This window comes from Phytophthora infestans, genomic scaffold (assembly GCF_000142945.1).
Source record: "Phytophthora infestans T30-4 supercont1.4 genomic scaffold, whole genome shotgun sequence".
In the NCBI taxonomy this organism is placed as follows: Eukaryota; Oomycota; class Peronosporomycetes; order Peronosporales; family Peronosporaceae; genus Phytophthora; species Phytophthora infestans.
The window spans coordinates 3,392,181-3,531,349 of NW_003303755.1; the positions used below are offsets into that span (position 1 = coordinate 3,392,181).

Genomic DNA, 139,169 nt, shown 5'->3' on the forward strand with positions numbered 1-139,169 from the left:
GCAAGGCTTGCGTTTCTTCGACACGACGAAAAACCTCGGAAGTCACATCCGCAATAGTCATAGCAAATTTAATTGCTGTTGCGGTGTAGTGATTTTAAAAGCGAATGTGGCTAGGCATCAAGCTACCTGCTCCAAGGCTGCCGGTGGAATGTAAACGTGAAGCGACATCGCGAACGAGTTCATCCAGAATCGGTAGGCCGATTAAAGTGCAATTTGTGCAAGGCCTTGCGTTTCTTCGACACGACGAAAAACCTCGGAAGTCACATCCGCAATAGTCATAGCAAATTTACCTGCTGTTGCGGTGTAGTGATTTTAAAAGCGAATGTGGCTAGGCATCGAACTACATGCTCCAAGGCTGCCGGTGGAATGTAAACGTGAAGCGACATCGCGAACGAGTTCATCAGAATCGGTAGGCCGATTAAAGTGCAATTTGTGCAAGGCCTTGCGTTTCTTCGACCCGACGAGAAACCTCGGAAGTCACATCCGCAATAGTCATAGCAAATTTACCTGCTGTTGCGGTGTAGTGATTTTAAAAGCGAATGTGGCTAAGCATCGAGCTACATGCTTCAAGGCTGTTGGTGGAATGTAAACGTGAAGCGACATCGCGAACGAGTTCATCCAGAATCGGTAGTCCGATTAAAGTGCAATTTGTGCAAGGCCTTGCGTTTCTTCGACACGACGAGAAACCCTCGGAAGTCACATCCGCAATAGTCATAGCAAATTTACCTGCTGTTGCGGTGTAGTGATTTTAAAAGCGAATGTGGCTAAGCATCGAGCTACATGCTTCAAGGCTGTTGGTGGAATGTAAACTGGTCGGTGGCGCCTCGGGGAGCGGAGCCAACTACTTCACACTCAAGTACTTCGACCAGGACGCTACCTTGGCTCAGAGTCCGCAGACGTACAAGCATATGGCGTGTGATGTTGCTAGTCTCGAGCGCGTGTTCGAGATCGGCCCGGGCTTCCGTGCTGAGACCTCGAACACGCACCGTCACATGTGCGAGCTCGTGGGTCTGGATCTGGAGATGACTATTAAGGCGCACTACCACAAGGTGCTGTAGGTGCTCTCAGACCTGTACATCTACATTTTCGATGGCTTGAAGAAACGTTACGCCAACGAATTGGCTTCTATCAACGAGTAGTACCCGTTCGAGCCGCTCAAGTACAACAAGCCGTCGCTTATCATCAACTCCTAGGAAGGTGTCAGGATGCTGAAGGAGACTGGCGCTGACCTGAAGACGATCTGAGCACAGAGAAAGAGAAGTGGCTGGGTCGTCTCATCAAGGAGAAATACGACACAAACTTCTACATCCTCGACAAGTTCCGCTGGCTGTGCGTCCGTTCTACACGATGCCAGACCCGACGGACAAGCGTTGGAGCAACTCGTACGACCTGAAGAAATTTGAATCCAGGGGGAGAGAAAGGGTTCTTGTGTGGTCCCCCAGGTGTTCCGAAACCCTCAATTGCTTGAGGGAAGCCAGGGGAACAAATCGGGGGTGGCCTCCAGGAATCCAAGTGCCATTAATTCAATTCTCTCCGTTCTGGAATTCTCTGCCCCCAGGTGGGCGGTGGTTATTGTCTGGCACGTGTGGTCTGTTGTACTGGGTCTGGGCAACATCAGTAAGTTCTCTCATGTTCTCGCGTGACTCTCAAGAGTTGCTTCTCTTAAAGTCTCTCGTCGCTAGAATGGCGTCGTATTGTTTGTAGCGGGCTCTCATTGAATAAGGATAATGCAAAAACTCAAGTACTGTCAACGATGATATCCTGAGGTCTTTGTCGTTCGATTAGCAGGGTTAACGTTACACGTAGCACGTTGCGCACACATTACTCTGTTGTCGACTACACATACTCTACGTAACTAGAAATGCTTCAGTATTTACTCATACTGTCGAACTATAGGGCGGGTACAGGTTCTGGATCGTCATTGCGGCTCACGACACAACCTCATCGTGCTCCTACACCTACGGCCATGCTCGCATGCTTCTTTCACCACCAGGCTTGCTTCAATCCCCGCCTCGAGCCATCCGGTTGCTACTCGCTTTGACGTCGCATTTCTTCGTGTTATGATGAGCCCTCTGGCTGTCTTGGAGAATTGGTAGTGCAGTCAGCGAAGTCGGCAGTTAGGCTTGGTGAGCTCTGCCAGAGCAGCAGCTACCACTTAAATCGGCAGCGGATCGCCGGGACACGATACAACACACCACGGCAACACAACGTGACGCGGCTGTAGCGTGTGGCAGGTGCGCAACGCAGCAACAACTGGGGCGTTGTGGGGCCGGTAGGAGCGGTGCAAAACGAGGTCCTACCGGGATTTGAACCCGGATCGCTGGATTCAGAGTCCAGAGTGCTAACCATTACACCATAAGACCAGCACTAGCTCGCCAATCCGCAAACAAAATTTCAAACGCTTTCCTAAAACCCCACGCGACAGCTGGCGCCATCGCTACATACTATGCTTGCAACGCCGCACAAAACCAAGCTCCTACCGGGATTTAAACCCGGATCGCTGGATTCAAAGTCCAGAGTGCTAGCCATTACACCATAAGAGCACCTAGCCCAGACACACCACGCCCAATCCATAGTGCATGTACACGTTATTCTGTGCTGCAAAAAATTGTGTGAAACTTAGCAAACTTGCTGAGTGGGCACGGACCATCTTTGTATTTGACGTCATACAAGCATTACCTAGCCTTTTTCAAATGATCCAACTTCCTAAAGCTCTGTAGTGACGACTACAATCATAGAAATACCTCCAGTTATGATTGCTTCAAAGTGCTATGGAGCCGTCAATGCACGCTGTGTATAAACCTCTACATATAATGTCGGATCCATGTTGGTGGTATCTTCATTTGAGTTGGTGTAGAAGTCCTCTTTGCAGGTGCTCCGCGCATATGATCAGGGTTTGACTACCAAACAGTTGGTGCGTGTCGGCTCCTAAATTAGTAGTGTGTTGCTCTTCCTGTCAGTGGCCAACACCACCATAAGAGTGTGGGTTTAATCAACTGTAGTGATTCTATCTTATCCTCTCGCTACAGAGCTTTGAGTTCACCGACAGGCATAACACACTCAAACAAGCTTGACCTGACGCTTACCTTGAAGCCGGACGTCGCTCTGTGTGCTTGAGTGGAAATTCTGTTCTGTATTTAAGCTTACTCTTCCGGGTCTATTCCTAATAAGAAGTCCTAATCAAGTATACAAATATCAAGTGAACAATGATCCGTTATGGATCTTCTTGCACGTCAAGCGTCGTTTGCACCGTCGCATGAGTATCTTTAACGGTCCGCTCCCTGTCCCAGACGGTGAACGTGCCTTCCAAGAGTCGCTGAAACTTCCGCGAACTCTTCCCAACCGCCACTGAGAGTTCGTACAATAGATGCTCCGCTGAATGCGAATCCGGCCAGTCCATTATTAATAATAAGAACAGCCTGGATTCAGTGACATATGGCCGTATCCAATACTCGTTGAAAGTTCGGAAGTGACGCCGTCGAGTCCCTTGCACCTTGGCGTCTCCGTACATCACATGACCGAGGGTTCGTTGCTTGAACATCTTGGGCGGTGTCACGTCTTTGTCGACGGGTGATAATCCGTAACTACGGAGAAATCACTACACCACAATGAGCGCTGTCGCGACGAGAGCCAGTCGGACTTCACGCTTGTTCCTGCCGTGAGAGACTTGACGATAGGCGCGACAGCCTCATCGTCCCGATACGCCATGTGTATCCGATCATATAGATCCGTTGTCACCCGTGTGATGTGGGCCAACTCGTAGTCAGGACGCCGAGAGAGGGCGTCCGCAAGCATGTTGAGCTTGCCCGGCTTGTACTCGACGCGGAAGTTGTATTCCGCGAAGAAGTACTGCCACCTTGCCATCCTTTGGGAGAGGTGAGGCGAGTTAGTCGCCGTCCTCAAGGACGCGTGGTCTGTGTAGATCACGAAGGGCCGGGAGCCCAGAAGGTGAACACGAAACTTCACAAGGGCATATTTCTTTGCCACGGAGCACCTTGTCGTGGACAGGGTAGTTGCGCTCGGCGGCTTTGAGCTGCCTGGACTGGAACGAGATAACTCGTTCATGTCCAATCCGTGTCGGCCTGCAGCAGTGCACACCCGATGACGTAGTCGGAGGCATCGCAGACAACGCTAAACGGCTTCGTCTCGTCCGGCAGGGCCAGGACAGGGGCCTCTTGGAGACTGGCCTTGATGCTGTCAAAGATATCCTGGTGCTCTTGCTCCCAGCACCAGTCGGCGTCCTTCTGAAGGAGGCCCGACAAGAGCTTAGCGAAGACGCACTTGTCGATGTTGACGTAGAGCTTGTTCGTTCGCATCACGTCCAACACTCGACGGAGGTGCCCCAAATGCACCTCCATGGCCGTCTTGCCTCCCTCGGCACGGCGATGGACGGAGATGTCGTCGAAGTACGTCTGTACGAAGGTACGCAAAGGGCGGAACAACTGCGTCACCAGGTGATTGAACGTCGCCGGGGCGTTAGACAAGCCCTGCGGCATGACGGGCCACTCCCAAAGGAGTGCTTACCGCGGTGAGCGGGATGTCGCTCTCTCGCATCAGGATCTGGTAGTATCCGTCTACCAAATCCAGCGCACTGTACAGTACGCTTCCGGCCATGTTGTTTAGCAACACATCCTTTCGTGGGATTGGTGTTTATGCCGGCACCGTCGCGTTGTTCAGCTTGTTACTGTATAAGCATGAACTAGACGCCACTTTCCGTTCGGCTTCCGAACGCAGAAAGTTGGCGTCGAGTACGGGGATTTCGACTTCCGCACCATGCCTGCCTTCGCTTTCGCGGCGAAGAAGGCATCAATGACCTTGCACTGTTCGCGCGGGAGAGGCCATTGCCTCGTGACACATCACTTTGTGCCTGGCACGAGATCAATCTCATGCCGTACACCTCGATCCGGTGGAAGCTGGGTCGGTGGGTGTTTGCTCACCACGTCCGCATACTCCGTCACCAAAGGATACACCATATCCTTGGGGTTCTTAAGGATCTCAGAACCCAAGCGCGTCTGACGCTGCTTGTTTAGGTCTTCTAGAACGCTCTCGTCCGGACCAGAGGAGTTCAGCTCCTCCCGAGTGGTCTCAGGTCTCACGAGCACCATCTCGGCAACCTTTTCAGCCTTGAGGTTGGCCAGGAAAGACTTGACCGTCATTTCCTCGAGGTTCAGTATCTTTGCAGCCTCTGGCAACGGTTCCAAGTGGACACCAGATGCCTTGACGGGTAAACCGGTCTCGCCATCGAAGATGTGATAACACTCTTCCACCGGCCTTGTCGGAGGATCTCGGGCCCTGGACTCCGAGTCGCTTGAAGCGACGTCGTCGTCGACGGTGACCGTGACGTGGAGCTTTGCTACCCACGTCTGGGGATGTCGGCGCTCCGACATCCGAGGCACTCGTGGCCTCGTGTGGTACCGTGGTACCCACACAGGAAGCGTGTTCAACGCATTCCTCTTCAGTTAAGGTCTGGGCGACCGCGTGTGGCACTATGTTACCCACACAGGAAGCGTGTTTGACGCCTTCCGCTTCAGTTAAGGTCTGGGCGACCGTGTGTGGCACTGTGTTACCCACACAGGAAGCATATCCGACGTCTTCCTCTTCAGTTAAGGTCTGGGCGACTGTGAGTGGAACTCTGTTACCCACCTTGAACACACTTTTTTCAGTGTTCGTGACAGCTCCAGCTGTCTGCGGAACTAAGTTACCCACTTGGCCAGCGCCTCCTCCGGGCGCTGCCACCATAAAAATATCCTTGGAGTCGTCATATCCGTCGACGACTCCCAAACATCTGCCGGATGCTTTGGTACCCTGGCAGCCCTTGCGGGCGCCCCGGATCCTGACATAGGTGGGAACATGACTCACCAATGCTCTGTCAGACTGCGCAGGGTGGGTGGCACCGATTGCCTTGCCATAGGGCTCGTGCTTCTCAAGCCAGGGCATGCCCAGGATCATATCATATGGATCCATATCGAGAACAGTGAGCTGTTCGAGGCTGTCAAAGTCTTCAAACCTGACGGCCAGATCCACTTGGACGTTGGGGACAGTGACGACCTTCCCGTCAGCCAGTCGCACTGACACCGTCCCGTTGCCCTTGCTTTCTCTCAAAGCATTGGACAACTTGTTGCTATTACGAGCAACCGTCTGACGGCGTGCGAAATTCTTCGACGCCCCAGAATCGATCAATATTCTAAAGGGATGATCGTATCCCCGTACACATCCGTGTACTACGAGCAATCCGCCGCTGCTCTTCGCCGATTCGAGAGTGCGAAGACTCTCAGGGGCTATGTCCCCATGGTACGCGCCACCCGCGCACCCATCACGAAGACTTAGTTCTTCCCCAGTAGGGCGCCCCGCCTCTACTGGTTCCCGGCGTTCCCCTGTCCCCGGGACCCTGGCTTCTGCCAGCGACCCTTGAGGACGGGCTTGGGGAAGGACCGTCTGCGGAGTCTTTCCGCGGAACAGTCGCGCTTGAAGTGGCCCACCTTCCCGAAGCCGAAGCAGCGGATGTCACGCTGTTCGGCGGACCCGAGTTCCATGGGAACCGGTCCGTTGGGGCTTGTTCGACTGGGAGCCGACAAAGAACTCCCAGGCCATGCTGAGGCCGGCGTACGCGCCTGGCGATGGCTGTACCCTTGTTGAAGAGCCACTTGAATCGCCTCTTCAAGGGTGCTTGACTGCACCCGGAACAGCTGAGTGCGTGCGGGGCCCACTCGAAGGCTGTCCATGAACACAGTCGTCTTGATGTGTTCGTTGAGTGGGTTTCCCACTTGGGAATCCGTGAGCTCCCGTATCCCCTGCACATCCTCGTGCAGTTCACGCCTCCCTTGTTTGCACGAGAGGAAGCGTGAACGCTGGCGGCACTCGTAGTTTGCCGGGAGGAACGTGGCTCGGAGCTGCTCACACAGCTGAGCCCAGGATGTGAAACATCCAGTGGAAGTTGCCTCCCGTGTGTACACCCAACTCTTATCACGGTTGCTAAGGTTGGAGAGTGCAATAGCAGCACGAAGTTGCTCGGTCGAGATCAGAGCCGCGTCCATCGCGAGCTCTACTTCTCGGACCCAGAAGTGAAGGTTCTCGCCTTCCTTCCCTTCATACAACTTAACCTTCAGTCGTATTGGCTTCGGGTGAGGCCAATTGGCTTCCGCCGCCGGAGGCTGCAGGTTCTCCCGTACATGCGCGATGAGCCCCTGCTCGTACGCGTCAAACCCATTGACGCGCTCGAGCTGCTCGGCCGGTGTTGACACCACCTGGCTCTGCAGGGCCTCCATCCCGAAGATGCCTGCCATCTTCCGAACCGACTCGAACTGAGAGTCGTTCATATGGGAGAAGTCGTTCCTATCCATGGCAACGAACTTCGGAGAGGTTCAGGTAGTCTACCCGCGGTGGCGTGGATTGACTACGAGTGCTACCAAGTGTGACGGGGTCACACAGCACCTTGCGCTAGAGGAAGTTATCTTCCGAGAGTATAGAAACTCTCAGTGAACGGCAGTTCACAGGTCCCCTCTTTATTCAAAAGAGAGCGGAGTGACCTAAATAAGGTAGATTGTAAACTGAGTATATTTATAGGTACATAAAGCTTGGGTTTAATACAAACTATAAGTCACCTATAGAAATGCAATGTCACCAGCCAATGGTTGGCTTTGGACGACCTTGGTACCTTGTACCAAATATCCGGGAATATGACGTGTCACACTTCATGAAACAAAGGGTACACTTAGGGCTACGTACCCCGTTACACGCGCGATGCATTTCGACCTGTCCTTCCTATTTCTACCGGAAAGTTCCTTGATGCGACTTTGCCATTCCCTTCCTTCTACCCCTGGGGTGACGCTGATGCAATAGCGGGTCCAGATTTTGCCAATAGTGGACGGACTGCACTTAAAGTCTCTTGAGACGTCCGCCTTTGCTCTATGACGTAGATCTCCGTCAATACTGAGTCTTAGAAGCTCGTCGATGATGCAGCGGCGACGGCAATCGGTCAGGTTGACCAAAGAAAGTCGGGGAGTACTGATAGAGCGTAGTGGTAGCTGAGCGGGTACTAGAAAAATGAGGAAGAGGGTGGCCGGCTATTCAAATAGTTGTAGCTCGACCCCAGCTCGCTTTCAGCGCCAATTAAACGACCTGCCAATAGCTGGCGAATACGCGCTCCTGCAGGACTAATCAGATTTTGATAAGAATTGCTGAATTGGGTTTTAATTACATTTAAATAAAACTATCCATTATTTCGGACCAGAGGTAGTATATTATAAAGTTTACGACCAAGATCTCTGGAATATCGTGAGCCGTTGTAGCAGCGCCGGTAGTCCTATAAGGCTCCAGGACTGCTTTAAACCCCTCTCTGATTGGGTTTACTCTCGCGGAGGCCGGGCAAGCTGCTCGATACAGAGTAGGAACCGCGCCCCTCGCAGTTTTGTATGCAGCTGGCGCCTTTTGCGCGTGGCGAGCGCCGTTGAATGACGCATCACAGACAAGCGAAGTTTGGCCACCGCTTCTTCCACAGTCAACTCGGCTCCATTGTGGACTGTGTCGTTAATCTGCAGCCATAGCTGTGTTAAACAACATTTACACATAACCGACCAAATCCCGCTTCACGTTTGTTCCATTTCAGTGATCACATCCTCTTCGCTGAGCAGCACGTATTGCTTTATCGTCTCCGACGTAGTAAGTAAGATCTGTTGCGCCACGCAATATCGCTGGTACTGGTCCAGTGTGATTCTCTCCCCAGTCCACATCGATTGAATTATTGATCAACTCGCCTGTGCTAGTATGCAGTCCCACAAAAAGTGATCCAGCGTCTCCTTGGTAGTTTGGCATTGCGGGAGCATGCAGCATGCACTGGATACGCACGTTCCTGGATGGTACAAATAGAGCTGCGCTGTTGCTGCCCGATAGGCCACCCACTCTTGATATTCCGTGATAGTGTTTCTGTGCTTCCAAAGCGCTGCCGGGGATTGGTGCTGAAAAGCCTGAATCGACTGTGATCGTTCTGCCAGTGTCATGAGCCGTTTAATCACGGGATTTACATTTGATCCAGCTGTACTCGACACAAGTTAAAAATTGTCTCTTTGGTCTTCACACGTTGTTAGCGCTTGATCTGGTGTCCGTGATAGCCCATGGGAATCGGTGGATGCTCGGATGAGCATAAAACACCACTTTATCCGCCCGACTAAATTATATCAACAGTGCATTATCAGTCACGAAGATCCCGTGTGGCTGACACTCATGCAAGTTCCAGTGATCCCATTATCGGCCTGCCGCACGATGATCCTTTCTGATGACTCCACAGCTACCGGCACCCCTACTCCCACTGCATATCCTTCGTTTGTCGGGTGCGACTTCGACGAGATCTGGCGCGTTGCGCAGCCCAAGAGTCTTGGGAAGCGCAGTTTCGTCTGCGCCTGTTAGTGCTGGTATTCCCAATAAAATTGCGAGTGCCCATGGCCGCAGCTTCGGCAACGTGTGGTAAGTTTCCTCTCTATCCGGTCTCTTAAGTTTCCAACCTGTACCGCATCACACTGATGCGTTCAAGTGATAACTTCGCCAACGTGATCGATTTAATCCTGCTGTAGCACCTAGCTGTGCGGACCCTGCCTTGCTGGTCGATGGTCCAAGGGTTGTAGCTCCAATTAAACGTTGGCCATAAAGCCCGATCTACCGAAGTCGGCAGCCTGATCGGAGCCGGTATTTGCTCGGAAAAATCGACATACAATTCGGCACCGTCTCGCCAGCACCACATTTTGCTCTGCGGCCGTCCCGAGTATTGACGCACAAAGCTGACTGCCGTTGGCAGGATCTCTGTGCAGTGGTGACAGTGGGTGTTTATACGTCTGATCATAAAAACGCGTGTAAAACCCTCAAAAGACTGTCTAAAGCTCAACTGGTATTTAAACGGTGCATTAGACACGGTACAGTGTACCCTTAGCGCTCTTTACACTGTAATTTATCAAATATAAGACCCATTGGGAGGATAAGCATTTTTGCTAAGGGAAATGGTCAATTTAGTAGCTTTTGCCAGTTTAGCAGCCGACCTTTTTCAGCCAATATCGTCAATGTACCTACACTATTGCTGATTTGATTTGCCAAAACTACAATTGCTCTGTCTAAGTAAAAACCTGAAGCACTTTATATCTGGATATCTCCCGCCCATTTCCAAGCCCGAAAGTGCTCGGTTAAGTACGAGTGAGCAGAGCCACGAGTTGTAACCGGTGTTTCTGAACCGGGGGACGATCAGCAAATCCGGACATTTGTCGATCAGCACCCAAGGAGCTCAAGCACAGAGCTCAGAGCTCAAAGAACGACACGGCGCTCGATGCGTCCGGGAAGAAGCAGCTCGAGCTGCTAGCGTGAATTTTTTTCTCTTCTTCCATTGACAGAACTTGATTAGTATTTTAAGTAAGGAGTCCTTCTAGGATGAGTTTTTTTTATCTTTATAAGGTTCGTCCCATGGGTAGGATTCTTAAGTAGGGAAGCCCAAACGAGTCGAGCTCAATGGGCCACTCCAAGGAGTCAACCTCCATGAGTGCAACCCCACCGAGCTAATCAAGTCTGTTTCCCCTTTTTGCTGTGATGGTTGCAAAGAAGGAAAGGCTTCGCGCACCTTATTACGACGCAGAACTTGACGCTGCCGTTCAAGAGGTGCTTTCGGGGCATACTACGAAGGCAACGAGCGACAAAACTAAGATTCCCAATAGCGCGCTTTAGAAGTACGTCGCTCTAGCTCGGAAAGGGATTCCTCGCAAGCCCGTCCGAATTCCATGCTACCAGAAGATGCAGAAGAAAGCCTCCGAGACTATGTGCTAGGGAGGCAGAAGGTCAGGCACCCCGTAAGCCGCCACGTCCTTCTCGAGATGGCGCAGCAGCTTGTCAATGGAGGAAGGCTGGCTGCGCCGCTTCCTGTGGTAGAGGCATGAGTTTAGTTTATAAACTGCTTATAATACGGAAGTGGTGAAAATATGACTTGACACAGATATATCTTTCCCTAACCCTTAGCCTTCTTGGATCGATCAGACAAATCGAGCAGTTTAACGAAATTAAGCTACTAAACTGACAAGTCCGTCAAACGTAGCGCCCAACTTGCAAGCCCCACAAACGCAACAAAACTTCAGCATTTACTCAGTAAAAAATCACCAAAATAGCTGTGTGGCCGCTCTTTTCGATGTCGCAAGTAACGTTTGAATTAGACTATTCCTCCCGAAGATATCGACCAAAGTGTGCAAGCTGCTCTAAATGGGCTACTTAAATGACCATTTCCCTTACTTCAATTAAATCAAGTTAGCTATATGAAGGGTAATTACGCATCGCACCACGTTAATACGGGTTTACACCGGTAAAACCTGTATTAGCTGCTTAAACGTCACAAGTGTCTTTAATCAGACTGTCTTTACCAGCACTGCTCCGTGGGTGGTACTTTTGTTAAATTTTTGGGAACGACGTCACCACAACACACCGGCGACAGGACGCCAGCTCTTCCCGCAACACATCTTCCCCTTATGACACTAGGAACAACTTAAAAAATGTGTCAAAGCAACACAGCTCAGTAAACTAATATCCAGGGTCTAATAGATTACCGTTATTGTCAAAGTTACCACTACGCTGATTCACACAATTCACATTTAGGAGTGCTCATTTATCATTTGAAAAAAAAAGACTCGTGGTGACCAAGTCCACTTTGGCTCCATGAGCGATCTAGCCAGCACCGACCGGACGCATTCAACTGGCGACGAGGTCACCCGACGCAACCCGCGCCAGGATGTGCAAGGAGCTGCTACGGTCTCGACTGCAGCAAATCGAGTTTCTGGGGGAGAAGCTCGAGAGACTTTCCGAGTTTTCGCTAAAGCTAATGGATCTCCATGAGGCGATTGGTGCTATACTCGCACGCGAAAAGCAAGATACAATGCGTCTAGCTGCTGCAACCGGGGCTTCTGCTCACGACGTCAGATACGTTGTATCGTATGCTGTGGCGCTTGAGGAGTGCTGCAGTATTTTGCATGATCAGGCTTTGTAAACATATTACATATGCAATAAAGGAGGCAGAAGGACGTTTACGTAGCAAAGTTAAGACGACAAACGAGTTCATATAATATTTTAAACGCTGAAAACAGTTCCTGACCGGTCGCTTCTACCGCTTTCGCTCGCTTATTTGACTTCGTAGTCACCTCTGGCTGCATCGATATTATCCACAAGATACGCAGTCGCATGATGGCGACATCGTCTTATGTAACGGCTGCGTTAGCAAAAATGGTGTTATCCTTGAGTGCTGCATATGTTTGGATGATACACAACACTCCGCATGAAGATCCATCTGGCTGTGTTGGCGCATCGAGCCACACGCCATTTTTGACGACAGGAAAATCAGTAGTTTGCATGGTCTTATGATGCCAGTTCCGTAAAAATTTAGCCATTGTGTCATGGAAAATGGCTTCCATTGTTGCTAGAAATTCCGTCCCACACAAGGGTTCTTATTAGTACGGTGTGATTCTGGGCGTTTCCTACTTATAGGCCAATCTAGCAAAGATGACCCCCAGTGATTTCCGTTTAGGTGAACGGGCAACTCCACATAATGGAATGACGATATTCGTGTCTTCGGAGGGTTTGGACATCCCAGCGTCGGAACGAATGAACTCATCATGTAGCAGTCGCCTAGCGCACCGCATAGGCAGCGAAAAGCAAACTCAATCACGAGGTCGTTTAGCATTCGAGTCCGGGCCAGGCTTCCCACCATACTGTCCACCCTGATAGAGCACGCAGCACTCGTAAGCCTAAATTCCGAGTTAAGCCAAGATCCGCGCAGAATATTTGCAGCTTCGCTCGCCAAATCGGTGTGTTTCTCGCCCGCTTCGAAAGGGAATAATACCTTTGAGTCAGTCTCTTCGTCAAACAACAGTAGCGTTTCGAGATTCATTTCCCACTTAGTTGATAGAAGCCATTCCCCATCTGCGTACCAGGCAGTGCATTTTGCACACATATTGTAGAACCCTTTCATTCGGTACCTAGCCCGCTAGACATACAAGCCACAGGGTGTAACATCAAAAACAACACAAAAACGTGAGGAACACAAGAAACAACACAAAACTGCTAGTAACACAAGAAACAACACAACCGGTTAGCAACACTAGAAACAACACAACCCGATGACCAACATCGCGAGGTACAAACCTGGTGAACTTCGGAGTTCCGCCGGAGAAGAAAGCTACGATCTTCTTAGTCGTTTCTTCCGAGTGCTCCGAGTCGGAATCATTGGCCAAATATTTGGGCTTGGATCGCTTGTTCTTCACTTCTTGCATAACTGCACTTAGCTTTGCCACCAGGCGCTTGAACATAACGAAGCTATAGTCAAACGGTTCTGTTCGTACGTAGGCTCGTTGACTGCGCGCAGCCCGTGTGCCGATGAAGTCGCCCGTCATGGAAGTAGAGTTAGTTGCCAGAATTGATCGGACGTACCCGAAGTCATTTATACTGTTTGCCCACTTCAGTACTCGTGAACGTACTGGTGCACTTTTGTCTGGAAGTGTAATAACTGCCAGTCGTTGCGATTTCACCACCGCTTTTACCCGCGCCTGTTTCACCTTCTTTCGTTGATTGTACCGGGCCTTAGCTTTGGGTAGCGGAAGTACTTCTGTCTTGTCTTTTTTTCGCGCAGGTGTTTTTGATGCAGCCTTTGTCTTTGTTTGTACAATTTCCTTTGTCAGTAGCACTTTTGCTTAGGCGGCGTAGACCCCGACTCAGACGAATCCAGTTTTGTGTCCCATGTTTGCGTCAAAGCTAGGAGCTTGGTGCTGCAGCTTGTGCTGGTTAATTTACGGCTTGTGGTGCTTGTTTTGGAATCCGACTTCACGAAATGTTGTCGCTCGTGGTCATGGTGGAGCTGTACATTGCCTCCCGCAACTAGTAGACCGTGTTCAGCTTGCTACATGTCACGAAACATTGCAATTGTGTCGATGAGATCAGCTGGATCAATGTCAGATCCCGTATCACTCTCTTTAGCATCACTGAGAGCTGCAGTATCGTCCGTGCTACCGTCGGGCATCGTTGTCGCAGCTGACGTGTATGTTGGTAGCTTTTGCATGCCATTGCGAACTATCTCTTTCCCCGATTGCAGCGCTGGGTAGATGGCTGGACTGGTTAATCCGGCAAGGTACTCAATTTCTGGCTCGAACGCAGGTTTTGGCATAGCAGTACTTCTCTTCTGATGATAACACCACCACATTTGTCTGTTCACGTCGCCTCAGCTTAGCATATACAACCCGCGGCATTTTGGTCCGGGATCGCACTCCACTCCGCTCAACCCCACGCGGCGGTGGTACTTCCGGGTTCACACCCTGTGTTGCGGTAAATGAATCTTGTGTCGTCTTGTGTTGCTTTCGATACTTCTTGTGTTGTTTTGGTTTCTTGCTCTGTTTTGTAAGCCTCACTGACGTCGAATGGTTGCGTAAAGTCGCCGTGGGAGATGCATTGGCCCGCACAATTCATCGCTGCCTGCACTGAATGGAGCATGCATACGCCATCTGCAAATTCTTGATCCATATTCGCCATCGCCAGCATATCCCAGCGCCTAGGTAAAGTTGATACTGGCAGACACTCAAATTGATGAACATTGGCAGCGATATACATGAAATGTTGACATGGTAGATTGTCGCTGTAGTAGAACAGACACGAACATGACCACTGAAAGTCGTTGCATTTATGTGGACGCTCCCCCGCTCGCACTTCCCACTCACCTACACCAGAACAACGCTTAAAACATGCTGTCACAGCACTGAATACCATTAAGTAGTCCAATTACGTGCGTACGCTTGCCATCATTGTGTCGCTCAGGTGCTTTTACAGTACAGGGAGAAATCCGGGAGCGCCATCGGGCTGTCGCGACCTTGACGTATGCTTGTGCATGGCGGTAATGAGATGTCTTGTTATGGTAGCCTGGTGAGAGAGTTGTCCACTCACTGTTGCGTCAAGTCGGGGGCGCTTTCCCAGCAGAAGTTTGAGCTGGTTCGAGTTTGACTCATTCCTCTTCGTCGTCGTGCTACCGGCCGTGAATAATTTGCCCCTGACGTGGTCAGCCCACATTCCAACACAAGATTCCCAATTCATCTCGAAATATTTCTGCAGCGCTGGACATTCTAGCAAATTTGTCTGAGCGTAGATACTTCTGAGTCGAACGTCGTTTGGGTTTTGCTGTTTTCAGCAACACAACCGGCAACATACCGTTAGCAACACAACAAACAACACAACAAACAACACAGCACAACCACGCAACAGTATATGAGTTTCGTGAATGCCGATTCCAACGTTTTCCTATCTGTCACCTTCAAATTGTACGCTTTCCGCTTACAAACCTTGCGCCAGTACGCTAGCGCATGAAACTGACAAAGTAGAACATCAGCGCCAGAAAATGCCTTCTTCAGCACTCGCCACTTAACGAAGTCCTTGTCGATGACGACGGTCTGGGTTGATTGCCAGTACGTATTCTTTCGTTTAAAAAACTTATTAATGAGTTCCATTGTGACAGCGTTTTGGTCGAGGGCTAGAAAATCAATTACATGCATTCCGCTGCATGTAGCAGTTGTAACAACAAGACTCCCTGTAGCACAGGCACAAGTTTGATATCAGACCCCATTTCAATAAAAATATAATTATCGACGTTACCCAGATGATATTCCAAATTATTGGTCCCATGTGTCCAGTCCATGACTAGCGTGTCGCCCCACTGGGCAAAATACTTTTTCTGAATGTACGTTTGCATCGCCATCACACAAGTGATATCCATTTGGTCATAGGACGTCCTTACCGGCATTCCCGTCAGCAAAATAATCGAGAATAGTTTTGGTGCGGTCGAGGGTTGGCGTGCCCAATACTTGACGGAGAAGTTTTCTCGTTTGTTGTGGTGTTAAAACCATATCTGGATATCATCAACGAAAAAAAAAGGAGAGTGATTATAAAATGAGTTAGCAAAACTGAATTAAAAAAAAGATACTGCTACAGCCAAATTCACCAGCGGCACTCACCAAGCTGATTCGAAAGATATCGGTTGATATCAGAAGTGCTCGTTTTCATTTCGGTCAGAAGCCCAAGCTTCCTGCGCACCTGGGGTGGGACCGACAACGACTTGGCCCCGCGATAGGAATCGTAGATATTCTTGCTTGTCTTGTGATTGTGGGTGGAGATCTAAGCAAACAAAAGTAGTTAAGAAACCATAAGGACATGTAACATAATATTCATACCCCCGAGTCCGGATCCACAGTCACCTTCCATTTAGCAGCTCCTTTTGTCGACTACGTTGACGGTTCGCACCAAGAAACTTGCCATGCATCCCCTGTATCGCAAGCCACAATCACGCCGTCCATCAACACGAGCCGACTGTGTTGCGCCATGATTCCACCCCATTCGGTTAAAACTGTGGGAAAACCGCTCGGGAATGATCTTTGCCCTAGGGCGACTTGATTAAGCAACATAACAAGCAACACACACAAATTACACAGCAGACAACATAACAAAAATCAACAATGTCAGCAACAGCGCACGCTGTTCATGTGCCAACAGAATACGGACCTGTTGTACTTGGCACGGGTTTCAGAGCTTCGAACGCGATAGTGCAGATAATTTTCAACCTCGTAAGAGCGAAGGGCCTCTTGAAAAGTCTCTCAACTGTCAAACGTCCTCACTGGAAGTGGTGGCTTTCGATTTCCGACTGCCTGATGTGACTTCATCATCTTTTCACGACTGTCGTACGTTTTTGTCCGGCGTCGCACAATTTGCTCTTCGCCGACGCCGTGAAATGAGCCCCAGTTGTTCCCAGGCTCTTTGTGCCGGGTTTTGGTCGCTTTGGTGAGGGATCTTCGCTTTCGTTCGTCTCAAAGGCACTGTTGCTGGATTTGCGGCTGTTCGGCACGAACGGCTGCTTCCGTTTGCGACTTTCTTCGATGGCATTGGTCCGGGCGGCATCAACAAATGCGCGTGCATAGTCTTTAGTTTTGTAACCATTGAAAGCAGCATTCAAAGCAGCATTCAAAGCAACATAGTAAGCAACAAAAGTAATGTATCAGCAACAAAAGAAAATCGACCGGGATATATACCTGTATCGGCCAACGCGTTGTTATCACCCGGCTCCGCGGCGGTGGCTTTGGTGTCTGCAGCCACGGTCTTGTCGCGCGCAGCGTCATCCTTCTCGCCCGCTGCAACACTGGCAGCGTCGTCGTTCTCACCGGCCGCCACATCTTTCTCACCCGTAGCCACGTCCTTTTCGCCCGCCGCAACGCACTTCTCCCCGGAACCGGAAAGCGCTATCCTTCTCGCCCGCCGCAACGCCCGTATCCTTCCCACCCGGTAACGTATCGAACTTGCGCGCATCATCGCAGGTTTCGTTCTCCAGGCCCTCCATCTCTGCATCCTCATTTGCGATATCCTCACCCGTGACCAGAGGGGCATCGACGTAGTCTTCGTCGCTACTGGAATCGTGTATAAATCCGCGTCCAGCAAGTAGGTAGTCGACATGCAGTCTTGCCCGTAGACAGCGCCCTATACATGATAGAACACAACGTTGTAGATTAGGACAACGTGCTGCAGACTGCCTGTCACGATGCCCCCCCCCGTATCTTACCTGTGTTCTGCGCTTCTCGGCGCGCTTGCTGCTCCGGCATCTTGCTTTTCCCCCCTTCTTGGAAATGAGTCTGTACAACTCGTACTTATTGAATCTCGTACTTAATAGACACTGTAAAATTTACATTTACGCTTTTGAGATTTTCAGCGTAATAAAACTTGCAATAACTTACACAAAACGCCATTGTGTTGTTCTAAAAGAGAAATCGTCATGTTGTAGTAATGTTGCGGTACCGACTCCACCTTCGGGATGTAGGAGCGCTCCGGTCGACTGACCACAGCCGGTCCACAATGTGTGAAGAACCCTTGCGTCTCGTGTCCAGCAAGGATTCACGAGTCTTCTAAATCAAGAATAACTAATAGCTGCTCCAGCTGCATACCTTCCGGCCGGCTCGAGTCCCTGGACACCCACCGGTCGAGTATAGGCTTCTGCACACAATTAAAATCCCCACCTATCAGGATATCTGTGGATGGCCATCATCACCATGTGGGTTGCTCAACGAAAACTTCTCGATCACGTCTAGTGTTTGGCGCATAAATGTTTACGATGAACATCTTATCGAACATGACGCTAATGATCCTGCTTGTCCAGTGCTCCATGCTCATTCCTGCAACTAAAAACATACCAAATGTAGAAGTAGTTCTTTATTCAAATTGCGCGATCGACTGACAGCACCGTTGACGTACCTACCATCACAGCCTCTCATCTTAATAGCACCTTCCACGGCTTCAGCTACACATGACAATTATACCATGTAATTTATAAAAATTAAGCGAATTTAGTCATCGCATTTCCGATATCCCTGTGGCTCGGCGCTTTAGATTTCGCTATAAGACAGGCATCATCTAACAACTTCCCTACCCATGTCTCGCGCTAAGATATATTGGGCTCTCCTCGCCCGAGACCTACGAAAGCGACATACTCCTTGAATCGCTCACAGACTTCGTTGTGAAGAAGAGCGAGCTATTGTCGTGCTCGTTTTTGTACCGAGTCCACCCCACACAACATCTGGACAAGACTTCTTCGCTGCAAGTGCGAGTCCGTGGCTCAGCTGCCCCTAGATCGGGAGAGCCCAAACGTGCATCCTATCCAATGTGGTCGGCATCTCGGAGATGTGTCACTATTTCACCCACCTCGCCGACCTCGCTTTACGGAGGAAATGAAGTCCTTTGTGCGTGACATGTGTACCTACAGCCATAAGTTCATATATGTCTACAGCGGAACAGTCAGGTGCTTCCAAGTTCGTGATGGCGCAATGCCACTGCTTGCAGCTGTGTATCGTTTCGTGCAGCACTACCATCGTGCCCATCTCGGTGGTCGGCACCGCAAAGGTCTGCGAGCATGATTTAGGTCAGGAGGAATAGTCTAAGCCCTTTACCTTCACTTGGCGTTTTAATGTAAGCGCGGAGGGGGGGGGGGTCCTGCTGCTGGAAGGATGTTAGACTCCGACGTGAGCGTAGCATCTAAAGAGCTAATGCCACGGCTCGATCGCGATCCAGCTACTATTGTCTTGCACATTAACACCGCATATAAACTCAGCCAGGTTGAAACCCCACTTACGGTAGTGGGGATTTCCGACTGTATGAGCACCTCCCATTAGCTGCGTTTATTACAGTATCATAACAAACGGAGCGTTATTTCACGGAGGTGAAGAAGGATCTACACTGCGGTGACAAACAAGCGTTTTCCGGTCCGGTACATCATGGCCGACGCCGACAAAGCACGGCGGGATGCGGTGGATGCGGTACGAGGTGTTGCAAACGAGTTGGTCAATCCAATGTGCTCCTTTCACGTAGCTGCAAAGGTCTATAAGCACACGCGAAAAGCCCTCTTTCTCTTGCTGTTTGTGTCTCTCACGGATGCTAATATGCACTACGCTAGGTCTGCTTCTAAGGGAGCAGACCTAAACCAGCTGCCTCAAATACTGGAAGAAGATGCCGAATATTTTCTAGCTATTTCACCTCCGTTTGGGTTATTTCTCCGTTCAGCCGCTGGCAAGCCTATCACACACCACTCAGGTACGCAGGAACCACCTACCCTGCTAAGTAGTTTAACCGCTCGATAAAACGCCACTACTCCCTACGTTCTCGCCTCAGGATGAACACGCTAATCTACCAATTGCTGCTTAGCGTCAGCACTGAGGCAATCCGCTGCCGTCCATTCGCTACCGTCATTCCGGCGCGTCCAGACGTGCTCAGTCATGTTCGTGAGATGCGGAAGTGTTCTTGGGTGGTGCAACTTCTCGGATGGCTGATTCCATCCGAGAAGTTTCACCACCCAAGAACACTACTGACTTTTTGACCGGACAACATCACTTCCAACTGCATCAGATGTCGTCCAAGTCGGACCAATTGGAGCGTGTCTACGACTCGCAGGATCGACGCATCAAAGCGGTTTTCCCTGTTACGGATTGTCTCTTTGCACAAAAAGCGAGGACGGAGACAGCTGATATGTCTGGCAGCGGTTGGCAAGATAACCTCGAGGCGTAGCCGTGTGGCAGCCGTATTTTCTACGAAATGGTTTACTGCGTAAATTTGATGTATGCGCTCTGTGTGCGGGATAACCCGGACATCTTCGGTCGCGCTGGGTTCGTCTACCGTGGCCGAAACAAAGCGCGATGCAAGCGCAGGGATCGCCAAGGAGCAAGACACCCTGTGCGCAACGGAGAAGCGCTTCAATTAGACTAGACCCTCTCAGACTTATCCTCAGTAATACACAAAGTGTATTTTTAACAGTAGTTCCCGGCGCGGTCCCCGCCCTCCCACCTTTCGATAGCCACCAACACCTGCCGTTTGTGCTCAGCCCAAGCTGCATATCATCCCCAGCTTACAACCCACCAACGTAGCGTACGGCTCGCCCGCGCGATGCTCAACTCACTACCAAAACGGTATCTACAATTAACTACGTGCGTCGATCGTCTCTCTTCCTTTTCAGCTGGTTAGAGTGGCGCTTGAAAAACATCCTACTGCTGTCGTTCTGTGAGAACGAAGCGGCTAGACGGTAAGCTAAGCTTTGTCCAAACGTATCTTTTCCCTTGTCTTTAATTACTGTTCTGCAATGTTTAGGTACTCTAACCTGGATCCCATTTGCGTCGAGACACTATTGTTCGGGATGAATAGCTTGACGCGCGGAGTCGAGCGCATCATCGGGGCAGAGCTACCGGAACGCTTCGGGCTAATCCTGGATGGATGGTCGCATGCATCAGATCATTACATTGCTGTGTATGTTCGCTTCGTAGTCGGCGGCATCATTATGACCCCCTCATGTGTATGGCCCCACTCCTCAACGACGAGGAAGAGAATCTTTCAGCTCGCGGCCACATGGGGTTTCTCGACACCATGCTACCCCGCGACTATGAAAAGCAGATGGGGCAGTGCTGCTTTCTGGTAGCAGACAACGGTGCAGTGAGCCGCGGGTTGGCGACGCTGATGGGCGTGCCATTGGTCGGCTGCGCCAGCCACCGTCTTAACCGCGCGGTACAAGTTGATATGGTGGGCTTTGGGACTGACCTTAATGCAGTACAAAAGCTGATGATTGGGCTGCGCATTCTGACACAGTCAGCCAAGCCCAGGAAATAACTGTTTGGGCTCGTGATGTTTTGTTCACCATGTCTTGATTAAAATAATTTTAACTTGTTTTTTATTTTGCTAACAGGGCTCAAACGAAGCCTCGACCAGTTATCCGCGAAGACACGCGATAGGGATCGATATTCGCGATTGTCAACCGGTACTTTACTCTTCTTAAGTTTATCGACGCTAAAGGCGGCGGCATAGCCAGTCTGGTGCCGACGCCCGCGTGCAACTGTCGTCTCCGTGCTTTGCCGAAGGGCCTGAAGGAAGTAGAGAGTGTATCGAAAGCGCTGCAAGGAGAAGACGTGTTGCGGTTAGACGCTCGTGCTTGGCTTAATGGATTAATTTCTGATCAAGCCCCACTACGCTCGCTTCATCGGTAAGCCTGTTGCTGCTGATGTTCTTACTATTCTGCTAATTGTTGTTAGCTATTCATTTTGATTAATGTGCTATATTAATCAGTTCCGCGCGCCGAAATTGTCCATAGCCCTGCTTTGGAGGCGGGGTGCGTCCAGTCCTGGGCGGAATACGATCCGTCTCATCCGCGCAGAGAAAGTCGCCCTTTCGCCGTTTACAAGGGCTAGTTTGCATGCAGTGAGCGGAGAGGATGACGAAGAAGAAGTTTCTTTCGTCGAGCAGCCCCAGAAACGGCGTCGTCTTGATGAGAAGGATGTAAAGTACGACTTGCGATTTGGCTAGTTCCAACGTAGTCGGGCGTATTTATTTAGCGTAGCCCGCACCACGTTTGGCCAAGAGCGACATGGCTTTCTTCCTATCACACTGAAAATGATTTTCTTTTTAAGAGAAAATGGTACGTACTGGAACGCATAAACAGTAGATGAGGCAACACGTTTGTAGATGGATTTACTGCTCAATAACAGCTAACCCGTTTATTGTATAATAACGCCGTATTTTTTTGTTTAACATGCACTAGAACGTTATGTATGGTAAGCGCATGATTCAGCATTGCAATGATTTGTCCCTGATCAAAGGGTCCGACAAATAGCAATATCATTTTCGGAGGCCCTGGTGGTAGGCTTGGCTCAAGCTGTGAGTTGCGGCCTCTTCGCCAAAACCATATTTTTTACGAGAGAAGGGTGAAAAACGGTAGCCAGACTCTATTCACAGCGTACTATCAGCGTAGTTGCTTTCTAATTAGTTTAACGCTGCCAGGAAAGCCTCAGAAAAGAGGTTAGAGGTGCGTTTTCGAGCTAACTTCTATATGAAGCGTGCGGGGCGCTCACGCTTCATCTAGTGCGCTGAATTACGATTAGCTGCGTCCGTTAGTGCACCTAGCTTTGGGCAAGACTACGGCATGGGAACAGCTCGAAGCAAACACCTTATAGCCAGTAAAAAAACGCAAAAGTCGGTTTTGTTCTTATTGCTAGTGCCACCCCGCCAGGGCGTTATTTTTCGCCGACGTGTCAATTTTGGTCTGATTTTACCAAAACGATCGGAAATCGACGCGGATTCGCCAATTTTGATCGCATTTGAGAAGTTGTAGTAGCCAAAATCGGAAAAAGGTCAAGTTCTTATAGTTAGTGCCAGCACAGCTATACGGGTTCCTTGTGTAGCGTACTTTAATGAGGTTCAATGATGTGAAGTCTAACCAACATGTGTCAGAAGAGGACTTTGTAAGTTATATAAATCTAAGTATGGATAGTATAACGCCCATGGCAATCCCGAAATTTAGAGATGTGCAGCATAATCAGCGGCCATCTAAATCAATTGAAGTCTCTCGAGTTTTGTTAGCTTTCGGTTGTTTTTGCTAAGATACCGAAATGTTTTTATGAAATCATGAACATGCTGAAGTCTTTGAGACGTCCAACATATCCTTGAATGGCTCCGCAATGTCATCGCTGTTGAATTGCAACGTGTCCGTCCAGTTCACCGTAGACTGCACCATCTCGAACTTATTATTTGCCATGACTACGTCTTCCATAAGCTTTACTTGCTCATACGTAGCACACCCATTGTCACTCCACTTAGCCATTGAATCGAGGTTGCTCATTTCCTCGATCGCTTGAATAGACTGTCGTATTCTATCTGATTGCGGGATCGCTTGGATCGTGGGTAAATATAGGCCATCGGTAAAGGGACGCACGGCGAGGACCCCTTTGATAAAAAAAATTGGTAAGTTAAGTTGTTCCACCTGAGACATAGCAGTCCGTCTGCTGTATGACCCACGTAGGATCTCCATGTCTGATAACTTGACAGAACTTTGCCACCTTGACAGCACTTTGCCTTCTCCGCGACGTCCATTGTAATAGATTTTCCTTCTTTCATTTTCCCTCTAGACTCTCCGTTTTTTAGCGTGTCTACTCAGACCGTTTCGCTTTGGTGACGACCCAAAACGATTGCTTTGGCTGCAGACCCGTCTTTGGTTTCGGAAAGGCATCCTTCGTCTAAATGGATGCGCGTTTTCGCTTTGGTCGAAATAGAGACATATTGTGTAGCCTTCTCGGTAAGCGCATCGTTTCGCTTTCGTCATCAAACCCCTACTCCCGCTCGGCTCAGCAAATGATGACTGCGAAAGCGTGACGTCACTTTCCAATGATATTCCGAACAATTTCGAAAAGGCGGTGGTTTTTTTCACTGCTGCCTTACCCGTAAACCCCTCCAATGTCTCTGTGTGAAGGGCTCGCTGGAAGTATTTCAACCATTTCATTCCCAATCAGAAAGTAGTAGTTGGCTGGATTAAAAGCACATCTAGAATCCGCTCAGTTAGCTGCTTCCCCCTAGCTGTACTTGGCGTCTTTATTGATCAGAGGAGACGATCGAATCGGAGGGCAGATGGCGCTAATGAGACCTCCGGGAGTAACCTCGCCGACGTCAATGTTGCTCGCGGGGCTATGACTGATGCACCTCGATGCCAACGTCCTCAACGGCGGGATAACCGTCTCGTAATGAGCTCTGCGTCGGACGAACATAGTGTTCCATCAAGGCAACACGCAAGTCTGAGCAAAAATGAAGTCACATTTAGAGAGCTACAGAAAAAAGGTTAGATGTAAACTGCCTCAGGTCCAAAACCAAATACCGAATGTACACCGAAACTTACTGCTGGGTTTACATGGTTGTGCCGCCTGTTCCCGGGTTTGTTACTGTGGTTCGCGCCCCATCCGCTTCTATATCGTTAGATAAATCCTGCCCTACAGCCAACTTGTGCTGCCCCGCCACCATTTTCCTTGGACTAGCTCAGACGCTTCGTGGTAAAACCTCTTGTGGCCGTCGACTGCCTGTGAAGTAGCCGTATCTGCCAAAGCGCATGTGACGTCCAGGAGTGATTCTAGGGCTTCTTTCCGGAGAGTGGGCTTGCTGGCGCTGTCGTATTCTTCGTTAATCCGGCCCCGACGCGATTGAGTGGGAATCGACTGTCCGGAGTGAAACGCTGATGTCGAGGAGTCTTACCGCGAGCGAGCTGACGTGTAGGCTTCTACATAATCACTACAGGGTCCGTCAAAGCGTCTGCTGCTTTCCCGATGTAGTTTAAGATTTTTTTGGCGATGGAGTCTAGCACTTCGAGACCAAAGGAACATACATTGACCGCCCAGAAGCGTTCATCGGCAGGAGACTCGCTGGGTGGTGTACTGTCGGAGTCGGCCGACTCAACGTTCCAGACGGCCTTGAGCTTTCGAAGCTCCTTGCCGAGAGATGCCCACGACGGTGTCGTGAGCGAAGGGAAAGCATCGGAGGAGATGTCTGGGGGCCGCAAAAAAATGCCGAATGAGGAGCGCGTAGTCACTTAAACGCATCGCAACCGAAGTCGACTCTGGGTCCTCGGGTATTGGAGCACCCCCCCCCCCCCACGTGGTGAAACTCTGCTAAGTAGCACTCTTCTGCATAGTTCTGCAACGTGATGAGCATGGCGACGAGCTCGTCGATCGTAAAACTTCCATTGACGACCTCCTTCACCCGCCCCTACTTCGACCGCAAGTAGGAGAGAATCCCACTGGGTTTGGCGCCTGCATTTTTCATAGCAGCTACATATTGGCGAAGCTGAGAATCTTCAATGCGGTGATTCTCACTGTAGTTGCTCCGCTGGTGATCACGTAGTGTGTGTGTGGACGTGCGACCCTGAAGATTTGACGACAAGGTGGAAGCCTGCACAACCTGGTCGCAGGCAAACCGGGACATTTATACGCGCTGTACATTCCGTGGAGCGCACTTGCGTATACTGCCGCAACCCTCGTCGTCTCATACGGCATGGCGTGTGTGTACAGAAATTTTAAGAATATAGGTACCTCACGTGGCTTGCGGTTGCGAGCCATCGGTCAGCTGTCTGGTCAACGCCTCAGATCCGTTTTTCTTCACCGTCATACTCTTCTTGCTTGTTGCTTTCGCCTTATATTGCTCCGTCTCAATTCTCTTGTTCCGTGCGCGTATTGGCGTGCTCGTTCGACACGAAAATAATTGACAACCCATCGGCTGAAAATCTAGCAGCGACACCTTCATTTCCACGTGTTTTACAAACAGATTAATCTCTTTCGTATCAACAACCGTTTTCTCCGAGTCATCATCTGCATCTTCCGCGCTACTCTTCAAATTGTCGCTGACGATGTCAGCTTCGTAGTCCAGATCGTGTGTGTCGCCGTGGGAGACTTCTTTATCCTCTTCGTCCAACTGCTACAACACCTCCGCCAGCGCCGCATAGTCGCAGACGTGCTTCGAAGCCACAGCACGAGACGCAAAGACCACGGCAACACGGCGGTTGACAGTCTCCAACTGACTTAAGACCTCCGCAATCTCCTTACATGTCGCTGCGTCCGAGCGCGTTTTGTTACTTCATCTCAGCGCACGCAACATCATCGCTTCCCATCGTTTACGTGAACGAATTGCAGTAACGGACGACTGCGCCGCGTCACCAATGTTAGACATCTCCGGACGCTCTCCGTACTTCTTTCTTGGTGCGGAGTGGGCTTCTTTCCACCGTGCTGCACACAAAGCCCGGCCGAAGGCTAGCATCTCACAGAAGGTCCCACATCTTCTTGCGCGACGAGACTCACAGATCGTATTATTACACCTTTCGCTTCAGCTTGTTGCTGACGTGGGGGCGTCGGTGTCTCGCGAGATCGACCTTTGCGAGGATTGCCATGACCGGGATACACAGGAACGTCATCGTCCAGAGCCTGCGCACAGGTACGTAGTTTAGTGATGACTTAGCTGATGTATGAGCTCTGGATACGTACCATATTCTCACGCTTGACTTAAAATGATGGAGTTTGAGAATAGGCTGCAATCTGACGCCCACACAGTCACAACTTTGATTTTACAAAAAAGATATCCTCCCGAAATATAACCCGAGATTATATTTTACAGCTCCAGCTGCGATGATACCATCCGTTGATCTGTTGAACTGTACCTTAGTTGATTCACAGAATATGCACAGAATGATACCGAAAATCGTTTTAATTTTTTTGTAAATGTTTGGTTGGTAAAGCGTGCTCCGATTTTGTGATTTGTCAATTGTTCCTCCAATTTCTGGGATTCGATAGAAATGGGTATATGAAGTACAATCTACGCTTATTCTGTAGCTAAAACACGTAAAATGATAATCATTTTCAGATATACATGTAAGTTAAATAACGATAGAGTTTAAAATGGATTACTGCTATTTTGTGTTTTCGAGGGAGGTGGACCATTGTGCCAGACTAAAATTAGTCCGGACAGGTTACAACATTTGGTACATGCCTATTTTAGGTTGCCGACGCCGAGAACACATACAAATCATATGTGTTCCTGATGAAGTCGAAGAATGATACGAACAATTTCAAAGCTTGGCTGCTAGTTACCGACATTTAATTAATTACAAGTTTTTTCACGGCCACATCGTAGTCGTAGGCTACACACATATACTTGCTGTCCTCAAAATTACATATTTGTAGGTTTATCATTTGAGCTATATCCAAAGTAATCCCTGGGACGGACTTGGAGGACCTGATTTTATCAGGCGACAGGATATCAGGTTTCTCAAGGTTCATTTTGGACAGATTTACTGATTATTCCACAGCGATTGCGATTCGAAATTTGACGTGATTGGTTAATCTGTCTCCAGTTGAGATCAGCAGGGTCTTTGACGAAAAATAAAGAATCCTGAGAATTTAAAAAGGGGAGTGTTAACTATACTGATTGTTTTCTTATGTGCATCAAAAGCGGGCGTTCTTTTTGATATCCCTGGAGTATAGCGATTAACCATGTTTGTACTCGCAAAGGAAATCTCTAAAAGCAACCCACATCCGCTTTTCGGTCTCTCCTTGTAGAATTGAAAAAAACATTAGCAGGTGTGAGGGTACACAAAGGTTTTGTCAAAATGTGTGTGATGCACCAAGTCCGTGGTGGTGACACAGCATTTGATACCCACACACATACTATCCAGCCTTTGGGCTAAAGAGAGGTCCATCGACCGTACAGGTATGTCCAAAACCCGTCATTGAGGCCGGAGCTGCTGAACGGAGTCTCGCATCGTCGCGATTTAGCACCCAATGAGGAACGCTTTACAACATGGCACCGACGTATAGTCAGAGCACTAAGGTTGGATTCAGGAACAGCCACGCAACGCGTCAAGCGTTTTATTTTTTACTTCAAGCTGTCGTAAACCTCCACCTTATTGGCTTGGTTGGTCTGCGGCCAGGGAGTATGGTCTCGTTCAGTGGCATGAACGGTTGGCATAAACCCTTAAAGTGTAAGTTTCTTTGTTGACTTCGCTTCCACCTGTGTAGAAGGTAGGACATATAAGGCTGAGAACTAATGAACGAAAAGCCTAGCACCGTCTCGCGCTCACATGTATGACACCATTTCCTTCTTACTTGAAGGGGGAGTCCTTCCGCATGACATCCGTCCTCGTAAGATAGCAGGGAGCCCTGGGAAGAGGACTTGATCGCGCGAGGCACCGCATCTCCGACTTATAGAAGCCAACACAGGGGATTTAGTACCACGTCGAACATGCCTCAGTGTTCCAAGACCACTTTAAAGGACGACTTATTTGGTGCCATCCGTGTAGTGTAAGTGTGTCAGTGGGTGCCGTGGGTACCAGCCGGCCGGGACCGCACGATCAGGAGCTTCAGCGGAACCTCGGGACGTCCCGGTCAGCGTCACGACCCCTGGAACGACCCTATAGTTCCCGGGTACGGGACATCCTCCCCGATTTGGCGTTTGCTGTTCTCGGCGAACGGGGTTACTCCGTTGCCTCGGTGGGTTAATCACCGCAGATCAAGCATTCGTAACCTCAAAAGGTAGGTTGGACGGGAACGATTCGGGGTAGTCCTCAGTACAGTCGCCTAGTACATCGGGCTCAGCTGCCTAAAAGTCAGGTAGCACTTCGATGCCATCGTCGATTCGTAGGCATTCAAAGCTCGGCGCTTCAGCCCCACTGTGTTTAGAAGCGTTCCGGTTAGCGCTAGTAATAGCTCGGTCGACCAATACTTTAGGAGAGATGGTCTGTAGCGGACCATATTGAAGGTAGGCGTGCTAATTCACCCCAGTAGTCACCACGATAAGTGTGTCGACGAAACTCCAGCCTGTCCATTCGAGACAGTAGTTGGTAGTCAGTAGAAGTAGCAGCGCAATACCGACACCCACAGGCCCCAACATTACGAACTCCACCAAATCAAACATATTACTCGGTACGTACAGCAGCAGTGAGAGACACAGCAGTACTAGCCAGCAAATACCTTCAATAACAGCGTAGCAACGCCTCCAGGTAGATTGAAAGCGTCCTAGAAAGCGTACTAGTAGCGTACGATCGAGCCCTTAGTGCGAAGGAGCACATCAGGGATGTAATCGGAGAAATTCACCTTAGAGGCGATCCACCAACTCCTCAGTATTCGCCCATATCGACCGTACTTGTCATCACCTTAGAGTAGAACAATAGAAGGCATGGCGGAGAGCGCACCCCACACTCCATAAGTGTACGTAGCACCACGTAGTTGGCGTAGTTCACCTGCCTGCAGCACATCTCGGTATAGCGAAGCACAATCACCGCAAATATTGCCATTCATCTTCACAACGCGTCACACTTGGACCAATAACCCCCCCCCCCCGACAACGTTTTGTAGAGGCGTCGTTAAGACCCATACAGCTATAACTCCTACAAACACCGGCCACAGCACTCACCGAGTGTACTCGAAGAGGATGCTTACTTGGGCTCCCATTGTCGAACCGAAATACTTGACGAAAAAGAAGAAAACACATTTTCAGGTCGTTCTTTCTTCAGTGTCAGTCGGTTTCCAACGGTTCTAGTCGTTAAACAACCGTCAATGACTGGGAAAGAAGGCCATCGGGCCTTCGCCACTTGCGAGAGTCCACCTTGCACCCATCGTGACGTTTTCACAGAAAGCCCAGAGAGACGGAACGGTAAGTCCAGGTCCCGACGGCAAGCCTTTTAGTAGAACTATCTATCTTATTGGATCAAGTGACAACGTTTATCAGCACAGCGTAGTTCTTACGGCCAACTTCTGTTGTACATGTACAACGATTTGGCAGTTCAGTCAGTTACCTCACACTCAGATATTTTTTTAATTTTCTACAACAAAACAGTTGTAGTTATGCCTTTAGTCATTGTAAATTGCAGAAACTATTGAGTTCAGAGCATTACGTGTATTAATATTGTGTCCTCGAAGACACGCATTCCTACGTGTACGTTAAGCGTCTTGCAGCATTGGAAGCGTCTTTAGGGGTTATTTCATTGAAAATAAGTAAGATTAAACAAAAAGAACTCTTATGTGCTACTGCTGCGAGCCATTGTTTTGTAAGAGTTGTTTAGGTAGCAACATCCGATACTGCTTAATGGGTGGACGTGTCCCCGACAAGGGTGTAGAAAACTATTTTAAAGGGAACGGTAAGACAGCACCAAAACACGAGAGGTGTTAATTCTAGCTGGTTATGTAGACCCCATAAAGAAACGAATATAAACTTGGAGCCTAATAGACGTTTAACAATATTTGAATCATCAAATTAAAAATACTACCGTCAACAACAACAGCAAGGCGTCTTGCGACACATTATTCAAATGTTTCAATCGTAACTGGCACAGAATCGAGTGTCTCATGATTAATTCTGAATCAGCTCAAAATGAACACTACCTCCATTAAAATGTATATGTTTAGCTTTCATTGATAGTATACGAAGTGATCAATCTTTAGTAATTTTACAAGCTCAAATAGGCGGTACAAGCGGGTACGTAGTGCAATCTGGACAGACCACTACTATATTTTGCGTTGATGCGAGCTAAGTTTCATAGCGGCTCAGAAATGGCCCGTGATATCGAGCACGACGCTAAACTAAACATATTGTTTAGCATTTATTAAATGCTTTTTGAAGTGCAGGTGGTTTTGGGTGGAAGATGAACATACAGTGATAGCCAACAATAATAAAGAGATTGTATCAATCTAGATCATTTAAATAATTATTTTTATCAAACGGACCCAAATTAATGAAATTGAAAAAACGATTTAGGCCCATTCTCAACCGGCCGCACCGCACCGCATCGCACAATTTTGCTTCGTGCGGTCGCGTCGGTAGAACGGTATGCAGCGCATAAAATACATCTTAAGCAGCTGGTATATAACAGATCTTGTCATTTGTGGAAAATATCTCTTGAAGAGGCGACCTCAAAGCTCGTGGACTGGAGGCATCTTGGGGTACGTCAGGACAAAGAAGAGGGTTGTACGGTCTAACAGACCAAATAACACCGGATGCAAAACAATAACATGCAGACACCAGGAGGTGATGCAACGCGAGGTGCACTAACGCCCCATATCCCACCGGGCAAATTTCATGAATTTGGGTCCTGTACCAACAATGCCTGCCCTAGCACCGAACTATCCCCAAATACAAGGTGTCTACACAGTGCATCAGCAACAATAAAGCTCTATCCGGTCAGAAAACGTAGTAGATAGATTGCTAGAAGGGGTGAATAGCTCAGATGACAGCGAAATAGTGGATTTGCGATCTGCTCTGGTGGATTATGAGAGCTGGTCAGCGGATGCGATTAGGAAGGAGTGTACCAAGAGGGGCCTCTAGCTAAGGGCTGGTTTGCGGAAGGGTGAGCGTATTTCAATACTTTTGCGTCATGACGCTGCGAAGCGGCATACAACGGCCTTCTATTAGGGGATGGTAGGCAGCCAACAGGCAAGAATGCAGTGTCAGCCCGTACAAAGCATTGTATGTACAGGCTGATTAATATTCTTTTTTCGGATGAGTTCGCCACGCGATTCAGTCAATCAGGATTGCTATACTAAATAAAATGCGATGTTTGTCTGACGAGCAATATCTAATGGAGCTATGGCTGCACTTTATGTTTTGTTTTTCGTTCTAGGTAGCATTGCACCGAGAGCGGACGTAGATAACAGGACGCTGCGTGAAAAGAGCGGCTTCTGGAAGGATGTGCAAGCCGCATTCGTACAGAGGTACCCTCTGGATCATGAGCTAGAGCAACTGATGTTCGACCATGAATTATTTAGAGGAGTAGATCCATCGGTGGTCAAGCCACACTCGTCTAAGAAGTTGTTCGACATGTCGAAAGAGGTTATTCGACTCTACTTCTCCGCGGAGGAACGGTTTACAGCTTCGGGCAAGAATGAAAACGACTTTGCAAACTTTGTAAACAAGAACGGAGCTGTCTTCTACCTACCCAAATGGCTGAATGTACGTCAAAAATTTCATTTCATTAAGCAAACGTTTTTACGTTCTTATATACATGCATGCTGTTTGATTCTTCTTTTCAGATTAAACGCGACCTGATAAATTCTGCTCGGGGGGGACTATTTGTTGAAGATGATTTTGACACGTTGAAGGCGTCTTCGCAGTTCCACAACTCTGAAACGAAAAAAGTAATTTCTAACAGCGGAAAGCAAACGATTCCTCGGAGCTGGATTTTCGAGCGTATGTCGATGATCGACGTATTGAAGGGGGGTATGCTCGGTCTTCGACTAGTGTTAAGGTGCAACAGAGCACAAATACTTTCCCTGCTTGGTGATATTCGCAGACAGTTGGGAGATATTGACAAAGAACTCGTGAATAGTGGCGATGAATGCTAGCGTCTACAGGAAGTTCGCGAACTACTCCTATTAGAGCGGCAAAAATGGATTGAGACGCTCCGAAGTGTGGAGTTGTAGCAAGAGCGTTCATGTCACGATTCGCATTCAAAACATAACGATTTTTTTATAGTGCTGCATTCAATGTTAAAAGAGGGTGATGTAGTTCTTTGGTTGAATTATGTTTTTCTTTTTAGTGCGGCGTTCAATATTGAGCCGCGGGCGATGTAGTTCTTTAGTTGCTATGTACTGGACAGCGATGTCGCGCGTCACATCATTAATTGCACAATCTCGCCATCTTCCGTCTCGTACTCAGTATGAGTGTAAGATAAGTCGCGGCATTGGTTCCAAGTGCACCCTTCTCGTCAGATTGATTTTAATGATCTGGTCGAATGACACGGGTTCTCCAATTCATTCTGCTCGATACAAAAATTATGCAAACGCTTACATCCATGTATGGCGTGAGGTGCACTCCTTAGCGACATACATAATGGTCTCTTAAGAAGCCTCCACCTATTGACGAGTAGGCCAAATGCCATCTCTATTCGAATGCGACACTGGCTCAAAAAAAGTTGTAGATGTCGCGATCGGGACTACCTTGAAGCTGAACTACGTTAAAGGGTGTCAGCACCGTTCGGCTCTAAGGGTACGCGTTGTCAGAAACGACAACGTAGGGTCCCTTCATATTTGATAATAATTTGCTAAGTGATCACTGCAAGAAAGCCACAGAGTCATTCCGACCACCGGGAGCGCGGCAAGCCATCGCGGTAAACCGACATGTGTGGTCGACACACGACTGCACATTTGAACCATATCTTTGGTAGTGTCCAAAGAAGAAGGCAATCACGCGTCCACATTCAGAGCTGCGAGGCATCGTATGGGGCATAGCCACCCATCTATAGCTCCAATACAACCCGGCATTGCACCACCCGTGCTAGTAGATCTGAAACCTGCTGCACTTGACTCCAATTCATCGTTACTACATGAATTTTCATTGCTAGCTGGTTTTAATTATTGGTATTTCGTAGAGCGGCATGCACTACACGATAAAACCCGGCCCGACTTGTACCCGTAATTACACGTATTTAGTGATAGCTACCACCAGACAGCCAACTGATACACGCTTGCAGCATTCCAGAAGGAGAAATAGGAGGCTCACCTAGAGCACGCCGCGAAAATTGAAGAGAATCTATGAAAAGTCCTGAGCCGACCAAAGAAAGAAGTCTTTCGAAACCCGCGTAGCTCATGCGGTAATACCGCTTGAACTCTTAGCAAACGTTCAGCATGAGCAAACCAGTTGATGAGATGTCGAACTACATTCATTTCGATGCCACCAGAACGCTCCTCGTCGGCGACAGTGGCAGCAAGCGCAGGCAGAGCAACAGCACAGAACTCTCCCCTCTCGTTGGACGGAAACATGGCTAAAGTTGGGATTTAGAAAGTGCAGGCATGTTGAAGCGGAGTGATTTGATTGGCTCCGTCCTCATACAGTGCCTAACCGCTTGATGCAGCGATATCACCGCATGCGATGAAAAGCTCGCACAACAGCCTATTTTTCCAACGCTGCATGCGATTACCTAGCCCTTCATTGGTTCTTACCCAATGCTAATTCTCTATTTAGTCGCATGCGACCGCATGAGTCGGTTGAGAATGAACCTTAGCCACATGCGTTTTTTTTAGTAATTATCCCGCCGAAGCGTAGCGGAGGCGATAAAGGCCAAAACTAAAGCTAAACTACCGCCGCTGCGGCGCTCGGCTAGTACGATTACCAAGCTTAGCTTAGGGAACGTTAGAGGAAGTTGAGGCATACTCGTTGCTTCTGATATGTTAGATAATGGTCTTTGTTATTTTTAACAAAGAGTATCCCATAACTGAGGTTTTACGGTAGCACGATCCCACAAAATCGCTTAATGATTTCCCTATGCGACTTTAGGGTAATTTTTGCATAGGGATGTCATAGTTAGATTTTTTAACAGATGACTCCTATTTCGACTTCATGTCCGGAATAAAAATGCAATGGAGTGAGGTGGAATTCCGAACTCCATTGCATTTTTATTCCGGACATGAAGTCGAAATTATTACTAGAGGGTGGGGCTGGTAGTGCTTAACAAGGTGGTCAAAAAATCGAAAGTGGGAAAAACTGAACATATAGTAATTATGCATCGAAATACTTGTGACACGGCAGAGGAAAAGGGGGGGGGTCGCTGCGCAGCCTGGAAAGCTAAACTCTTCGCACCAACTCCCTTTTCATCAGCTGGGGGCTCTTAAGGAAAACTTACAAATTCGTAGTCATTTTCAATCAGCCAATACGGATTCGTTGTCCTGAGTGTTTTTTTTTTCTTTTCTTAATTTTGTTTACTAACTGCTCTTACTGCTTTACATGTAGCACGTTTTAACACCTTACTTTTAAAACAAGACACGATTGCTTATTAATATGCAGTTTTTAATTAAATAATTCCCTTGTAAATCTATTCAGAGAGGTATTAATATTTTAGACGTGATCACATTCAATCCGACGAGAAGTTTCTCTCAAAATTTCTCACAGATGCAGATTCTCAATTGGCTCACGTGCTACGGCGGCCCCGCCCAACGTTGGGCCATACTCCGTCGCCGCAGTGGTGAGCGAACTGTTGCGGTTGTTACTTATCTACTTTTTAACTTTTCTTCAATCTACCCATCTAATCGATTACTGATCCGTGTGCGTGGTCACAGCGCTCTTGCTGATACCGAAGGTCTGTCGTTGTGCAAATGTGCCCGTCTTGGAGTCGATGCGTCACCGATTCAGTATTTACAAACATATCCGGGATGTAAGTTTTGATAATGTTAATTTGAGCAATGAAATACAATCTAACAGCGATTGCATGATATGCTATAATACTGTCGAGTGCAGCGCTGGACTTGCCCAAGTTAATCTTCTAGACAACATATCTAAGCCATGGATTTTCGATCCCCATCGTGTACGCAACTTTTCTGTACAGCTGACTTGTGGCTTGCTATCGCTCAACGCTACGTGGTTGCCCCCAATATCGCTGGACTCTACTACATGTTCGCGGCTCCTATTATCGAACTGACGCCAATATCAAAACTCACTAGCATTGGTGTTTGTATTGCACGTGCTTCTGCAAATATGACTTGTTTTTCGCCGTGCAGTTCTCGTTTGGCGACTCGCTTAACGTCACGTCTGGCTATGCATCAACTAGCACTTCAACCACATTGTAACGGGGTACGTAGCCCTAAGTGTACCCTTTGTTTCATGAAGTGTGACACGTCATATTCCCGGATATTTGGTACAAGGTACCAAGGTCGTCCAAAGCCAACCATTGGTTAAATGACATTGCATTTCTATAGGTAACTTATAGTTTGTATTAAACCCAAACTTAACCTACCTATAAATATATTCAGTTTACATTCTACCTTATTTAGGTCACTTCGCTCTCTTTAATTAAAGAGGGGACCTGTGAACTGCCGTTCACTGAGAGTTTCTATACTCTCGGAAGATAACTTCCTCTAGCGCAAGGTGCTGTGTGACCCCGTCACGCTTGGTAGCACTCGTAGTCAATCCACGCCACCGCGGGTAGACTACCTGAACCTCTCCGAAGTTCGTTGCCATGGATAGGAACGACTTCTCCCATTTGAACGACTCTCAGTTCGAGTCGGTTCGGAAGATGGCAGGCATGAGGCCCTGCAGAGCCTGGTGGTGTCAACACCGGCTGAGCAGCTCGAGCGCGTCAATGCATTTGACGCGTACGAGCAGGGCCTCATCGCGCATGTGCGGGAGAACCTGCAGGCTCCGGCGGCGGAAGCAAATCCGCCTCACCCGAAGCCAATACGACTGAAGGTTAAGCCGTATGAAGGGAAGGAAGGCGAGAACCTTCACTTCTGGGTCCGAGAAGTAGAGCTCGCGATGGACGCGGCTCTGATCTCGACCGAGCAACTTCGTGTTGCTTTTGCACTCTCCAACCTTAGCGGCCGTGCTAAGAGTTGGGTGTACACACGGGAGGCAACTTCCACTGGATGTTTCACATCCTGGGCTCAGCTGTGTGAACAGCTCCGAGCCACGTTTCTCCTGGCGAGCTACGAGTGCCGCCAGCGTTCACGCTTCCTCTCGTGCAAACAAGGGAGGCGTGAACTGCACGAGTACGTGCAGGGGATCCGGGAGCTCACGGCGTCCCTAGTAGGAAACCCACTCAACGAACACATCAAGATGACTGTGTTCATGGACGGCCTTCGAGTGGGCCCCGCACGCACTCAGCTGTTCCGGATGCAGTCAAGCACCCTTGAATAGGCGATTCAAGTGGCTCTTCAAGAAGCGTACAGCCATCGCCAGGTGCGTACGCCGGCCTCAGCGTGGCCTGGGTGCTCCTTGTCGACTCCCGGTCGAACGAGCCCCAACGGACCAGTTCCCACGGAACTCGGGTCCGCCGAACAGCGTGACATCCGCTGCTTCGGCTGCGAGAAGATGGGCCACTTCAAGCGTAACTGTCCCGCGGAAAGACTCCGCAGACGGTCTTTCCCCAAGCCCGTCCTCAAGGGTCACTGGCAGAAGCCAGGATCCCGCGGACAGGGGAACGCCGGGAACCAGTAGAGGCGGGGCGCCCTACTGGGGCAGAACTAAGTCTTCGTGATGGGTGCGCGGGAGGCGCGTACCATGGGGATATAGCCCCTGAGAGTCTTCGCACTCTCGAATCGGCGAAGAGCAGCAGCGGGTTGCTCGTAGTACACGGATGTGTACGGGGATACGATCATCCCTTTAGAATCTTGATCGATTCTGGGGCGTCGAAGAATTTCGCACGCAGCCAGACAGCTGCTCGTAATAGCAACAAGTTGTCCGATGCTTTGAGAGAAAGCAAGGGCAACGGGAAGGTGTCAGTGCGACTGGCCGACGGGGAGGTCGTCACTGTCCCTAACGTCCAAGTGAATCTGGCCGTCAAGTGTGAAGACTTTGACAGCCTCGAACAGCTCACTGTTCTCGATATGGATCCAAATGATATGATCCTGGGCATGCCCTGGCTTGAGAAGCACGAGCCCTGGATCGACTGGCGAGGCAAGGCAATCGGTGCCAGCCGCCCTACGCAGTCCGACAGAGCATTGGTGAGTCATGTTCCCACCTATGTCAGGACCCGGGGCGCCCGCAAGGGCTGCCAGGGTACCAAAGCATCCGGCAGATGCTTGGGAGTCGTCGACGTATATAACGACTCCAAGAAAGTTTTTATGGTGGCAGCGCCCAGAGGAGGCGCTGGCCAAGTGGGTAACTTAGGTCCACAAGCGGGTAACTTAGTTCCGCAGACAGCTGCAGCTGTCACGAACACCGAAAATAGTGTGTCCAAGGTGGGTATGTGGTGTAGGGATTTCCAGATTCGACCATACGCCAACCTACTTTAGATCAAGAATCGGCTCGGTCTAATGACCCAGAGCTTAGGAACAAACGATCACGGTAAGTACTCGGCGATCTGTCCGGATGATGCTATCCGGATAGCCGCTGAGCTCAACGGTCGCCTGAATCCAGCTGAAGGGTCGGTAGAGATCCGAAACGACTACATTTCACTAGATATTTGTATAAGAAGCATAGGATAAAATAGGGGGAGCCGAAAAGGCTCCCAGAAGATAACAGAGCAGAATTTCCCTAGTCCAAGACACGTGTACACATTTCCGGTAAGTCCCTGCATAGGGCTGGATTATGCCTGCCGTCGATACTCGAGAGGCATAGCTTGTAGGGTATTGACTGGTAGTGCCAAGAGATTAGGTCGGTCCGGGTAGGACAAAGTCTCGCTACACACGAAAGAAAGCCCCGCATACTCAGCGGGCCGCCCGGGTGCCGTAACCCTTCTAGCTGAGCAGCCTCTGCGCTCGGTGATCTGTAAAAGCGCTCGCGAGCCGTCGGCCATCCTTTGGTGGAGGGCACAGGGCTGTGAACGAGCTCAGCCGAACCAAGCTCGGCGGAGCCTCGAAAGTGATATGACTTGGTTAGTCGGAGCCGAGCGGAAGCGAGCCACTCGTCTGTCCCGGAAGGGCCGGACCGCGAGGGGGCCACCCTCTGCGCAGGCCATACACCCGCCATCCTAACTCGGCGATTCGTTGTGGTTTGTGTAAGGAATCCACATCTGACGGTATTTGTGTGTTCTACTACACCACAAGTGGTGCCGGAACCTGGGAACAGGAGTGTGTGCTTATTTTTTATAGGTGCCAGCTAACCAAGTTAAGAGGAAGAAAAGAGAAAGAGAAGAGTGAAGATGGTCAAGGGATCAGCAACTCCGAGCGGCGGAAGCCCAGCGACGGCTGGAGGATCGCCTCTCGTGGGTCGGACCCGGCGGATCAACGACTCATCGCCATGACGATGAAGGTGGGACGAGCCGTCCAGTTCGACGAGGATGGCTAAGACCAGAAGAGCGAGAACGGAGATGCAAGTGAAGGAGATTATGAAGAGAAGGCCGAGACGGCTGAGCTCGGAGAAACGAAGACTACCGCCGAGCTACTTGGCGAGGTGGAAGAATTGACGCTACAGGTGGGACGCATGGGAGTCCCACGTCCTGTCGAGCGCAACTTATCCGCCGAGCTCGACGATGGTGCAGACGATGAAGAAGATGAAGAAGAACATGGCGTTGCTCAAGGGGACCGTCCGCCCCTTATTCCGAAAGCGACGAGGAACGCCGATACGCCGAGCGCCAATAAAGTGTTGGCTCGACTCGGCGAGGAGATGAGAACGAGATCGGAATGGTTGATAATGTTCGCGCCTGTGGCGATGGCGCAGGCGAAGTGGCCGATGTTGGGTCCCGAGTTAACTCAACCGGTGCGTGCACCCAACATCAATCAGTTGGTGGAAGAAGCTGTGTTGCTGTTGAAGGCGATGGGCTATCGGTGCAGCAGCCGACCAAACAACCTCATCCTGTCCGACTGGAGTCTGACCCGTGGTGGAGCTGAGCTCTGGCAATGGAAGAAGAAGTTGAGAGTGGCGTTTGGATTGGAGAAGGCCCCTGGTGGAACGAAGACGGTGTACAGCCGAGTAAGCCGAGTTCAGAACACTCGGCGAAGACCCAAGCAAAATTCCTTTCCCGAAGACCCCGGAGACGAAGAGACGTGAAGTGTTCCGCGCTACGCAAGGGACTCCGTACTTCGAAGACTCCCACATGCTGACTCCGATGAAGCTAAACCCGACTCAGCGAGCGCCGGGTCGTGGACAACGGAATGTAGATCGTTACCGTGAATTGTATGACGCTGCTGACGAAGCTGAGGCTTTCGAGGAGGACGAGAAGGATGATGACGCCTTCGATGTGAGAGGAAACCGTGAAGAAACTGTGAAGGACAACATCCGAAACTTGAGCTTCGCCGCGGCTGAAGAAGACTCGACTCAGTACCTGGAAGTCCGAGCCCACGCCTCACTCGACAAAATCGCCGAGTTCGAAGGGAAGCGCTACCGTTCTGCTGCATCGCTCCAGTGGCTCAAGCGTTTCATCTACGAGATGAAGAGCACCAGGACGCCCCAAAGTGCCTGGTGCGAACCCTTCTCGCTATGCTTGGGACGCGCGGCGAAGAGTTGGTATAGGCAGCTGCCGAAGAAGACTCAGCGACGTTGGAAACTACTCCGCGAGGCGTTCCTGGACTATTACTGCTCACAGTTTGACCAACCCGCCCGCACGCGTTACTACTTGGCGAGACGAAAAGTCAACGAGCCGATCTGCGACTTCCAGATCCGACTCAATGGGTATGCTCGGACAGCCAAGATTCAGTACGAGAAAGGTGGCGCCGACGCAGCTGACCATGTCGAGCACTTCTTGCTGCATTGTGGTGATGACGATGTGATGGATTTGATGTATCCCTTGCAGTTGGAAGACATCAGTAAGGTGGAGCAGATAATCAATCGTCGGGTCCTCGGTGAAAAGCGCAAGAAGCAACGCGACCGACTCGTGATCGCACAAGGCCGAGACGACAAGCGGAAGGATCAAAGCCGCCGAGATGAACGCCGAGATGGACGTTGAGATGAGAAGCGCAGTCGCAAGGAATAAAACCTCGACCGCCGAGTCACTTTCGTTGACGCTGACTCTGACGGGGAGGAACTCCTCGATCAGAACCCGCCGAGTCCGTACAACTCCGAAGCCGAATGGGATGATGAGGACCAGTCCGGAGGTTACGACTCAGCGGAAGACGACTACGTAGACGCCGGCGTTACCAATGATAAGGGAAATACACTGGACCGCCGAGAGAACTCGGCGGTAGCCCAGAATGGCTCGAATCGAAGTTGGGGGAGCTCAGCGAACCGACCTCCGCGACCGTACAACCAACGATAACAGTCGAACCGTGGAGATGGATCACGCGACAATTCACAGCGTGAACCTTGTGCAGCGTGTGGAAGAACGGGGCACTCGGCTCACTACTGTTGGCGGCGCTGCAAATTCTGCAGACAAGTCATGAAGTCGGCCAGTGCGAGCGGTTTCGTCAATACGAGAAGCTGGCTGAGTTCGTGATAGCTCTGTCGACAAGTCGCAAGTGCCAGAAGCCCTGCAAAACCTTTACACACCGAGTGATTTAAACTCGGCGGCCCGCCAACACTGACTGGGTTGGAATATGCCGGGATGCCACAGTCAGCTGAACCTGCAGTTGAGGCGAACTTCTTGTTTGCCTTCGTAGGTGAAGCAGGACGGTCCGAGGGAAGAAGCGGGGATGGCAATTGGATGTGTGAAATCGACGGAATTGAACGTGAGCTCGGTGAGTTAGATGATAACCACCGAGCGATTGCAAGTATAACTCGGCAGTCAGACCAGGCTGTGCATCGAACCAGAATCATGAAGCTGCTTCCGGGAGAACGGCTGGGATGGTGGTCAGCACAGACGTTTGATTGCCGACTTAAAATGAGAGCTCTCGTATTGGGGGCAGTGAACGACCGAAGGCCCAAGATACTATTCGACAATGGAGCAAATGTCTCGGCAATTAGTGAGTACTTCGCGAGGAAACTGCGTCTCAAGAGAGTGGCCAGCCGAGATAAGCGAATCGATATACAAGGGATAAGTAAAGACAGAATGGTGACAGTGTCACGAGCAGTTGTGAAGGTGACACTCGGCTGGGAAGTGGCATACGAGTTTGAAGTATGGATAATGCCTCATCATGCCGGAGTCGATTTGATTCTCGGCACTGACTTCATGATCCCAGCTGGGATCCGTCTAGATCTGTACAACTCGGCGGTCAAGCTACCCGATGAGATGGTGATCCCACTCATCGGATCAAGTAATGCGCCGACCAAGACCAAGTTCGGACCAAATGTCCCATGCGGGCCACGAGACGGGTTAACAATCGAAAGTCGAATGACCGCTGAGTTCAAATTGCCCAGGCGGCAGCCCAGTGAGTCGACGCATGACTTGTGGGTGTGACGGACGAAGGGTTGGATTCCAACGGTTGTTTTTAATCGCCGAGGAAGACCAACTCATGTCCTAATTACAAACGTACGACTCAAGTCAGTCTGGTGCCCACCTCACTTTTATCTGATAAAATGGCAACCACACGGAGTACTGGCCAATGAGGGATATGTCCGCGTGAACTCGGCGAAATACCGCGACTGGCAGATATTGGCATTTGAGTCAGCGATGGACAAAGATTTGCTGCAGAAGGAACAACGATTGTACGAGGACTGGTTGTCACACCAGCCCCCAGCTGTGGAAAGACGAAAATACCCTATTCCGATGGTGGTGGAAAAACGACCCCCTCCAGTGGAGAACGGACCAGAGTGAACATGCGCCGAGCGCTGGAGGAGGATCGAAGCTGATGCAGGAGCCGACGAAGACAAGAGGCGTCGCGATAACGCCAACGTCATATCAACGTCTGGGGTGACAAGGGGTGACCCGGCTATAAACTCAGCGTTCAAGCTGATAGACGTCCGAGCGGATCGTACGCCGGTGCTACACGATGGCCAAGATGTCCGCTAGGATCTGTCCAAGTTTGAAGACGATGGCGCCATTTCTGACGTCAGCACGAACTCAGCGGTTGAAGGAACAAGTGCAGTAGCGGCCAAGGAAGAAGCGTCGGCGACTGAAGACTCAGCTATAACGGAAGGAGACCCTGAAGAACGCTCGGAACAAGTCCTACGTGACGCCCAACCGTGTTTTGACGACCGAGCCAAGTTCGGAGTCATTAGACCAAGTATTGTGGGCGAGGTGAGCTCAGCTATGAGCACCGTTACCACTATAAGTGCTGGGATTAACCATGTGGTGACGGCGAACTCGGCGCTCGAAGAACCAGCCGCAAGAAATGACTTGGGAGCTGTTCCGGCGTGCCATAGGACGACCGACTACGCGTTGGGACGAGTGTGGACGCGTGGATGTCTGTCCTGCCGTCGTAGCAGACTCAGCGGTACAGCGCCCAAGCGTGACGACTGAAAATTCCAAGCTGGAGGTATTACTTTCAAGAGATGTTGAGGCTAACAGTGAAGGACTGAGCTGGACGGTGAATACAAGTAACCACAGTCTCAAGAGAGTGGCCAGCCGAGATAAGCGAATCGATATACAAGGAATAAGAAAAGACAGAATGGTGACAGTGTCACGAGCAGTTGTGAAGGTGACACTCGGCTGGGAAGTGGCATACGAGTTTGAAGTATGGATAATGCCTCATCATGCCGGAGTCGATTTGATTCTCGGCACTGACTTCATGATCCCAGCTGGGATCCGTCTAGATCTGTACAACTCGGCGGTCAAGCTACCCGATGAGATGGTGATCCCACTCATCGGATCAAGTAATGCGCCGACCAAGACCAAGTTCGGACCAAATGTCCCATGCGGGCCACGAGACGGGTTAACAATCGAAAGTCGAATGACCGCTGAGTTCAAATTGCCCAGGCGGCAACCCAGTGAGTCGACGCATGACTTGTGGGTGTGACGGACGAAGGGTTGGATTCCAACGGTTGTTTTTAATCGCCGAGGAAGACCAACTCATGTCCTAATTACAAACGTACGACTCAAGTCAGTCTGGTGCCCACCTCACTTTTATCTGATAAAATGGCAACCACACGGAGTACTGGCCAATGAGGGATATGTCCGCGTGAACTCGGCGAAATACCGCGACTGGCAGATATTGGCATTTGAGTCAGCGATGGACAAAGATTTGCTGCAGAAGGAACAACGATTGTACGAGGACTGGTTGTCACACCAGCCCCCAGCTGTGGAAAGACGAAAATACCCTATTCCGATGGTGGTGGAAAAACGACCCCCTCCAGTGGAGAACGGACCAGAGTGAACATGCGCCGAGCGCTGGAGGAGGATTGAAGCTGATGCAGGAGCCGACGAAGACAAGAGGCGTCGCGATAACGCCAACGTCATATCAACGTCTGGGGTGACAAGGGGTGACCCGGCTATAAACTCAGCGTTCAAGCTGATAGACGTCCGAGCGGATCGTACGCCGGTGCTACACGATGGCCAAGATGTCCGCTAGGATCTGTACAAGTTTGAAGACGATGGCGCCATTTCTGACGTCAGCACGAACTCAGCGGTTGAAGGAACAAGTGCAGTAGCGGCCAAGGAAGAAGCGTCGGCGACTGAAGACTCAGCTATAACGGAAGGAGACCCTGAAGAACGCTCGGAACAAGTCCTACGTGACGCCCAACCCGTTTTTGACGACCGAGCCAAGTTCGGAGTCATTAGACCAAGTATTGTGGGCGAGGTGAGCTCAGCTATGAGCACCCTGACCACTATAAGTGCTGGGATTAACCATGTGGTGACGGCGAACTCGGCGCTCGAAGAACCAGCCGCAAGAAATGACTTGGGAGCTGTTCCGGCGTGCCATAGGACGACCGACTACGCGAGGGACGAGTGTGGACGCGTGGATGTCTGTCCTGCCGTCGTAGCAGACTCAGCGGTACAGCGCCCAAGCGTGACGACTGAAAATTCCAAGCTGGAGGTATTACTTTCAAGAGATGTTGAGGCTAACAGTGAAGGACTGAGCTGGACGGTGAATACAAGTAACCACAGTCTCAAGAGAGTGGCCAGCCGAGATAAGCGAATCGATATACAAGGAATAAGAAAAGACAGAATGGTGACAGTGTCACGAGCAGTTGTGAAGGTGACACTCGGCTGGGAAGTGGCATACGAGTTTGAAGTATGGATAATGCCTCATCATGCCGGAGTCGATTTGATTCTCGGCACTGACTTCATGATCCCAGCTGGGATCCGTCTAGATCTGTACAACTCGGCGGTCAAGCTACCCGATGAGATGGTGATCCCACTCATCGGATCAAGTAATGCGCCGACCAAGACCAAGTTCGGACCAAATGTCCCATGCGGGCCACGAGACGGGTTAACAATCGAAAGTCGAATGACCGCTGAGTTCAAATTGCCCAGGCGGCAACCCAGTGAGTCGACGCATGACTTGTGGGTGTGACGGACGAAGGGTTGGATTCCAACGGTTGTTTTTAATCGCCGAGGAAGACCAACTCATGTCCTAATTACAAACGTACGACTCAAGTCAGTCTGGTGCCCACCTCACTTTTATCTGATAAAATGGCAACCACACGGAGTACTGGCCAATGAGGGATATGTCCGCGTGAACTCGGCGAAATACCGCGACTGGCAGATATTGGCATTTGAGTCAGCGATGGACAAAGATTTGCTGCAGAAGGAACAACGATTGTACGAGGACTGGTTGTCACACCAGCCCCCAGCTGTGGAAAGACGAAAATACCCTATTCCGATGGTGGTGGAAAAACGACCCCCTCCAGTGGAGAACGGACCAGAGTGAACATGCGCCGAGCGCTGGAGGAGGATTGAAGCTGATGCAGGAGCCGACGAAGACAAGAGGCGTCGCGATAACGCCAACGTCATATCAACGTCTGGGGTGACAAGGGGTGACCCGGCTATAAACTCAGCGTTCAAGCTGATAGACGTCCGAGCGGATCGTACGCCGGTGCTACACGATGGCCAAGATGTCCGCTAGGATCTGTCCAAGTTTGAAGACGATGGCGCCATTTCTGACGTCAGCACGAACTCAGCGGTTGAAGGAACAAGTGCAGTAGCGGCCAAGGAAGAAGCGTCGGCGACTGAAGACTCATCTATAACGGAAGGAGACCCTGAAGAACGCTCGGAACAAGTCCTACGTGACGCCCAACCCGTTTTTGACGACCGAGCCAAGTTCGGAGTCATTAGACCAAGTATTGTGGGCGAGGTGAGCTCAGCTATGAGCACCCTGACCACTATAAGTGCTGGGATTAACCATGTGGTGACGGCGAACTCGGCGCTCGAAGAACCAGCCGCAAGAAATGACTTGGGAGCTGTTCCGGCGTGCCATAGGACGACCGACTACGCGAGGGACGAGTGTGGACGCGTGGATGTCTGTCCTGCCGTCGTAGCAGACTCAGCGGTACAGCGCCCAAGCGTGACGACTGAAAATTCCAAGCTGGAGGTATTACTTTCAAGAGATGTTGAGGCTAACAGTGAAGGACTGAGCTGGACGGTGAATACAAGTAACCACAGTCTCAAGAGAGTGGCCAGCCGAGATAAGCGAATCGATATACAAGGAATAAGAAAAGACATAATGGTGACAGTGTCACGAGCAGTTGTGAAGGTGACACTCGGCTGGGAAGTGGCATACGAGTTTGAAGTATGGATAATGCCTCATCATGCCGGAGTCGATTTGATTCTCGGCACTGACTTCATGATCCCAGCTGGGATCCGTCTAGATCTGTACAACTCGGCGGTCAAGCTACCCGATGAGATGGTGATCCCACTCATCGGATCAAGTAATGCGCCGACCAAGACCAAGTTCGGACCAAATGTCCCATGCGGGCCACGAGACGGGTTAACAATCGAAAGTCGAATGACCGCTGAGTTCAAATTGCCCAGGCGGCAACCCAGTGAGTCGACGCATGACTTGTGGGTGTGACGGACGAAGGGTTGGATTCCAACGGTTGTTTTTAATCGCCGAGGAAGACCAACTCATGTCCTAATTACAAACGTACGACTCAAGTCAGTCTGGTGCCCACCTCACTTTTATCTGATAAAATGGCAACCACACGGAGTACTGGCCAATGAGGGATATGTCCGCGTGAACTCGGCGAAATACCGCGACTGGCAGATATTGGCATTTGAGTCAGCGATGGACAAAGATTTGCTGCAGAAGGAACAACGATTGTACGAGGACTGGTTGTCACACCAGCCCCCAGCTGTGGAAAGACGAAAATACCCTATTCCGATGGTGGTGGAAAAACGACCCCCTCCAGTGGAGAACGGACCAGAGTGAACATGCGCCGAGCGCTGGAGGAGGATTGAAGCTGATGCAGGAGCCGACGAAGACAAGAGGCGTCGCGATAACGCCAACGTCATATCAACGTCTGGGGTGACAAGGGGTGACCCGGCTATAAACTCAGCGTTCAAGCTGATAGACGTCCGAGCGGATCGTACGCCGGTGCTACACGATGGCCAAGATGTCCGCTAGGATCTGTCCAAGTTTGAAGACGATGGCGCCATTTCTGACGTCAGCACGAACTCAGCGGTTGAAGGAACAAGTGCAGTAGCGGCCAAGGAAGAAGCGTCGGCGACTGAAGACTCAGCTATAACGGAAGGAGACCCTGAAGAACGCTCGGAACAAGTCCTACGTGACGCCCAACCCGTTTTTGACGACCGAGCCAAGTTCGGAGTCATTAGACCAAGTATTGTGGGCGAGGTGAGCTCAGCTATGAGCACCCTGACCACTATAAGTGCTGGGATTAACCATGTGGTGACGGCGAACTCGGCGCTCGAAGAACCAGCCGCAAGAAATGACTTGGGAGCTGTTCCGGCGTGCCATAGGACGACCGACTACGCGAGGGACGAGTGTGGACGCGTGGATGTCTGTCCTGCCGTCGTAGCAGACTCAGCGATACAGCGCCCAAGCGTGACGACTGAAAATGCCAAGCTGGAGGTATTACTTTCAAGAGATGTTGAGGCTAACAGTGAAGGACTGAGCTAGACGGTGAATACAAGTAACCACAGTGATGAAGGTGAGGCACGAGCCGAGTATGTAGTCGATGGGTTAAGTTCTGCAGCCGTGGTGGACTCAGCGATGGGTACGCCAAAAGCCTGCATTATCCAGTCGGCGGCGGTGGACTCGGCGTCAGTAGATCTAAACACTGAGAGTGATTCGGACGTGACCACAGCATGTCGTCAGGATATCAGCTATCCCGGAGACGCGTTTGCACGCTCGAAAGTTAGTTCTGCCGTCGCAGCCAACTCAGCGGATCAGCACTCCGACGCGACAAAGGACTATGATAGTCGGGAGGTATTACTACATGAAGGAATAAAGCCCAACGATGACCCAGCTACGGCGGACTCAGCGTTGGAGACTATGGAGGCTGAAACCGGTTCGGATGTGATTAGACGGGATGGTCGATGATACCATCTACCTCGGAGACAAGTTTGAACACGCAGAAGTCAGATTGGTCATCGTAGTGAACTCAGCGAATACGGGCCCTGACGTGGACGACAATTATGATTTATCAAAGGTATCACTATTGGGAGGTGTTGTAACTGGGATCGGAGTAACGAACTCAGCGACGACGGTGTTCGACCCCGGCGGAATTGGCTACGGTTTAGAACAAGCTGAAGATGATGAATGCAACTCGACGAGAGACCCAACAGAAACCCTAAGACAACACTACGTGGCTATCGCAGCGACCGAAGACGAGAAAGAGGATGATGAGGACGACAGTAAGACCGATATTTTTAAGCGGAGTGGGACAAATCTGGAGTTGACAGACTACGCTCACGAGTTGGCTTTCCTTCCCGACCTCACTGAAGTTGAGTCTACAGAACTCGACAATGGCACTCCAAACGTCAAGTCAGGTAGGCATACGCCAGCACAGTCGGCTAGGTTGGTGGCGAAGCTGCAAAAGCACGAAGGGATAATGATTTCAAGTGGTAATGCCCTGCCGTCTCCAGCGTACGGAGCTTTGTGCGACATTGACGTTCAAGGACACGCACCTATCAAGCTGCAGAAAGCTCGGCGGATACCTCTCCGCCACTTGAGCAAACTATACGAGTTGTTGAAGGTGCTGCTTCGAGCTGGGTTGATATCATTCTCGGGCAGCCCTTGGGCCTCACCAGTGGTGATAGTGCTCAAGAAAAATGGTGTGGATATTCGGCTGTGCATTGACTATTAACTAGTTAATGCGATTACGACGCCAATGGAATACGCTATGCCACTAGTCGATGACCTGCTCACTGAATTGGAGAGTTACCTGTGGTTTTGTTCGCTTGATGCTGCGAGCGGATTCTGGGCAGTCTTGATGGCTCGTCGAGCTCGGCAGATCTCAGCGTTCGTCTGTGCACTTGGACACTTTATATGGTTACGAATGCCGTTTGGACTGAAGAATGCGCCTATGATTTACCAACGACTAATCGATAACGCTCTATGGGGATACGTTCAACCAAAGGGAGGATGGCAGCTGTTTGCTGAGCGAATGGCTATTGCTGAAGCCGAGTCGGGAACTCGGCGAGTCGAGCTCAGCGGAGTCGGCGATTCAACGCCAGGACAGCTGACGAAGTTCGAAGCGAACCACGAATCACAAGCTGACTGCGATCCGGTCCAAGACCTGGTCAACGGACCGGACGGCGACATGTTCACTAATGGAGAACCAGACCAGTCTTATTTGATCCCGGTGCTCAAGCGGAGGTCGTTTGTCGATGATATCTGTTTTGGAGGGGAGACGTTTGACGCCTGCTTGGGAACACTGGACCGACTACTAGCCCGGTTCACAGACTGTCGAATTAGCATCAGCTTTACCAAGAGTATCTTTGTCCAACCCAAGGTTGATTTCCTGTCGCACGAGATTACGCCGAGTGGCATACGCGCTGATGCGAAGAAGATAGCCGCGATCGCCGAGCTCTCCTTCCCGAAATCAAAGAAGGGGATGCAAGCCTTCCTCGGTGCACTTAACTATTACGGCCGATTCATCCAGAACTTGTCTGTTTATGGAGCGGTACTCTATCAACTAAAGGACACGGACTTTGGCTCTGGGGGTGACTTGACATCAGCAAAAGCGTCATTCGCCGAGCTCAAAAAACGGGTAGCAGAAGCTCCAATTCTGCGCCATTCCGACTCGGCGAAAGAAGTCCACATTATGTTGTACGCCAATGACTGGGCACTGAGCAGTACTATGATGCAGCCGCACGACGACAAGCTGCACCCAGTTCGCTTCTGCGGACGGGTGCTAAAGGAGAATGAACTCGGCTATCATCCCGCTGAGAAAGAAGTAGTCGCGCTGTTACAATTGCTGAAAGTGTGCTACACTCTCTTGGCGGGGAAGACGCTGCACATCTACACTCGTTTCTCAACGCTAAAGTGGGTGTTTAAGTCCAAGTCGTTGTACGGCCGCGCAGTAAGTTTCGCAGTTATGTTGTCGCCCTACGATTTGATGGTGAAGCGAGTACGTGAACGAGATGTAGACTTCGCCCAGCTGCTCCAGGCGTCGATAACCCCGTTTATCGGACTCGACGATTCCTTGAAGCACCTTGCGCCTCCCTCCAAGAGCTCGGCGACAGCTCGAATGGACCCGGAGTTGCTATACGCCCGAATACCAGCCGACTTTGCGGGATGTGTGCTGTCATTTGATGGCTCAGCGAAGACAGCTAAATACGGCGGGTATGGAAGTTGTTCGTGGATACTGTGGCGCCTTCCGAATTTGGACATTGAGATCGCTGCGAGTGCGTACCTGTCGTCCACCACATTCAACATCGCCGAGTACACCGGCATGAACAATGGAGTCTTGGCGGCGATTGACCGAGGGATAACTGACCTGATTATCGTGGGTGACTCCCGGCTTGCAATCCAGCAATCCATGGGGGTGATAGCATGGAAGGAAACGTTGCAAGTGAAGCTAGCACGACACACGGATCTCACAAAACGACTCAACTCGGTCCGGTATCGACACATAGCGCGACGCTATAACGCAGCGGCTGATTCTCTCGCTACAGAAGCACTCGAAGCAAAAGCCGGACGAGTAATTCTTGGGACGGATAGGAAAGCAGAACTGAGAATGATTAACCGAGTAGCCGAAGATCTATACGCCATGGACAACCCAGCGGAAACCCCGATTGTCACGGCAGTCACTCGTAGCCGAGTACGCCGAGTTGACTTTGAGGATGAGCTGGATGAAGACTCGGCTAGAGCAAGAGGAGGAATTCAGGATCACGAAGCCATATCTCCATAACCTGGAGAATCCGCGTTTGAAAGCAGTGGAGATGAATTCGAACAAGTCAGCAGGGCGTCGACTCGGCGGACTAGCCGCACGACCCCGAACGTTGAAACAGGGTCGCAGATGGAGTCAGCCAAGACGGCTCAGAATGCCAACGGCATTGATCCAGTGGCAGTACAGACTGAGCGGAGACGACGAATCGCGAAGGCACAAGACGAAGAACTCAGGTGGGCCGATCTGGAGGCGTACCTGAGAGGTGAACTTGAAGGCCTTACACACCGTCAAGCTCAGAATGCCGGCAAAGTCGCAGAAGTCTTTGTACTTAGCGAAGACGGCCTGTTATACCGCCGAGATGAAACTCGCCGACAGGGTGAACTCGGCGAACCGAACCTCTCATTGAGATTGGTGATTCCGTCAACTATGGTCGACGAGATACTTCATAACTGTCACAACTCGATCGAAGAGGGGCATCAGGGCATCGTCAAAACTTATCACCGAGTCAAGGTCGACTACTACTGGATTGGCCTTTACGCCGACGTGGTGAAACATGTTAGGCCCTGCGAGGACTGCAGCACCAGTAAGAGCAAGCCACAGTTGAGAGGTTACTCACCGGGAAATGTGGTGTCAGACCATTTATTCCAAGTCGTGTCAATGGATTTCGTGATTCCCCTACCTCAAACTCAGCGGGGCAATACTGCACTGCTGTTGTTCCTGGATCACTTCACGGGGTTCGTTATCGCTAAGGCTATGAATGACAATGGGGCACTCGAAGTGGCCAAGGTGTTTGAAGAATGCGTCTTCAGGCAGTTCGGGGCTCCGTCTCTGATACGGCACGACCGAGATCCAAGGTTTATGAGTGAAGTATTCCAAAAGCTCTCCGAGATGATGCAGTCGAGATCAAGAGCTACGCTGAGTTACCGACCACAAGCCAACGGTCAACGAGAGAGGTCAGTCAAGACAATGGTTCAGACTATACGGGTCTACCTGGAAGACCCACTTCAAGCCGACTGGGATGACATCGCCGAGAAGATGATACACGCTATCAACAACTCAAGAGACTCGACTCGGCGAGAAACCCCTTTCTATCTGGTACATGGTTGGGACGCCAAGTCTACACTCAAAGCTATGACGAGCTCAATACGACGTGGACAGGGACGCTCAGCCAACTCGGCGGACGCAGTCGAGTGGCGCCGAGAAGCGAACAGACAAAGTTGCCCTACGATTAGCAGCTGAGTTCCAAGTGCGAGAGAAGGCGCGACGAGCTCGAGAGCACAACGAAGCACTGAGCAAGAAGGAGAAAAGATCCATTCCCAACACAGCAGATGACGAAGATGGAGTTGCAGAACCAGGCGATGAATCCACCGAATCCTTGTTCAAAGAAGGAGACCAAGTCTGGTTGTTTATGGAGCGAGTCAAGTCGGGCCTGACTAAGAAGTTAGCACATTGATGGCATGGACCATTCAGGGTGAAGAAGAAGGTGGAGGAATTTGCCTATGAACTGAAGTTACCTGACAAGAGTGGATATAGGTTCTACCCTGTGGTCCATGTATCACGTCTGAAGGCTGTCACCGAACTCGGCGGAAGACCAAAGACGAGGCTAATCGCCGACCTCGGAGAGACTCAGCGATTTGACTCTGACGAAGAATTACTACCTGAAGATAGCTGGGAGCCAGACGCAAGTATGAATCAGTATGAAGTCGAAGCAATCCTCGACGACGAGCTACCATTATCCACGAGTACGTCTCGGTCACAGCGAAAGTTTAAGGTTAAGTGGGTCGGCTACGATGAGCCTACTTGGGAGCCACTGTCAAATTTGTCATGTGGAGGTCTCCTGTTTGACTATCTACGACAGAAGAAGCGTGAAAACCGTCTGCAAATGGTGCAAGTTGCAGATGAGAATTAACAGTTATTGCACCAAATGTTACACCAACTCAGCGGACGACACAGGCCGAGATGCGATGGAATGCTACTGTGTCGAAATTACATATACTTACTAATTACGAAATGGAGTCCTGAATGATACCTACGGGACGCTCAGTCAAAAGAAGAAAATTAGAAAGAAGGCGATCCGGACTCCAAGAGAGTTGAACCCGACGGAGACAACTGGGAAGAGCTCAGCGGACTCGACGATTGAAGACGTGGCGGCGTAGCAGACGTCGCCCCTTGAGAAACTGCGGAAGGAGATGCAGCATCCGCAGCCGTGGCAAGAAGTATCATCGCCGAGCTGGCTAAGGAGACTGACGCCGAAGCATGTGGAAGAAGAACCGGTGCCTCAGAACCCGACTCGGCCGACGTGGGTTGAAGCGGATCCGTTCCACTTGGAAGTGGAGTGCCGAACAGAGACATACTCGGAGACGCGCCTCGGAGATTGGGAGAACCCAACCCGTCGTCCGCTGAGTCGTCATCAGACGCACTCTCATCATCCGAGCCGAGTTCACCGATTGAAGCCCCAGCGAAGATGTGATTACCTTGACGATTCAGCCGAGGTGGGGCACCCTGAGTGTACGCAGGAGGCGCTTATTCGGCAAGATCGAAGTCTTCTTCGATCGCGTCGTCAACAACCTGAGGGTCCATACCGCGCGGAGCGAAAACCAAGAAGTCCACGTTCCGAGCGCGGAAGCATGTGTTATACGGGTGAACCGCCGGGTCGGTTAGCCACCAAGCTCACCAGGGCTCGGCTAGATCCACATCGTGAGCACACTGAACCCAGTCTCTCCCGGATGGAACCCACGAAAGGTTAACAGGAGAGTAATGGGGGACGGACGGATCGAAATAAACCTCAGCATCCACAAGAGGAGCAGGTTCATCGCCGAGCTTCTGGGTGACCGCCGAGTAAAGCTGGTCGTAGACAGCGACAACCAAGGATCGTAGGGTGTCACTACGGCGTTTGCGCTCGCGCTTGTACACCAGCCACAGCTCATACACTTCAGCAAGCTGAGCGGGCGTGGCAGTCGGGTGACGTCAGGATGAAGACCCATCAACACACTTGACTCGACGATCCAATGACGACGCTCATAGAGAGCAACAAAGTAACGGGTCATTTGGCCATCTGTCTTGATGGGCCTCCCCGCCGAGTCCAAAGGACTGTCGCCACGAAGCTTCACCCACATATCTCCAAGAACTTGCATCAAGGTTCGAGTTCGGGTCTGAGAACCCAAGCACCGCCGAGCTTCCTGCAGCACCGACGGAGAAAAGAAGAAAGGAAGCTCGGGGAGCATCCGCCGGAGACGCTGACAGGGATGACTCGGATCAAAGACAGCCATGAAAGCTCGTATGCCGTCAAGAGAACACGGCGTGGGTGGCACACGACTCTTGTCACCTATGAGCTCCAGCTGCACCCCTCCGCTCAGTGTATCCAATAATGCATTCCAACAACGGGCTGAGCCGAAATGCATAAATGGCATCTCGCGGAGTTGAGCCATGTGAAGAGTCAAGCGACAATTCTTTGAAACCGCTTGCGAGGCTCGGGTCCACAACGTTGCCAGCGGGAGTGTAAGGGCGCTTGGCAGAGTGACCGAAACCGGCCGTGATGCAGTTGAACTCGGCTGAGAGGGAACTGACGCTACCGGGAGCACACTTGGCGAAGGAGCAGCCAAAAGAGACTGGGCAGGAGCCAGATCAGGAGTTGACGTAGGCTGCCGATGCTTGTGGTGCCGGTGCTTCTTGTGATGCTTCTTATGCTTCTTGTGCTTCTTGGACCGCTTCGACCGGTGACCGGTAGGACTCGACGAGGCACGACGCTTGCGACGCTGCTGCTTCCCCGAAGCCGACGCAGAGGTAGAAGTCGCCCCGTCACCAGAATCCATCGATGAATGTCGCGAGGAGTGGCGATTACTCGGCGGCAAGGACTCATCACTCATCTCATCGTCAGAGCCGAAGATTGCCGCATGAAGACTTCTCGCCTTGGCAGAACGACGAGCATCTTTGGCCGCCGAGTCAGAACCTGAAGGACTACCCGCCGAGTTCTCGGATAAAGCAATGGGATCCAAGAGCGACCCAGCGACAAGATTCGTCGAGCCGGCGGACGGTGCAGAACCGTCGCCATGCCCTAAGACCTCGTCGTCAGACGCGTCAAGGTCCTCAAGCAGCTGAGCAGTCGCAGCAGATCTCCGGATGGGGTGCCAAGACGGGGACGTCAACACCACCGAGCTCGCAGGGAGAGACGGTCTGAGGACACTCACGGCCGGGGTCACTAGGTCAGTCGGTGTAGTGGATAAGCTCAGACCCCGAGAGGGAGAGACGTGAGAAGATCGCCCAGATGATGACCAGGAGTGCCCAACCACCGCGTATACGACGCTGAGCGGCACACTTGGCTGGGTCAACTCAGCGGAGATGGGTGAAATTTAAGCCTGGGGCACAAACACTTGTAGCCGGGACAGGCAGCGAAGCCACGACATCGGAAGAAGATACCGGCGGTGGGTGAGTAGCCGCGACTGACGACGTAGACTGAGGGCCAGAAGACGAAGAACCCACCGAAGTCGTCGAATCAATCGCAGGAACGGTGTCGTCGGCAGGTTCGGGCAGCTCAAACTCGAATTCAACTTCGCTCGAAGCGTCAAAGTCGTCTTCAGAGCGAGCAGAGACAGCCGGCTGTGTAGCAGAACTCAACTGAAGGTGACGAACCTTCTTCCGCCGAGTCCGACGACGGACTTTCCAGAGCGGGGCTTTCCTCCATCGGACACGGTAGCTTGAGGAGAGCTTGAACGCAAAAGGGCACTGATAGCCTCGTGTCCCTCCTCCCCGATAAGTGGACAAGCGTACGGCTGAGGCGGATGCGATGCCGGTGAACGATGACGATGGCCTGCAGCGGTTGGAGACTTGGGATTGGCATAACGCCGAAGCCGCTGAGTCGATGTCAGGTCTGCCAACGAAGTACGATGAAGCTGGGCGAGAGTCGGCTCGGGTTGGCTCGTAGCCGCCGCTGAGCGGACAGGAGCCGCAACCGAGTCCGCCGATGGAGTCGCAGAAGAAGCCTGACCAGCTGGAGGAGCCACACTAGGACCAACAGCGGAACCGGTCACTGGGGCGTCTTGGCGAGGATGGACGATCAACTCCAACCGCCGAGTTTCACCAGTTGGAATGTGGAGAACTTCAGGGAAGCGAGACTCCAGGACACGACACAGCCGGGCGTTAAGAAGAAGGTCGGACGGATCAAGTCCAGGAACCTCCAGACCAGCGCCAGCAGCAGCCATGTGAGGGTCGTGCATCGGAATAATGCCATTCCGACGGATGAGCCGCTTCTGCCGCAAGATCACTGCCCACTGCTCAGCGATCACCGACTGAGCGTGCCGCAAGGGTTGAGTACCGGTTGAGCTGTACAGCCGCACCGATTCTTGCAGCTGCTCGAAATGCTTGGAAGCAATGCCTTGAAGAGTAACGAACGCCGCATCCCTCTCGGAAATAGATCGGAGAAGGACTGCGATCTCGGCGTCTCGATCCAAGACTTGCTGATGATGGAGCTGGGCCTGACTCAACGCAGCGTCAACCTTGCCCTGCTCAGCTGCTATAGCCCGAGCAAGTTTCGCTTCACTCAGGGCTACAGCCTTTCGCAGTGAAGCAAGGAGATTAGCAGACTGCGTGGCAGGAGCCTCCAATCGGAACACCTGTTGTCGCGCCGATGAGAGCTGAGTGGACAGTTCAACATTGCTGAGGGCAAGAGAGTCTAATCGCCGAGTCAATGCGCGGTTCTCTTCTTGAACAGCTTGATTGTCGGCCCTGAGATCACCAATGATCTGGGGATAATCAAGAGCGGCGTAGTTGCCTTTCAAGAAGTCCAACAGCTCCCCCGCGGAAGAAGCCTGCAGGATCGCTCGCCGCTGCACGGGATCAAAAGGCTCCACGGAACGAGTGAATCCGTAGACCATGAGCCTCGCCAAGAAGGTCAATTCTTCTCGACGCTCGTATCCCTGCTCGGTAACCCTGGTCATGAGGGAGTCAAGACTCACTGGAGCAGCCGAGCTTGACTGACTGTTGGCGCCCGAAGTGGTGTCACCCGGCAAGCTCGGTGGACCAGGAGGGCGCGCGCGAGAAGACTCCGCCGACTCTGCGTATGACTCATGGGAAGTTGTCAGGTCGACCAGCCCAGCTTCATGCGGGTCGCTGACCCCACGAGTACCGACGGGCCGAGGACTCGACTCAGCTGGCGCGCCTTCACCTCGACGAGGAGTTGGAGGAGAACGATGGCGCCGCGAATTGTGCTGTAGTAACATGCGAGGAGTAAGGAGCTGCCAAGTGAGTGACAGCGGAAGCAACAAACGTACCGAAGAAGGTGGTGGAGAGCCGCAAGACGTCATCAGTCGAGTATGGACCAACGGTGGCAGAACCAAATGAAGGATTAAGACACTCACCAGCTCGGCTCGTATCATAACCGGGGCAGTTGTGGTGTAGGGATTTCCAGATTCGACCATACGCCACCCTCGATCCGTCGAATCATGCGGAAGGCCTCGTCCAGATCGGACGAAGAGACCCGGCAATCCCCCCGCAGATATAGGCTCGCGACCTCACGCTCCAACAGGTCCAGGCGGCCCGCAAGATGAGCGAGCTCGCCCTGATTTCCGGCCTGGGCGGCAGCATCACCGCCAGTCCCAAGGCCAAGTGCAATTTCAAGCACAAGCACGAGGACACGTTGACGGAGGCTGTCAACATAAGGGCCCTGTGTCGGACCCGCAGGAGAAGCACTCGGACGAGAGTGGCGTTCGAGAGGCGCCGAGTACTCATACTCGTACGAGGGCACCTCCTCCCCTGCTTGACCGGAATGGAGAAGTCCACTTCCACGTGGAGCGAATCCGCCAGGAGCAACGGCGTCGCGGTAAGCGACAGCTCCTCGTGAAGTGTCGGGGTTATGCCCACTCCGAGAGCTCGTGGGAGCCGATTGAACAGCTCCTGATTGACTGCCCGAAGGCTGTCGCAATCTGGGAGCAGAAGCGGCGGCAGCTTCATAAGTAGTCCGGGGCTTCAAGCCCGAGCGGGGTGCGGACGTTGAAGACACTCCATACCCGCGCTCATCATGAGCGCTAGAAGCCGCGCGCTTCAGGATGTCCCTTGGCAGCATGCGCTTGCTAACCATGTGGGCAAATTGTACACGAAGATCACGCTGGTTCAGAATGCGGGACAACAGCTGATCTTCATGGAGTTCCCGTAACTCCGTGGGTGAGTACTTGAGAGACTCAGCCCAAGCCCAAAACATGTCCTCACAAGAACTCCAGGTGGGACAGTTCTCGGGCAGAGCCCAGGGGTAGCCCCAAAGAGGGTAGAGACCACCCCGGCTCTCGGGCTTCTTACGACACGTAGTGAAGTCCTTGAGAGGGATGCGGTGTGGCGCTAGAAGCACACATCGAGCAGCCTCCAAGTTGTCAACGAACAACTGTTCCTTCTGAGCAAGGGTACGCTCGTAAATACCTCTAGAGGTGTTGTCGCCCACGAGGCCACGAGGAGCAACGAGAAGCTACAGAAAGAGGTTAGCCCCAGAGCTCTCCTCGGGAGGCCAATACCCTCGCAAGTTGATGGCAGCTCCCTGGCTGACAGATGCCACCACCGAACCCCCACGCACACGCTGGGCAGCTTGGAAATCTTCCTGCTGCTGGTCGAGGTCATTCGTGATCTCCCGGGGCGCAGAGATAGCACCCTCTTCCTCTTCCACCTCCTTCTCTTCCTCTTCATCCGAGGAGTCGAAGAGGCCCCGATGGGAGTACCGAGTCTCCTTCTCTTCGCGTAGCGGAGACTTAGAAGCTGTACGCTTCTTAGAGGGCTTGGCGCCTTCGGCTTTATGGGGCCTTAGCACGCGCAAGACCCTCGGCAAGCGAGAGACGCTTGCGAGATTTCTCTTCCTCATCGCCACCGGCTTTGGGAGTGTCGTTAGCCTTGATAGCCGGACTCTCAGAGCGCACAGACGTCCTGGGACTGTGATCACCTTGCTCACTAGCGAGCGACTGCACGCTGTCGTCCTTGTGCTCGCTGGGCACTGGGCTGTGCCCTCCCGCAGAGCCCGCATGAGCATCGTGCGTGCTCTCGGACTCGGCTTCGTCCTCACTGCCAGAGTCGAACTCACGTTCAGCGAACCGAGGGTTCGGACGGTTGTCTGGAGAGGCCGAGGGCGACGGGCTGCGGCGCTTGCTTGCTCGCTTGCCCACAGCCACGTCACCCGAGGAACCGATCGCCTCGGAGGCCACCTGAGTAGCCTCCTGAAGTGCCGAGCCTTTGCCGCGAGGCTTAGCGCTCTTGGCTTGTGCCTTTCCGGCAGCAGCCTTGGAGCATGTCTTCGCACCGCTCTTTGCAGTACCACGAGGCATGGTAAACGGTCGAAGTGGACACCAAGAAGAAGAGCGCACAGACTGCTGCTCGAGGCTCTAACTGTGAAGTGAGCCTCCGCCGCGCTCGCGCGGCCAAGTCGATGGTTTTCGACTTTGAGAATGAAAGTTTGTGACGAACACTTCTTCATTCTGATTGATTGGTAAACCGAACCTTAGTGGGGGAGGATGTAACGGGGTACGTAGCCCTAAGTGTACCCCTGGTTACATGAAGTGTGACACGTCACACTGTAGAAGTATGACACGTCATACTCCGGGATATTTGGTACAAGGTACCAAGGTCGTCCAAAGCCAACCATGGCTGGTGACATTGCATTTTTATAGGTGACCTATAGTTTGTATTAAACCCAAGCTTTATCTACCTATAAATAAACTCAGTTTACATTCTACCTTAAATAGGTCACTTCGCTCTCTTTTGTGAACTGCCGTTCACTGAGAGTTTGTTCTCGGAAGCTAACTTCCTCTAGCGCAGGGTGCTGTGTGACGCCGTCACACACATAATTTCGCTATATAATAGCGCATATGAAGAAGGTCTTCAACGAAGCATTGAATACAGCGTAGTGCGTCATTTCAACGCCATACTGTACAGTACAGTATTGTTAGCTTTTTGTGATTGATTTTCTTGTTTGTAACGATATATATATCTGTTAATTTAACAGTGTTAATTGCATCGTCTGGTGTTTATGAGCCCTGATCCAAATGTCCTGTTTATTTTAATAAAAGTAGCTATAGAACGTAGTGTGCTTTCATGTTTTATGAAAAACGAGGATCTTACAGCTTTTTTCATTTGTAAAATGTAAGAGTTCGATACCTACTTTTTTGTTCGCCACACCATTATGGGGTTGAATTAATCCCTATTGGCTGTACGTGCTACACTCCTGGATACAATTATACGGCCATCTCGTCAAGTGCCCATAACTCAGTCAATTTTTATTATTTGACGGTGCGGCTTTCACACAAGTTGCAAAACATGCTTCAAAATAGCAAGGATGTGCTAACGCTCGCGGTTTTGCACTTTATAGGGAGGCTCACATACAAAAAAAGGATTTGTCAGGCTGGACACAATTTACGGCCACCATCGGCCCAATACAAAAACCTATATAAAATAAAACATGTGTCATTTTGGCTGACTAGAAATTTGTATGGGCTGAGTTTGTGAGGGCGATTAAATGGACACTAGAGATCGAGAGCTTAAATTAGTTGCATGGGGGTGTACACAATACTGTTATATGTAACGTGTTGCACTCGCACCTCTGCTTGATAAATTTTGATGGAGAATATTTAAATGTAAGATCGCGACGACTACACGGTGTTCTCCATATGATCTGCTATAGTAAAAAAATGCGGATGGGCTATTGACGCTAGCTAAACGTTCTCCATCAATATTGATCAAGCAGAGGTGCGAGTGCAACACGTTACATTATACTGGTAACAGTATTGTGTACACCCCCATGCTGACTAATTTAAGCTCTCGATCCCAAGTGTCCATTTATTCGCCCTCACAAACTCAGCCCATACGAATTTCATGTCAGCCAAAATGACACATGTTTTATTTTATATAGGTTTTTGTATTGCGCCGATGGTGGCCGTAAATTGTGTCCAGCCTGACAAATCCTTTTTTTGTATGTGAGCCTCCCTATAAAGTGCAAAACCGCGAGCGTTAGCACATCCTTGCTATTTTGAAGCATGTTTTACAAAACTACACGGTGTAGTACACCGTCAAATAATAAAATTGACTGAGTTATGGGCACTCGACGAGATGGCCGTATAATTGAGTCCAGGAGTGTACTAGTCGTAGCACTACATGTACCAGGAATAGTGGAGGTCTACTAAATAATAATAATATGACATAAATTTATTTATCTATACAAGTAATTGTAGCTACATGTATTAATAGGTGAAGAAGCGTTGAATGGCCTAGTACTTATCGATACATTCATACCGGTATAGACAGTTTCAGTATGTATGCCTGTCTGTGTGCCTCCACGTTAGACCTGGAAACGCAAAAGCGAAATATGCATTTATGCTGCATAAAGTATGCTTCTCTGATCTCACCTCGTTCATTTGCGTGATATTGGCGCCTTATACATACCTTCTAGCTCGAGCAATGACCTGTTTACTGAAGACGACCAGGTGGAGGAGTCGTCATTTCAAGTAGGACAGGTTTTACTGCGCAGTTCTGTACCTGTACTGAGTACAAATTGATGCATGACGGCGCAAAGAACGACGGCCGCCGCATCGTAAAGCACCACAAGTTGAAGCACAACGTGTAGGAGTCCTACTAGGATCCGCAAAAGAAGATGGCAGCCGGCGTTCAATGTAGGATCCGCGAAAGAAGGCGGTCAACCTTATGATAGCAGTCACTGACAGTGATTCCAAGTCGAGCAATTACACACGGATAGGCCAGCGATGGGAGTCGACATCACAGGCTGTGATTCACAGCCTCTGCAATCCAGGCCAGGCATCCAGTCCCTAGGTACAGGGGATTTGTCTGACTCAAAGAGTGCAAACATTGCTCGCAGCGAGTCAGCCAGGTCAAATCAACTCGCTGTTCCTGCACGCCGGCGGCGCGACGCCGCGGAACAGCTTCGTGAGACAAATGAAGAGTGCTCTGGTTGACGGTTCGTGTAGTGTCCTTCCAAGGCCTCTGTCCCTTGCGGACAGGTGTGCCGGGGAATTTTCATGCTGAAGATAGCACCTGTTTAAACGTCGAAACGGCCGCTTCGAGAGTTTCAGCATAGTGGATTTCGACGACTGACGTCAGTCGTGTCGCATAAAATTAAGGTCCTAAAATTGGAACGAACGAAATCAGGTCCACTTTTGTCACAAAAGTTTTGTGACCAAGCCTGGTTGTCTTTTTGACACCGAGCTCCGAACGACGCGGCCTCAAGGACTGCCACCGCGTTACTCGCTCGGAGCGAAAGTTTCTCTTCGCCAGGTGGGACCGGAGCTCTCTTTCAGCGCAGCCGCGATATCCGCTGTGAGGCTCTGATTTCTGGATCGCTCTGGCGGCAATCACCGACAAGAAACACGTGCGCGGTAATGCGCTCCGTGCAGCCAAATGTTGGGCAGCCAGACACCTTATAATTTTTAATAAATGGGGCTGGAGAGCTATCGCTTTTGAAGTCATCTTCAATGCGTGGCCACAGGCGTCGGGCCGTCGGCGCGGTTTCAATTCGCTGAGGTACCCACACATCTTTACAATGCTACGTATTTCGACGTGATGGCCTCAGCGACGAGCGAGGCATAAGCTGCAGACTACATTTACATAAGGTGCCATCACTGCTGGTGGCTGACGTCTGGGTAAAAAATTCGTCTGGCAAAAGACTGCAATTGCGCCTCACTCCGAGGCCCGTCTCTGGCGGCGAGCTTTGCGCAGCCATCTCGACCGCAACAGCACGAGCGTACAGTGTTGAAGGCAAATGGCGCGCGCTACTTGCCAAGCCATCGGTGCATGTGCATGTAGCTGTAGCGATATAGTCCCGCGAAGCCATATTGTTCAGAGCCATCACGAGTGTTGCCACAGGTATCTGGTGATACTTTCCTTCACATGTCAGTTCAGAGCTTTGCGTCGCTTCAATGCCAACCTCGGTGATGGTCGTTCTCTGGCCCAATTACTTACGCTGTGTATGGTTGTGAGGCCCTGAAAATGTCTCTGGTTATCCCTTTCGCTTCTCTATAGCCAAAGGAGAGAATCCGCTGGAAACGACGGCCGCCTTGCCACACTCCAACACGCCGCGGCACGCGCACTACTAACAGAGCTTGCAGTAGACCGAAATGGCGTTCGCATCCTCCGTTGAGACCTTGCGGCCATGCATGGGGCCTGTATCGCCCCCTACAGTCACAGCCCCGAAGAGGCGCTCTGGAAGCGCTGGCCCCAACTCCGTCAAGGACCGAACTGTAGTCGTCTTCGACTGGGACGACACGCTGTGCCCCAGCTCCTGGTTGCACGCGCAGGATCTATTGCCCAAGTATCGCGGTCACCAGATCTCCGTTACGCCTGAACAGCGCGAGGTGCTCTCGCTGATCGGCGCGCACGTCGCGCGCCTGCTGCAGAAGGCCGTGGCTTACGGTCCTGTGTTCGTCGTGACCGCCGCCGAGTACGGCTGGGTCGAGATGTCTGCCGCGCTCTACATGCCGGCCGTTCAAAGTGTGCTGGCGCTCTCCGACGTGCACATCGTGTCCGCGCGCAGCTGGTACGAACAGAACTTCGGCCTTGGCGGCGACTCGGCTACCTGGAAGCAGGAGGTCATGCAGCTCATTGCGCGCAAGTGCTTTGCGGCCGCAGCGCAGGGCGCCGGCGCACGAACGAACAGGGAACCCACTGCCCCGCAAGACGCCTATTTTAACCTCCTTTCCATCGGCGACTCGATGGCAGAACGCGATGCGTGCTTCGCGGCCGCCCAGAGCGTGTGTCGCACGTTCGCTAAAACGCTCAAGTTTGTCGAGCACCCGAACGCCGAGGAGGTGCTGCAGCAGGTGGAACTAACGCACGACTCGTTCGAGCAAATGTGCGGTTGGGATAACAACCTCGACCTGCGGCTGTCTCGCGCCCAGTTAGCCGAACTGCGCGGATCGCCTATTTAAACTGGCGCCACCGAGCCGGTTGTGCATGAAACACATCCGTACACTATGCGCACGACCAATGTTAGGATTGTCCACTAGGGACACAACGATTTTTAGACAAGCACTAGCCTCATGTAGAAAGAATACCTCGAGGCATTTTTTATAATAATATGCAAGTTTTATCTCAAGCAACGTAGCGTTCAAAAAATTGCAACAGTTGAGCTCAACAAGACACGCGCTTTTTACATGTACATGCAGGGAACCCGAAAATATAATTTATATCAATTTCAAAGGACATCGAGAAATACATAACGCGCGAACCTAAGAACTCAGCAAATAAATAATTGGAGCGGGGACATTGCAAACGTAAATTATTAGTGAAATAAACTACCAAGCCTGGGTGAAGCCGCCTAAATGCAAGCATCCACGGTGGTGAAAGAAGAGAGTAGGTGTTCCTGAAGTTGCAGAATGAGCTAGAATATGCGATTCGGAGAAGTCGAGATCTCCAAACCAACCACAAACTGTAGGTCCGGGAAAATAAAAGTTGGGTCGTCGTACACCAACTTCGTAAATACATATTTTGCTAAAGCAATTTTCGTAAATAAATTATTGATAGAAACAATAAACAGTAATTGGCAATAAATATATTTATCGGGTTCCCTGTGTACATGTATCGATCCTAGGATCTTAGTGATCCGCTTAGATCATTTGAAGCGTCGCTTTGCGTTGCGAAGCGCAATCTTGCGATGACAGCAAATGCAAACCAGCTCGCAGAACGCCGACGCCTGCGAGTGAGGTCCCCGAGCCTTGCATTATACATCCGGCGGCATCCTATCTGATGTCATAGTACCTTCCGTATGTACATTTGTAGAAACTCGAGAATCAGCGACTGGAAAACGCGGCTCGAGATCGTCTGGAAGAGCTCCGGAGACAACGGGAGGCCGAGCACAAGCGTCTTGAAGACGGTGAGCTGAGAGCATGCCGTACAGTTGGACTTTTTCTCATGTTACCTTCGCTTTCGGTTTGCAGAGCGAATTGCAGAGGAGCAGCGACATCAGCAGGAGTGTGAGGAGATTCGAAGGAAAGAGGCACAGGAGGAAGAACGCATTTCTAGCCTTGAGTACGAGGAACGCCAGGTGATCGCTGGCATTGAAAAGCAGTTGAAACTTGTAGGGGCCTTCTGGACATCGACTCTTCATCAACCAGGAGGTAGAGTGGATGGAGCTCTACCGGTATGTGCTGCGGTGATAACAACGCGAGCCTTAGAGAAACCGATTCTGGGACTGGAAGGTGATGTTATCCTCGTTGCTGATAACACCGCAAAGATCCACGGATTCGATCGTAAAACCAAGGAACTGTTGTTTACTTCATCTTGGAGCTACCAGAAAGATGCGAACCTTTCTTTAGGAACGCCAATGGCAATGGCGGTGACGCGTTGTGGGCGCTTACTAGGTAAGTGAACAGCCTTATGCGCTTCACTACATGCAGAGTTTGAATCTAATTTCGCCAGTGTGTGAGCAGGAGTGCCCTCGCGTCGTCGTCATTGACCTTCGCGTACTTTTCCACTTATACAGGACGTGTCTTCTCGCTAATCAAGTGACTGGCAATCGCTCGTGCAATCTGGACGCATCATCCGCTCGAATAGCTTTTATTGACGGGAAACCACATCTTGCGCGACCTCGCGGCCTTGCGGTAGATGACGTGGCAGGGGAGTTTTATGCTAGCGATGAAGCAAGCAACTGTATCAGGGTGTTCAAACTACCAGCGATTACTGTGGCCAAAAGTGTAGCTCTCGAGCGCAGTATTTCAGGCTCTCACGCTATGGTGTTGAAAAGACCAACAGGGCTAGATCTCTCTCATTACCATGTCGTTGTGTGTGATACTGGTAACTCCCGTTTGGCTGTATTTGCCAAGCGAGGGGCATTCGTACAGGCTATAGGCCGAAAGGGAATCAACGGTGGGGAATTTTACGATCTACGCGATGTCAAGTTGGCCAACGTTCGAAAGGTGCGCTAGAACGGTGAGGACAACAGAAACTACACTTTACTTAGTACTGATTGCGTCTTGGTGTGGCATGGATACAGCGCGCGATCACCCGAGGGGTTCAACATGAAAGTGATGCTGGAGTCGCAAATGAGCAGTTTGAAGCAATTGCAGCGGATTGTGGCAACTATCGCGTGCAAATACTTAACGAACGTGGCGAATTCCTCAGGCAATTATCGTTACTTGGGAGTCTGGAGCAGATTGCTTTCCAACACGACCAGTTTGCGAATCTACGTGCAGAACTTACGAGAGAGTACGCTGCGCTACATAAATCTCCTCCTGGTTTATCTGGTGAACGCATGGATGGCATTTACAGTCTTGCGAAGTTACTACATCCGACGTGCAAACTTTACGCTCGTCTAACGTCTTGCCTAATGGAGTGGCGTGATAAGCGCTCGCGCTTTCATCATCCATTCGCGCTTGCGTATGCTCCATCTGAGAGAGAAATTATAGTAGTCGACCGAGAAAATGCCAGTGCGTACACTTACAACTTCGACGCCGCCGGAAGCACTTGGCTCCAGCTTCCAAAGAACCAGCTTCGAGGCGTTTGTAGCGTGCACAGCTGTCTCCAGCTCAACCTTACCTTTAGCAATCCAGAAGAGCAAAAGGAAGTCTCACTAAAAGAACAATGGCTATACGTGAGTGACCCGGTAGCGCACCGTGTGGCTGTGCTCGACTCTAGCAACCTGACTCTACAGTTCTATATTGGTGCAACCACGTATGGACACCAGGAATTCTGCTCAAATGGCTTTCTTCCAGGAGAGCTGAACCACCCATCATTTCTCGCAGTGTACAGCGTGAATTATGACACTTGTATGTCGACCGCTTCTCAACATTATATAGCAGTTAGCGATAGTGGCAACCACACCGTGTCACAATTTAACGCTCGAGATGGATCTTTCTGCGGTCGTATTGGCGAAGGATATGGTCATTTGGAAGGATTCTTCAACTCACCACAAGGAATTGCGGTTTGGAAAGATCAACTTCTTTTTGTCTGCGACCAATGCAACCATCGCGTTCAAGTTTTCGATCTGATAACGCGCAAATGTTTGCGTGTTTTCGGTCAACTGGGCACGTCGCCTGGTGAATTTAGTTTTCCAACGGGTCTTGCAATTTGTCCTGCACTTCTCGAAACTCCAAAATGCAACTTTGGTCCTCATCGGTCTGATAAACTTGTCGTTGCGGATACTGGCAATTGCCGGGTGCAAGTTCTTGACCTAAATGGCAGCGTGCAACTGGTCCTCGATTCGAAAGCCACTCCATTTGATCTACCAATGTCACCGATGGGAGTTTGGGTGCAGCAACGAAGTGGATACATACTCGTAAGCGACACCGCCAACCTCTGTGTGGCCGTCTTTACGAACACTGGTATATTTCTCTCTGCATTCGGAGCCACAGGGGAGGCGGATACCCGATTTGTCCAGCCTGTTGGTGTGGCGATTGCCCCTGCAGACGCAGGTGTTGAGTTGCTACTTACTGCTGACTCTGGCCGATGTGATGTAAGCAAATTACAGCTACGGCTGCGAGGTTAACAGATACACACCAACTCTATTGTTTTGTTTCTTGCTCGTCGTTAATTCAAGTTGATCTCACTTAGCTCGACATCATCTTCACTATTTGATCCCAACCGCTGCATGCGAGCGGTGGGTGTTGCAGTTGAATCGACAGGAGCGGTGGGAGTGGTATTGCCACTAGCAACATCGTCGAGGGGTGTGTACTGGTTCCTCCACCGCTTCACCAACGTGACGACCACTACGATGCCGATTGCCACATTTGCCACGACTGCTGCAACTAGAAGTACCATAGTAAACGTACTCATCTCACCAATACCACTCGTCGTAGCCACCGCATTGTTGTTTACATCTGACATAGCAGAGTTGTTCGTTCCTCCCAATTGGGACACGTTAAAGTGATCCTCAAGGTTTGTGATGAACTCGGAGATCACAGGAAAATTGGGTGTGCCGACTCCAGAAACCGAGTCCCAGCCAGCAGCAGCGCTGAAAGAGTCATCGCAGGGAGTGTTACCACCACGCGGGGCTCCATTGTTACCGACCACCACATCGTTGAATGCATTGGGGTTCGTCTCCGCCAGATAATAGAGAAGCGGATTGATAAAGCCTAATGGACTCTTGCCAGCATTCAACCGCATATCATTCCATAGCGTCACCATAGCGCCAAGGACTGGTGTGGACGCTGACGTCCCTGACACTGACGATAGACGGCCATTCATATAGACGAGGAAGCCTGCGCCTAGTGCGGCTACGTCTGGATAAGCACGCCCGCTAGCATTGAAGAAGCCCGCAGTGTTTGGGATATTCCGTGTAGCTAAGTATCTCTCGACAGATGTGCGCTGGTACTCTGGCATGGCGTAGATGTTGGAGAATCCGCCACCAGAAGTGATAATCCCTCCATTCTCGACACTACAGATCACCTCTTCTTTTGTATGAAAGAATGACTTTGCTGCTTGCTGTGCTTTTGTTAATAGCATCGTGGCGCCCACCGTAGTGATGTACGGACTTGAGGACGGCCACTGCGGGCCACTCTTCTTGCACATTTCCTCGACTGGCACCTTCTCGAACTCAGGACGTAGGCCAGTAACACCATCGTCACCGCCGGCAATGAGAACTGTAATTCCACGCAGACCCATCTTGATAAGAAGCGTGTCCAGGGTACGTGCATATCCTGGCGAGACATCGAAGATATGCTCTTCGTCGTCCGAGTAGCTGATCGAGACGACGAGTGGAGGGTTTTCCAATGCTAGGACGTCCTGCACAAACTCGACAAACGGCTCATCCTCCGACGAGTACGGATTGCTGCCGTTCATGGTCCATACAAACGTCGTAGCGTTACGACCAACTCCTGTGATGTACTGCACGTCCAGTGATGCCTCCGTACTCGCGTGTTCGGGGTTATTGACCCGACTTCCTTTTTCAATGATAGGTGGCGGGTTCTCACCTGGCAAGTACTGGGAGAAGAAGGTTTTCAGGTCTGCGGGATCGTACGATTCATCATAGAACGACGGCACGCATTGCGTGTTGCTTGGGTTGGTCACCACGAGGTTGTCCGGGATACCGTACGTCTGTCGAACTTGAGCCAAAGTCCCCCCTCCATTATTTGTCGATTCCGCCGTCTCTGATGTCGCAGCCCCCAGCGCTCGCAGCCCCAGTGGATGTGCATTTACGCTCAGAAATGATACAAAGTCCTGCAGGTGCTCCGGCACTGACACATCAGTTGCTGCTCGCATCAGTCTTCGACGCTTCCTGGTGGGGGCACTGTTCGTTTTCTGTGCCTCGTAGTGGTAGATCTGCGTGTTTAATAGTCGCTCAGCGTGCTTCACCTTCATCGGTATTTTGAAAAGGTTTGAGGTGGTTGAAAATGCCCCTGCGTTGTTTTCGTGTGCGAATTCTCTGACCCAGTGGCGCACTGCACCAAGTGCACCATGAGCTGGCCGAGAGAGATGATCTGTTTGCTCCTGAGTGAGATATTGGCCGTACGTAGTGTGTCTTCAGTTCACAAACAACAGTAAATTGGATGGTATCGTCAGTACTCTCTAGCCAGTATTAGCAACCACATACTCGACAATGCCGATTGCACGTACGCTGGGTCGGAGACACGATAGAATACTCGCTCCATCCCGTTGAAGTCGTCTGGGTGCAGTCCGATGACCAGTGGCACCACTTGCTCGGGATCAACGCGACTCTGACGGACGTAGCGGTCACTGGAGAATCCGCTGAAGCGCGAGGGGGGCTCGTACGTGGCGGCTATAGTGCCCCCGGAGAGGGAGCACAGCACCACCGCCAACGAGAGCAGCCACAAGCCCGACATATCAAGAGTGCGCCACGTACGGTACAGAGGTAAGTGAGGCAGAGGTGACGATTTGATGAAAGTTAAGATCATTTTTAGCTTTTGGTTTACCTTGATTAAACTAAGTGACAAAACGTGAAATGTTGAAGTGGCCCGATGTCGTAAATATGGGGCCATTCTAGTACCGCTGGAGGCTCTAACATTTGGGGTCAAAGGAGCTAAAGCTGCTACTTCGTACATAATACATGTAGTACAATTCACGTTGGCAGCACACGTATAGCGCAAACTCGGGTTTCTGCCAGAAACTTTCTGGGCCACAAGTTGCGCCGAATATCCTTAAATATTTATTGCTGTAATAGAAGCCTTGGCATGGTCAACATCGACCAGCTGCGTAGGGCTACCGTAGCTTCTACAGTATACTCTTAAGTCATCTAGACAGGTCCTTCTGTCCTGTGACTCACAACCTGTGAGCACAATAATGCCAACTAACGTTAAAGTTCTTGTAGAGTTGTGCACGATGATTGGCTAATTCTGGAAATGTCATTTGAATCATTCCCTTGACGATGCTGAAGTCTGTCCCGTTCGTGCCGCCAGCGTGGGCATCTGCGCTGCGTAGCCCCCCTGGGCAAAAGCTTCATCTGGGTCATTTCCCGACACCCATTCTTCCCTTCTCGCCGCCGGGTTTGCCTGATGGTGTGCGCATGCTCATCAAGCGCGACGACTTCAGCGGAATGGAAACGTCGGGCAACAAGATACGCAAACTTGAATTCCTACTAGCGGAGGCGCTGGAGCAAAAAGCGGACTGTATCGTTACGTGCGGGGGCATGCAGAGTAACCATTGCAGAGCCACTGCTGCCGTCGCAAGGATGCTCGGGTTGGATTCGTATCTGCTGCTACGCACTAACAAGCCTGACGAGGACCCAGGACTGGTGGGCAATGTGCTGTTCGACCGGTAATGATGCTGAGAGAGTGTTTCCGACCGGGGTGGAGGATTACCGCTATTGCTGTGATATATAGTATGTTGGACGCCAACCTCATCCAAATGTCTCGTCAGGAGTACGGCAAATGCGGCAGTGAAGCTATGATTAAGGTGAGTGGCCTTAGTTGATGGTTGTATCATCTCGCAATGCTAACCAATCTGCTATGCTGTGCTTCTTAGCGCACTTGTGACCGACTACGGAACGAAGGACGTCGTCCGTACGCGATTCCGGTCGGTGGGAGCAATGGTCTCGGCACGTGGGGATACATTCAAGCCATTGACGAAATCAATCACCAAATTAAGGTTTGTGTTGAAAAAATTCGGCTGGGGGCACTGAGACGAACAAAATTCAAACCTGAATATTCGATCCGTGTGAAAATAAAAGGATCTCAATCTCCCAGTCACGGATATTGCGTTTGCTTGCGGAAGCGGAGGAACAGCTACTGGTATTGGGCTGGGGTCGTATCTGTACGCTGAGGCCCACCCAGATGCAGCTCTAAACTTTGACACGAAGACTCCTGGTACGGCATTTGTGAACCTTACTCGTATCGGATACATTCGCTCAAATGTGGGTTTAATACGTGTGCTTTGTCGTGGCAATTTAGCGCACGCGTATATTGTTTGCGACAGCGACGAGTATTTTCACGGCCACATCGACGGTCAGATCCTGCCCGCCATGGGAGCACCGTCCGACATTTTGTCGAGGCAGTTTCTCCAGATCACCAACGCGCAGGGCACCGGCTACGCTCGCAGCACGAAGAAGGAGCTTGAGTTCATCTACAGTGTGAGTCGCAAGACCGGTGTGTTAATGGACCCCGTTTACTCCGGCAAGGCGCTCTTCCACCTTATTCGCGAATTGAACGAAGCGCCAGAGGTAAGAAGCGTTAGGAAAATACAGCCTTCGCTGCCGGTGCTAACCACCAATGTTGTTGTGTGCTTTCAGAAATTTGTGGGGAAGACTATCCTGTTCGTGCACACAGGCGGCCAGTTCGGTATGTTTGACAAGGTAGACGCGCTGCAAGAGGTCATTCGCCAAGACCAGGTGTCGCGCTTTGTGATGGAGTAGCCCAGAACCTCTTCCTCGTACCCATGGCTACGTACATGCAATGAAATACCCAAAACCACAATGAATGTCGCTCCTCCCATGTATGGTTGCCTCCTGCTGCGTCCGACCTTATTTTTTTACCCATTTCACCTTCGCAAGACTGTGCCCACGGCGCTGATTGTGGGATGAATAATATGCAATTTTCTGCTTCGATTGCTATAATATAGCAGATTGAGCACAAATTTCTGCTTTATTTATATAATATAAATAAAGCAGAAATTTGTGCTCAATCTGCCTTCTCGTGCGCAATCGCAGTATGCTCTTTTGCCATCGTCCAATCCACAGTTTGGACTTCGAACTGAAGGAGATGTGCTCAAAAAGCCTCTTACAAAAATTTATATGTTTGCAAATTGAAGTGGCGACACAGCCCTGTTTTTGTCCTCTCTGGACTGTGGTGACGCGCACCTTGAGCAGTCGCATCCCAATTGCCAAGTGCAAGTGCCCATGACGGAGCTTCCCTGACGCCGCGCGGCCTCCGCATGGGCTCACTTCTCAATTCTCCACGATGCTGGCAACCAAGAAGTGCGTGACGATCTACTCCTGCTTCTTCTCCATTGCCTAGCTGCTCGCTGACGCTGTGTGTGCGTTTTACAGACTGCAGACTGCTGGACTGACTCGCGCATTGGCCAAGCGTGGTCTTCGCTTTGCAAGCTCCGTATCGACCGATGATACGCCGTACTATGATGTGGTAGTCGCGGGTGGAGGCGTCATGGGCTTCTCCACCGCCTACCACCTTGTCACCGCCGCTCCCAACCTCAAGATCGCTGTGGTGGAGAAGGATCCCTGCGTACGTCAGTGCTGCTCTTTGTTATATGTTGCACGCGACTAACTCTGTCGCTCCGGTGATGCAGTACAAATACGCATCGGCTATACTATCGGCTGGCGGCATCCGCCACCAATTCTCGGAGACGGAGAATATCCAGATGAGCCTTTACGGCACTGAGTTCTTGAGCAACATTGGCACCAACATGAAGGTGGACGGTCATGACGCTCCCGACGTGCAATTCGTCGAAGGTGGCTACATGTTCTTGGCCAGTGAACGCGGTTTAGATGTGCTTCACCAGAACTACGCGACGCAAAAGGCCACGGGTGCCGACGTGCAGTTGCTTGACCCTGTGGCTCTCAAGAAGCGCTTCCCGTGGATCAACACGGACGGTGTCGAGCAAGCCATTTTGGGCATGAAGGACCAGGGATGGTTCGACCCCTGGGCTTTCCTCAATGCCATGAAACGAAAGAGTGTTGCTTTGGGTGTGGATGTGCTGGAAGGCGAAGTTAAACACTTTGATCTGGGGGGACAGAACCAGATTGAAAAAGTGCACATTGAGGTCACGAACTCGCCTGAATGTGGTGACATGCGCTTCAACTCAGTTCGTGCTGGTGTTGTCGTGAACGCAGCGGGATGCTGGTCGAGTAAGCTGTTGGAGGCTTGTGGTAGCTTCGACTACCCGGTTAAACCTCGCAAGCGCTCCATGTTCGCCTTCCACTGCGACGCCGAAGAAATCTGGAAGGGAGATGCCGCGACGCCGCTTGTAGTGGACCCCAATGGCGTTTACTTTCGACGTGAGGGAGCTGGTGGTCGATTCGTCTGTGGTTGGTCTCCTGAGCCTGAGGATGACTACGATGGACAGTCCACAGACGAGTTAGATTTCCCGGATCACGACCATTTCGAGGATCAGATCTGGCCTACTATTGCCCACCGTGTCAAGAGCTTCGAGGCTATCAAGGTTCTTAGTGCATGGGCAGGATACTACGACTACAACACTCTCGACCAGAACGCTATCATCGGCCTGCACCCGGACGTCCCTAACATGTACCTTGTCAATGGATTCAGCGGACACGGTCTGCAGCAATCACCTGCTGCCGGTCGTGCAATTTCCGAGCTGGTCCTCCATGACGAATTCAAGACTATCGACTGCTCTCGCTTCAGCTTTGACCGTGTGCGTGCTAACGAGCCGTTTTTAGAGCAAGGAATCGTGTAGATGAACGTGCGTGATCGCGACGATGTTGTTCTCCTCTTTTTTGCAGTATCCACAATAAAGTCCGAGATTTTTTAATGGCGATAGATACATAATGAAGTTTTCGACTTGCTAGCATCCTGAGGCAATGACCAGGCGTTGCTTTGAGTAGCTCCGTTGAGCTCTTGGACTTCGGTGAGCCTAGCGTTCACTGCATAAATTACTTGCAAGTACCCAGATACCTCTTTTCGTCGTAGCTGTGCCAGTTCCTCGGCACAGCGCTTACCGTCACGAAGCTGCTGGGTGCGACGTATGAGTTTTGCCTCCCGTTCACGAGCTGATTGCTTGAATTGCGTGGCCAGCAGCTCATTTTTATCTAAAAGGTCTGCGAACTCGGTTTTGAGAGCTAATAACTCCTCGGTACGTTCCTCCATAACTTCCTTGGCTTTGCGTGCTGCCAGCACCGCCGCGTCCCGTTCTTTGACAGCCGCCTCTTCTCGTTGTGCGTGTAATTTGCAATCACTAGTAGCTTGTTGCAATTTTAACGCTGTGCGGTGCTGTTTGTTCCCCCAGCTTTTTTCCTTTAGGCGATCCAGCTCCTGCTGCTCTAGCGAACGTGATGTTTTACTCGTAGCCGCAGCGAGCTGTTCCTGTAGCGCCGTCTTTTCTTCCCTCGTCTTCTGCAGCATTTCCTCAAGTTTCTCGATTTTTTGACGAAACCCACTCACTGCAACCTCCACATCTATCGACATTTGTCGAGCATTGTCTAGTTCCTGTTTGAGAGCTCCCACTTTTACTTCATGTTCTCGTGCGATCTGCTGCCACAGTTCTCGTACACGTTTAGCGTCGCTCTCTGTGCGTTGTACGAGCTGATCTCGATCTGCTTTAAGCTTTTGGATCTCATCCGCAGCTAATTCAGCTTCTGCCATGGCAATTTCCTTCTTCTCTAGCTCCTTCTTCCACTTGGTCTCCATGGTTTTAAGCTCTGCGGCCAGCGTCGTGTTCTTCTGTGTAGCGGCGTTCCTGCCCAGTACTGCCATCTTGTGCATGGCCACCTCGTCCTCCAGCTCCTTTTCCAGCGCCATCTGCTTGTCACGAGCCTGCTGCGCTGCTTGGGTGCAGCGTTGCTGCACGTGACGCAACTCCAGTTCGCGCAGTTGCGCCTCGTTTTCTAGTGTGGATCGAGCAGTGCGTTCCTGCGCTAGTCGACGCGTCAGCTCTTCCACCTCTATACGTAGAGCATCCCGCTCGCCTTGCAGCCTTCGTGTTAGCTCCGGCAAGCTTCCGGACGCCGGAGTGGGCGACGGTGGGGCAGCTTCGTCCATTTTGACACTGCGGCGCCAACTTTTGAATTTGAATTTTGGATCACCAAAATGGTAGCTAAGTCGATATAGATACATTACATTGGTTTGTAGAGGTCGCTCCGCTACAGTGCAAGCGTAGCAGTTAACAATGGTTCAGCACCGCGTCACGGCACCTCGGTCCGCTGGCTACGCTGTAATAGGCAGCAATGCATTGCACCTGAAGGAGAGACATCAATGGAGATCTTTTAGCGGTGTGCAGGCCTGGATCTGCGGACTCAGTGCGTTGTCGGGATTTCTATTTGGCTATGACTTGTGCGTCATGGTGGTGGCGTTGCCACTCATCCAGCAGGTGACCAATGCTTCAGTGAGTGATCTTATAGCGTTGAATCGTTATTAAGGCTAGTGTTTTTGTCGCTGTATCATTTAGGATTTTGCACTCTCGGCCACTTCGGCACAGAGTATCGTGAGTACGCTCATGCTTGGCGCTGTGATCGGGTCGCTTGTGGGTGGCGTCGTTGCGGATTGGTACGAGCATCACAGAAAGCCCTTACCATGCTGCACTCATGCTGATAGCCTTGTGACTGTAATTTATGCAGGGTTGGACGCAAACCCGCGAACTTGATCACTGCCGCACTCTTCTTATCGGGATCGCTGTTCATGACTTTTGCCGGGTCACTACAGACAATGCTGGTTGGCCGATTCGTTGCGGGTCTAGCTGTCGGAAGCAGCGGACCTTGCGTCTCAACGTACGTGGCTGAAATTGCCCAGCCAAAGACTCGTGGTGCGTTGGTGACAATCAGCGAGGTGCGTTCGGAAGACATCTACTTCTCCCTCTGCAAACTGGATGGCGGCTAACAATGCCGCGGTTGGATGAATCAGGTTATGGTATGCTTCGGTTGCCTTGTATCCGTCGTTGTAAGCTCTTCTCTACAAGGCAGTAAGGTACTATCGGAGCAAAACTGGATGTGTTCAATGCCTAATGAGATGATGGCTAACTCATCAGTGTATCTGGATAGGATGACTGGCGAAAGATGCTTGGCATGACCCTCTTCCCCCCAATTGTGCAATTGGTACCCACTTGTTTATCACTTGTACTCATACTGAGCTGTCCGAGCTAATCCGTACCTTCTTCTAATGTCCAGGTTGGGATGCCATTCCTGCCAGAATCCCCTCGATGGTTAATTTCGGTTAGTTCGAATGGAGAAATTAGGATAAACAGGCAATCTAACTCTCCTTCTGTCTCCAGAAATATCGGACGAAGGAAGCAAGTGCTGTTCTTAAACGATTGCTTTACAGCGAAGAAGCATCGCAAGAGATCATCCGAGCACACCTGGACATTGGGGTGCGTTTGTGCCGGAGGAACGATGATTCTGCTGCTTTTAATGTGGATTTGAGTGCATGTACAGACATTCCATGAAAGCTTTATTCACGCAATGAGCGAACTTGTGACGGACGGGCTAACTCGAAAGTACGTGCAATGGGTTGGTGGCAAGTTGTATCGCTCTCATCGAAGTGATTTCGTATCCGTAGACGCGTACTGTTCTGCGTCACCATCGCATTCTGCCACATCTTGACGGCAGCGAATGCGATGCTGTATTATTCGAGCTACATCCTCGATGGACTGCAAATGGAAAATGCCCATCAGGTCTCCTCCCTTAGCAAGGAGATTTGGGTTGGCATTGCCAAGCTTGCAGGCGTTTGTTCAGCTGTTGCTGTGGTGGACCGCGTTGGTCGTCGCCACCTCCTGATCATCGGAACTAGCTTGATGCTGATCTGCCACTTCATTTTCGCCGTTTGCTTTTGGACCCTCAGCTCGACACACTCGGAAACTGTGCAGACGATCGGCGAATGGAACCTCTATGTGTTCATCTTCGCCTGGAATCTGAGCTGGGCTCCATTGATGTGGGTCGTGTGCTCGGAGATTCTGCCGGACGAATTCCGCTCCATTGGGATGGGTCTTACGTTTGGCACGTTCTGGCTGGGCAGTGCACTAGTCAACCAGACGCTTCTCTCGGTTTTCCACGCCTTTGGGACTGGAAACGCCTTCCTGCTTTACAGTGCACTTACAGCTACTTCGCTTGGTTTCGTTTACTTCAAGGTTCGTTGGGAGCTTCATCTTTTTATGGTGTTGCAGCTAATGACGCTTACTTGTAGGTTCCAGAAACTACCGGGCTCACGTTCGAGCAGATTGCCATGCTCTTCAACGAGCAGACGGCCAATGCTCCTCTAGTCAACGCAGTGTAGATAAAATACTGGAGCGTGGATATATAACTTGCAAATCAAATCACTCAGCTAACTTCATACTTTACTTTCCCTTCAAATGGAAACGGTAAAGTTGGAAGATGGCGGGCTGTCGACAGCGCAGCAGCAGCTCGAGGAACTCGAATGCATGCTCAGCATGTTTCCTAATAGCGACGAGCTGAAGGTCGATGAGGCAGCTGAATCAGCACTCGAGGAGTTTGTCGCTGAGAGCAATAGAACCGACAAACTCTCACGTCCTGCAAGCCAAATCCACTACACTCTTTACTACAAGGTGCTCAGCTGTATTCCTACTGATGACAAACTTGCCACTGATTCGTATTCCACCTCGTGCTTTGCAGGATCTAGCTTTTGGTCGTGATGTGCCATCTTTGACGCTCGCGTGTCCTCTAGGATACCCAAAAGCCGACCCAATGCTGTTCGAGGTGAACTGCCCTCAGCTGTCACGTGCCGAGATGGAACGCTTGAACACTGAGCTAGAAGAGCTGACAACTGCTGCATGTAACAACCAAGAAGTGGCGGGACTGCAGCTATATCAGTTGATGCACGAATTTCTAACGCAAGTAGAGGCTAATAGCTCTACAGTCGACGTACAAAGCACAGCAGCCGCTGCCGAAGAAACGTCAACGCCCGTGACATTAGGTCGACGCGCTATTTACTTCCACCACATAATTGCGTCCAACAAGCGGCGAGTTGTAAAGGAATGGGCGTCCGAACTACAGCTTGGTGGGTTTAGCAAGATTGGCTGGCCAGGCGTCGTGATCGTCGAAGGACTCGAGCCCAACGTTCAGGAATATGTGCGTCGACTGCAGCATTTACGATGGAAACATATTACTGTACGTGGAAAGCAAACAGAGGAGCTAGAAGAGGGTAGTTCAGGAGACATCGACTCTTTGAGGAGACTACCACGCAGCTTTCATGAATACCCCGAGAATGGCATGTCGGACTTGGCCACAGCGTGTCGAGATGCCGGATTGGAGGAACTTTTCCTTACGACAATGAAAATCTACGGCAGGTCAGAAGGCAAGGAGGCTCTTGACAAGGAGAAAGGCAAATGAAAAATCGAGGGCTCTATGAGGGGTCAAACTTACACTCGCTGCTTCTTGGTGTTCCCAGTGACAACAGCCTTGCCACGCTTCCGTGGCTGTTTGGTCTTCACTTCCTCTTCTTCCCCTTCGCTATCGCTGTCCGTCTTCTCAGCAACCGAGTCACTTTCACCAATCGGCAGTAAGCTCTTCATGGTCACGATACTAAAGTCCACGAGGTAAGACTTCTGCAGCATACGATCAATACGCTGAAAGTGACGCTCGCTGTAGGCAATCAGCGCCTCCACTGTCTTGGCAGCACCTTCCAGCGATTTCAGGCGACTGGGAGGCACTTCACGCAGAATCGTGCTCACCAGTACTTGACAGACACTCGTGTTACGAGCGTTCGTGTTCCAGTCCCGTAGCCACTCCATGAGCGTCGTGAGTTGTTCATCTTCCAGACTCAGTACCACCGGCGCAAAGATGTCCTCGGGCGAAAAGTTGTCGGGATCAATAGGCTTACCTCCCGGGAGAACAGGCTGGTCCTTGTGTCGCGGTCCTTCAAGCAGGTCACGGAAAATCTGTAGCATGCGGTTCGGGTGGTTGAGCTCGAATGCGAGCTGCACGGCTTCCAGCAGCTTGTTGTTACGGAGACAGTTGAAGAGTTCCTGTTCCTTCAGTAGCTTGGCGTCTCTGTCGTCTTGTTGCGCACGCTCCTCTTCTTCCGTGAAGTCTTGCCAGAGATTGATAGTCGAGTCGGCACCACCGCTAACCATCTCGGAACTGTCCTTGGCAACAGCTAGAGCCCAGATCTTGTCCTCGTGATTGTCCAGCGTTGCTTCGCACTCGTTGCTCTTGATGGTCCAGAGCTTAACTAGTCCGTCAGCACCGGCAGACAGGAGCTGCATACCAGCACAAGCAAACTGCACATTCAGCACAGACGCAGTGTGGCCTTCGAACGTTTTCAAGCACGAAAAGTCCTTGGCAGACCACACTTTCACAGTCTTGTCACCACTGGCAGATGCAAGGCACTGGTCGACGGGGGAAAACTCCACAGCCCAGACACCGCGTTTGTGGCCTCGACACACACCAGCCAGCGTCAAAATACGACCGGCACCAGCTTGTTGCGAGTGCCACACCTTGATGAGTTTATCCTGGGACGCACTGGCAATGAAGCGGTCGTTCGGCGCCACAGCGAGAGCGTTCACGTCCTTGTCGTGAGCTTTAACAGCACCAAGCGTAGAAATGGTCAGCTCTGTCGATGCAGGCTTGGCAGGAGTAGCGTACGCGCCAGCAAGCGGCTGCAGACTCCACATCTTGAGCGTCTTGTCCGAGCTACCGGTAACAAAAAAAGCAGCGCCAGTGGCGAAGCTAGAAGCACGCTGTGAGATGGCAACAGCGCCGAGAGCCTCTGTGTGGCCCGCACAAGTAGCCACACAGCGTGGCAAAGTCTTGCCCATCTTCTTGCCACCAGTAGGTCGTAAGTCCCAAAGTCTAGCAGTGCGATCTTTGGAAGCACTCACAAGCCAGCGTCCATCTGGAGATACCGCCAAAGCCATGACAATATCTGTGTGACCTGAAAGAAGTTCGCACGACAACGTGCTACGGTTCAGAAGACGGATCTGTTCGCTGTTGGTGGCCACAGCGAGCACATCCGACGGTTCTCCACTCGCGTCAGCCTTCGGGATGTACTTGAGGTTGAGGATATCGTCGTTATAGCCGATAATCTGCGTCCGACGAGTCAGTTTCTCGTCGAATACCAGGAAATTCTGCTCGGAAGACACGATCACAACCTCGCGGCGGGTAGTACTCAGCAGTAGATCCTTGTAAGTAAGCGCTGACGAGGCATCCGACTTCTGCGTGAACAGCGTCTCGCACGTACTGCCACTGCTACGCCAAAGCCGCAACGCGCCCTTGTCTCCAGCAGTCAAGAAGTGAATTGCCTTGTCATCCTGAGACTTGTTACTTGTGATGCATTTGAAAGTCGACGGCACCACTACGAGACCTTCTACTGCTTCATGCACCAGCACCGTCTTGCTGAGCTTCTGATCTCTTAAATCCCAAAAGTTGACCACCTTGTCACGCCCAGCAGACAACATAGTGTAGCCATCTTCCGAGAATGCCACGCTGGTCACCAGACTCATGTGGTCCTGGATGCACGCCACTTGCTTCTGCGTGTACAAGTCCCAGACACGCACAGTGGCGTCATCACTGGCCGACACGAGAGATAGTCGAGCTGCATCAGGGTGGAACTGCACGAGCGTTACAATACCCGCATGGCCGCGGAAGTTGTGTGTGCAGAAGCCCTTGTCAACGTCGAAGACTTTGACTGTGCGGTCGCTACCACCAGTGGCTAGCAGCGTACCCGACGGGTCAAAGCCCATTGCCAGCACCGGTGTTTCATGGGCCTTGATAGTGCGCACGCATTTAAACGTGTCCAGATCCCACACGCGCAGCAGCAGGTTACGACCAGCAGTCACAAGCTGATTCTTCTTCCCCGGCCGTACAGTGAATACCACGAACGACTCCTTTGCCTCCTCGTCCTCTACGTCTTGTTGCAAAGTGCGCTGAAGCTCTCCGGTCTCAGCGTCGATGATGGCCACGTCGTCGTGCAGCATACAGGCCATTAGCGCGCGAGGCTCTGAGTCAGCGCTAGTGCGGCCATTGAAGAGCTCCACCTTGCCGCCTGTATACACGCCCGCGTGGCTTTTAACGGTGCGCCAGCTCTTGGAGAGACCCAAGCGGGTCGAATAGCTACCGGCCACACCAGCAGAAGCCTGCGCCGAGTCCGTGGAGCTTTTCATCGTCGGCAAACGTTGCAATGCACCAGTATTTGACTGGAGCGGAAACGTTAAATGAGGTGAAAATGTAGCCACATAAATTTGAGGTTAATCATCTATTGCAAAATTTGCATTACCGTTACTTCATTCTATTTCGATCTTTGACAAGGCATGGAATCGGAGACACACGCGGCGGTGAAGGCTGGCGACGTGACCAAGCTCCATAATCTGCTAGAGAGTGACTATAATTTGGACGTTAAGGATGAGGACGAGCGCACGCCATTGCATTGGGCCTGTGCGACAGGGCGTCTAGACGTGGCAGAGTTCCTCCTGGAACGTGCGAAGACCACTGTAAATGTGCAGGACGACGCCGGGTGGACACCGCTCATGAGCGCTGCATCTGCAGGCCACGGAGATATCGTTGGTCTTTTGCTGAGCAAGTAAGTGCTGGCTCAAAAGCTACTGTATGTCGTATTTTTGGTCTTTAATTGATGCGCCCATCGATGTTTCTCAGAGGTGCAGATGCGAACCTCCCCAATGAAAACGGACAGATCCCGTTGCACTATTATCGAGGTATGCTGCGAGCATAGCTACCCAGATGAGCAATTAGGTGTAGAATCGTTGCTGATAGCTAATCCGTGTTGCTGGAATACAGGACGTCAAGAGATCGCCGAGTTATTACTGGACTATACTCGTGACGTCAACCAAGCGGTGCGATGAGCGTACACTTACCAGATCACTGTGGTCGCACTAACTGTTCTACTACGTGGTGTGTTTTAATGCGGCAGGATAATACGGGCAGTACCCCGCTGATGCGTGCTATTGGAGGCAAACCAAGTCCAGGTTCGCTTTATTTGTACATTGCTGCCAAAAATGTTTTTTAAAGCTCAGCAAACGGTGTTTTTCTGTTTTTTTGCTATGCGGTTCTACAGTGATCATTGCTCTTCTTCTTGATCATGGTGCAAAAGTCAACACTCGCGATGTCGGAGGCAACACCCCTCTGCACTTGGCAATCACAGAAGGCTACGAGGATATCGCACGTTTCTTACTGGAGAATGGAGCAAACCCGAACGCTAAAAACCATGACGAGGAGATCTAGCAAAAACTGCTTTCCGAGCTGAAATTCAGATGCTCGTGGCCAAGAAAAAGGGGGTGAGCCACCCGTAACAAGTTATACCCAATGTGCAGCCCGGAAAACTCTGTTATCACAAAGCAAAAAATTGGGAAAACTGTATTGATCTCATTTACTTAAGTACACCCATTGAACCACTCATTGTGTTGTTCAAGCTCGAATGTTGTTAGTAGTCGTCATCCGATCCAGTGAGGTCGAGATCAGGAATGTTAACCAAGATCAGGATTGATGCATGGCAGTAGATTCTCTTCCAAGCCAATTCGATCTTCTCATTCCAGTCGTCCGCATGTAAGTCGCATCGCTTGAATGAGCGAGTCTCCGAGTGGGTCAAAATCGTCTGGTTTCACTCCAATCTTGAGATGTACCAGTGCGAGATTCATCACCTTCTAGGCGAGATCCTCTGATGACAAGAGCGACTTCATACCGCTGCTGATATGCACGATCACGCGGCTCTGAATCTGAACCGAGGCTTGGAAAAGAGGTTTCATGTGCGGATAGTTCTCGAAGAGATACCTGTAAAAGTTCTCATAAAGAAGCCCAATCTTGGTGCCGGACCCAACAGCGTGGTGAGCGTCGGTCTGGATGTTTTCCTTGAAGACTCGCTCCCAGTGCTCGAAAGCTACCAGTCGATCAGCATTTGTCGGATGGTTCAGTGACTGGAAAGTGAGGCATGTAACGCTTGATGATGCGGCAATACTGTTTGGAGAATTTCGGGTGGCTGCGATGAGCGCTAACACTTGCGCCAACCCCCATTTTCGTTTGTTGTTATGCTCGATGGATTCAATTACAAAGTGGAATCCGCCGGCGACCTGCGAGTTCGCTGCAAAAACATGTATGGGAAGTCCACAGATCGAAGGATGGCTTACATAAGATGCCGAGGGCATTTCAAACTGCTATCTGGCCGAGCCTCTTAGTGCGTTCGCACACAGAAATAAATTATCCCAGATATAATACTGTGCCAGTCAACTTCCTTAAACATTGCAGCTGTAAAGTCGATCACGTCCTTGAAGATAATATAACTGCCTGAGTGGATAAGTCATGTTAAGTTTATCAAGACAGGATTGCCACAAATCGTCGAACAACGAGTATTTATCGTAAGCCGAGCCTTAGAAAAAAGTTCCTCCTGCTCGGCGGTGCAAAGGTTTCCAGAGCTCAACACAAATAGCCTTGATCTGCTCTGGGAATCGTGTCTGTTTAGCCTGCTTTTTCCCATCGGAAGGCAATGAGCTCGAAACTGACTTCTTCGGTGGCTGCGATCTACACGTAACAGTATGGGCAACAGTCTGAGCGTCATTCTTCCCGTTCTTGCTAGCGGCAGCATTGGCCTTCGCAATTTTGACAATAGCAGCAGCCAGATCGTGCTGCTCACTGGCCTCAGCGGCTGCTATCTCAGCGCTGGCCGCATTCAACGCAGCGCGACTCCTCTGGAAGTGATACTATAACACAGCAACAAGTTAGTCATTTACCACCGACAGCAGCCAGACCATGTCTGCATCCTACCTTGGACCGGTTGACCACAAAAACGTACGTGACGCAGAGATGAGCCTCGAACTTCTTTGCTTGTGGGTCCGTTGTGCGGTGGCGATATCCTGGGAATAGCTTAATATCGAACTGTCGTCGCTCCTTCATGACGAAACCCGCGATCTTGGCCTGGTCCTCAATGAACCAGTTGGAATACGGGGGTCGTGTCTTGAGCGTGACATGCGCTTCGCCACGGACTGTCAGCCGGTCCCTTGCACTCTCAAAGAAATTAAGTAGTAGCGCTCGGTTGATGTGCACGCGCTGTTGTCCGCTGTGGGGGAAGTTAAAGACAATGTACTGAAAAAAATCAGGGATGGTCTTCAGTCCCGTGCCGGTCTTCACCTTTTGCGGCAACTCAAACAGCTTGGTGGCATCCACATCATGCAACACAAGCCCGTGTGCCGACCGCACCGCCGCGATGCACTCTTGGGCATTCGGATATTTGCGACGAACTTGGCTTTCCGAGTCGAACGAGGTAGCGATCACGCCTTGGCCTGTGCTGCGGTGCTTGACAAGTCCTCGCGAGAATGAAAAATCGCCGTCTCCCAGCACCAACACAGTATCATCGGCCGCATACAGCTGGGTTGATGTCTCCTGCGTGCCATGTCGTTGGCGTTTTGCACCGCTGTTTCCGCCGGACAGTCGCCGCTTCCGTAAGGTGTTGGACTTGGTCCGTGCCATTCTTGCCACTCAAAAAGTGACCTTAGCAAACAATGTTGCGCGACATAAATCTTAAGTTGCTGCAAGTCAGATAAAACAAGAAGAACTACGGTAGTTCGATTTACCTCGACAGTTATCTTGGGGCTGACTACGTGAACCACACGGACTTAACGTCGTCGTGGCCGAACATTTTCTTGCAGGTAGGACACTTGCGGTTGCGCGACTTGAGGTTGTTCTCGATACATTCCTTGCAGAACATGTGGGAGCACTTGGAGATGAGCACATCCTTGCGTCGGTCTTGGCATACCGAGCAATTCACGAGTTTCTGCAAGTCGCGCAGCTCGAATCGCTCGAGATCTGTGAGCTCGCCAGTAGAGGGTGTTGACTTGGCATGCTGCAGCTTGCGCTCCATTTCGTCGATCTTCTTACGTTGTGTCTCGCATTCTTCACAAGGTTTCTGCTTCTCCTGCTGCAGTTGCTGATGTGACTTTTCCGCAGTCGCACAGATCGTCTTTGCCACTTCTGCATCTCGTAATAATTTGCGCTTTTCAGCATCTGAAGCCTCACGCTCCGTTTCAATGGTCTTGACATACTCCTTCAACTTGTCGAGCTCGATCTCCTTTGCTTGTAAAGATTCCTACATGAATCGAAGAAAAGTCAGCAACAAGTTCAAATGTTTCATAATAATTCACCTCAAAGCGTACCTTGGCTGACTCGATAAATGCTTTCTGGTGCTTGTGTACAGTGCTCAGCGATGAAACCTGCAGCCGCACTGCTGCCAACTCCTCGAAGCAATGCGACTTGGCTTGCTCCTCCCTTGCGAGCAATGTGTGAAGCTTCTTATTGGCGTTGCGCTTCTCCTCGATCTGCTGAATAAATTTCTTTCGGCCGTGACGCAGTGATTCCACATCTTTCGTCACTGTCTCAATTTCCAGCAATAACGCGTCGTTCTCTTCTCTAGTAGCTTCACCGGAAGCCTTCATATCCTTGATTTGAGCACGCAGTCTCTCACTGCACTCGTGGGCTTCCTTTCTTTCTTCCTCGAGCTTCGCCTCCACTCCCGATAAGCGCTTTAACGCGTCAGTCAGCTTTTCGCCAGCACTCTTCCTGCCAGACCACAGCACCTTCGTCAGACCTTCAAAACCAATAACCTTGATGTAAATCTAAGCATCGTACATTTCTGCTTGCTTCAGCGCGTCATATGTCTGCTGCAACTCTAATTTTTCCTTCTCCAATAGAGCCACCTATAAAAAAATTTAGTCAGATGCCGTAGCCGACCAGAGAGAATTACGGTTTACCTTCTTTGTCAGTGTCAAGATTTCATGATTATCTGCCGAGGCTTGAGCTCGATCTGCTCGGCTCCGCTCACGCTCGATTTGTGCCGTCAAGTTGGTGTTTTCGCGCCTAACTGATTGCAGCTCCGACTTCGCTTCGCTTAGCTGTAAATTCGACGCAAAAGATAGAAGCGTTTAGTGGCGAAAACCTCTTATCATCCTGCTCGACTAGCTCCCACCTGATCTCTGTAGGTCGATGCGTTGGAGATTTTTTCTCGTAATGATACGTTCTTCAGGTTTAACTCGTCCATCTGTGCTTTTGTTTTGCTCATTTCTGCCTGGATTTTTGTGATCTTTTTCTCCCACTTCATGGTCATGTGGTGCTCGAGATCCTGGTTCCAGCACATAATTATTAAGTCGGTAAAGCCTGCTTTAATGAGTCAGCCAGCTTCACACAACAGTACCTTTGTCTTGTGGAGAACTTTCTTGTACTCTTCGTCGCCGTGAGCTTTTTCATCGCGAAGTTGTTGGATTTTTTCCTCATGCTCTTGAGCCAGAGCAGCTTCATCATTTTTCCACTGTATAGAAACACAGCAAATTGTTTCTTAGTGAGCAAGGTGACTCTGTCTATTCTGTTGATACTCGAATTACTTACCGCCGTCTCTGAAGCCTTGAGTTTTTCCAGCTCTCGCTTCATGGAATCGACATTATGACGCTCTTGGTACAGTTTCTTACTCAAGATCCCTATGTTTTCTTTCAGAGTAGCAACAACCTTTGCATGCTCCTTCGCTTGCTCCACAAGTGCTTCTTGCTTCACCATCTCAGTACTCGACGATCCTGAAGAAGCTTTCTCACCAGCCTTTTCACCATCTGCAGCTTCCTCCATTTTGACATCACCAACATCACCATTGTCCGTATTTACACCACCCCGTTGTTCCACATATACGCTCAATCTGTCATAGTCTCGACAAGCACGATGTCGCTCCGTTTCTTTCGCTTCCACGTCACGCTCGAGTTCAGCTATTCGCGTTTTAAACTGCGTCACGAAAAAGAAAAATTTAGTCAGCCCCAAATATCCACCAATTCGCAATCGCTACTTCAATACACGCACCGCCTGTAGCTGGCTCTTTAACCCCAGGGTTTCGGCGACTGCTGCTCGTTTTTCTTGCAGAATATGGGCATATTCAATTGGTTTTGTCTTGTCTTGAGATGCGCTGCCAACTGCAGCGAGTAGTTTCTGCAATAACTCCTTCGTTATCTCGCTTTTTTGCTTGAGCTGCTCATACACTTCCTTCTCCAGCTTTGATAAATCATCTGCTTTAATAAATGCGCTGGCGTCAGCATCATCATCTGACGGCAACGACACGTCAGCGTCCGGTTCCTCCTGCTCTGCGTCCTTAGCCACTGTGATGAACCACTCTGGAAGGTTCAGCTTGAGCTCCTCTGTGCGTACGCGGACCTGCCCGAAGCCGTCAATGGCGTCTAGAGCGGCCAGCCAGGCCTCCTTTGAGGCCTCGTCTGGCACAGAGGAGGGATCCACCGTCTTTACTGCAGCGAGCAGCTCGTCCTGTAGCTGGAACCACTGCCTCCTCAGAAAGCGGAATGAAGCACTCGTCACGCCTCGAGAGCGGTACAGCGCCTCGCATTTCTTAGTCAGGTAGGTTATGCGTCTGTTTTTCTCCTTCATGTCGATGTCCAACGCCTTGTTCTTCTCTCTCACGGCCTCAATAGTGTTGGGGTTGGCCTCCGGCGGCGTGTCTTCCTCCAGCTTGATCTTCTTCGGCGCCGACTCGCCGCCGGACATGGTCTCACGCCGCTTCTTGTGGCTCACGCCGTTCTCACGCGCGTGGGCTCCCGTCTCCGCCATGACTTGGCCTTGTCTCGCGCCACCGTCCACTGGGATCTTCGGTCCGTTCCCCTTCCTCCAAGTGAGACCCTTTCTTTAATAGCTAAAACCACGTTTTTACGATAAAAAGGGATTTATTTTTTAAGCTCTTATTCTGCCTAAAATCCGAAAAGACCACGCAATTCCATAAAGGCAAGCGGAAAAATGCTGATAAACATCGCCGCGGCGATGGCGAACAGTAGCAACGTGCGCGATTTGGCCTTGCGGACAATTCTAATCAAACACAGACGACCGAGTAATGTCATCATAAAGCCGAGCGGCATCAAGAACTTGGCCAGATTCAGGTCTAGCTTCCCCCACAGTAAAAAGTCAAAGGACGCCACTGCAGAGCAATACAACAGCATAAGTTCAGCTGCTGGTAATAAGGAAACTCCATGAGTACAGTACTTACTGCCGCTGACAAAGAACACAGCCGTGGCTGACATGGCGGACACTGCTGCTGGGGTGAAGTTAACGCCACGCAGCAAGCTGGATGTCGCACCTTCACCGCCGACGCCGAACGCTCCTGCAATCGCACCAATTCCAAGCAGACGAAGAGGTATCTTCCTGATCGCGTCCGGGGACCACTGGAATGGAGTTTCAATTAGATGGTGGAGACGGGATACAGTGGAGAGGCACGTTGTACCTGCACTTCGTTTGGGGCGAGGATGAATCGTGGATTCTGCTGTCTTTGGTACGTCGCCACAGCGTCTTTCATCTGATAATGCGAGACAACTGAGAGGAAGATGAACGGCAGCATCGAGACGATCAAGAAGAAAAAGGACGTGGGAGGGATGCCGAGTGGACTGGGGAAGTACCTCCCGCCTTGGAGCGCTGTGAGCAGCACCGTGGCAGTAAAGATACCGAAGTTAATCCCCAACTTGCGCCATGAAAGACCACTCTTGTACTGAAAGCTGCCATCATCGTCCTAGTGTTTTCAAAAGACATCCGCAATCAGAATATGTAGGTGTGTGTACGTAAACAAGAAAGTTGGCATGGCTATAGATGCACACCTGGAAGCTCATGGATGGCGCGCCAAGCAACGACATCGTTTCACTGCTGCTGCACCACCGCCAGCCTTCTTCATGTCCAACAGCACGAGCTTTCTTGAAAGCTTTCTTGCCGACGTACACTAGATACACAATCAGCGCGATGGTAAGCAGCCAAGTAGAAAACCACGAGATCATCGATGCTCCAAACGCAGCTCCCACTGCACGCAAAACAATGACAATTAATACAAGAACACGATTCCGGTAAGCCCACAGCATGAACGAACTCAGTAGCATGGGCTGCATTATCAGCATAAAGTCCCAGTTGATCAGCGGGAAGTTTGAGTTAATTGGCTTTTTCCACAGATTCAAAAAGAAGTCGCACACAGCTACACAACGATCATCAAACCCAGCCGCAACACAGCTTTATGAGGATTCCAGATCAATTTAAATAAAACATACACCACTCTACAATTGTCTTACCTCCTCCAAAAACTGTAATGCTCGCCAGAGGGATCGCCTCCTACACGATCATATACGCAGCGTTATAGTGTAAACAGGAGGGTCTCTCTTCTCCGCAGCAAGGTAACGTACATCTGGCCCCAGCTTCAGCACCAATATATAGACAGCATCAAGCACAGCCCCACCGCCAATCTTAGCTCCGGACGAGATGAGCACCACCAACGCAGCCAGCAGGATCCCAAGCAGCTGGTGGGGCTTCTCCACAGAGCGCAACACCCCACGCGGTTCATACTGTTCGCCCTGCGGCGGGAACGTTGGGACGGGGCCAAACTTCACGGGGTTGTCTTCCCCTACTGGTCGTTGAGCTAGTACCAACGCCGCACCGAGCGTTAGCACTGCCAGACCGCGCGCCAAAACTCCTTGCCCTCCCATCGATCGCGTTCTCTTTGTTGAAGCAAGGTGAATCTAAAAGTACAATGGCTTGGGCAATATGATTGGATGTTAATGAATTCAAATAAATCCTGATATCATTCTTTCCTTTTCTCTTAAGATTTTGAAAAAAAAGTAATACACGTAGTGCTTATGTATACTTCGAAGTCATTTTACGCGAGCAACGCTCGTACACTTTGAACACTCATGGCGACGGCGCTAATGAGGACAATCGTGGCCATGGAAAAGATAATCATCGACGGGCAATTATAGTGACGCACGAGCTTGAGCAGACATAAATGACCAATGTACGTGGTAACAAGGCCCATCGGCAGCATGAGTTGTGCCAGATGCAGATCCATCTTTCCCATCGCTGCGTAGTTGAGCGACGACACTGAACGACAGGCGCATACAATTGTTAGTGCATGACAAAAAGTAACGCCAAAATTGGGACTTACTTCCGCTCGAGAAAAGCACGGTGGTGGCGGTCATAGCCGAAGCGGCTGAGGGGTCGACTCCGACCTCAAGCAGAAGCGGACCGTTGATTATACCTCCGCCGATACCGAACATGCCGGAGACCGCTCCAGCCGCGAGCGAGCACATGGGAAAATATCGGATTGACGACGGCGTCCACTTAATTTCGTGCGCTTCGAGCTCGTATCCGCCGCTTTGCTGCTTTTCGTACGTGGCCCCAAGATTTTTCAGCGAAAAGTAGCTGACTCCGATGAGGACGGCGACGGGCAAAGTTACGAGCACTGGATAAAGAGTTGATGACGAATCGATGCCAACCGGACTGTCAAAGTTCTTTCCTCCTCGGAGGACCCTCATCCCGGCGACAACCACGAACAGACTTGCAAGCGTTGCTAGCTTACGCCATGGAATGTTTGCACGGGATACAACCTTTAAATCGGCTTCTCTGTGGGCTTTTAAAGTGTCGGCGGAGGATGAAGCGATACCGAGGAGAGTTGTCGCCTCGGGCGAGACACCGCATTGCCAACGCTCTTTTTGGCGCGCTTTAATGGCCTTCTGAAGGGTGCGTGTACCGGTCACACTGAGCAACAGCACTAACAGCACACACAAAAGCCATGTCGGCATTATCGTATTAAGGAAGGTGCCGCAGGTTGCTCCCACTACATACATATCATCACTGTGTAAACACACACACCCAAATCACCAAGCGTAATTGAAAATGCAACGTACACAAAAGAAGTGGTTGTATGACGAGAATAACATTCCAGTCAATAAGCGGTTGGGTCGAGTTATCACGGGTGCGGCGAAGATTCAAAAAGAGGTTGCCGATTGCTGAGGAACACGCGGTTAACAAACATGAGAACACGGCAATATAGTGGAACACGGCGCTGGAACATACCTCCACCGAGAATCGTGATACTGGAAAGAGGAATTGCGGTCTGTACGGAGAATACATCAAGTCGGGCCAGTTAATATCGCTGTTTGCACAAATGTAGGATGCTGTCGCGCACCTTAGCATCCAACCCGATGATGAGGATATAGATGGGATCCAACACTCCTCCACCTCCGGTGCCTCCTCCGGCGGCGACAAAAATTACGACCGCCGCCAGAGCCAAGCCGAAGACCTCGCGCTGGGCTAGGCCGAGTGACTTGTTGACTTCTGGGATGACGGCTTCTTCCGCGGGCGATATCACGCCCCCTGTTGGCTCGCTACGCAGTGTTTGCGCGTTTACGAGAGTAAACGCCAATAATGCTAGTCGCAATAGCACAAGTGGCGCGGCGGAGCCTGATCGCGTCGGCTGTCCAATTCGCAGCGGCATTTCCATTAATTAGTCAGGAGTTCAAAGCCGAAGTGGCGACCATGAGCGCAGCAACTGCAACGGACATGAATCTCGCTGCTGGGCTAGTCATCGTTGTTGCAGCCAATGATAGAGGAGACCGTTGTCGAGTCATTGCTGTGGAGAGATGCTGCTTGGGGATTGGTATAAAATCGGGCGCGACCTTTCAGCGGACCAATCATGTCGTCGTCTCCGTCTCGCTTCAACTTCCAACACCGGAATAGCCTGTAGGTTACGTGTAAAATCTCTAACCTCCTGCACTACTTAACATGTATTAATAGTTGTGCAACCTGTATTTTGTACAAATCGTACCATACTACTAGTATTACTAGAGCTCATCCAAGCTTCTGCACTACTTTTCTAATAGTACTTTCTGCACAGCTTTAATTATGTTCGAGTACTACATGAACAGAAGAGGTCTCAAAAAATGTATTGGCAGCGATTTTTACTGAAAATAGTGCGGCTAAGTATCGCAATATTCACCACATTTGACACAGAAATACAATATTGCATTTCTGAAGCAGCCCGAAGGGCATCATAATGAGGGTTTTGTGGGTACGACCGCTTGCAAAAACATGTAGCAGCCTACGAAGCATAGGTAGCTCTGTAGTGTACCTAGGGCTGCTTCGGTTAAAACCAAGATCTGCACGTATGATTAAGGCTTATTGAGGCCAGTCCTGTTCGAATCCATCGTGTTCTAAAGCTAAGTATGAGCTCTAGGTTAGTACGGTACACTCGTTGGTCATGCCATCAGCTTTTGCTCGGGGACTCTGCAGCGCAGTAAGCGTATTTAGCAAAAAATGTATTGCACTATTTTCCTCGCATGCATTTTGATATTTGTGTTCAGCTCACAGCTAACTGCACATGAACAGCCCCTACAAAACCAGTATATTTTTCAGTCACTGGTCGAATTTAAAGGGCAAGGATTGATGAATTAGTCTAGGTGACCATCTTTTACTGAACACTGCAAGGGATAGAGGGGCCCGCGCTCTCCTCCAAGTCAGCGCTCGGGAACGAGACGTCCGCAAACGAGAAATTGTCATTCAGCTCCACTGCAAAGCAGACTGCGAGCCGACCGTACTTGGCCGTGTTTGACCACCCGGGAAACTGCGACCGGAGCACGATCGACACGCAATCTCCCAGCTTGATATGGTGCAGCAGGTCCGACGAACTGTTAAAGTACTTGCGGTGGTGGCGGAAGTTTCTGCCAGCACGAAGGTTGGGGCAAAACGGCACGCGAACCGTCTCATTCCTTTCCCCCAATGCGTTCATCGACGTCACCGTCACCTCGCTCCATGAACTTGACTCGCGGTAGGTACCATTGTATTCGCGTCCATCGGTGGCCCAACCCTGGTCCTTGGATACGCAGTCTGCTACCAGCAGCAAGCATTTACCTACGTCCACTCCAGGCGGAATATCTAGCTCCTCGGCAGTGGGCAGCTGCAGTTGTAGGTAATCCTCGTTCATGTCACTACGCCCACGACGGATCTCCGAGGTTTCGGCTTGGAAGGCGAGTAACACGCCGGCGAACTCGAGGATGTTGTTCACCACGTCCACTGGAAACTTGTGCTGCGCTACGACGGACGCGATGTAGAGGATCTCCTCCATCGGGCGCGGCTGAATCATGACTAGCTGCTCTTCCTGTGTGATATGATGCGCCTCGCTGGCGGAGAAGATAGCATCATCCACGAGAAACACACCCTCGTCCATGCCGGGGCTCACCATGATCGTTTTACTGTAAAATGATTCTCTTGCGATGCCTGAAAAAAAAATGAAAAATCTACCAATCAAATTATACTGCAGCTATGCTTCTCTCTTGTAGCTAGATACTAGCTGCATGTCCGTTGTTGTGTAAGCCATTACCCCTAGAATATCTACTATTCTTGTAGAAGAGGGAGTATGGCAAGCTCAAATTTAGTTGCCATCAAATCTCCTTCGTACCACAGAGCGAGTTAGATGCCTTATCAGTGCAAGCAGTGGTAACCTGCACGAGCTGATGCACTCGGTCAAATATCATGAGTAAACATGTTTTCTTGTAGACTACATACACACACGCTAAGGTTGTGCATGTAAACTCTAATGCGGAAGTGCTCTACAGTACAGTACAGAAGAGCACTTCCTCATTACCCTGTCAAAACCAATTGAACACCGAACCGCAGCTTTTAAAGGTCGGAGAAGGATTCTGATTCTCCAGTGTAAGAAACAAGGTGACGATGCTACCACGTCGGGAGAAGGACGCGCGCAAGCCACGCCCTCAGCAGCTCGTGTTCTCCACCAAAAAGGCAGGACGCAAGACCAAGACGCATCAGCAGCAGTCGACCGCGGAGGACACGAAAACATCATTGCGACACAGTCAAGAGCATGAATCTAATGTCTCGCAGGAACGAGCTCGGCACCGCTCGAGTCGCAGTCATAGCCACAGCCGATCCGTGAAGCGCATGCGACCGTCACGAGCTCTTCTGCAGGGTGACCACGCGACGGTGGCGCAGTGCGTGCGGGCGATGGTGGAGAGGAAGACGGACGCTGCGCTGCTTGTAGACAGAAATGGGTTGCTCACAGGAATCCTGACCGACAGAGATGTCGCGGTAAAAGTTGTGGCAGTGGGCAGAGACCCTGGTAGGACGCTAGCGCATGAGGTCATGACCCCCGACCCGTCGTGTGTGTCAGCCAACTCCAGCGCGATCGACGCGCTTAAGAAGATGATTTCCGGACAATTTCGCCACTTACCGGTGACGGACAATGATAAAGGTAAGGAGTGTGTAAGAGGAGTATAGAAGGTAAAGCGTGTATTAACTTTTCCGTGTGTATTCTGCAGTGGTCGGCATCCTGGACATCGCCAAGTGTTTGTATGAAGCTATCACAAAGCTCGAGCATGCGTACCGAGAGTCTTCCGACCGACTGGAGGAAACGGTTAAAAAGGTATTGCTTTATCTTTGTATAGGAATGAAATAAATTTGTGTTTTTAATTGCTGATGTTTCTTATGGGTGTGAATCGTAGCTGCAAGATAGTTTATCAGGGTCCACGGAGGCTAATTTATTCGAGTCCTTGCGGCAAAAGGTAAGTAATAACGTGTAGATGCATATTTCTATGGGCAGAATTGACGTCCTGACGGATGTTAATTTTTGCTTCAGCTGTTTTTGCCAACACTATCGGCAATCCTCATGGAAGGCTCGGAGGTGCCTGTTTTGGGTCCGTCGTCAACAGCGATGGACGCAGCACGCATGATGCTTATACAGAAGACTAGTGCCGTTATGGTTTGCGATGAAGCAGGTCGGACAGTGGGCATTTTCACGTCAAAAGATCTGATGCGGCGTGTGGTCGCTTCGTCGCTGGAACCCAATCAATGCGTGCTGTCGAGCGTGATGACACCCAATCCTCAAACAGCCACATTGGGGACAACGATCTTGGAGACGCTTCATTCAATGCACAACGGCAAGTTTCTGCACGTGCCCGTCTTCGATAATGGTACAAAACTTGTGGGTATAGTAGACGTCCTACAGGTCACGCGTGGCGTCATTCAGCAAATGGGCACGTTTCAGAACGTTAAAAGTGACAGTGTGCAGCCGTTGTGGGATCAATTTCGGAGCAGTTTGAAATACTCAAATGACTCTGCTGAGCACGAAGAAGAAGTCGAGGATGATGACTCGAATGTTGGTGTGGATGACCCCGATGGTGATGGGATTGACATTGCATCATTGGTGGGGCGTCAGTCCTGGAATGATTTTCAGTCGTCAACCGGAACAAGTGCTACAGGCGACCCAGCGTTGCTGGATGAGAACCCTCTTAACGAAGAGGAGCATGCACCTGATGTATTTGTCTACAAACTTGCCGATTGCTACGGTAATAACCATCGATTTACGAGCTCTGCTGAGTCAGTTAAGCAGCTTCTCGTGGATGTCCAGAACCGACTTGGTGACAATACTATTCGCCGAATCCTGTACGTCGACGACGAAGGCGACCACGTACGTTGCTGATGTCTGCACTGTAACTACTTCTAAGCTGACAACCTTTGATTGACATGTGGAATGGATACAGGTGCTGCTTTCCGAGGACTCCGATTTGAAGGATGCTGTGAATCGAGCGCGTACCTGGGGAAATAAATATATCCGCCTGATAGTTCCGCACTATCGGCTCGCTGTGCGTCGAGCGTTGGCACACAATAATGATACCGCGATCGGAATGGTCGTGTATGCTGCTGCCGTAGCTGCTCTAGCCGGCGCGTCGTTTTTTCTCAGTAGACGGAAATGACGTCGTTTATAGTGAGTGAAGGATAGTTTTATTACGTGAAGCAAAACGCAGCTTTGAATAAATATGAGCTGCTCAAAAGAAGGTATACTGGTCAAAATCAAGCTATTGCAATGGCCCCGCAGCAGCTTTCGAAGTAAGCTCTTTTTGGGAGGCTCATTGAGGACGAACGGAATGGATATGGTGTTCAGGAGGTGGTGATACGGGAAACCACTGCTGAAACGTGAATCGCACTGAAGAGTGCCAACAAGACTAACGATTTCCATGAAAAAAACTGCGGGAAGTAGTAGAAGAGCGTCCACAGGCCGTACAGGAAAATGCCTGTGAGAACCAGCAAAGAGTTTTGTGGGTTCAAAACCTTGAGATTCGTTTGGAGTGCTGCTTGCGGGTGGGGCATTGGGGCTGAATGCACGCATTACAACATCATTAGAATCCCCATATGGTTCAACGCGAGATGAAATTTTACGCACGGGCATCGGTAATGACGCAGTGGATCACACCGTTCTCCTCAATGCCGTACTCGCCCATGGAGCGACTGGGTAGTAGTAGCATGCCCATATAAATCAGTCTGATTTTCTTTTCATTTGCGAGCTGGTCCGTGAAAAACTGCAACGTCAAACAGTATCGGATAGCACATCAATGAGAAGAACTAATGCTCTCGATGACGCTAAAAGAAAAAACACCTTGCTGACAAAATCGTCAACTTGCTGTGTAGCCTTGAACCAGGCTGGTCGGATCTCTTCACCCTGGCGCAGTCGAATAGGCAGATAACCCTCGGGGGGCTCGTGCTTTATTGCCTCCTCCTCGTGCTCTGATCCCTCCGATTTCTGTATTAAAGCCCAAAAACATCAAAGGTAAGAGCAAAACCAGCCACACTTCAAACGAATGCAGTCATTGATCCTCACCGCTTCGGGTGTCGTCGCCAGTGGCGCGATGATTCTACGCATCCAACGTTGCAGAATAACAAGCAATTAGTTTCAGTGTCGACCACCAAAACGACAGCTCACACCACGTACTCTGCCTCGTCGTTCACAAGCTCCCATTCGTCGTGCAGAGCAGTAGGAGAAGAAGGAGGCGAAGTTGATGTATTCATCCGGAAGAGAGTGAGGCAAAGACGAAGGTTGAGCGAGAACTTCCGTCTTGACGCTTTTTCTGAAATGGTCGGAACATGGGATGGGATGAAAAAAATGTGTAAACACATAATGTCAAATATGGCAAACTTCAAGGTAGGTCGGAGTATTTTTGTCAATATAATTTAGGTAGCGTAATTTTGTATCGAAGGCACTCTATAGTTTAGTTCGCTGTCATAGCCATGACAGCCTTCCTGGAGCGCACACAGAAACTTCGCCAGCACATTGAGGCGCTGATCCGCCGGGACGCCATCAAACGCTCACTGACAGTGGATGATCATGCTCTTCGACGTCGCGTGGATGACTATTACCTGCCCATGTTCAGCTGGACGACGGAGGTCGTGGAGGCTGCGCAGAAGAAGCAGGGTGACGCCAAACACTGCGTCTGCATCGGCTTGAGCTGCCCGCAGGGCGGTGGCAAGACCACGGCATCCATGTACATGCAGGAGGCACTGGCGCTCATGGGGAAGAAATGCGCTGTTATGTCACTGGACGACGTGTACTGGAAATACGAGCAGCAAGTGGCGCTCGCCAAGGCCAACCCGGGCAATCCACTGCTTCAGGTGAATAGTGTATAAAACGCTTATATCTGTAACGAGGCTGATATTGGGCTCGATGCAGTATCGCGGTAATCCAGGCACGATGGATATCCCGCTCCTGATGGACTTGGTTTATGAGTGCAAGTCGTCAACAGGAGAGATCGCTCTACCACGCTACGATAAGTCTCAACACAATGGCCGTGGTGATCGTGCTCCCCTGTCGGACTGGGATCGCAAACAAGGTGCGGGAACACGTGCGGCGACAATAGCTTGGCGCGTGTTTGATAGTGTAGGCGATATTGCTTACAGGTCCGCTGGACGTTCTGTTGATCGAGGGATGGTGTATGGGCTTCCAAGCGATCGACGATGCTAGCCCCGAGCTAAGGTATGCTTGTGCTGCACTCCATATGTGAGAGTCTAACGGTCTTTGGATAACTCTGCATTAGTGAGCACATGAGGACTGTGAACAAGGAGCTTCTTGCCTTTGACAAATTCTATGAGGTACTGGATGGTTTGGTGGTGATCAAGATCGACAACCTGGACTGGGTATACGAGTACGTCTCTTATTTCCACTCTATAACTATCGTAGCATTGCATCTCTGATCGATCTTCTTCTTTTTTGCTGGGCAGGTGGCGTGAGCAGCCGGAGCAGCTCCTGCGGGAAGCCAAAAAGCCAGCCATGACTACAGATGAAGTGCGCGACTTCGTGGACCGATTCATGCCGGCGTACAAGACGTATCTCAAGGGGTTGTACGCCGAGCCGACGGAATCGACATCACCCTTGGCTAACGTACCGCGGCTCATTTTCTCCATCACTTCGGCGCGTGAACCAGCGGCTAAGCCCGTGGAGTTCAACTTCATATCCGAGGCGCTGAAGGATTAGATTCGACTTCGAGGTTTTGGCAATACAAACGTCCCTACAGTACTGTAGATTGCCGTGTACGTTTGTAACTCCAACCGATACATGTACTACAAAAATGAAACTATGTGGTAATTATCATGTTTATTGTCCGTTGTTCGAAACACTGCGTTTTTTTAGACGTCTCATCTTCATGCGGGCACCATTAAAACCGGTATGAAAATTTCTTGTCTAAAAGACAGTGCCATCACTCTTGATTTTGATCGGCGGGCCACCGTCGGCACGCTTCTCCTTGGCAATAACGCGACCAGCCTTCCAGCTCCCTCCCTCCAGCATCTTGAAGCAATCAGACAAATTCAAGAGCATTAGTTTACCGTGAGCAACACGTAGAAATGGAACAATACCTTGACGAGGGGGAACAAGTCAGCAGTGAAGTTAAGACGTCCAAGAATGACTTTGTGCAACTCGTCCAGAATCGCGACAGTGAGCGCTCGCCACTCGATGATCACTTCAGTGCTCGGGTCAAATTCGTCTGTCAGAATATTAGCAGACTTCGGTACCAACACACCAAAATCCACTAAGAGTCCTCCGTTGCGATATTCTGGTAGTCCTGTTACATACAATGAGGTCAGCAAAATTATACGAGCATATCGCGCCCCAGCACATGTACCAGTCATCAGCTTGAGATCAGTGATCTTAAAGCCAGCATCTTGAAGTGGCTCCATTAGTGAGTAGGTCATCCATTGCGATAGCTTGTGGAAGCTCACGAACTTGCCAGCCTTCTCATGTTCCGGCAAGTATCTACAATTAACACACTTCCAGTCAGCGTCACACCAACTTATTTTTTTTTAATTTTTCACAAATATCCACGCACGACAACTCCCACACATCGCCCATATTCTGACCGTCGATTTGGGTTCGACTCGCAGGCCAAATGTCCTGCAGTCCGTTCAGCACAGCCTTCCACAGATCCGTAACAGACACTTCACCACTCGCATTCTGGTGCTTGGTCAGGTAGTCCACCATATTCCCCGGTCGAATCGATCCATCCGCCCCCGAAAAGAATTCTGGATAATTCGAAATACTCTTTCCCAGGCGCTATAAAAACACACAATAAATCAGCGTCATCCACGTTAAAAGACAATAAAAGCAATCAATACCTTAAGCAGATCCGTCCTTCCAGCACAACCAACCAACGGGTTTGCATCCGTCTGCAATAAAACGCATAAAAATTAGCAAATATATCCAAACCCTAAAATATAGCCATTACCTACCACTTGGAAAGCATCCGAAATGGCTTCATCAGGCAAATTGGCCAGCGCTGTTGCATCCACTCGGTGCGGGTCCTTTTCTGGATCGACAGAGAAGTTTCCAGCTACAAACATGTGAAAGCTGGCAATGCCCAGACCTTCGCTGCGACTGTAAAAATCCTCAGTACCAGGTTCCTTATACTTCCATGTGGGGCCTGCCCCCGCATCCAACAGAACGCTGACAAGAGCCAAGTCCAGCAGACGGCGAGCCTTTTCTAACTTGTCACAATGCCAAGTTGACGTCATCTTCTCCACTCGTTGCGGGTTGCCAGTCTCGAAGTGGCGCCAGCGTGAGTGGAATGGGACATTCGCCTCGTTGGGCGTCGGGTACAATTGACGAATGACGCTAATGACATAGTCAGCTAAAGCTGGGACTTTACTCTCGACTACCGAGAAGTTGGGCAGCTTGTCTTGCTTGCCGAGGTCCAAGACGCGGTGGCAACCCTCGCGGATTGATGGGAGTGAGCGCAGATACGACACTTGGTTGGCAGGGGTCAGAGGCATCGTCTGTGGAAAATAAACGGTTATTGAGGGAAGCTGGGTGCAGTGAAGAAGATTGCACGCACCACTGTGGTCGAAGAGTAAAGCTTGTTTTGTTTTCAAAAGTGAATGTGAATGTTCGCATTCAACATGATCTCTTCTCGCTTAGGTACGCTGGCTCATCCGCATATAGGAACTGAAAGTGCGGGGGAGCTTGAACTTCAACTTAACATGCTATAATCAGGCTAGAAAACCCCGGGGTATCCGGATAACGCTAGAAAAAAAAACATTGACTACACTACCTATACCGGTTTTACTTTGAAGTGTATCTGAAGAAGATATCGTGTGACTTTTCGACATTTGAGATATACGGTACTTGTACCCGTATTAATGTTAATATCACCGAAAACGCGACGCCTTCTCAAGCTCGATGCATTCGTATGCTCCACAATTGTGGCTACTACTTCTTACCGTCCTTTTCGCATTACATGCCGTTAGAGCCGCAACCAAGAATGACGTATGGACAAAGTGTACTCGAAGTATACCGAGATGTTTCACTCGACCTCAGCAAGAACTGCTATGCTTCTCGAGCTCTCGCATTGTTCACGATCCAACCGCACCTGGACAATGCGCTAAGGTAGCTTTGGGAGGGAGGCCATTGCAGTCTGCGAAGGTGGCCTCGCGAGTGGAGATGCTGCGTGCTGTCTCTATTATCCAGCTCTGTTCAGGAGTTCAAGATACCGGCCCCGCACAATGTTGGACTGCGATTTCAGCCCAAATACGACAGCAAGTGCTTGCTACGTCGGTATCATCTAATACCGTAGCGGACTTAGATTCTAAGGCTGCCGCGATTCCTCTTGTCCAAGTTTGTAAAAATGCTCAAGACGATCGTCCAGCGCAGTGTTTACTACTTTGGTTCGAGATCAGTCGAGGCCTTAGCAGGCAAAATGCTCGAGAGGCAATCAAAACTGCGGTTGCATTATGCAAAAGGTTTAGTGGGCAAACGTTCGCTTTGAAGCTGTGTGTGAAGCAGGCTACACCCCATTTAAGAATCGTTATCGGTTCTCAGATCGGCGTGCTACAGCTTTGCCAATTTATTGGAGATGGTAAGAATCTACCTGCTGTCGTTGAGTGCGCCTCTAAACTCGGGAAAAAGCACATTTCGCCCAGTCTTATCGCCCAAGTTTGTAGTGGGGCCTCTGACGTTGCCCAGCCGCATACTTGCTTCGCGTTAGCGCAACAAAAACTCCGATGGATGAGCCAAGAAGTGCAAATGGCTTTATGCACGGGTGCTGTTGCTCATGCAGCAATTGTTCCGGTGAACTGCGCCCTGGAGATGCAGCTAACCGCACGAAGGCTGCTATCTTCCGACCCGGGTATCTTCGTCGCTAATTTGTGCAGCGGTGCTACGAATGCCACAATTGTCACTCGATGCCTGAAACTTGTTCCAACGCATGCTTTCACTGCCAGTCAAATTCTACGCCTTTGTGCAGCTTCCGCAATGGCACCTCAAATCTTTGAAAAGGGTGATGCAGTAAATGAATCACTTTATCCTACCAGGTGTGCTACTCAGGCTCGGTTGCTTCTACAACGATCTAGGTCCGTTTCAATTGGTGCTTCAAGCGACCAAGGCATGTCTGCATCTGCTGCCGCTGTTCAAGTCTGTGAGCAGGCCACGTCGGACGCGCCTAGCAAATGTTTAGCAGTTACGAAGCATGATCGAACACTGCCAACCACGCTTCGGGTGCAGCTTTGCCAGCGAGCCAGCTCCGATTCACCGCAGCAATGTTTTCGTTCGCTTCGTAAATTTATTAATGCGCGGCGTATGGATAACTACGATGCAGTGATGACATGCCAACAAGCCGAATCGATAGGACCCGCAGAATGTGTGGCGGAACTGTTTCACGCGATTGCCTCAGTAACGAGAAAGGTGGTCGCTCAGCTCTGCCATGCAGCAAAAGACGTGGAGCCTGCTCGTTGTTTCGCCGCGTCTCCTACTTTCTACGACGATGAACTGAAAGTGCTTCTTTGCAACCAGGCTGAAAGTGCAGCGCCAGCATTATGTGCGAAATCTGTGGTTACTCGATTTGCACATCAGCCATCTGCAAAAGTATCATTGTGTCGAGGTGCTACCACCGCCGCACCTGCAGCATGTGCAATGGAGGCTCCTTTTGGTATGGATGAAGAGAGCGTAGTTGAGCTATGTCGTTCAGCAAAGAATACGGCGCCTGCACAATGTGCCCAAGAAGTCCTGACGTCTTTGAACGTGCCCTGGCATCGAGTGGCTCAAGTTTGTGCAGGTGCCGCATCAACAACCCCAGGACGTTGCTTGGCGCACTATGTTCGGCATTCTCGTTTGCATTTTCGTGCTCTTGCTGACCATCAAGTTGTAGTGGACTGTCGACATGCTGTGGCACAGCCATCAGCATTAAGGATTACTAAAGCTTCGTACGCTTGTCCTGAACTTCGACCAAAGTGCCCCTTGCAGATTGTGGTGACCGTGCTGGATCAATACGGTGACCCCATTGTCGACAACCGCTACGATGACCATGATGCTGGTGTTGTTTATATGAACGCTGCATTTACCGGGAGCTATGACAAACAGCACGAGTACATGCACAGCGGGTTGCCAGCACTACAAGGATCGACTTATGCCAAGATCGTCAACGGATCAGCGGTCTTCTCGAACCTGATCTTCACTGAAGCCGGGGTATTCACTTTTACGTTTCGTGCTGGAGAAGGTGTTTCGGACGAAGTTGCTCGGGTGGTCGTGCATCCTGATCTCACTGCCGAAGCATTACAGAATCGTTGTGAGAAGCTCTTTACACATTTTCAGTGTAGCGCTGAGTCCGCTCCAACTCCGAAGCGTGACTACCAGCGCAATGACATTCAAATGTTGCTGTTGCCATGTGGGCTTCAGCTCAGTGCAGTCACATGCGGTGAATACTGGATGGAGAATATCGGCGGCCTCGCCTTCAGAGGCTTCTCCGCTACCAAATACGTGGTCTACGTCCTCCCACGCCCATTCTACGACCTTTTCACGCACGTAGCTCACTCATCATTGCTTCATTTGGTCTATGCTAACATTTTCTGTGGTTGTTATGACAGAAGCATGGACATCCCACGAGTGGGCATGAGCGCTTGGGCAGTGTTAGGACTGAAGGAAGGAGAAGCCAGACGCCCGGTTATCCGACGAGCCTATCATCAGCGATCTTTGGAGTGGCATCCAGACAAGTGGCACGCACTGGCGGCTTCGTTGCCTCCGATATGGCAACAGGAGCTTGGTGGAGTCTACGTCTTGATCACGCAGGCGTACGACCAGCTCACTTCCAGCAAAAAATTGGTTAAACCCCATCTTCAATACACAGAGTAATGATTTAGGTTAGAATGGAACCAATCAGACCCTCCAGTTTCGCCGATTGTGAGCTCAATAGGAAGGTACCATGCAAGAGGCGCTGCTAGCGATCCTTCGCGGCGTCCGCAATGGCTCGTTCTACGGCACCAAGGTGCGCGCTCCGCACGGTACGTCCCTTTCTCCTTGTATTTCTGCTCAGTGTCTATAATACCTGTAACCATCCTCATGTTTACTCTCTTTCGACTGCGAAGCGTTAGTGATGATCTTCCTTTTCCAGAAAGGCTCCATTCGCCAGAAGCTCCGTGGCGTCGTGCGTCTCACTTTCGAACACAGCAAGAACCTGGCTCTGTTCGTAGGTGTTTACAAGTCGGTGTTGGTGGTGTTGCGTGCGCATCAAGAGCACGCGCTCGAGCGCCACGTTGGTACGGGTGTGGGCAAACCTGGGGCGCACTGGCACGCGGCCGTGGCCGGCGGTATCGGCGGCTACTTAGTATGGGGCCGCTACTCGAGTGTGAACTTTCAGATCGTCATGTACTTGATGTCGCGAGTGCTCATCAGCCTGGTGCGCATGTTGGCGGCGAAGGGCTACCAGCCGTTCGCTCAGCACCGCTTCAAGCACGTATATCCTCTGCTGGCCACCGTGGTTTGGGCGAGCGTCATGTGGCTCTACGAGAACGAACCGCACTCGCTACACCCATCACTACTAAAGAGCATGCAATTTCTGTATGACGAGTCATGCCGCTGGAAGGACGGCCTCGTGGAGTTTCTTCCGTCGCCAGTCACGACCGCCGTCTTCTTGCTGACATGGCTGCGCTTTTGAAAAATCGACGGCTACTGATCACAGTTTCGTCCCAGCTGCGAAGCGCTTTCCTACAGCAGCGACGAGTCTTCACGCACCCGTCGCACTGCTTGTTCCGGCGGAACTTCCGCCCTCTCTCGCCTCTCTTCGTCAGCTTTAACGCGACCCTAACTTCAAGCAAATTATAGTTGATATTTTGTTGGTGGAGCCTTGCACGATAAAAAAGGGCAACCAACGTGTATTAATTTCGCAAAAGCAAGCATCTTGAAGATGTCTTTCAGTGTGAACGTGGAACAGTGTCAATAAAGCCAGCGTCGAACTCCGTCTCAAAATCTGGCGGTTTGTTATTTCTCTAAAATACGAGATAATGACAGCTCTTTTTTTAAAATAAGCACAGGTACAGTACTATAATTGTGACTGTGACACCATACTGGTAGTGTGTAGTAGCAAACACATGCACCAGAACATGGTGCATGAACAAAAAAAACAATGAGCTACCGCCAACCGTGCGAAATGACATAAGGGAAATGCCAGAATGATCTAAGTGCTCAAACGAGTCCATTCTCCCCGATTACGTTTCAATCATGTTGACATGTAGGGAGGAATACGATTCTGGTATGACTACGCAAATGTACAAGTAGAGGACGCGTCATACAAATCACAAGTCAAGAGGAGCGCATGCGACGCCCTAATAAGGCTCGTTTTTGTGCTCCTGTCACTTGTTTTCCGCAGTCTCCAGTTTTCATCTGCGGTAAATATCGCAGTACAGTAAGCTTTTGTGAGGGCGTGCGGCGCATGGGCGATTTATTCCATTTCTGCTGGAAACCCGAGACACGCCGGTACGACAATTGAAGTGGAACGAGCGTCCTCACCAAGACCATAAACCGATTGGAAGTGAAGGGAAGAGGACAGATTGGCAAAGTTAAATACAGGTTCACAGGAACAGATAGAACAGCAAATGGGGAACGTCTTCAGCACCAGTAGCACGAGCGACACCAGCTCAACTAAGCTTGATCAGTCGCCGCCGCCCTCCGTGAGGAATCCCGATGAGAAACAGAACTCGATGTCAGACACGACGATGTCTTCCTCTCAGGACAGCGACGACAGCAACGATATCATCTCTGGCCAACGCAGGCGAAGAGAGAGCTCCGAGAACTCAGCAAGGTCCCCGGATACGACGTCTATGCAGCACACCAATGGCGCGAAGGGTATGAAGAACCCTGCTACATTGCCACTGTCATTCACGAACGGCGTGCTCACCTGGTTCATGTCTTGCGCAGGCCGCCCTACCAACACAAGCTACGCAGATGACCAGTTGGACTACGACGAGCGTTACTTGATCGAGCAGAAACATCGAGCTTTTTGGGAGCTGGTGCAGCGGATCCTGGAGCTCAACGACGTGGTGCTTATGATTCGCCTGCTGCTCGACTTTTTGCAGGACGATCTCGGTGCGGCAGCGGCTGCAGTCTTCCTGGTCGATCAGAATTCGCAGAATATGTCCCGCATCACGCGTGGCACACCGACTCAGTCCGGTTTGGCCCCGTCTCGAGGACTAGTGGGCGAGGCGTTGAAGTCGCGGGTAGCACAGATTTTAGTACACTTTAGTTCGGAAGAAGGATACGACCCAGATGTGGATTTGACTCAGGAATATCCAGGACAGAAACTATTCTGCGTGCCATTGATGGAGCACGAGTCGGTGTATGCGATCATCGAGGCCACCGCTGCTCAATCTACGCGACGTGTGATGGACGCGCTCCACGTGAAGCTATTGACGTGGCTCGGACCGATTCTGAGCTCGTGTATGCGGAAGTGTATTGAGTTTCACGACGTGCTGCTTTCGGAGCGCACGCAGAAGGCTCTACTGCATATTATTAGCTCGTCGGACACTGAGGATACGGTGTTAAATCTCGTGGACGGTGTGATCGATGGAGCTTGTCATATCACGAAGGCTGAGCGTGTCACGTTGTTCATGGTTGACTGGGAGACAGACGAACTTTGGTCCTTGTCGTCCAGCTACTGCGACGAGACCCTACGAGTTCCTCTCCAAGCGAGCATGTTAGGTCTAGCTGCCACAACGCAGCAGACGCTCAATGTCCGAAACCCAAAGACAGATCGACGTTATAACTGGGTGACAGACGAGCGTAAAGGTGTTGACACGCGCTGCGTACTGTACGTCCCAGTGGGTGTTCAAGAATCTGCACAGAATGCAGAAGGGAGCTCTGCTGGTAGTAGTCGACCCATCGGTGTGCTGGAGATCATTAACAAGGTGGAGGAAGAAGTGCCAGCTGGGATGACTACAGGAAGCTGCCCAGGATTTACTTTTGATGATGAATGTGCTCTGGAAGCGTTCGCATGCGAAGTCGCAGTCATCCTACGTCGACGCAGTAACGAAATTGAGTACATCAAGTTGCTGGCGGACACGCGGGCTGAGCAGGTTCTGGCGAAGCGAGCTCGAAGTCAAGTAAATCTTTTGGAGTGCTACACAAGCTACGCATCTGCATCTCGCGCTCATCCTGAAGCTTGTCTTCGCAATTCGTTCGTATCCAGTGATCGACACGTGGCAGATTGCCCCGAGTGCGCAGCTGCTGCTAAGTTAGAGGCTCGCGGCAAGCGGCCGACTGAAACTTCTCTCGACGTTGCTACGGAAGAGGTGAGCGATCACGTACACCCCGAGGATATTGTAGAGCAACGTATTGGTAAGATGGTTGGAAGCAAGAACTACAATTCTGGACGCTTGGGCTACGAATTTTTGGGGAGCGATGCCAGTATTCCGTCCGGCTTGCTGTTTAGCGCCCCAGCAGGGTCGCGGTTCCCGTCGTGGGATTTTAACGTATTTACCACGGACACGACAGATCTCCCCAAGTTATTGGAAGAGATGTACCTGGATTTCAAGGTGGACGAGGTGCTGAACACGACCAAGCATCGTCTACAGAACTTCATTGTGGCCATGAAAGAACACTACCACCCGAACCCGTTCCACAACTTCCTACATGCCTTCTCTGTCGTCCACGCAGCCTACCTGCTGCTCAGCACAACAGACGCAGGTCAAATGCTTCAGCCGTTGGATATTGCTGCTTGCCTCGTTGCGTCACTTGGTCATGATGTCGATCATCCGGGCCACACAAACGACTTTGAAGTGAAGTCTGGGTCGCAGTTAGCAATGCTTTACAGCGACGAGTCTGTGCTGGAGCACCATCACGCTTATACGACATTCCGCCTGATCTCTAAGGAGAAGAACGCCAATATCCTGCAGAATCTGACCCCTGTTGACTACCGTCACTTCCGCAAAATGGTGATCACGGCGATTCTGGGCACGGATATGGCCAACCACTTTAAGTTCTTGGAGTCGATCGAGAAGGTTCTTCGGCCGGCTAGTCACCACGTTGACACAACTGCGATTTCATCTGCTAAGCGTGATAACTCGAGCACAGCTATTATTGCGGTTAGCAGCGGCGCGTCAGCAAAGGATCAAGGGAAACAAGGACCTGCGATATTGACAGTGTTGCGTGATGCTGTCATGCAGCCAGAAGGGACTACGATAAGTACTCCCCGTGGAACGAGTAATTCCGCACCGAGTAGTTTCTACTCGACTGCTGGTGCGAAGTGTACTCCCGGTCGCACGTCGAGTGGGAGACTGACGAAAGGCGGCTGGGTGTTCAATGGAACTGTCGATGAGAGGATATTCCTGGTGAAGACGCTAGTTCATGCGAGCGATCTGTCGGGTCAAGTGTTCCCGAAGCCTATCGCTTTGAAGTGGAGCAACATGATCTCGAAGGAATTTGCGTACCAGGCACTGATAGAGCAGGCTGAAAACATCTCGATCTCGTACAGAAACATCGATGACCCTCTGAAGATGGTCGAGGGTCAGCTCTTTTTCGCGCAGAAGATCGTGTCACCTCTGTGGGACCTCATGTACATCATGTTCCCTGATATCGACGAGTGCATGTCGAACTTGAAGTCGAATGTTGCGCATTACGAGCAGGAGCTGCAACGTCTTAAGGACGCGCGTTTCGAGGAGGGTGTCAGTGCTGATAGCATGCGTCAAATGCGCGACGAGTTGGAGCGGCAGTATGAGCAAGAGAATAGCCATGAGCAACTCAACAGGAGAACACGTCGTGACTCGATGTGCGGCTGCGAAGACGAGGGTGTGGCAGTGCCAGGACTTGCCAGACATAACCCTGCCAAGTTCAATTCGTTCCGCACTATTCCAGAGGACGACAGTAACAGCAACAGTAATAGCGAGGTCGGAGATGCGGAGACTGCTGTCCGGGCTAGTGTAGTAGCAGCAGCGGAAAAGTCTCGTCAGACGCGCTCAAGGGCAAGCAGCGTTAGCAGTAACAGCAGTAGCGACTTGGAGATAGACGAGCAATCACTCGTCGTGTATGAATAAAATGACTTCTAGTTTAAGTTATTTTGTTATTCAATTCGAGTTTGTTCTGGATAACATACAGAAGTACAGGTGAACTTGGGTCTAAGGCTGTTGGAGCGCAGTGCTTGTGGTAAAAGAGCGATGAGAGCACACCAGATCTCGTCGACACTCGAAGCAGTGCTTCGTTTTACCAACGACATGCTCGGAGCAGAAGTATCCGTCGCAGCGTGAGCATTGAACGGCTTGTGAGAATAGTGCGAAGACGGAGTGGCACTCGCGAGCATTGCAATACCATTCGGGTCGATCGGGAAATTCGAGCAAAGGGCGTGTGGAAATCGGCCGAGTTGGCGGGCGCCCAATATTAGTAGTGTCGGCATCTTGATCTTGTGCAGGATCGGTCGTTGAAGTGGCATCTTCAAACTTTATCTCGAAGCGAGGTGATCCCAGCCACGACATTGCTGGTGAGGCTAGGAACGCTGGCGAGCTTAAAAACTCGAGTGAGGATGTTTCAGACACGCTACGGCTCATCCCCATCACGGCGCTCCCCCCGCGACTGTATGTCGATAAGGAAGTCGAGGTTGACGTGCTAGACCCCCTTGACCGACTGAAGCCTAGCTTTGACGAGTCTAATGCCTCTTCCTCTTCGTTGTTGTTCTCCACACCGTCATCAAAATCGTTAAGCACGGTCAACGTTGGCTCCGACAACCGACGATCCTGGCCTAAACCGGAGTGGGTAACTTTTGGACATTGATGCTTGAAAATACACAGAGCATGTTGCGGTTTACAGCAGAAGCGAAACTCGCAGCGGCCGCAGACTGCCGTCTCGAGTGCCAGCACGTCAAACTTTGTGTTGCAGTACAGACACACCTCTTCTTTCTCTAGTACAAGCCGTGCCGCCGTCGTATCACGTCGCTTCCAGCGATGTGCTAGCTCCAGCGGCGAAAGCTTCCGCATACTGGTCTCCTGCATACGTGCGCCGTGGACAAGCAATAGACGCACCATGTCAGGCTGGTTCCGGATTACACTAAAATGTAGAGGAGTAAGGCCGCTATCGTCCCGGTTGTCAACGTCGGCATTGCACCGTTCGATCGCCAGACACGCCACAGACACACGTCCGTACCAGATCGCGAAGTGAAGAATCTCGTTCGCCAGCACGACACTTGCGGTACTGCTATGGTGACGGCGAACCACATGGTCTTCAAATAACTGGCGCACCAGGGTACCGTTACCTGATCGGATAGCGTCTGCCAGATCCGGTGATAGTGTTCGATGTAGTCCGAAGCCACTAAGTGTTGATGCTGACTCTTCTTCGCCATCCGCTGAGCTACTATCACTGCTAGAAGCGCCAGCGTCACTGCTAGAAGATGCTACAGCTCCAATGGTTCGGATAAAATGATCTCTGGAAACATGCGCAGTAGTATCTTCACGGTGCATTTTGGGATTCGGTCGAAGCGCAAGAGCCTGCAAGATAACCTGGTATGGATCAAGCTCGCGTACGAGAGGCTTGAATTCGCGTAAGAAATCCTCGAACGTCATGCACATGAGCTTGGCCTACAGCAGTTTGAGAATAGCTAGTCCGGCGCGCAAGAAAATGTCTTGTACGCCCACGAAGAATAGATCAAATATGGCGCATGCGAGGTCCGTCTTCGTTGATAGAGAGAAAAGAGTTGTAAACCATTCGATGCCGTACATGGGAATAGCGAAGCCTTGTGCCAGCATGTGAGCATGCAGCTTGGGCAAATCGCGAATGAACATTAGCTCAAAGTGTTGGAGATACTCGTCCAGGAAAGTAGAGCTGCGATGGTAGATCCCCGCAAGATGGCGCTTTTTCAGCATATAGAGGAAGAGTGCGTAGGCGTCTGCTTCCGACAAACCTTCAACGAGGAATAAAGCCGCGATAAAGTTCATGCCCTGACAGTAGCCGTCCTCCGCTTCTGCGATGGCGTTCAGCACTCGGAATAATGCGCTCTGCTGAGCAGCAAGTTGGTGTTGGTGGCTGCGCTCGAAAATGCTGAAGGTGCGAGTGACATCGCGTCCGATAGCGCCCGAGCGCTCGTACTCAGGTGTGGAGATAAGGTAATAGATCTCTCGATGGCGACGCATAAAGTCTTTAGGCAGCATGCGCATATGTGTCCAGGAGATGCCACCCGTGAGTGAGAGCAAAAGCTCCCGCTCCGATTGGTCCGTGAAGTTGAACTGCTTTACCACATTGCGCCAAAACAGCTGGCGCTTCTTTTCAGGAACGACGTCCATTTGCACCTCCCCGGGGCTTTCTGCCTCGCACAGATCACAGTTTGAGTGATGTCGCCGTCTTGCGTTCGGCAGCGGCGTGGAGATAGAAACCAATTCGGCTGGAACCATCGCGACCCGTTGTAGGCGCTGTTCGCGACTGCTCACAAAACGCTTCGTGCTGTCTCTTGCCGATAAGCGGCTTGTTGCACAATGACGACGGTCTCAGCTTTGCTCTCTCGCGCTGAGCTCGGCGCTTTCCAATCCTCTGCGCGGGCAGCGTTCCACGTCCGTTTCTCGCTGCTTCGCTTCAACAGACACTCTCATTTTTTTCGCCAATGAGAAATTCGTAGCTGTGACATTAACGCAGATTGGCTGAAAAGTCGTAGCTTTGTGCATACTGTACGGCCATCAGGACTACAAAGAAAAGATGGCGGCAACAGTGACATCCAAGCCCGCACGCGGCGACGAGGCCGAACCGGCGCGCGAGAAGCTTCCGCTCAAGCCGCAGGTAGTTCGCATCGAAGTTCTGGGAGACGAGAAGGTGGGCAAGACGTCGCTCATCTGCTCGCTAGTGTCGCGTCACTTCAGCGAGAAGGTGCCGAGCGTGTTACTCAACGTGCAGATCCCGGCCGAGGAGAGTGACGAAAATGTCATCATCTCCATCACCGACACTTCCTGTGCGTGATATTCTATTGCAATAGTTTTTATTGTATTCGTCTATTTACTTGATTTGTTGTAATTGCAGCCCGCGTATCCGACTTGATGCGCGTGACGAACGCGGCCAAGCGCAGCGACGCCATCCTACTGGTATATGACTTAACGAGGCCCGAAACCTTTCAGCGGTTGCGACGCTGGCTGGACTTCATTGCCAAGAACAAGGAGATCCCCGTCGTACTGGTTGCTAATAAAGTGGACATCAACGCTGTCACGCCGACCACGGACGGCCCATACGCAAGTCAAGTGCGGCACCTGGTTAACACATATCCCGTAAGTTGTAATTTTATCCTATTGCTGCAGACAGACGGATACCGACTGTGGTTGCTGTAGTTTGTGGTATCGGAGGTGGAATGCTCTGCGAAGAATTTCACGCAGGTGGCACAAGCCTTCTTCTTGGCTCAGAAGGCGGTGTTGTATCCAGTTGCACCACTGTACAACGAGAAGAAGCGGGTAAGGATTAGGAAAACACTGCGAGTGGTTGTGTTGCTTGTTTGTTCTAACGTTTAGTGAGTTTATGTATTGCAGCAATTGCAGCCAAAGTGTCGCAAGGCCATCAAGCGAACATTCCGCTTGTATAATCGTGATCGCAGCGGAATCCTCAGTAGGGAGGAGCTGAATGAGTACCAGTACGATTGCTTTGGAGTGCGTCTTCTCTCTGCGGAGATTGATACGCTGATGGACTATCTTTCGTCAGTGGAACCGTCAGGAGTAGCTCCAGATCGCAGTGGACTTTTTGTAGATGGCTTTATCTATCTGTGGTGGCTGTTTATCGACCGCAACCGACCAGAATCAGGCTGGCAAGTCCTGCGCAGTTTAGGATACAACAACGACTTGCACCTCGAGATTCCGCCCGAGCGTCTTCAGCTGCCGCCGTTCGAAGACGACCAGTCCGCGCAGCTCACCACTCACGCTATCGAGTTCCTAACGAACTTATTTCGTCAATTTGACGCAAATAAGGACAACAATCTTGCCGAGAATGAGATTGAAGACATTTTCTCCATCTGCGAGGACGAAAGTGCGCCATGGACGACGTGCTCAGCCATCTCGTCGCCGTTACTGTACGAAAGAACCCTGGTGGATGGCAAGCCTACGTTGTCGCTAGCAGTATGGCTCGCGTGTTGGGGCTTCGTTGCGCAGGAGAACCCACAAAAGCTGCTTGAAACGCTGTTCTATCTGGGCTACAACGACAAGCTTTTTCCTGCAGTTGAGTTTCTCAAGTACGTAATGCATAGTGAACAGGGGAAACCGACTTGAAACTTCGTCTAACGGCCGATTGTTGGTGTATCGTGCGTGTGCGCAGGAGTCGGAGCTTAACGCGCAAGGTTGCGCGGATTGAGCGACACGTAGTCTCGTGCTACATTTTTGGTTCGCCAGAGTCAGGAAAGGAGCACTTTCTGCAGACTTTTGTTGGCGGAAGAGAGCCAGCGTCAGTAGACGAGGAGCAAATCATTCTTCGTGCCATCGGTGCTGTCCCCGACCGAGACACCACGAAATACTTGTTTGTATGTGTCAAGTAGTCCTAATTGGATGTTGAGCTTGCGAAATATGACCGTGTGTTTTGCTTAATGCACGTTTGCAGATCACAGAGGCGTTGTCAGATGATGAGATTGAGATGAAGGCGGATGTGCTGCTGTTGGTGTTGAACCCTGAGGATGAACTGAGTAAAATATTCGTAGAGGAATTGGACAAGAAGCTACCTCCATCAATTCCGCGTGTGGTGATTAGCTACAAGCCAGAGACTCGAAACGAAGACGTGGAGGTTGCCATTGATGGTGCTGACGAAAGCAGTCCCCTTGTGAAGGAAGATCCTGTCGATTTTGCCATTGATGCGACGCTGAAGCAGTATCCGACGTCTCTGAAGTGCTACGAGGCGCATTGCGTCAAGGATGAGGTCGCCGGCGTCCTCGTGGCTACTGCATTGCGGCCGTAAGTGCTGTTGCATTGCGTATGGTTTTCAATAGGGGCTGGTTTGTTGACTGTTGCGTGTGAATGTTCTACAGACCCAAGAATGCGCGATCCAAGTCGTCAGGCATTTGGCTGCCCGGTCGGAAGACAGGTATGGGCATGATTGGGCTAACTGCTGCGGCTGTCGTTGCGTACGTCGCGAAACCGGAGGAGAGTAAGGCAGTCTTGAGCGACTTGGCGTCCAGAATGCACCTGAAGTAAGCGGAAAGCAAAAGAGTAGTTCAAGCATTGTACTGATCATGTCCCTTGGATTCGAGCGATTGCTCCACTTTTTGTATTAGACTGAGATGAACGTTTGAAGCTATAAAAACCTGTTGTCTTGGCCGTAATCAGAATGCAAATCGGAGCCTAAACACAGCAGCGATCTCCTTAAAAATGCATTGCACATTGCCAAGTTCGGATCCAATTCATTTTTATACAGTACTGCACCGCCCTTGGACCTTTGGTCAGCAAAAACTTCCGGATGTAATGATTCTGAATAGGGGGTTTCAAAGTTGTCATTAATTAGGATTTTTTTTGGTGGAGATGAGCCTCATTTTTGTCGAAAAATGAGGGGGCTTTCAGCTCTGAAACACCACTAAATTGCCACAAAAACCAGATAATTAGCTTGTAACCCGTAACCCCGCGTGAACGAGTCGCAGGGCGTGAACGAGTTGCCGCGCGTGAGAGCGTGAAGGAGTTGCCGCGCGTGAAGGAGTCGCTGCGCGTGAACGAGTCGCAGGGAGTGAGGGCGTGAAGGAGTTGCCGCGCGTGGAGGAGTTGCCGCGCGTGAAGGAGCCGCCGCGCGTGAAGGAGTCGCCGCGCGGTGATGGGTGCTGGTGAGCAGGCCCCAATAGGCAACAGTTCAGTGATACGAACTCAAAGGGGAACTCACGCGCGATGCACCGTAGCCCGGAGCACCAAGCCGAAGTGGCGCAATTCGCGGTCCACACGGGCTCCACAAGATAATTTCTTCCTGGCTGGTGTTGTGTGATTCTGTTGGATTAAGGCTCTACGAAAGATCTTCATGTGGATCTGTGGCTTGCTACAGCGGCGCAATTTGGTCAACAAGTGACAAAGCTTCGTCTTCGGTCTTGCCACGCTGCAGAAGTTGCAGAAGCAACTCCTTGCGCACAGCCGATTGCGCTTCCCTGAACCGAAGCTGGTGCTCATCCCGTCTTTCTTCCTGCTATCTGATGGCGCGGGCTTCGCTGACGCTGCTCCCTGATTTTCCTGAACACCTTAAAGTAAGATGTCCAGCGGCTTTGGCATGTATAAGCATCCCATCGCTCGGTATACTTAGCCGGTATCGGCGAACCTGCATCCGCAAAAGTCTTCAAGCAAGATGTAAACACGTACTCTGCCATTTGACCGAAGCCTGAAATCTTTGTGCGCGCCCCTCCAAAGCCAGCAGAGTGGTCGTCATTTGCCTTGCCCACAATCACATTGAAATTAGCCGGGTTTTTCAGCCATTCCACCATAAACTGCCTCTGCAGTAAGGTGGTGTGGCCACCCTTCTGGCCCTTTTGGCGTGCCATGCTGTACCCTTCGCTTCCCAGCCACCAGATTCGAAAGTAACCAGGTTATATATTTAGCGGCGTACCCCTAAAAATGAGAGCTCAAAATATCAGCTGGAAAAATGCGTCTCGGGAGGCGCATTTTTCGACAAAAATGAGGCTCCGCCAAAAAAATCCTAATTAATGACAACTTTGAAACCCCCTATTAGGATTAATTTTGGCGGAGATGAGCCTCATTTTTGTCAAAAAATGCGCCTCCCGAGACGCATTTTTCCAGCTGATATTTTGAGCTCTCATTTTTAGGGGTACGCCGCTAAATATATAACCTGGTTACTTTCGAATCTGGTGGCTGGGAAGCGAAGGGTACAGCATGGCACGCCAAAAGGGCCAGAAGGGTGGCCACACCATCTTACTGCAGAGGCAGTTTATGGTGGAATGGCTGAAAAACCCGGCTAATTTCAATGTGATTGTGGGCAAGGCAAATGACGACCACTCTGCTGGCTTTGGAGGGGCGCGCACAAAGATTTCAGGCTTCGGTCAAATGGCAGAGTACGTGTGGTGTAGTAGAACACACAAATACCGTCAGATGTGGATTCCTTACACAAACCACAACAATTCGCCGAGTTAGGTCGGCGGTTGTATGGCCTGCGCAGAGGGTGGTCCCCTCGCGGTCCGGCCCTTCCGGGACAGACGAGTGGCTCGCTTCCACTCGGTTCCGACTAACCAAGTCAGATCACTTCCGAGGCTCCGCCGAGTTTGATTCGGCTGAGCTCGTTCACAACCCTGTGCCCTCCACCAAAGGATGGACGACGGCGCGCGAGCGCTTTTACAGGTCACCGAGCGCAGAGGCTGCTCAGCTAGAAGTGTTACGGCACCCGGGCTATCCGACGTACCGGCCCGCTGAGTATGCGGGACTTTCTTTCGCGCGTAGCGAGACTTTGTCCTACCCGGACCGACCTAATCTCTTGGCGCTACCAGTCAATACCCTACAAGCTATGCCTCTCGAGTATTGACGGCAGGCATAATCCAGCCCTATGCAGGGACTTACCGGAAAAGTGTACACGTGTCTTGGACTAGGAAAATTCTGCTCTGTTATCTTCTGGGAGCCCTTTCGGCTCCCCCTATTTAATCCTATGCTTCTCATACAAATATCTAGTGAAATGTAGTCGTTTCGGATCTCTACCGACCCTTCAGCTGAGTTCCGGCGACCGTTGAGCTCAGCGACTATCCGGATAGCATATCCGGACAGATCGCCGAGTACTTACCGTGATCCTTTGCTCCTAAGCTCTGGGTTATCAGACCGAGCTGATTCTTGACCTAAAGTAGGTTGGCGTATGGTCGAATCTGGAAATCCCTACACCACAACTGCCCCGGTTATGATACGAGCCGAGCTGGTGAGTGTCTTAATCCTTCATTTGGTTCTGCCACCGTTGGTCCATACTCGGCTGATGACGTCTCGCGGCTCTCCACCACCTTCTTCGGTACGTTTGTTGCTTCCGCTGTCACTCCCTTGGCAGCTCCTTACTCCTCGCTTGTTACTCCAGCACAACTCGCGGCACCATCATCCTTCTCCAACTCCTCGTCGAGGTGAAGGCGTGCCAGCTGAGTCGATTCCCCGATCCGTCGGTGCTCGTGGGGTCAGCGACCGGCTTGAAGCTAGGTTGGTCGACCTGACAACTTCCCATGAGTCTGATGCGGAGTCGGCGGGGTCTTCTCGCGCGCGCCTTCCTGGTCCACCGAGCTTGCCGGGCGACACCACTTCGGGCGCCACCTTCCAGTCAAGCTCGGCTGCTCCAGTGAGTCTTGACTCCCTCATGGCCAGGGTTAACGAGCAAGGGTACGAGCGCCGAGAAGAATTGACCTTCTTGGCGAGGCTCATGGCCTATGGATTTACTCGTTCCGTGGAGCCTTCCGATCCCGTACAGCGGCGAGCGATCTTGCACGCCGCTTCTGCGGGGGAACTGTTGGACATCTTGAAAGGCAACTACGCCGCTCTTGATTATCCACAGATCATTGGCGATCTCCGAGCTGACAATCAAGCTGTTCAGGAGGAGAACCGCGCACTGACTCGGCGACTGGACTCGCTTGCTCTCAGCAATGTCGACTTGTCAACTCAGCTCTCGTCGGCTCAACAGCAAGTGTCTCGATTGGAGGCTGCTGCCGCGCAGTTGGCTAATCTCCTTGCTTCACTGCGAAAGACTGTAGCTCTTAGTGAGGCAAAACTTGCTCGGGCTATCGCAGCTGAGCAGAGCAAGGTTGACGCTGCGTTGGGTCAAGCCCAGCTCCATCATCAGCAAGTCTTGGATCGAGACGCTGAGATCGACGTCCTTCTCCGATCAATTTCCGAGAGGGATGCGGCGTTTGTCACTCTTCAGGGCATCGCTTCCAAGCACTTCGAGCAGCTGCAGGAGTCGGTGCGGTTGTACAGCTCCACCGGCACTCAACCTTTGCGGCACGCTCAGTCGGTGATCGCTGAGCAGCGGGCTGTAATCTTGCGACAGAAGCGACTCATCCGTCGGAATGGTATTACTCCGATGCACGATCCTCACATGGCTGCTGCTGCTGGCGGTGGCTTGCAGGTTCCTGGACTTGATCCGTCCGACCTTCTCCTCAACGCCCGGCTGTGTCGTGTCATGGAGTCTCGCTTTCTCAACATCCCAGCTGGTGAAACTCGGCGGTTGGAGTTGATTGTCCATCCTCGCCGAGATGCTCCAGTGGCGAGTTCCGTTATCGGTCCTAGTGTGGCTCTCTCAGCTAGTCAAGCGTCTTCGGTGACTTCATTGGCAGACTCGGCTGCGGATCCAGTCAGCTCAGCGGCGGCTACGATCCAGGCTGAGCCGACTCTTGCCCAGCTTCACAGTACGCCTTTGGCGAACTTGACTTCGACTCAGCGGCTTCGACGTTATGCCAACCCCAAGTCTCCCACTGCTGCAGGTCCTCGTCATCGCGCACCGGCGCCGCATCCGCCTCAGCCGTACGCTTGTCCACTTCCCGGTGAGGATGGACACGAGGCTATCAGTGCCCTTTTGCACTCAAGTTCTCCTCAAGCTACTGTGTCCGATGGAGGAAGGCCCCGCTCTGGAAAGTCCCGTCGTCGGACTCGGCTGAAGAAGGTTCGTCACCTTCAGCTGAGCTCTGCTACTCAGCCCGCTGTCTCTGCTCGCTCTGAAGACGACGATGACGCTTCAAGCGAAGCTGAATTCGAGTTTGAGTTTCCGTCTGAGCCGCCCGCCGACACCGTTCCTGCGGTTGCTTCGACGACTTTGGCGGGTTCTTCGTCTTCCGGTCCTCCGGTGACTTCGCCAGTTGCGGCTACTCGCCCACCGCCGGTATCTTCATCCGATGTCGTGGCTTCGTTGCCTGTCCCGACTACGAGCGTTTGTGCCCCAGGCTCGACTTCGCCCATCTCCGCTGGGTTGCCCCAGTCAAGTGCACCGCTCAGCGTCGTGTCAACGGTGGTTGGGCGCATCCAGTCGTCCTCTGGCCGATCTTCTCACGCCTCTTCTTCTCGGGGTCTGAGCGTATCCACTACGCCGACTGACCTAGTGACTCCGGCCGTAAGTGTCCCTAGGCCGTCTCTCCCTGCGGTTCCGGCCGTGTTGATGTCCCCGTCTGGGCGCCCTATCCGGAGATCTGCTGCGACCGCCCGCACTGTGACTGCTCAGCTGCTTGAGGACCTCGACGCGTCTGACGACGAGGTGTTAGGGCCTGGTGATGGTTCTGCACCGTCCACCGGCTCGACGAATCCTGCCGCTGGGTCGCTCTCGGGTCCCATTTCTTTATCCGAGAACTCGGCTGGCAGTCCCTCCGTTTCTGACTCAGCGGCCGAAGATGCTCGTCGTTCTGCCAATGCGAGGAGTCTTCATGCGGCAATCTTCGGCTCTGACGACGAGATGAGTGATGAGTCCTTGCCGCCGAGTGATCGCCACTCCTCATGGCTCTCATCGAAGGCTTCTGGTGACGGGACGAGTTCTGCTTCTGCGCCGGCTTCGAAGAAGCAGCAGCATCGCAAACGTCGTGCCTCGTCGAGTCCTACCGGTCATCGGTCGAAGCGATCCAAGAAGCACTTGAAACACAAGAAGCATCACAAGACGCACCGACACCACAAGCATCGGCAGCTTACGTCGACTCCTGATCCAGCTCCGGCTCAATCCATTCCGGCTGCTCCTTCGCCGAGTAGGCTCCCGGTAGTGTCGATTCTCTCTCAGCCGAGTTCGACTGCCTCACGTCCGGCTTTGGTCGCACTACCCAGCGCTCTTACACTCTCGCTGGCGACGTTACGGACTCGAGCCTCGCAAGCGGTGTCCAAGGATTGTCGCTTGACTCTTCACATGGCTCAACTCCGCGAGGTACCATTTATGCTTTTCGGCTCAGCCCGTTGTTGGAATGCATTATTGGATACACTGAGCGGAGGGGTGCAGATGGAGCTCGTAGGAGGCAAGAGTCGTGTGCCCCCTACGCCGTGTTCTCTTGACGGAATTCGAGCTTTCATGGCCGTTTTCGATCCGAGACATCCTTGTCAACGTCTTCGGCGGATGCTCCCTGAGCTTCCTTTCTTCTTTTCTTCGTCGATACTGGAGGAAGCTCGGCGGTGTTTGGCTTCTCAGACCCGACCTCGAACTTTGATGCAAGTTCTTGGAGATATGTGGGTGAAGCTTCGTGGTGACAGTCCCTTGGACTCGGCGGGAAGGCCCATCCAGACAGATGGCCAGATGACCCGTTATTTCGTAGCTCTCTATGAGCGTCGTCATTGGATCGCCGAGTCAAGTGTGTTGATGGGTCTCCATCCTGACGTCAACCCGGCTGCCACGCCCGCCCAGCTTGCTGAGGTGTACGAGCTGTGGCTGGTGTACAAGCGCGAGCGTAAAACGTCGCAGTGATACCCTGAGATCTTTGGTTGTCGCTGTCTACGACCATCTTTACTCGGCGGTCACTCAGAAGCTCGGCGATGAACCCGCTCCTCTTGTGAACGCAGAGGTTTATTTCGATCCGTCCGTTCCCCATTACTCTCCCGTTAACCTTTCGTGGGTCCCCTCCGGGAGAGACTGGGTCCAGTGTGCTCACGATGTGGATCTAGCCGAGCCCTGGCGAGCTTGGTGGCCAACTGACCCGGCGGTCCACCCGTATAACACCTGCTTCCGCGCTCGGAACGTGGACTTCTTGGTTTTCGCTCCGCGCGGTATGGATCCTCAGGTTGTTGACGACGCGATTGAAGAAGACTTCGATCTTGCCGAACAAGCGCCTCCTGCCTATGCCCCGGGTGCTCCAACTCGGCTGAATCTTCAAGGCATCCATATCTTCACTGGGTCTTCAATCGGTGAGCTCGGCTCAGATGACGAGAGTGCGTCTGATGACGACTCGGCGGACGACATGTTGGGCTCTCCCAATCTCCGAGGCGCGTCTCCGAGTATGTCTCTGTTCGGCACCCCACTCCCCAGTGGAACGGATCCGCCTCAACCCACTTCAGCCGAGTCGGGTCCTGAGGCATATGGTTCGGCTTCAGCTTCGTTGGCTAGCTCGGCGATGATACTTCTTGCCACGGCTGCGAATGTTGCATCTCCTTCCGCAGTTTCCCAAGGGATGACGTCTGCCACGACGCCACGCCTCCAATCGTCGAGTCCGCTGAGCTCTTCCCAGTTGTCTCCGATGGGTTCAACTCACTTGGAGTCCGGATCGCCAACTTTTTAGTTTTCTTCTTTTGACTGGGCGTCCCGTAAGTATCGTTCAGGACTTCATTTCGTAATTATTCAGTATATGTAGTTTCGACACAGTAGCATTCCATCTCAACTCGGCCTGTGTCGTCCGCTGAGTTGGTGTAACTTTTGGTGCAAGAGCTGTTAATCCTTATCTGCAACTTGCACCATTTGCAGACGGTTTTCACGCTTCTTCTGTCGTAGATAGTCAAACAGGAGACCTCCACATGACAAATTCGACAGTGGTTCCCAAGTAGGCTCATCGTAGCCGACCCACTTAACTTTAACCTTCCGTTGTGATCGTGACGTACTCGTGGATAATGGTAGCTCATCGTCGAGAATTGCTTTGACTTCATACTGGTTCGTACTTGTGTCTGGCTCCCAGCTGTCTTCAGGCAGTAATTCTTCGTCAAAGTCAAATCGCTGAGTCTCTTCGAGGTCGGCGATTAGCCTCGTCTTTGGTCTTCCGCCGAGTTCGGTGACTGCCTTCAGACGTGATACATGTGTGGTGTTGGAAATCCCACGTGAACTCTAGCTACAAATGTAGTTAGGATGTTCCCACAACAATACGTCTACTAGGATAGTAAACGATCGTTCGGGCGGACCTGAAGACCCCAGTTCTGCCCTTGCACCGGGACAAACTGGACCTTGTAAACTACTTATATAGGCCAACCAGTAAAATAAGAACACGCTACTAGCACGAGCAAAGCTAGCAGGTGTTTTGAATCCTCGTGGTCCCAACAGCGGAAGGGTACCAGGCACGGGTAAGCCTTTTACGAGATCACCGAGTGTTCAACACTCGGCTGGAAGAAATAAAAGGGAGGCAATTCAAGCACTCCCAGTCGTGCAAATAGGCAACAGTAAGCCGTCACGTAAAATCTCCCGATAATAATCGGCCAATACACAAAGTCTCTTGGCCTTGCCGGATGAACCCTCGCTACAGAGCTTCGAGTTCACCGACAGGCATAACACACTCAAACAAGCTTGACCTGACGCTTACCTTGAAGCCGGACGTCGCTCTGTGTGCTTGAGTGGAAATTCTGTTCTGTATTTAAGCTTACCCTTTCAGGTCTATTCCTAATAAGAAGTCCTAATCAAGTATACAAATATCAAGTGAACAATGATCCGTTATGGATCTTCTTGTATGCCAAGCGTCGTCTGCACTGTCGCATGAGCATCTTTAACGGTCCGCGCCCTGTCCCAGACGGTTAATGTGTCTTCCAAAGGTCGCTGAGTATTCCGCGAACTCATCCCGACCGCCACTGAGGGTTCGTACCGTAGATGGTCCGCTGAATGCGAATCCGGCCAGTCCATTATTAATAATAAGGACAGCCTGGATTCAGTGACATAGGGCCGTATCCGATATTTGTTGAAAACTCGGAGGTGACGCCGTCGAGTCCCTTGCACCTTGGCGTCCCCGTACATCACCCGACCGAGGGTTCGTCGCTTGAACAACTTGGGCGGTGTCACGTCTTTGTCGACGGGTGATAATCCGCAACCACGGAGAAATCACTACACCACAACTGCCCCTGTCGCAATGGAAGCCACGGTACTGGTGCCCGTTGTGACATTTCTTCATTCTTCAATTCACCATCTCGCCACCGTATGTCCAAGCGTCTGAATCGAGCCGTGTCCGACGCTTTTCAGCGTCTCAATCCTCGTAGACGTCGCGAACGTGAGCAGCTGGAGGTACGTAAGCCCATCCTTCTCCTGAATCATCGGTACCTTGCTCATCACCTCGTGTCACTCGACTTATTTCTCAGGAGGGCAAGACCGAGGGTTCGAACGCCCCTCAGTCTGCTGCACTTCCTTCGACAGCAGCGTCATCAACCGACACTCCGGCGCCCGCTGCCCCGGACTCTTCACTCCCTGTGGTAGCTCCTGCAGCACTCCCCGTCGTCGCTGAATCCGCGGAGATGGCTCCTGCTGCTCCTCCTGCCCCAGCTGGTGGTCCGCCACCACTCACCGAAGATTCGCTGGGCGCCCTGCTGGCTGAAAGTACGGAGGCATCGGTCGATCACATGATGACCTCGATAATCCCGTATTTGACTGCAATGGCTCGTAACCAAGTGCAGCTAAGCGTTGCGCCTCCTCTCCACGGCGATATACACACTCAGCGTCGCCTCGAGACTGCCGTTGGTTTCGATGATGTCCTCGCTGCGATACAACCTGTTCCTGACGCGCTGTCGGCATTACCCGAACGAGTTGCCGACTTGGAGCGTCAGTTGCGGTTTGCTCAGTACGAGGCTGCTGCCGCCGTACGTTCGGTGGCACCCCACATCATGGCTCTTGAGAACGCGGAGACATTCCTCAAGGCTGCCAACGCTGAGATTGAAGCCTTACATCACAACGTCAAGATTCTCCGCGAGTCGAACGCCAAGAACGACGCCATGCTCGCAAGTGTTCAAGCCACTATGGAGCGACACGCAGAGGATTTGAATCGTCTTCACTGCGAGGTCCAAGCTCGGGACGTCTTCATCAGCACTTTGCAAAAGAAGCTGGCTCGCGAACGCGAGGTGTACAAGTCCTCTATTGGAGCGAATACCGAGCAGACTCGGAAGCTTCACCTCCTTCTGGTAAAGCTTGCCCAAGACAAGTACGTTGATAACGACACGCTCAAGGTCCTCGAGAACCAGCAAGACCGTAACACTCGCCTCCTTCAAGCGAATCGTACCCTCCGTGCACACGTGAGTCTGGCAGGGATGGATCCTGAGGTACTTCGTCTGGCTGTTGAAGGTACGCTCTTAATGTCGCTCCTTCCACCGTGTGTTCAGCAACTAACGTTCGTTCACAATCCATCGTGATAGGTCTGACTGCGGGTGAGCTGGACCTGGACGCGCTGGACTTGGATCAGGAGACGTTAGTCGCTTTGCGTCGCATCAGTCTGCCATCGCGGGTTCGGACGATCCTCAAGCCCTTCCTGCGGCTTTGGCCAAGGGCTGCTCACCAAGTGGCCCATGGGAAATCCCATAAGCGTCTTAGACCAGGTGGCGAGGATTCGAACGACGAGTCGGAAGACTCTGACGAATACAAGGCTCCAATCCCGACGGAGAGGGCCAGTACTTCGATGGCAGCTGCTGGTCTCGGTGATGCGCCACCTGCCAATACTTCAACGCCCAAGTCGGCTCGTCGATCGCTGTTCGGTCCGAAGGCGTGGAAGAAGGCGGCCCAGAAGAAGCGCAAGAAATCTCGTCCTCATTCTCCTGCTAAGTCGCCACGACGTCATATGAAGACTCGGTCCAGGTCTGTACCGTCTTCTCCAAGTTCATGGTCGCCACCTCCTACACCGGCGTCTTCCTCGACTCCCGCAGTGGTCGACCTCAGCGGCGACCAGAGTGACGTGGACATGGGGGCTGCTGATCCAGGCAGCGTCCCTTCGGTTCAAGAAACTGCTACAGAGCCTTCGGGTAAGGATGTGAACCCTGGGGATCACGACGATGTTCCCGGTTCTCCTGACGCGCCTTCGCCCCCGCCTCAGGGTCCACAAGATGTGGCCAAGCCACCAGCTTCCACGCCTTCACCTTCTCCAGCCGACATACGTGCTGCTGAAGCAGCTCTGCGCGAGGCCGAGCAAATGCGGCTTATGTTTGGCTCGAGTGACGAAGATGAAGAGTCAGACCAGACTGTCCCACAAGGCAAGTCTGCTTCGGCGTCTGCCGCGACATCCAAGGCAGTTGAAGTCTCGGGAGTGGTTTCTACAGCAGGGTCTGCCCCTGTTGAGGCTGCTCCACTAGCTTCCGCGTCTTCGAAGTCGGCTCCGACTGTTCCCACGACTGATGTATCAAGCGTGTCTTCGCCTGGCCTTTCGATGGAGATTGATGACGATGGGAATGCTGATGACGACTATGGAGATGACGTGGATGACAATGAACCTTCGGTGGATGACTCTCCTGATGCTCCCAGTGGTAGCGGTGATGTTCCGCCCCCCACCGATCATTCCAGCATACTCGATGACGAAGATGTTGAAGATTCAAACAGGAACTGGAGTAATCTTGGCCCAGCTCGTCCTCCGACTCCACCTCGGCCAAATCCTTCGCCGATGATGACTTCCCCAATCATCGTTGCCGGTCCGCCTCCTTCGCCACCAGCAAGTCCTCCGGCACCAGCATCTTCTTTTCCTGTTCCAGTGTCTCCTCGTCCGCCTATTTGGACTCTCGATGCTGGACCTGGACGCATGATTACGGCAACCTACACTTCGGTGCCGCGTCGTGGTGGTGCACCGTCGGTTGAGCCATTGCCTCACCGAGTGTTTTCTGGTATTCGCCCTACGGTGCCGGCTTCGTCCACCCTGCCACCGTGGGTTCTTCCGTATGTGGACATGGAGTTTACCGATGCAGGCGCCAAGAAGTGTTTCGAGCGACTCTTGAGCTTAACGCTTCCTGAACCAGCTGGTGAGGTGACCGTGCGTACAACGTTGGAGGGTCTCCAAGCGTTCTTTGATTATTCGCATCCTGATCACCCGTACCAGCAACTTCGGCAGCTTTATCCTCTTCAAGCTTACCTCTTTGACATTGTCGACTTCAAACCAAGCGTCCCCATCTCCAAGCGTGCTCCGATTAAGACCCGTCTCAAGATGATCTGGGCGAACCTTCGGGGTGACGGCGGTAAGCAAGGTGACCTCGGGTTCGCGTTGTGGGAGCGTCTCCACTGGCTTCCGTTAGCTGGTATTGAACGAGGTCTCGCTGAAGCAGATAAAAAGGTTGGCCACGACAAGGAACGCTTGAAAGAACTGAGAGCTATGTTAAAGAAGCTCTTCAGTGAGCGCAACCGTCGTGCCGATCGTCTTCGTAACAAGTACCGTGAGCAGTACATGGCGTGGAGTCGTGACTCGGTTTCATCTAGTGCTTCCGGCGTGTCATTCATTCGTCCCGAGTTGCTTTTGGAGCCGTCTAAGCCGTGGTACCCCATTGAAAACTTGCCATTCGCACCTCAGACATCTGACTGGCTTTCCGAAGTTCCGGCTCTCGACGCTCGTCAGCCATGGCGTACTGGATGGATGAATGCGCCGCATCAGCACCCGTACAACACCACGTACTTCCCGTGCCAGCGTAATCCGGAGTTCTTCAATCCTCGTGGTACGCGTTTCGTGGATGTGTACCGAAGCGTGATCGTTGACCCGTCTCTCGATTCAACCGAGCTTATTCCGACCTGGCGTTCGTTGTTTGACTCGCCACCGGGTACTCCACGTCCTGCTCGGCTGCTGCTCCTGTTGAAGCTGGTACCGAGGTTTCGCAGGGTCCGGCTTCAGCTCCAGCTGCCGAGGCTCCGGTTCTTGATGAAGAGGAGAAGGAGAGTGGTGACTCGGCTTCGTTGACACTCTTGGCCACCGCGGCCAGACACTTGGAATCGATTTGAATCCTCGCTGCACGTTCTATGACGTTCTCCAGCATCTCAGCTAACTGTTGAGGTGTCCCGCGTGACTTCGTTTTCAGTGATCGCTCCGCGGTCGGCATTCATGTTTTCTTATTCTTAATCCACTTCCACAGCGTAATCATGTTCATGTTGTTCTTCAAATGCATATACAATTTGTTGTTGCAGTAACGTTCTTCGTCGGTTACCACAGGCTGCATCGCCCTGTGGACAGTTCATACGTGATCAAGTTACGCTAGTCTTCGTCCGCCACTTGCGCCATCTGCAGCCGATTCTCGCTCTTCTTGGCTCGCAAATAGTCGTACAGCAGACCTCCACATGACAAGTTTGATGATGGTTCCCAAGTTGTATCTTCATAGCCCACCCCCTTGACTTTGAACTCGCGTACAGCACGCCCCGTGCTCGTCGTCAGTGGTGTTCTGTCGTCGAGGATGGCCTCGACTTCATATTCACCGGCAACTTGATCTGGTTCCCAGCTGTCCTCAGGCAGTAGTTCCTCATCGAAGTCGAGTCTTGCTTCATTAGTCGCGTCAAGTACCAACCGAGTGTTCGGTCGACTGTTGAATTCGTTGACAGCCTTGAGTCTCGACACATGCACTACTGGGTAGAAGCGATACCCACTTCGATCAGGCAGTTCCAGCTCGTACGCAAACTCTTCCACCTTGCGCTTGATCCGAAAAGGTCCATGCCATCGGTGAGCTAATTTCTTCGTCAAGCCCGGTTTGACGCGTTCCATGTACAACCACGCCCGGCTCCCAATCTCAAAAAGAGATCTCGGTGGAGATCTTGCAGGATCTTCCATCTCTTCCGAAGCTTCTGGAGGGTTCGCCAAGTCTTCGTTTCCACTTGGTTGGGGTACAGCAGCTTTTTCCAGTCGACTCAGAGCATCATTATGCTTTTTAGCCCGTCGCTCCTTTTCTACAGCCTGATAATCCTTGGCCATAGTGAGGGCGACCTCATGTTGTCGATTGATCTCACGCCGCCACGCCAGTGCGTCAGACTGCTTGCCGAGTCCTCGTTTGAGTGATGACGACATTGCCCGCAACGTCGACTGCGCATCCCAACCATGAACGAGGTAGAACGGCGTTTCCTTCCTCGTAGTGTCTTGAGAAGTATTAATAGCAAATACTAGCTTCTCCGCGATTTCGTCCCAATCTTGCTGTAGAGGGTCTTCCGCGTACACCCGTACGGACCCCATCACTGACTTCACCGAGCGCTCCTGCTGTTCATTAGCCGGTGGCCGATAGCTCAAAGTCGCTCTTGATCTTGACTGCATCATCTCTGCGAACGCTTGGAACACCTCGCTCATGAAGCGTGGGTCGCGGTCATGCCTTATACTGCGGGTGGATCGGCGGGCCTTTTCGTCCGATCTTGACAAGGGGCTCCGAACCGTCGGTACACACATTTTTCGAACACTTGGGCAACACTCAGTGCAGTCGTATCTGACATAGCCTTGGCAATAACGAATCCCGTGAACGAGCACTGAAATAGGAGCAACGCCGTGTTGCCCCTACGAGATTTCGGTAGTGGGATCACAAAATCCATCGAGACGATCTGGAAAGGTCGTTCGGCTAGCACGTTACCAGGGGAGTATCCACGAAGCTGTGGACGGCTTTTACTCGAGCTGCAATCTGGACATGACTTCACATGCTTCTCCACGTCAGCGTACAAGCCGATCCAATAATAATCGGACTTAACGCGTTGGAATGTTCTCACCACACCTTGATGTCCTCCTTCCAGCGAGTCGTGACAATTCTGCAAGACCTCTTGAATCATCGTTGTTGGTACCACAAGCCGCAGCTTGGTCTCCTCTTGCCAACCGTGGTCGTACCGACGATTCAATCCAAGATAGTGAAGCACGCCGTCTTCTGATAACACGAACCGGTCAGCGTATTTCCAGGCATTTCGAGCTTCTTTGTAACTCAGCTCTTCTGCTTGGCCCTGAAGCACCTTCTTGATGTTAAACCACTTCTGCTCCTCGTCTTGTGCCACCAGTATCCGTCTGCGTCGTTCCCGCTGTATCGCTACCGGATCAACATCTTCCGCATCGGGAAATGCCGATGGTACAGTCTTGTGAGGATGGTCTGGCAAATCTTCGCCGAATGAATCTTCGGTGGACGTCTCTCGTCGTTCTTCATGCTCTTCTTGAGCTTTTGAGACATCCTCCGAGTGTTCATCTGCAAACCTGACGCGTTTCTTGGCTTTCGTCTGTCGCCGAGTCATCACTGCTATATTACCATAATCGCACTTTGGTGAGCTGTAATCAACCACGAAATTTTTGAAAGTTTTCCACTTTGAAGACTCGCTGCCTGACAGTACATGTACTTGACGCTCTGCTCCTCGTGACGAAACATCTACCGAGTCTTCATCCGGCTCGTAGATCATTTCCTGGATGCGGTTCAGCGATGCCAATTCCGACTTGCGAGTTTCAGCCAAGATTACCCGACTGACCTTCGATTCCAGCGCTTCAGTGGCTAACGAATCCGCGGCCGCGTTGTATTCTCGTACAACGTGAAGATATTTAACTGATCGAAGCTTGGCCGTGAGCTCCTTGTGAGTATTCAGCAGCTAGCAAAGTTTCCTTCCTGCATGCGATCACCCCTAGTGATTGTTGAATCGCGAGCCTTGAGTCACCAACGATGACTAAATCCTTGGCACCGTGCGCAATAGCAGCCTTGACACCGTTTATCATACCTGTATACTCTGCCTCATTCACCGTGGTAGCCGAGAGGTAAGCGTTTGCAGCAATCACTACCTTCCACTCAGGAAGGCTCCACAGCACCCATGAACAACTCCCGTAGCCACCGTACTTCTCTGTCTTCGCTGATCCGTCAAAAGACATGACGAATCCGCTGTAATTACGGGAAAGCCTGGCGTACAGCAACGCGGGGTCCATTCGAATAGTCGGGGAACCCTTGTTTGGAGGCGCCACCGGCGCGAGCGAGTCTTCCAGGTCAACGAAGCTCGTGATGCTTGACTGCAGTAGCTGCGCAAAGGCGACATCCTTCTCCTTCACGCGCTGCACCTTAAGGTGCCACTGCGATAGCAGCACTGCGAACTGGACCGCGCGTCCGAAGAGAGACTTCGACTTATGCACCCACTCTAACGTCGAGAATCGTGTATAGACATGTAGCGTCTTTCCTGCCAGCTGGACGTAACAGATCTTCAACAGCAGAAGTAACGCCAAAACTTCCTTCTCAGCTGGATGGTAGTTCATCTCGGCTTTCTTAAGCACCCGACCGAGGAACCGTACGGGGTGTAACTTGCCTTCATGTTCTTGCATTAGCGTAGTGCTCAACGCCCATTCATTCGCAAAGAGCATGACGTGAACTTCTTTCGACCGATCGAAGTGCCTGAGGATGGGTGAATGTGAAACACTCGTCTTCAATCTTTCGAAGGAATGACGTGCCACAGAAAGGCCACCTTCAACGACAAAGTCTTCATCCTTGAGCTGGTACAGCGCCGCACCGTAGACCGCGAAGTCTTGAATGAAGCGACTGTAGTAATTAACCGCTCCAAGAAACGACTGCATGCCCTTCTTGCTCGTTGGAAACGAAAGCTCGGTGATGGCCGCAAGCTTCTTGGGGTCAGCTCTGATACCTTCTGGCGAAATTTTATGCGACAGAAAGTCCACCTTGGGTTGGCAAAAGATGCTCTTGGTGAAGGTAATGCTGATCCGACACTGTGCGAATCTTGCTAGCAATCGGTCCAGCGTCGCCAGGCAGCTGTCGAAATCCTCGCCACCGAAGCAAATGTCATCCACAAACGACCGTCGACCAAATACAGGTACCAGCGATGATTCGTCTGGCTCCCCGTTCGTAAACATGTCAGCGACGGGGCTGTTGACGAGTTGTAGTACAGGGTCGGTCTCCACCGGTGCTTCGCGGTCTGCCGCGAGCTTCGTTTGAAACGAACCCTCGGCACTTGGCCCACGACGTTCCTTGGCTTGTTCTTCAGCTAAACGCATCTTCTCCGAGTATTCAAACCAACCTCCTTTTGGTTGAACGAGCCCCCAGAGTGCGTTGTCAATCATACGCTGATAGATCATCGGCGCGTTCTTTAACCCAAAGGGCATGCGTAGCCACTCAAAATGTCCTAGTGCGGAGACGAACGCCGACACTTTACGCGCTCGTAAGGTCATCATGACCGCCCAGAAGCCGCTTGCTGCATCCAGCGAGCAGAACCATAGGTAGCGCTCGAGATCTGTTAACAGGTCGTCGACTAGCGGCATTGCGTACTCCATGATCGCGGTGATAGCATTCACCATCTTGTAATCAATGCAGAGCCGGATGTCCAGCCCGTTCTTTTTCATCACAATCACGATCGGTGATGCCCATGGACTGTCTGAAAAGACGATCAGTCCCGCACGCAATAAAGCGCGCAGCAGCTCGTACAACTTGCCGAGAAATCGTAGCGGCACGCGCCGGGCACGCTGTTTAATTGGGGCGTGCACCTGTGTGTCGATATCGCATACCGCACGGTAGGCTGGCGGCGGTAGTGCGTTACCACTAGCAATCAGGATGTGCTCGTGGTTCTTTAGCGTCGCGACCAGACGCTCTCGGCGTTCAGCCGACAGCTCAGGATCAGCAACATTAGGCGCAGTGTAGTCAATTGTCGTGTTGATCTCTTCGGTCAGATCCGGCAGGAATGCCAGCTCCTTCGCGTAGTCGTCCAAGCCAATGTTGTTAGCTGGGTGTTCGTATAAAATCATTTCTCGTATCCTCCGTTGCTTCATTTCCCTCGGTTGTTAACACTCGAGCAACCGAGATGTATGTTCCGTCCAACGCCGCTACGGATTCTTCCCTTGACTCAACATTGGCATCCGCTTTGATTTCAACAGTCGGTACTTGGTCCATCTCCTTCCCATCCTGGTTTCCCATTTCTGGGCCATCTGCCGAGTCGTCGTTCGCAATATTGAATGCGTGGGCCGCCGACATATTGGGTTGTTGACTTTTGTTCCGCTCCTCGTTCTGCCGCTGTCTTGACATTTCGGAATTCGCACCAATCTTGCAATGAATACTCGGTGCCGTACTCAACACCTTCTGCGCGATGCCTGTATCCTCTGGATCAACCACCGGTGGCTCGTTCGCAGATTTGGTGACACACAAGGCCGGGACAGCTTCGTCAAAACGGGTGACTCCATTCAATCCAGTGCCGTTGCTTGTCGCTTCCGTGGTCACCCCTGACTGGACACTAATACTCGTTGGCGTATGTACCACGTTTACTGGCCTCAGTAGTTCGTGTGTACGCACTACCGAGGCTTCGTTCGCGTTATTGCCTCCGCCATGGGTTGTCGTGTACGTGTCCAAAGGTTCTGCGGAAGGCTGACCATCGGCCGAATCCCCGGCTGTCACCCCAGACGCCAGACAGGCTTCCACTTGTTCACGTTCTTCCAGGATCAGTGCCCAGCGCTCTGCACATGTCAGACGATCACTAGAATCCACTAGCGAGTCTTCTAGAGGTCGTGGTAGCACTCCACTGGGCTCTGGGTAGTCTGGTCGATCAACTGCCGAAGGCTGAGTGGCAAGCCATGGTTCGTAGGTTTCGCATTCACGCTGAAAGAGCTCGCGGTCTCTACAACCTTCGTAGGCCAACACTTGCCAGTCTTGGTACTTCTTGGACTCCAGGCGCACATAGCCGTCACCTCGTGGCAAATCCCCATCTGGAATCTACATCGCGATCGAGTCGTGTGCTGGCAGGTACACAGTTCGATCAGACACGTTGGTCAATCGAATGCTCTGAGGCCGTCCACGTCGAAACCTCGTCACTGACGGGATTAGCTTGTTCGTTCGACGAACCCACAGTACGTGTTCTTCCAGCCCGACTTGACGCTTCGCTAGTCGATATTCTCGCCACTCGTGCGCTTGAATGTCCAACCGCTCGGGTGGCCCGGCGTTAATATGGGAGCCGTATTCTTCGCTGTCGATCATGTTCTTGGTCTTTATCAGCGGGATTTGGACTTCGTGCGGTAATTGCGCCGCGCCGTGGAACAGGTCCAACCGGATCCCAGCTGGGATCATAAAGTCGGTCCCGAGTACCACGTCGACGCCCGCACTATGCGCCATTACCCACATCTCAAACTCGTACACCATCTCCCATCCGAGCGTAATCTTGACGCACGCTCGTCGCGTCGTAGACACCTTGCCTTCGTTGATTCCTTGAATGTCAATGCGGCGTCCGTGATCAGGTACATCTCGGAGTCGCAACTTCTTGGCAAAGGCGTCAGTGATCACACTAACGTTCGCTCCTGTGTCGAGGAGGATCTTCGTTCGCTGGTCGTTCACAGCGCCTTGCACCAGAGCTCTCATTCTGATCCGTCGGTCGAATTTCTTGGCCGACCACCACCCCTGTCTCTTGCCAGGGTTCAACTTCATAATCTTGGAGTGACCCTTGGGCTCGTCTCGCGCTGCACTCGAAACCAAGCCGAGCGAACCCTCGCTGGTGCCCTCATCAGCATCAGCACACTCCACTCTCTCTCCAACACCTCCACCGAGGATTCTACTCCTCTCCTTTTCATTTTCCGTCGCGTTCACACTTGTTACGTAATTATCAGGCCATTCACTCTGCCCCATGAAAGCAAAGATACACTCTGCTTCCATTGAAGGCTCGGTTAACTGTGGCAGCCCGATAGGGACCAACCCAGTTGAAGTTGGCGGGCTGCCTAGTTTAAATGACGTTCTTGAACGACGGCCTTGAGCTCTGGCGGGAGTTCCTCCTTCGTGCCTTTAGTGCGCACGAATTTGGCAAGGTCTTGGAAGTTGCGGAAAAGTTCGCATTGTCCAGCATCGTGGAGCTGCTTGCAGAACTTGCATCGCTTGTTACAGTAGTGGGCGGAGTGACTCATGCCACCGCACACCGCGCATGGTCCGTACTGTGGGCGTCGGTTGTCGCGGTTGAAGTCACGTCGACCGCGTTGGTCCTGATTGAACCCACGGTCACTACTTCGGCGATCTTGATTGAAGCCATTCTCGCGATCAGGCGTGTTTCCACGCGGTTGACGGTTGTCCGAACGTGCGTAGGTGCCTTCAGCAGCTGCACGGCGCTCGTTTTCGTTAGCAGCAGCGAGGTATCGGTCGTTCATCCAATGAGAAATCGCCATCCGTATTATCGGGCTGAAAGTCGTTGTACTCATCTTGGACATTGTCGTAAGCGTTCGAATCTTCGTTTGAATACTCGTTGCCTCCTTGAGCAGCTTCACGACCTTCTAATTCAGCTAGTAGGTCGTCCACCGTAGCTTCAATGAGTGTCACTCTTGGTTTGTTGCGGTTGTCATCGCGGCGACGGTCATCACGCCGGTTGTTGCGGGCGTACCCATCGTCGCGTCGCGTATCACGACTCTTAGAGTATCGGTACTCACTGTCACGCTTGGCCATTCTCTCCTTGCCCTTGAGAACATCTTCGATGATCTCTTCGAGCTCGTGAATGTCGCCGACTCGAGCGTGGTAGAGACTCTCCGCTAGTTTGTCATCGTCGCATGTTGCCAGGAACTGCTGTACGTGTTCTTTCGCGTCGCGACCACTCTTCTCAAAGTGTAGACGGGCGGTCCGAGCGTAGCCGTTCAGCCTGTTTATGTAGTCGCACAGATGTTCATTTCGTTCCCGCTTGGCGGAGTAGTAACGCGACAGTGCCGTCTGCGTGAACTGCGAGCAGTAGTAGCGGATGAACGCATCGCTCAACAGCTTCCACTTGCGCTTCGTCTTCTTCGGGAGTTGACGGAACCAATGAATGGCTCCGTCCCGGAGACTTAGCTCAAATGGAATGCACCATTTATCGGCATCTGTGTGGGTTCCAGTCATTTCATAGACGAACCCACGGAGCCACTGCATACAGTTCTCGCTCTTGTTGCGAGAGCCTGAGAACGGCGTGATGCGATCCAGCGGTCGGTGCGAAGCCATTTCAATCCTCGGTGTCGGGTCTACGTCGTTCAACGTCGCTAGCTCATTCATCTGACGCATCAACTCGAGTTGAGGATCTTCCTCGTCGAATGTACGCACCAAAATGTCATCGTCACTGGACGAACCATCGCTGTCGACTTGACGACGTCCGGCACCACCTTTGGGAGCTCACGCACCGCCTCGGCGACCGAACGAACCTTCGTTACTTGCGTAAATACGTTGCATACGGCTCTCCGAACGTGGCGTAACCATGTGCGAGTCTTGAAAGTACGGTGAAGCTTCGGTAGTGCCAAAGGCACCACGCTCAGCTCCACGCTTGGTCAGAGGAGTACGAACGAGTCGTTGGGGCGTCGGCGGCAGTGGAATCTTAGACGGATCTTCATCTTGAATCATCGGTCGACTCACAGGCTGCTTTCCGGCATTGATGCCAACGGCGCCAAACGCCTTCCGAAGCTTCTTCTTCCATTTCTGGAGAGCAGCTCCGGCTTCATGTGGACTCCAATCCTGGAGCGACATCGTCGATGGGTACGTCTCGTTCTCGAATTCCAGCGACAACAGTAGCGAGACTGAATCCTCGGCAACTTGACTAGTCGAAACCGAGTTGACTGGGTATTGAAGTTCCTGCGCAAGCGCAGGCCAGTCGGCCTTTTTCTTGGGGATGGGCTTGAACAGCTGCATCCACTCATCATTCTGCATCAGCGCTTGTACGCGGTCGAAAACGCGCTTGGCGGCTGGTGTATCACCGTTGATAGGTGGGCGAGGTCCCTTCAGCAGTGCTGAATGCTTTGCACTCGCCACCGAAGGTTTAAAACCCTCGGTCCCATCGTGGGCCGGTTCCGGTCCCGCAACATCATCGAGCTCGTCGGCGAGGCTCCTCGAAAGGGACTTGGTCGCCCCGCTCAGCCCCGATGATAGCGTGGCCGTCTCCGGCGTCGCTGCGCCTGGCTCTGGAGCCGGCGTCTTATCTTCGTAATCTTCATAATCGTGGGCGTCAGGACCGATGTCCGCTTCGTCGTCGAAGCTCACTGAAAGCTCGGTGGCGGCTGCAAAGCGCGCAGCCGGGCTTGAACTCTCGTTGCGAGCCCCGTCAGACTTGGCAGGCGTAACTGGTACCGTCGGTTGTCCTTTCGCCATGTTTCTTGTCTTTTTCTTGTTCTTCTATTCTTGGTAGCTCGTAAACTGGAAGGCCATACAAACAGTTCACAATGGTCACAATCTGTTCCCGGGTCGCGGCACCAGTTGTGGTGTTGGAAATCCCACGTGAACTCTAGCTACAGATGTAGTTAGGATGTTCCCACAACAATACGTCTACTAGGATAGTAAACGATCGTTCGGGCGGACCTGAAGACCCCAGTTCTGCCCTTGCACCGGGACAAACTGGACCTTGTAAATTACTTATATAGGCCAACCAGTAAAATAAGAACACGCTACTAGCACGAGCAAAGCTAGCAGGTGTTTTGAATCCTCGTGGTCCCAACAGCGGAAGGGTACCAGGCACGGGTAAGCCTTTTACGAGATCACCGAGTGTTCAACACTCGGCTGGAAGAAATAAAAGGGAGGCAATTCAAGCACTCCCAGTCGTGCAAATAGGCAACAATAAGCCATCACGTAAAACCTCCCGATAATAATCGGCCAATACACAAAGTCTCTTGGCCTTGCCGGATGAACCCTCGCTACAGAGCTTCGAGTTCACCGACAGGCATAACACACTCAAACAAGCTTGACCTGACGCTTACCTTGAAGCCGGACGTCGCTCTGTGTGCTTGAGTGGAAATTCTGTTCTGTATTTAAGCTTACCCTTTCGGGTCTATTCCTAATAAGAAGTCCTAATCAAGTATACAAATATCAAGTGAACAATGATCCGTTATGGATCTTCTTGCATGCCAAGCGTCGTCTGCACTGTCGCATGAGCATCTTTAACGGTCCGCGCCCTGTCCCAGACGGTGAACGTGTCTTCCAAAGGTCGCTGAGTCTCATCCCGACCGCCACTGAGGGTTCGTACCGTAGATGGTCCGCTGAATGCGAATCCGGCCAGTCCATTATTAATAATAAGGACAGCCTGGATTCAGTGACATAGGGCCGTATCCGGTACTTTGTTGAAAGCTCGAGAGTGACGCCGTCGAGTCCCTTGCACCTTGGCGTCTCCGTACATCACCTGACCGAGGGTTCGTCGCTTGAACATCTTGGGCGGTGTCACGTCTTTGTCGACGGGTGATAATCCGCAACTACGGAGAAATCACTACACAGCACATGGACCACTGGGTAGAACCTATATCCACTCTTGTCGGGTAACTCCAATTCATAGGCAAATTCTTCCACCCTTTTCTTCACCCTGAATGGTCCATGCCATCGGTGGGCTAACTTCTTGGTCAGGCCCGACTTGACTCGCTCCATAAACAACCAGACTTGATCTCCTTCTTTGAACAAGGATTTGGTGTATTCATCGCCTGGTTCTGCAACTCCATCTTCGTCATCTGCTGTGTTGGGAATGGACCTTTTCTCCTTCTTGCTCAACGCTTCGTTGTGCTCTCGAGCTCGTCGTGCTTTTTCTCGCACTTGGAGCTCAGCTGCTAATCGAAGTGCCACTTCTCGTTGTCGGTTCGCTTCTCGGCGCCACTCGACTGCGTCCGCCGAGTTGACTGGGCGTCTCTGTCCACGTCGTATTGAACTCGTCATAGCCTTGAGTGTAGACTTGGCGTCCCAACCATGTACCAGATAGAAAGGGGTTTCTCGCCGAGTCGAATCTCTTGAGTTGTTGATAGCGTGTACCATCTTCTCGGCGATGTCATCCCAGTCGGCTTGAAGTGGGTCTTCCACGTAGACCCGTATAGTCTGAACCATTGTCTTGACTTACCTCTCTTGTTGACCGTTGGCTTGTGGTCGGTAACTCAGCGTAGCTCTTGATCTCGACTGCATCATCTCGGAGAACTTTTGGAATACTTCACTCATAAACCTTGGATCTCGGTCGTGACGTATCAGAGACGGAGCCCCGAACTGCCTGAAGACGCATTCCTCAAATACCTTGGCCACTTCGAGTGCTCCGGTGTCATTCATAGCCTTAGCGATAACGAATCCCGTGAAGTGGTCCTGGAACAGCAGCAGTGCAGTATTGCCCCGCTGAGTTCGAGGAAGGGGAATCACGAAATCCATTGACACGACTTGGAATGGATGGTCTGGGACCACATTTCCCGGCGAGTAACCTCTCAACTGTGGCTTGCTCTTACTGGTATTTCAGTCCTCGCAGGCCCTAACATGTTTCACCACGTCGGCGTACAGACCAATCCAGTAGTAGTCGGCCTTGACTCGGTGATAAGTTCTGACGATGCCTTGATGCCCTCCTTCGATCGAGTTGTGGCAGTTATGAAGTATTTCGTCGACCATGGTTGACGGAATCACCAATCTCAATGAGAGGTTCGGTTCGCCGCGTTCGCCCAGTCGGCGGGCTTCATCTCGGCGGTATAACAGGCCGTCTTCGCTGAGTACAAAGACTTCTGCGACTTTGCCGGCATTCTGAGCTCGACGGTGTGTAAGGTCCTCAAATTCACCTCTCAGGTACGCCTTCAGATCGGCCCACCTGAGTTCTTCATCTTGTGCCTTCGCGATTCGTCGCCTCCGCTCAGTCTGTACTGTCACTGGATCAATGTCGTTGGCATTCTGAGCTGTCTGGGCTGACTCCATCTGCGACCCTGTTTCGACATTCGGGGTCGTGCGGTTAGTCCGCCGAGTCGATGCCCTGCTGACTTGTTCGAAATCATCTCCACTGCTTTCAAACACAGATTCTCTTGGATTTGTTGACACGGCTTCGTGATCCTGACTTCCTCCTTATGCTCTAGCCGAGTCTTCACCCAGCTCGTCCTCAAAGTGAACTCGGCGTACTCGGCTACGAGTGACTGCCGTGACAATCGGGGTTTCCGCTGGGTTGTCTGTGGCGTACAGTTCTTCGGCTACACGGTTAATCATTCTCAGTTTTGCTTTCCTATCCGTCCCGAGAGTTACTCGTCCAGCTTTAGCTTCCAGTGCTTCTGTAGCGAGAGAATCAGCCGCTGCGTTATAGTGTCGCACTATGTGTCGATACTGGACCGAGTTGAGTTGCTTCGTGAGATCCTTGTGTCGAGCTAGCTCCACTTGCAACGTTTCCTTCTTGCATGCTATCACCCTCATGGATTGCTGGATTGCAAGCCGGGAGTCACCCACGATAATCAGATCGGTTATCCCTCGGTCAATCGCCGCCAAGACTCCATTGTTCATGCCGGTGTACTCGGCGATGTTGACTGTGGTGGACGACAGGTACGCACTCGCAGCAATCGCAATGTACCAATTCGGAAGGCGCCACAGTATCCACGAGCAACTGCCATACCCGCCGTATTTAGCCGTCTTCGCTGAGCCATCAAATGACAGCACGCATCGTGCAAAGTCAGCTGGTATTCGGGCGTATAGCAGCGCTGGGTCCATTCGAACTGTCGCCGAGTTCTTGGAGGGAGGCGCAAGGTGCTTCAAGGAATCGTCGAGTCCGATAAACGGGGTTATCGACGCCTGGAGCAACTGGGCGAAGTCTACATCTCGCTCACGTACTCGCTTCACTTTCAAATCGTAGGGCGACAACATAACTGCGAAACTGACTGCGCGGCCGTACAGCGACTTTAACTTAAACACCCACTCCAACGTGGAGAAACGGGTGTAGACGTGTAGCGTCTTTCCCGCCAAGAGGGTGTAGCACACTTTCAGCAATTGTAACAGCGCGACTACTTCTTTCTCAGCGGGATGATAGCCGAGTTTATTCTCCTTTAGTACGCGCCCGCAGAAGCGAACTGGGTGCAGCTTGTCGTCGTGCGGCTGCATCAATGTACTGCTCAGTGCCCACTCATTGGCGTACAACATTATATGTACTTCTTTCGCCGAGTCGAAATGACGCAGAATTGAAGCTTCTGCTACCCGTCGTTTGAGCTCGGCGAATGACGCTTTTGCTGACGCCAAGTCACCCCCGGGGCCAAAGTCCGTATCCTTTAGCTGATAGAGTACCGCTCCGTAAACAGCCAAGTTCTGGATGATCGGCCGTAATAGTTCAGGGCCCCGAGGAAAGCTTGCATCCCTTTCTTTGATTTCGGGAAGGCGAGCTCGGCGATCGCGGCTATCTTCTTCGCATCAGCGCGTATGCCACTCGGCGTAATCTCGTGCGGTAGGAAATCAACCTTGGGTTGGACAAAGATACTCTTGGTAAAGCTGATGCTAATTCGACATTCTGTGAACCGGGCTAGTAATCGGCCGAGTGTCTCCAAGCAGGCGTCGAACGTCTCCCCTCCAAAACAGATTTCATCGACAAACGACCTCCGCTTGAACACCGGAATCAAGGAAGACTGGTCTGGTTCTCCATTAGCAAACATGTCGCGGTCCGGTCCGTTGACCAGGTCTTGGACCGGATCGCAGTCAGCTTGTGATTGGTGGTCAGCTTCAAACTTCGTCAGCTGACTCTGCGTTGAATCGCTGACTCCGCCAAGCTCAACTCGCCGAGTTCCCGACTCGGCTTCAGCATTAGCCATTCGTTTGGCAAACAGCTGCCATCCTCCCTTTTATTGAACGTATCCCCATAGAGCGTTGTCGATCAGTCGCTGGTAAATCATAGGCGCATTCTTCAATCCAAACGGCATTCGTAACCGTTCAAAGTGTCCAAGTGCACAGACGAACGCTGAGATCTGCCGAGCTCGGCGTGTCATCAAGACTGCCCAGAATCCACTCGCAGCATCGAGCGAGCAAAACCACAAGTAACTTTCCAATTCGGTAAGCAGGTCATCAGCCAGTGGCATAGCGTATTCCATCGGCGTCGTAACCGCATTAACCAGTTTATAGTCAATGCATAGCCGAATATCCACACCATTTGCTTGAGCACTATCACCACTGGCGAGGCCCAAGGGCTGCTCGAGAACGATATCAACCCAGCTCGAAGTAGCCCCTTCAACAACTCGTAAAGCTTGCTCAAGTGGCGGAGAGGTATCCGCCGAGCTCTCTGCTTAATGGGTGAGTGCCCTTGAACGTCGATGTCGCACAATGCTCCGTACGCTGGAGGCGGCAGGGCATTACCACTTGAAATCATTATCCCTTTGTG

The 139,169-nt window shown here is 51.4% G+C and overlaps 25 protein-coding genes across 25 annotated transcripts; 14 read left to right on the forward strand and 11 right to left on the reverse strand.

Annotated features, from left to right (window-relative positions):
* Positions 1-758: 758 nt before the first annotated feature.
* PITG_03807 (aspartyl-tRNA synthetase, putative) lies at positions 759-2,041 on the forward strand (the record flags this gene model as incomplete). Its single annotated transcript, XM_002906804.1, has 3 exons — positions 759-1,054; positions 1,246-1,329; positions 1,897-2,041. 3 exons carry the CDS (start codon positions 759-761, stop codon positions 2,039-2,041), a joined length of 525 nt encoding a protein of 174 aa, XP_002906850.1.
* Positions 2,042-19,292: 17,251 nt separating this feature from the next.
* Positions 19,293-20,326, forward strand: PITG_03808 (uncharacterized protein; the record flags this gene model as incomplete). Its single annotated transcript, XM_002906805.1, has 5 exons — positions 19,293-19,354; positions 19,472-19,608; positions 19,720-19,796; positions 19,921-19,983; positions 20,080-20,326. 5 exons carry the CDS (start codon positions 19,293-19,295, stop codon positions 20,275-20,277), a joined length of 537 nt encoding a protein of 178 aa, XP_002906851.1.
* A 10,537-nt stretch (positions 20,327-30,863) lies between these two features.
* On the forward strand, positions 30,864-32,270 carry PITG_03810 (uncharacterized protein; the record flags this gene model as incomplete). The annotated part of the gene is made up of 4 exons (XM_002906806.1): positions 30,864-30,879; positions 31,472-31,562; positions 31,617-31,800; positions 32,193-32,270. 4 exons carry the CDS (start codon positions 30,864-30,866, stop codon positions 32,268-32,270), a joined length of 369 nt encoding a protein of 122 aa, XP_002906852.1.
* Positions 32,271-62,329: 30,059 nt separating this feature from the next.
* PITG_03811 (protein kinase) lies at positions 62,330-63,221 on the forward strand (the record flags this gene model as incomplete). Its single annotated transcript, XM_002906807.1, has 1 exon — positions 62,330-63,221. One exon carries the CDS (start codon positions 62,412-62,414, stop codon positions 63,219-63,221), a length of 810 nt encoding a protein of 269 aa, XP_002906853.1.
* Positions 63,222-64,057: 836 nt separating this feature from the next.
* Positions 64,058-66,775, forward strand: PITG_03812 (uncharacterized protein; the record flags this gene model as incomplete). The annotated part of the gene is made up of 5 exons (XM_002906808.1): positions 64,058-64,165; positions 64,247-64,652; positions 64,711-65,207; positions 65,285-66,033; positions 66,094-66,775. The coding sequence occupies 5 exons, from the start codon at positions 64,058-64,060 to the stop codon at positions 66,773-66,775; spliced, it is 2,442 nt and encodes an 813-aa protein (XP_002906854.1).
* A 41-nt stretch (positions 66,776-66,816) lies between these two features.
* PITG_03813 (tripeptidyl-peptidase, putative) lies at positions 66,817-69,068 on the reverse strand (the record flags this gene model as incomplete). Its single annotated transcript, XM_002906809.1, has 3 exons — positions 66,817-68,499; positions 68,581-68,746; positions 68,842-69,068. 3 exons carry the CDS (start codon positions 69,066-69,068, stop codon positions 66,817-66,819), a joined length of 2,076 nt encoding a protein of 691 aa, XP_002906855.1.
* Positions 69,069-69,610: 542 nt separating this feature from the next.
* Positions 69,611-71,092, forward strand: PITG_03814 (D-cysteine desulfhydrase, putative; the record flags this gene model as incomplete). The annotated part of the gene is made up of 6 exons (XM_002906810.1): positions 69,611-69,999; positions 70,065-70,137; positions 70,207-70,329; positions 70,412-70,547; positions 70,632-70,900; positions 70,970-71,092. The coding sequence occupies 6 exons, from the start codon at positions 69,611-69,613 to the stop codon at positions 71,090-71,092; spliced, it is 1,113 nt and encodes a 370-aa protein (XP_002906856.1).
* Positions 71,093-71,559: 467 nt separating this feature from the next.
* On the forward strand, positions 71,560-73,110 carry PITG_03815 (FAD-dependent oxidoreductase domain-containing protein, putative; the record flags this gene model as incomplete). Its single annotated transcript, XM_002906811.1, has 3 exons — positions 71,560-71,653; positions 71,726-71,918; positions 71,983-73,110. The coding sequence occupies 3 exons, from the start codon at positions 71,637-71,639 to the stop codon at positions 73,108-73,110; spliced, it is 1,338 nt and encodes a 445-aa protein (XP_002906857.1).
* A 71-nt stretch (positions 73,111-73,181) lies between these two features.
* PITG_03816 (uncharacterized protein) lies at positions 73,182-74,411 on the reverse strand (the record flags this gene model as incomplete). The annotated part of the gene is made up of 2 exons (XM_002906812.1): positions 73,182-73,758; positions 73,837-74,411. 2 exons carry the CDS (start codon positions 74,409-74,411, stop codon positions 73,182-73,184), a joined length of 1,152 nt encoding a protein of 383 aa, XP_002906858.1.
* Positions 74,412-74,709: 298 nt separating this feature from the next.
* Positions 74,710-77,285, forward strand: PITG_03817 (Major Facilitator Superfamily (MFS); the record flags this gene model as incomplete). The annotated part of the gene is made up of 10 exons (XM_002906813.1): positions 74,710-74,754; positions 74,818-74,915; positions 74,987-75,194; positions 75,637-75,732; positions 75,797-75,858; positions 75,921-76,488; positions 76,545-76,628; positions 76,726-76,923; positions 76,991-77,074; positions 77,235-77,285. 10 exons carry the CDS (start codon positions 74,710-74,712, stop codon positions 77,283-77,285), a joined length of 1,494 nt encoding a protein of 497 aa, XP_002906859.1.
* Positions 77,286-77,736: 451 nt separating this feature from the next.
* PITG_03818 (U3 small nucleolar RNA-associated protein, putative) lies at positions 77,737-80,478 on the reverse strand (the record flags this gene model as incomplete). Its single annotated transcript, XM_002906814.1, has 1 exon — positions 77,737-80,478. The coding sequence occupies one exon, from the start codon at positions 80,476-80,478 to the stop codon at positions 77,737-77,739; it is 2,742 nt and encodes a 913-aa protein (XP_002906860.1).
* A 147-nt stretch (positions 80,479-80,625) lies between these two features.
* On the forward strand, positions 80,626-81,553 carry PITG_03819 (26S proteasome non-ATPase regulatory subunit, putative; the record flags this gene model as incomplete). The annotated part of the gene is made up of 5 exons (XM_002906815.1): positions 80,626-80,894; positions 80,969-81,027; positions 81,110-81,165; positions 81,243-81,297; positions 81,423-81,553. The coding sequence occupies 5 exons, from the start codon at positions 80,626-80,628 to the stop codon at positions 81,551-81,553; spliced, it is 570 nt and encodes a 189-aa protein (XP_002906861.1).
* Positions 81,554-82,991: 1,438 nt separating this feature from the next.
* PITG_03820 (uncharacterized protein) lies at positions 82,992-83,788 on the reverse strand (the record flags this gene model as incomplete). Its single annotated transcript, XM_002906816.1, has 2 exons — positions 82,992-83,010; positions 83,094-83,788. 2 exons carry the CDS (start codon positions 83,786-83,788, stop codon positions 82,992-82,994), a joined length of 714 nt encoding a protein of 237 aa, XP_002906862.1.
* Positions 83,789-83,915: 127 nt separating this feature from the next.
* PITG_03821 (uncharacterized protein) lies at positions 83,916-86,959 on the reverse strand (the record flags this gene model as incomplete). Its single annotated transcript, XM_002906817.1, has 8 exons — positions 83,916-84,404; positions 84,472-84,874; positions 84,944-85,011; positions 85,066-85,206; positions 85,281-85,433; positions 85,506-85,619; positions 85,697-86,061; positions 86,149-86,959. The coding sequence occupies 8 exons, from the start codon at positions 86,906-86,908 to the stop codon at positions 83,916-83,918; spliced, it is 2,493 nt and encodes an 830-aa protein (XP_002906863.1).
* An 86-nt stretch (positions 86,960-87,045) lies between these two features.
* On the reverse strand, positions 87,046-88,837 carry PITG_03822 (uncharacterized protein; the record flags this gene model as incomplete). The annotated part of the gene is made up of 7 exons (XM_002906818.1): positions 87,046-87,269; positions 87,339-87,513; positions 87,573-87,854; positions 87,940-88,136; positions 88,203-88,304; positions 88,399-88,438; positions 88,510-88,837. The coding sequence occupies 7 exons, from the start codon at positions 88,807-88,809 to the stop codon at positions 87,046-87,048; spliced, it is 1,320 nt and encodes a 439-aa protein (XP_002906864.1).
* A 142-nt stretch (positions 88,838-88,979) lies between these two features.
* PITG_03823 (uncharacterized protein) lies at positions 88,980-89,901 on the reverse strand (the record flags this gene model as incomplete). The annotated part of the gene is made up of 3 exons (XM_002906819.1): positions 88,980-89,200; positions 89,265-89,481; positions 89,557-89,901. The coding sequence occupies 3 exons, from the start codon at positions 89,899-89,901 to the stop codon at positions 88,980-88,982; spliced, it is 783 nt and encodes a 260-aa protein (XP_002906865.1).
* A 1,667-nt stretch (positions 89,902-91,568) lies between these two features.
* On the reverse strand, positions 91,569-92,240 carry PITG_03824 (uncharacterized protein; the record flags this gene model as incomplete). Its single annotated transcript, XM_002906820.1, has 1 exon — positions 91,569-92,240. One exon carries the CDS (start codon positions 92,238-92,240, stop codon positions 91,569-91,571), a length of 672 nt encoding a protein of 223 aa, XP_002906866.1.
* A 587-nt stretch (positions 92,241-92,827) lies between these two features.
* PITG_03825 (myosin-like protein) lies at positions 92,828-94,863 on the forward strand (the record flags this gene model as incomplete). The annotated part of the gene is made up of 6 exons (XM_002906821.1): positions 92,828-92,928; positions 93,019-93,362; positions 93,430-93,533; positions 93,613-93,672; positions 93,747-94,577; positions 94,651-94,863. The coding sequence occupies 6 exons, from the start codon at positions 92,828-92,830 to the stop codon at positions 94,861-94,863; spliced, it is 1,653 nt and encodes a 550-aa protein (XP_002906867.1).
* Positions 94,864-95,047: 184 nt separating this feature from the next.
* PITG_03826 (uncharacterized protein) lies at positions 95,048-95,997 on the reverse strand (the record flags this gene model as incomplete). The annotated part of the gene is made up of 5 exons (XM_002906822.1): positions 95,048-95,262; positions 95,331-95,466; positions 95,544-95,687; positions 95,766-95,799; positions 95,877-95,997. The coding sequence occupies 2 exons, from the start codon at positions 95,416-95,418 to the stop codon at positions 95,048-95,050; spliced, it is 303 nt and encodes a 100-aa protein (XP_002906868.1).
* Positions 95,998-96,172: 175 nt separating this feature from the next.
* Positions 96,173-97,412, forward strand: PITG_03827 (uncharacterized protein; the record flags this gene model as incomplete). The annotated part of the gene is made up of 5 exons (XM_002906823.1): positions 96,173-96,553; positions 96,612-96,771; positions 96,839-96,914; positions 96,976-97,083; positions 97,160-97,412. The coding sequence occupies 5 exons, from the start codon at positions 96,173-96,175 to the stop codon at positions 97,410-97,412; spliced, it is 978 nt and encodes a 325-aa protein (XP_002906869.1).
* A 162-nt stretch (positions 97,413-97,574) lies between these two features.
* On the reverse strand, positions 97,575-99,253 carry PITG_03828 (uncharacterized protein; the record flags this gene model as incomplete). Its single annotated transcript, XM_002906824.1, has 6 exons — positions 97,575-97,724; positions 97,793-97,998; positions 98,059-98,189; positions 98,263-98,486; positions 98,549-98,599; positions 98,663-99,253. 6 exons carry the CDS (start codon positions 99,200-99,202, stop codon positions 97,620-97,622), a joined length of 1,257 nt encoding a protein of 418 aa, XP_002906870.1.
* A 1,558-nt stretch (positions 99,254-100,811) lies between these two features.
* Positions 100,812-103,619, forward strand: PITG_03829 (uncharacterized protein; the record flags this gene model as incomplete). The annotated part of the gene is made up of 5 exons (XM_002906825.1): positions 100,812-102,224; positions 102,287-102,305; positions 102,352-102,521; positions 102,613-102,700; positions 102,785-103,619. The coding sequence occupies 5 exons, from the start codon at positions 100,812-100,814 to the stop codon at positions 103,351-103,353; spliced, it is 2,259 nt and encodes a 752-aa protein (XP_002906871.1).
* A 671-nt stretch (positions 103,620-104,290) lies between these two features.
* On the forward strand, positions 104,291-107,739 carry PITG_03830 (3'5'-cyclic nucleotide phosphodiesterase, putative; the record flags this gene model as incomplete). Its single annotated transcript, XM_002906826.1, has 1 exon — positions 104,291-107,739. One exon carries the CDS (start codon positions 104,291-104,293, stop codon positions 107,720-107,722), a length of 3,432 nt encoding a protein of 1,143 aa, XP_002906872.1.
* A 377-nt stretch (positions 107,740-108,116) lies between these two features.
* On the reverse strand, positions 108,117-110,116 carry PITG_03831 (uncharacterized protein; the record flags this gene model as incomplete). Its single annotated transcript, XM_002906827.1, has 4 exons — positions 108,117-108,185; positions 108,569-108,664; positions 108,701-109,058; positions 109,392-110,116. 4 exons carry the CDS (start codon positions 110,060-110,062, stop codon positions 108,117-108,119), a joined length of 1,194 nt encoding a protein of 397 aa, XP_002906873.1.
* Positions 110,117-110,360: 244 nt separating this feature from the next.
* PITG_03832 (mitochondrial Rho GTPase, putative) lies at positions 110,361-112,718 on the forward strand (the record flags this gene model as incomplete). Its single annotated transcript, XM_002906828.1, has 7 exons — positions 110,361-110,610; positions 110,679-110,920; positions 110,981-111,100; positions 111,176-111,867; positions 111,951-112,152; positions 112,230-112,576; positions 112,658-112,718. The coding sequence occupies 7 exons, from the start codon at positions 110,361-110,363 to the stop codon at positions 112,716-112,718; spliced, it is 1,914 nt and encodes a 637-aa protein (XP_002906874.1).
* Positions 112,719-139,169: the final 26,451 nt, after the last annotated feature.